Consider the following 140,055-nt stretch of genomic DNA (forward strand, 5'->3'; position numbering starts at 1 on the left):
AAAGGCTTCCTCATATATGTATGCGGGACTTAATGTTGACGTCAGCATCAGTTCATCTGGGAGAGCAGGGTATGATAGCGAATTTTCCTCCCAGAGCTGGAGACCGTACCGCACAAATTTTGCTTTGCATATCGGTCTGTCTGCCCTTGAATTCAACCTTCCGCCCTAAAGTTGAAAATTTTGTCAACAGAGGATATATCGTCCCATTCGTTCCCAACAACTAATACTTCAGTTGTTATTTACACGTTCCATAATTAGCACAACAAAAAACTCCTGCCCATATGACGCAAAATATACAGACTTAACCAGCATTTCACCAATCCTTTAGTTAAAATCGCACTTTGAGTTTGTTTTGAGAGAACAAATAGAAATAATACGGCGTTAAAATTGACTCATACAGGATACTGCACGTGCTAGGTAAACGCAAACACATCGAACACCGCCTCCACTGATGTAGTTTCAGGCAGAGCAAAAAGCAAAGATAAATTCACGCGATGCTTCAGAATAAGGGGTGCGAGTGGTGCGATGTCAGCAATATTGAATTGCTTTGAAAAAACTTCCATGCAATTTAGCGCGGGGCATGGGGATGGGACAGGAAGAGCGTGAGGGTTGGGAGCGGAGAATAGGGAAAGCTGAAGACTATCGTATTTCGACGTGATTTTCAGTGAAGCAAGCATATCCGCAGTGAATTTTTTGCTGTCTATTTATGTCATATAAAGCCATTAAAAAGGTTCCTCAATAGGGCTTTGACATTACTGGTGCTCTACTTCAACAATTGTCTACATACCATGCAAACGTTGTTTCGTTGGGGACGGAATGAATGGTGCGACAGTGAGCGTTTTCGCTATACGTAGTTATGATCACCCAACAAATAAGACAAAAGTCTTCGTTGAATAAAGAAAAATATTGAAATTTTGTCAATCGCCATTGCGAGCACTATTAATCATTATTTTCTAGGCCTGGGCTTGCACCAAGCGTAGTAAACCCTGTAATGCCGCCATTGCGGGCAATACTGCTTGAACACTTTCCTACACCCTCTGAGGGGCTTATGGATGGCCTCGTTCCACACACGCATTTGACATTGCCTTTTACCTGTAAACAGAAAAAAAAGTGCAATTACTGCTAAACAGTACCGAGCCTACCAGAAAGGGAACAGACCTATTTAGAAGCAGGTGGCTTCAACCGAAATTATATCGAGAGACTTTCAACCAGATGACCAAAGAAACCGCTAGGAACCAAATACCTAGTGGCCAAATAAGGTGGCAAAGGAAGACCCAAGCTCCCTGCCAAAAACTCTTAAATTCGCCGACGTTAGAAGTTCTGGCAATTCGATGATATTGCGCAACATATTTAATTAGGTTGTACGGATAAAAAATGTCGTGCTCGAACTTATATTCGTCTGCGCATAATCCTTGTGAAAATAGTTTTTACCTTAGCACAAAGCACGCAGCAGTAAAATTTCATGTTTCAACTTTCACTTCTTGATGTAATAAAACGTACAAAGCTTGTACACTATAGCCCTATGTTTTGCATAGTATGATGCCCTTTTTAACCATATCTGCGAAATTTCTCGGGCAAAAAAAACTGACATTTTTCGGTTAAATAGAGAAAAACGGTGCTGGAAAACACGCAACCGTGGTTAAAAAAATTTGGTCACGTGTCTTTTATCATTGAGGAATTGTAAAAGTGCTATCTACAATCGCTTATTTACAATCAAGGGCAATTGAAAGCCTTGTTTTACAACACAAACGAGCTAATCCAAATGGCCCGTTGTAGAAGAAAGACGTAGACAATTCAATACATTGGCTTATAATTGTGCGCTTACCATAGTGCCGGGTTTCGAAAATTGCACAGAGTTCGTCGGGACACCAATATATAAGCGTGTAGTTCTTTCCGTGTCCCGTTACTGGAAAGATAAAAAGTAATGGGCTTAATGAGTAAACTGCCGTGCATAAAAAACGATTAAACTGAATTGGAGCCACACAGTTATATGCGAACGAGTACGGTTATTTACGATTTTGAATTGAACTAAAATTATCTTATTCTTCGCAAACACAGAAAAACATCTATACACACACACAAACACACACACACACACACACATATATATATATATATATATATATATATATATATATATATATATATATATATATATATATATATATATATATATATATATATATTTATATATATATATATATATATATATATATACATATATATAGCAAGGAAATGAGGGGCTCGTTGAGGAAATATAGAGAGATACGGCAGCAGTCTACAACGCCAAAGGAGGCATAGGGGTGTGGTTAGGCTCTTTTTTCCTTTTCACTACGGTTAATGAAGTAAACATTTTTTTTAATATACAGAAGAAAGAAAGAAAGAAGAACACGCGCCCAGAGTTGGGCGCGTGTTTCTTTCTTTCTTGTGTATATTAAAAAAAAAGTTTACTTCATTAACCGTAGTGAAAAGGAAAAAAGAGCCTAACCACACCCCTATGCCTCCTTTGGTGTTGTAGACTGCTGCCGTATCTCTCTATACATATATATATATATATATATATATATATATATATATATATATATATATATATATATATATATATATATAGAAAAATATTGAAATTGAAATGTTGACGCGTGTAACACACGCGTCAGCGAGTTCAATAGGTGGGATGATCGCATGAAATTGTTCAACATTGGCTTCTCCTTGAAGCAGGTTGCCGAGCCGTGGTATTTAAACCACCAACACGAATTCACCGACTGGTCTGGCTTCACCACGGAGCCGGAAATACATTTTGACTCCCTTAAAGCACGGAGTGACAACGCGAAAAGGAAACTTGAGGTCCGCGCGCCGCATGCTAATGAGACATACACCTTATACATCGAGGATGTTCTAGCGCTGTGTCGCCGCGTCGACAAAGATATGCCGGAGTCAGACCGTGTCCGTCACATTCTCAAAGGGATCGGCGAGTTCGCTTTCAACACACTTGTCCTGCCGGACCTTTCCGCTGTAGCAGACGTAACATCCACCTGTCAACGTATCGACGAACTGCTATCGATCCGCCTCCCACGGCACACGGCGTCTACCACTCATCTTGGGAACGAAGACGTTCGTGCGATGATTTGAGCTATAGGTGTCGGAGAAGTGTACGGTAACATCTCTCATTTCGCGCCTGGTGTTCGCCAAGCCGCTACGGCTCCTGGCCTTCGCGAAATGGTTAAAGAGGACCTTGCGGCAATGCCTGTGCTACTGCCTGCTGTCCATGCGGTTGCCCCATCAACACCGTCCTACTCGGAAGTCGCTGGCCAGACACCTCTGTCGTTGCTACCGACCACGACTCACCCTTCGTCTGGCTATGTAGCGGCCATGCCTCACGCGCCGAGCTCAACGCCCTACTTTCCGCCAAGTCAGCACTCCTCCGCCAACCGGCCCGTGTCATAGTATTGCGGCATTCGAGGTCACAAATCGCGCTTTTGTCGATGCCGCCAACGGGATGAACTACGTGGCAATGCTGCCTATGAGTGTGATAACGAGCCTCGGAATTACTACGGCTACCGGCGGCGTGCGTACCCATCGCCTCCACGCCGCTCCCCGTCCCTGTCTCAATCTGACGACGTTGCTCGCAGCTCCCATGAGCCACGACCCCGCTCGCCTTCACCAGGCCGCCGTTCAGTTACTCCTCTTCGTCCTGCGTCTTACGTCACCGACCACCACCAGGAATACCAGTTAATGCAGTTTTGGGAGGGAAAACTACATCTCCTCCGAAGCTTACAAGTCCTCCAGAACTTCCTTCGAACTTGCTGTCAGTTTTGTTTGAAGGTGTTTGTGTCGATGCCCTATTAACACTGTTGCGAGCGTTTCAGGGATAAGTGCGGATTTGTGTGCTCGTCTAGGCAACGTACGAACACCCCACGCAGGACCTTTTATACATGGAGCGAACAGCGGCGTGCTTAAGCCATCCGGACAATGCATAGTGCGGATTGTTGTTGGTTCTCTTCGGCGTCATGTTCAGGGTGCGGTGATGTCACCCTGTGCTCATCATCTTAATTTGGGTTAGAGTTTTCTGTCACCCGGATCCGCCTTCATTTCATGTGATCACCCTGAAATTCAGCTCACGGATACAAAGCCGCTCAACGGCATTTCTAAAGTACCGCAGCTACAGCTCACAGCAAGTGCAGATTGCGTTTAAAACCCCCGCCGAAAGACGCTCTTTTCCGTCTGCTGAAACGCAATCAGTGACGGGGACGTGCTTATAGTTCCCTATCCACGTTTCCTGTTTAAATGCGTCGTCATCCCGACATGCCTCGTCCGTTTCGCACGCGGATCAGCAAAGCTTCTGGCTACAAACACGACTACGGAATCCATATTGCTCCCCGCGGTTGCTACTATTGCTTCTGTTATGTCTGACGATACGCTGTCGTTTGTACCCCCTGTGCTCCGTCTCTTCCGTTTTGACGCCTCCAAAATCTGAGCCAACTCTTTGCTCACTTACGGCTGCCATCAGGAAAGATCTCTCAGAAAGCTAAACAAACCAGCAGCTTCAGCTCCATGAAAAAGACAAGGACGCATTCGACTGCCTTTCTAGCAAGCTGGGGCAGACGTCTGTGACAGCGCATCGTATCCAGACAGATGGGACCGACATCATCCGCCGTCGCCCGTACCGTTCGTCATCGTCGGAACAAAATGTGATGGAGGAAAATGTAGCGGACATGCTAAAATCAAATTAATGGGACAAAAAGCCAGGACACCTGAAGGGGGTTTCCGAATTGGGATGGTCCGGGCCCGAACACGACGTCTGGTCATCCTACGAGCCTGTTGCGGAGTAGTCATACCTCGGCAAAACTAGGCACCACTCACTCACACTCACATAGAAAGATATAATCCAGACATTCCAAAGAGTGGCTGTATAAAAAGGATCGTAAAGTAACAACCACGGAAAATGACACTAACAGCATACCTTGACCCCAGAAGCCAAAAACAATATATTGCATGATTACTTAAAGATACAGGAAGTTGTTAACTTGCGGAATTTTTAAGGGTTTTGCTCTGTAAAGAGCGATTCTGAGGATTATTTTCATTGTTGTATTTGCTACTTCTATTTAACTTATATGTCCAATTTACATTGATTTATAATTTACTTGCCGCAAAATATTAGCGCAGGTGCTGTTGCAACTATTTGTTTGCCATAATGCCTAAGACGCGCCAAACCCTTGTGTTTCTGACAAATGCCAAAGAAGGTTTGAGTTCAATATTTGGCTTCTTTTAACTGCGTATAAGTAAATAAAAGTAACCTAGCCGCGCAGAAATCCACGTGTACAAACAAGGTTTTTAAGACATACTAAATAAAAGAGCAGAAAAACGCGGGACAAGGAGAAGAACTACACAGGACGAGCGCTTAGTAACAACTGAGTAAGCGCTCGTCCTGTGTAGTTCTTCTCTTTGTCCCGAGTTTTTCTGCGCTTTTATTTAGTATGTCTCCATACCAACTTGCCCACTTGTCAGTGCTTCTAAGTTTTTTAAGATAAGCAGAAATTTGGAGATGCATTCTTTCGCACAACAAATAGAAATATTCGGGCTCGCAAACAAACAGTATTTCTCAGGCGGAGCTTATATATACTTACCTGGGAGTTTGTATGTGGTCAATGTCGGGCCAAACGAATGAAAACCTCGTCCTGAAAGGGTCCCAAAAAGATTTTCGTGGTGTCTATGCAAAACAACAAATAAATATCAGTTATCAGGTCACAAAGGTTGAGAGGTGCGTCATTCTAAAAGAGGAGTTTTGTAATAACGTCCCACCGAATAAAATTTGTAAATGATTCCCTGGTACTAAGCACTTAGCATATATGTAATACGGAAAAGCGATGTGGCGCACTGTCGCACAAAACGGGTGCAGTACAACTTTATAAAAGAACCATAAAATATGAATGAACGTTTTTGTTTTACTCGTACGGAGTGTTGTTACTCCCCTCAGAGCTCTGTCACCGATGTTAGTAATAAGCCATCCCGACGCTGTCACCACTGTTGGGACTGGGCATCCGAGCGCAGTCACCGGTTTAGCGACGTTGCATTGCTCCGTCCGCTATAGACGCGGCAGAGAGCATATCGGTATAGTTCTCGAGCCGATGAAAAGTTGAAGCGCCATTTATATACAGTATGTACGGGTGTAACAAAGTCGTTACACAACTCGCACAAGGGCGGCAGCACCTCTCCAGTCGGTGCCTCCGAAAAGTGCCGCTGTAGAGTGCCTCATTTTTTTCTTTTATTAACACGGTCTAAAACAGACATCTAATGCCGCTTTCGGAAAGGGCGTTCGATTGAGAAGGCGTCACTTCTTATCAATGACACAATATTAGCTAACATTAAAAATCGAAAATAAACCAAGGAGCTGTGCCTGCACAATAAGGAAGCCTTTGACTCCCTAAAATATGAGCTACTGCTTAATAAGCTGTTCATTTATGGTGTACGTGGAATATCCCTTGTTTTTATTAGGTCCTACTTGCATCACCGTTACCAGACTGTGAATGTTGATGGTACACGTCTTCAAAATTAATGTTGTAACAGGGTGTCCAACAGGGATCGAATTTAGGACCGTTCCTCTTCCTTGCTTATATAAATGATATTGTTTTCATAGCCTATTCACCACAACCCGTAATGTATGCAGATGACACTAATATTTTTTCCCGTCTAATCATCTTACATCAACACATTTTGGTATTTTTTTGTAAACAATTCAACAACGCGCTTTTTAAGATACTCATGATACAATTTGTTCTTCTTATTCTGACGTATAGGATTGAGCTCATCCACAGTCTGCTAAATATCTTTGTTTGCTTGGAGGTAAATTCTTCTAGCGGGAAAGCAGTGCAGTGACAGTCCTTTAATATGCCCTCAAAAACATCATAGACGTTCTCGGCGTCACATTGCAGGTAAACAGGGTTCCAGTCCGCCGATTCAATTGAGTGTAGGCATATTCCTCGAGCTCGGTTGCTAACTTTTCGCCCAAATATTGGTAAATGATCGCTCAGGTCGCGTGATAGCACACCACTGCGACATTCGTATGGACGTATGTTTGTCGAACATTTGTCTAGTAGAGTAGCACTGCGCGTAGTTAATCGTGTGAGCACAAGGATAAGATTTCCAACATCATAAGTACATAATTGAGCATTCAGTTCTTTCGCGTACTTATTACTACAACACAGATCAATAATATTGTCACCCAAGACAACATAAAAATGTTTTTCAGATTTTGAAGACGCCAAGAACAACTCGAAAAAATCTAGAAAGTTCCGTTTTCGCCCTTGCGGCGGTCGCTATAGTAGTAGCACTATCACTTTCAATAGCCGAACAGCGAAACATTCCAGATCTGGTGAGGTAAAGGAAAAATCATGCAGTACTTAAGAAGTCAGTTCTTTGAAATCAACGGCTTGGCCACCGCCTCTTTTGGTTTTGTGAAATAAGTGCTCGGAAACATAGCCATTCAAACATGGCGCATTTTGAGGATTTGTAACCCAAGTTTCTGAAAAGGCGAGGATGTCGTAGCGCTCATTAAAAGATTAAAAAAAAAGGGTACGTTCATCTATTTTGTTTTTTATACTTCAGATATTCATATGACTGACTGAAAATGAAGTTCCAGGACTGCGGAATTCACGATGATATTCCTCGGTTTTGTAGTAGTTACCACTAAAAACATGGTTCGTTGCCATATCGCAATAGCGTAGCTATTATCCCGTTAAAATGTTGTTTTCTTTTTTACAATTAAGGGATTTTGTCTGAATTGAGCAAGAAGACCAATGGGATGCATAGGGACCGCGAGCGCATACTTAGAAACACACTTTCCCCTCTTGCTTTTATAGCCAGCAGAGGAAAATCCTTTATAGGTTTGTCGCAAAAATAAGATATTTTAGCCCTAAATTTTGAACTAGGCATTCTATGGTGAGCATATACGAATCGGAAGGCTATTTTGCAAAAAATTTTAATCGCGGCGGAGATAATATTTTATATGTCCTAGAAGTTAACTAAATACCAAAGGCCTATTCCCCATCATTTCAACATACATTAAGAAGGGTGTTCATTATTTCAACACACGTTTTCAAAAACAGGTGTAAAGCTGCAAATTAAGGTGTTAGAAACTAAGACAAAGGGCGTAAAGGGAAAGGGTGTAAGGAAAATGGTGTAAGAAAGGACCGCCAACTGACAACAATGGTGTAAAAGACCCCCAAATTTGGATGTATTTTATACCCGTTTGGACGGGTACACAAAACATTGTCTACAAACGGGGTATGTTTTGCACCTCACGATGTATAACAGAGCATAAATTGCCATAACGTAATAGCAGAGAAGCTGCTCAAGCTTGAACTAAGTTCGGTGGCGTTGGCAAAAAAAGACTGAGGAAAAGAACTGCGTCCCCTGTTATCGGTGCACTGCCGCATATTAGGTATTTACATTGAAGCTGGCTTTGGAGCCTGTTAGAGTGTGACCAAAAAAGGCGCAAGCGTAGTCGTCCCTCTTATTATAGTATTTCTAAGGTACTAGTCTTCTTGAGGTTCTAAAACCAAAAAAAAAAAAAATCGGCACAGCTTACAACAGGATTGCAAGGCTGTAGCAGCCGCGTAGCTGGTGGTCAACATAGCGTGTTTTCCCTTTGTATCCGTGGTCAGTGTGGGGGAAAGCCTTCCAAACTGGAACAGACTTGTAAAATGCACCTAAACTTGGCCTCACCCCTCACTGCTTATCCTAGCTTAGCAAGAACTTCGCAAGGCCTAGCATACGTAGCAAATCGTAGCAACAGCGGAATAAACTAAGTCGACCCCGAGAACAGCTGTTCCTTTTTTGCCAATGTACAACCATTTCTCCCCGTTTCAACACCCTACAGAAAGCCAGACGAGTTACAATCAGTCAACACCCTTTTCTCCACACCAATACAGTCTTTTTAATTTCAAAGGTGGCAAAGCTAAACTTTGGCCATGCTGCACACCGTATATAGAAACGAGCGATCATTGCATAAAAACATTTTGTTTGCTTTTGAACATTTTTTACGAGTAGAGGACGGAATCATTGGATGTCTTTTTCTTTATAGTGCAATTATACATGCATGCATCGCCTTATTCAGTGAACAGCTGAACGAGTTTTCTATACCTTTTCAACACCCTAAGAAAACCAAGGGTGTTGAAGTTGATCAACACCCCTTTCCTCACAAAACGGTTGTAGAGCTAGGGAAACGGGGTTGGGATTCAAGATAAAGAATTCTATAGCCCTCCAACCTCCTTTTTCCACTTATAATTCACCTTTTATGCCAAAAAAGTTGTAAAAAGTTTAGTCTGTGAGTAAAGATTCTTTCATCCAGAATGAAAGTTCACATTGCATTGCACGCAGACACGGTGGTCGCAAAGGGAGATACACGAATGAGCAAAATTAATGCCAAGTGCTGTATCGCGCTCCCTGCCGCCACGACAACCACACTCTTCTCCTGCGCCTACAATAACTATCTCTTCTGCAGAAACACATAAATCTCAACGCCGAAGAATCGCAAACTCTGTGAAAGATACAAACCCACATATGTTTCCTGAAAAACTTATCGGCCGGGATGTTTAGAAGGAGGCTTTCCATTGAAACCAAACAGAGCGATAATTACACGGAAACTCCACCATCTTCCACGAAACATGGTCATATCGAAGGATACGCTTAGTGGAAAACAGTTCATACATTACATGTTCGACATATAGGTAGCCATCCGTGAGCTACACACCACCTCAAGTTCAGAGTGAGTTGTTCGAGAAGGCTAGGTAAGGAAATGCTACGCCTGGCTTGCTAGAAATAATATTCAACCGTTAAAATCTCTACAATTTTCAACGATCTTTCCCCAAATGCGTGCTCCATCTATATCAAAGGATATTTTGTCTTGATATATATATATGTATATATATAGTTTGCAAACATAAAAACTCACACAGAGCGCGAAAAAATAAGGTAAGTGGAGACAGAGACAAACGAAAGATTTCACGTGTTGCATATTTTTATGATGTTTTTATAAAGTAAAGATGCCCGGAAGGGAAGGGGAAGCACAAGCCACTGGAGCGCTGAAGAAAGGGTTCCACCTGAGATTTTCTCATTTTTATAGGCGCTTCTAAGCGCTTCGATGCCCTCTCGTGACTATCTGTGGTATCAACGCCGTGCTGGTCCTGAAGCTGCTCAGGACACTGCACTGGAGCCCCTGCAGCGAATCCCTGCGACGCACTTGACGGCATTCACGTTCAGTGGAACTGAATTAATTTTTTTTCAGATAGTTGAGCACAGTCCTTGCCATTTCACTTTGGGTAAAATGCACACTTTCGGTGGGCTCGACGGTGTGCTGTATATTATTTTTACTGCCAAACAGTATATGTCTATTCCACTCAGTTTTCATTCCGGTGTCATCGATTTACGTGGCGCCGCTCTGAGGCTCGTCCTCACCACCGCTGACACCTCTTTCACAACCATTTTCCTGCTTGCCTCCACCGATGGTCCTTTGGCAAGTTGCGAAGTCGGCAGCTAACGGCGGTATGAGATTATCAGATGATTACAAAATATAAAAAAATTAGGATGGGCGTAAAAATGCCCTGACGATTACTGCACCCCCTAATATAAAATTTCTGCGCAGCGCGAGCTGCAGTCTTCTCGGTCACGGCGCATTTCTGCTGCGTCTGAGGAAGTGTTCGCGTGACCAGCGAACGTACGGCGGCGAGCGCTACTCGACTCCCACCTTGCAAGGCGCCGTCGCCGCCGGCCAGCATGTTTCAAATCGTCTTTCAACATCCTGCGCAAACGCCACGTGCAATTGATTAGCGGAGAATAGAACAACGCCTGGGGAAGTGGCAGGGGGAAGGCGCTCCTTCGTGGCGATACATGAAACGTGTGAGGGAAAGGCAGTGATAGAGATGACGCCGGAGCCACCCGTGTCGTACTCCTCTTCACTCTTCGCTAGACGCTCCTCACCGTTTCGTTTCCTTCCTCGTTGCTGTGTTTGCTCATTCATTTACGCAGACATAAACATACGCCGCCACCGCGAAGCCCAGGTAACAGGTGCCAAAGGGCTGCCCCCTAAAATAACCGAAACCCACCGTCGCGCCGTTTCCACACAAATTCACTTCACCAAGTAACTGCAAATCCCTCCCCGTAGAAGAGAAACTTCCCTAGTTGGAACGCCGGCTTGAGCCCATATATTTTTTCCAGCTTGGAAGTCCTTCCGAGTGCCTTTTAGCCGATGTCCCTCACGCCTAAGTATGCGCTATTACCGATTGCTGCTTTATGTGTGCACGGTTTGCGGGTATGAAAAGGGGGGCGTGCACGCACAGGTAGGCTTCATTCCGCTACCGATGAAATGCCGGTTGCACTGGTATTTATGTGTCGAAATTACATGGCTCAATACGGTTAGTCGGCTGTTGTCCTCAATCGAGTGGTGCAGGTGTCGGTTGATGTGTTACACAGATATCTTTTCGCACTAAGACGCATGCGAGGGGAAAAGGAAACGGACAGCCACGTGTTTGTACGCCACAATAGAGCTCAAGGGCTTCCAGGTTTTAAATTGTTATGGCAGGGATACATGCCATTCGTTTAGAAGAAGAAGAGCAAGAATCGACATGGACCGAACACAAGCGCGAATGGAAGCAAAAAACAACGAAAAGCTGTGAGCACCGCCGTTATTGCCTCACGTTCAGCTCCTCAGGTAGCCGCGCATTCCTCCCGGATGAGCAGCAAATTGCCCGCTTCGAACGCCGGCGCGAGGGAATATCACTTCTTCAGAGTGCTTTTCAGGGGATATTTTGGACGGCGTCGGTCGAGGCACGCGCACATGACCGGTTGCGGGCTGGTGCGTTCGGAGATTTGTAGTGTAGAAAGGTGGGAGGGAGGAGGGAAGGCGTGCACGAGCAGCTATATGTTTCAAGCCCGTAGTGAGGGATGGCATGTACGTTGTGCTGGTGCGAGATTTAAACGCAGACTAATTTAAACAGGCCAATGGGGCCTGTACGGATTCCTTAGTTGTAGAGCAGATTGGGTTTGTGTGTTAGGCTATTTTCAGTATACCAACGCAAAAACCCGTAGCGTGATCTATGAACGTAAAAAAATGATATGTCACGCAGTTCGGTTGGCTGAGACGTGAAATAACGTCACTCTTTAAGGTTATTGTGACAGAGTCGCCACAGTCTGAAACCTCGCCTTACACAAGCAGTAAGATGCTTACGATGCGGTAATGACACAGGCAGTTCCATGTTTATCTGCAAGAACAAAGTGTGGATGCGTCTGAGGTTCATGCAGCTAATTGGCTAGGAAATATGCTCCATCGCAAATTAAGATAGACGTGTTTTGTTTCGTGCACTCCGTGTGCTGCGCCCAGCTTTGCAGGTCTTCCTTCTTCAAAGAATGCAAGGGCACCAACTTTTTAGCTAACATTTCTACCAATCGCGCCAGCAGGTTTAGTTGGCTAAGAATACCCACCGGAATTACGGCCCTCAGTAGTTGGGTACTTTTTGTCCCAAACCTTCGCATTTTAAGCTACGAGTGTCGTTGGGCGAGGGTTAACATCTGGACGTTGGCACCCATGGAAGATGTTTTAATGCTCTTGCGGGCTGCGGAAGACGGAGCTTTCGATTTCAGAAGTCTCCGTTAACATGCACGGTATACGTAGTCCTATGACTTGCCTAGAGCGCGCGATTTGGCTCTCAAGTGGCGATAGATAATTATTCAACCTGCACTGTACATTAGTATAGCACCCGCACGACCACAGACTCACAAACATTTTTTTCTTATGTATCACGGAAACAAGCTCTTATTCAGCTTAAAAAAGCGACACTTACATCTTTTCTCTGTTCAGCGTGAAAAGTCAAAATCGCCACACTTTCCTTCGAGGTGAACCAACCCCCCCCCCCCCTGCATTGTTGAATGCTAAATTATGACCATAAAACAACACCGCCAATTGGCTATACGGGTAAATATTATTGACCATAGTGAAATAAAAATCCAGTAGCCATTAGTACTGTGGAAGAACAGGGTAAACGCAATTACTAATATTGCTGATTTCAGCCAGCACCCTTACCAAAGGTTATCAAACGTTAGTCACGTCCTGTAGCTATGGGGTCAGCGCACCTACTGTTTATTGTAGAGGGGAAGGTGTTGACTTTATTGTCCGTCAATTACGGCAGCCTTAGACAACAGCGCTATGACAACCAGTGGGGACTTGTTCTTTCGGGATGATAGACAGAAAGGCGTCTCACCCTTTCAAGCAAGTAATTTTATTCAAAATATTCTTGCTGTTTCCCAAAAAAACAGAAGACATCCCCCTCGCGGGGGGCACGATCAAATGCACAGCATTTCCGAGGGGATGCGCCGGCAAGTCGTATCTCTCGATCGCGGGACCCGTGTCGCCATCTTTCGGAGGCGCGGGACAACTTGTGGCGCTTTCGAAACAAACCAGAAATGAGTGAAGGATATAAGGCGCGTTCGGTGCATCGAAATCTGTGTCGGTTTCATGGCTAGTAATGTGGCTAGTAATGCGCATACGGTCAGATATACCCATTATCAAGGCTCAAGCCATGCCCGTCTCGACCGAATATATTTATCGGCAAACCTTGCCCCTGAGTGTAGTCAATACGCTGTTGAACAAGTATCATTCAGCGACCATTGCCTAGTATCAGTTACGGTGGGAGGGGTGAAACAACGAAGAGCAAAGTTTAACCACGAACTCTGGAAGTTTAATATCAAGCGACTACAAGACGTAAAGTTTCTTGAATTGCTAAAAGAAAACAAATCACTGGAAGATGCTAATGAACACAACATTATCGAAAAATGGGAACGTTTCAAACAACACGTCAAAATGGTGGCTATCGAGCGCTCTACCGAAATGAAATTTGAAGCAAAAAAGGAGGAGTCTGATTTAAAAGAATTACTAAACCGACTGACAGTTGAAGAAGCCAACGACCCAGGCACTTTCATGGGAGACATACGTAACATAAAGGCCAAAATAGAAGCGATAGAAACAGAAAAATATAAAGGAGCATTGATAAGAGCACGGGCAGAGAATTACACTGCTGGCGAGATGCCAACAAAGCGTGCACTTGCGGATGAAAAACGCTACGCAAAAAAGAATGAGATAAGCCAAATAGAGTTTAACGGCGCAGTTACCGAAGAGCAACACGAAATACAACTCGCCTTTTTTCAACATTACCAAGACCTTTTCTCTTACAAAGAGCCTCAAACAGGTTTCGACAGTCTTTTCCTCACGCAACTGCCGCAGCTAGAAAGCGAAGTTACAGAAGGACTTGAAGCGCCCATAACCGTTAGCGAAGTTGAAGAGGCAATAGGGAACCTCAATAATGGTAAATCCCCTGGACCTGACGGGTTAGGGGCAGACGTTTATAAAGCCTTCAAGTCAGACTTGGCAGTTTTTTTATGCAATGTTTTCTGTGAATCTTTCAGGCAGGGTTGTTTACCTCCCTCCTTCTCCAAAGCCCATACGATACTTATACCCAAAAGCGATGACCCAGAACAACTTATCAAAGTAACTGGTTTCAGACCGATCACACTAACAAACACAGACTACAAAATTTTCATGAAAGTGCTATCTAAAAGACTACAATCGGTTATCAAAACATTAGTAGGGCCACATCAAACGTGTGGCATAAAGGGGAGGAGCATTTACACAAATATTCATGTTGTACGCAGTATTCTTGAATCGTGTGACATGGATTTCAGGCGAGTAGCAATGCTACAGATAGACTTCGAAAAAGCCTTTGATAAGGTTTGCCATGACATTTTGTTTAAAATTCTGAAACACGTCGGCATTGGTAAAGTCATTTTTGAAGGGGTTAAAATGGCATATCATAACTCGACCACCAAAATAATCGTTAATAAAAAAAACTAACAGATAGCGTTCACGTCCGTTCTTCGGTACGACAAGGATGTGCACTGTCATCCTTGCTTTTCGCTTTGTACATCGAACCCTTATGTGCCAAAATTAACAATAGTGATCTAATCAGAGGGTACGTTTTGGAGTCCAGTGACGTGAAAGTACTTGCTTATGCGGACGATGTCGCTTTTTTCTGCGTTGATCGCGAAAGTGTTTGTAATGCTTTGAGCATCACGCAGGAATTCTGTGATAAAACTGGCAGTTCGGTGAATTTTAAAAAATGCGTTGGTCTTTGGCATGGTGTTTGGCCAGCAGCACCAAGTGTTTACGAGCGGGTGTCTTGGTCAACGAAGCCTACGCGTTATCTCGGCATCCCTTTTGAGCATTATCGAGAAAATACGGCCTACTGGAACGAGAGAGCACACGATGTGCGCGAGCAAACGGAAAGATGGGGAGGTAGGAACATGTCCATATTTGCCCGTGCAACTGTCTGTAATGTTTTTTTTGTATCGAAATTTTGGTACGTTATGCAGGCATTCTATTGTTCTAGGTTAAATGTGCAAAAATTACATCGTATATTTGCAGTGTTTGTATGGCAGTCCCAGTTCGAAAGGACGAGTCGGAGCAATATTTTTAGACGGCTAGAAGGGGGTGGACTTGCACTGCCCCACTTATTTATTCGCCAACTTGTATCACGTTTTTCCTTTCTAAGAGACCAGTCTCACCCTTTTGTACGTGCTTTCTTGCAGATTAAGTTGGTCAATGCTTTACCTGATTTTGTTGTGTCCACAGTTCAAGGATCACGTACTAATGTCAGTTGTTTCTTGCGTGAAGTGGTTTTTGCTTACCGATTCTTGACTGCTCGTTTTTCTCGCGATTACTTGTCTTCAGTAACCCGCAAAAAATTGTCCAGAGATTTAACAGAATCCTTGTTTGCCGAGCCTCTGTATAGGACCCGATTCCGTGCTGGCCCAGGTCAGGATGTTTTAAAAAGAGTTAAAAAAATGACAGTACCGGGAGGGGTAAAAACCTTTTTTTGCAAGCTGCACACAGAAACACTACCGGTTAAAACGTGGATGCAAAGCAAGGATATTTATCTGCCATGGGGTGCCGATTGCTTCTTGTGCAAGAAGCCCGAAAGTGTAGAACACGTTTTCTTGGATTGTTGGGATGCCGTCTTTTTTTTTTTGGGACGTCCTCCAACGAACTCTTAAAAAAGATCTTCCTCTAACATCCCACGGCATTCGGTACTTATCTGTCATGCCTGAAACTGTACCGTATGACTTGTTTTTTCTCCTGGGGCTGCACGGAATCTGGAGGAGCCGCATGGCTGTTAGGAATGCAGATGTGGATGCACGTTCAGTGTGCTCCTATTTCGTGGAAAATATTTGTAGATTACGCGAAGTTTTCGTTAAGCAAGGTTGTGACGATGACTTGCTGTCAGTAATGCATGAACTTACTGTAATGAAAGTGCACAAATAGCTGCCAGCTGAAAGTATGGCAGTGATGTTTGAGACAATCAACCGTCTTGGTTGACCTCTCCTTTATTTCTTTGTAAGTGTTATGCCTTGGGCAATAAAGAAAAAAAAAAGTTTCGTGGCTCAGTCGGTAGTGCGCCGGACACCTTGCGTTCCGCCCGCGGCGTCATGGGTTCGATACCGCGCGCCGGAAACTCTTATTTCTTTTATAGTGTAGTGGCCTGGCTGCGGACTACGACAAGGAACGCCAACGCCGCGTGACATTGTGAGTTACTAAAATGCTATGCATTTAAAAGACATTCAAAATAAAAAAAAAAGTTTACTGACGTTTCAGGCAGAGGACTTCCTTACTTCAGAGTAGGAAGTTCAGTAGGAAGAAAGGAAGTCCTCTTCCTGAACCGTCAGTAAACTTTTTTTTATTTTTATTTTCAATGCCTTTCTCGTCGTTTGTCTCTGTCTCCACTTACCTTGTAAATATATATATATATATATATATATATATATATATATATATATATATATATATATATATATATATATATATATATATATATATATATAAAATATATATATATATATATATATATATATATATATATATATTCAAGCAAACCTAGGACAACAAAGAGGAAGATGTGGTAGATAATTGAAACAGATAAAGAATTTGGAAATAAAGAAAGAAAGTGGAGTACCAATGCTCCCCAGGTGAGATACGAACCCACGACCTCCAGAATACCGGTTTGGTGCGATGACCACTACGCTACTGGCGGGGCTATTTTCCCCTCTACTTTCTGGGGTAATTATGTTCAGGTATTTTTGTTTCCTGCGCTTGGGGGTGGTAGCTAGCGCCACTCAGACTACTCAGGGTGAATGGGGCCTTTTTTTAAACACCCGGGCCGTGACTCGAGTGTCTACATGTTGATAGTGGTCGAACAGCGTTGAACCCTCTTAAGCTCCCTATGGCACCAAGACTGCCAGAACAGGGGACCTCGCTGTGCATGTAGGAAACCACAATAGGAAATGAGGGGCCCGTTGAAACAAGACAGAAATAAGGGTTGGCAGTCAAGAAAACCTCGGAAAGCAAAGGGGAAAATGTGGTAGGTAATTGAAACAGATAAAGTATTTGCAAAGACAGAAAGAAAGCGGAAAAGAAATGCCCGCCAGGTGGTATCCGAAATCACGAGTTGAGATCCCACGAGTTCGGAGCCGACGAGTTCGGCCGTGGGTTGGGATCCTACCTGACGGGCATTTCTTCTCCCTTTGCCTTAACTTGTGGACATTTGGAATTCGAAGTAGATTTATCAAAAATGCCATTTTCAGCAGCTTGCTTTATTAAACATTCATACACAATTAGGAAATTTTTATTGTCAGATGATTCCTGAAAATGACGCTAGCCCTTGCACAAACACAATATATTTCCGCATTCGTCGATCGGACCTAAATATAAATAAGTATTCTATAAGTGATTACCTGAATTTGGGTGTTTAGTCCAAACTACAGAGGTCATGAGGGGCGCCGTAGTGGAGGGCTTCGGATAAATTAGACCATTTGGTGTTCTTTAACGTACGATGAAATCTCGTAACACAAAAATCTCAGACTACAGCTTTTTTGCGTTTTCCCTTTATCTGAAAAGCGACGACCGAGGCCGGGGCGTAGATATTGCGAATCACCCCACTCCGCTTTATGCAACTACAGCACCGTTCGTGCGGTGCAAGCTAGATAGTGATATTTTTTTTGGGGAGTGTATACTCTTATTACTTAATTCATACTCAAAATAGCAAATATTTTGTCAGAAAGTTTACTACTTTGTTCCTAAAACCATACTCACTCGCTCTTCAAATGCCTGTAGAACCGTTTGAAATAGTAGTTTTTCATTGTCAAATCGGTTTTCTTGTAACTGATGCATGTGACTTGTCTGCCATGAATTTCGGCGGGGTAAGTTTGCAGCATTAACCATATCCGTCTGGGGGTGTCCAACGACTGTAACAAAAAAAACAACACTTCTTTGCAATAAATATCACACAAGACATCCAAACTGAAAAAATTGTTTATAACCACACACATTAATGTATTTCAGAATAGCATACGGTCTTTACAGAAATAGCGAGGTTTTGGAAAGTTAAATGGGATGATTAAAGGTTCATGTCGGAGTAAAACATTTTGTGTTTCATGATAGAAAATTAAAAGATTGGTGCGCAGTCGTCGAAACATGTTTCGCAGTACGTCTAGAACAATGCAAGTAGCTGAAGCTTGGGCTTAACTTCAGAATTTTCTCAACCGTATAGTAACATTACATTATTTGTACGAGAACGTTAAACATGGGAGTTTTATGTACTGCGCCAGGGGCATTGTTTGTATTTTAAACATAGGAAGTAAAAATAATTTTTACTTCTTGCGTGATCAATATAACCAGAGTGAATACGCTTGAGACGGCTGATCGCAGGACCACGGTTGTGCAATTCAGCTCGGTTAAGTTTAGCGTTTCTCGTACCCTCTAGCAAGATTTATTTCTCGTACCCTCTGGCAAGGTGATACAAACAAAACAAATATCAGTGTACTGACAAGAAAGCAGGATGAATTTGATATATAAAGACAGAGGGAACAAAGCCAGTAATGATTCATAAAGAAAGTGGTAAAGAAATTCCCGCCGGGTGCGATCCGAACCCACGACCTCCAGAATACCGGTATTCTGGAGGTCGTGGGTTCGGATCCCAACCGGCGGGCATTTCTTCCCCACTTTCTTTCTGACTCAAACAATTCTTCATCTATTTCTATGATCCACTACAACCTCCCCTTTGCTTTCCGAGGTTTTCTTGACTGCCAACACTTATTCTCTGGCTATATATATATATATATATATATATATATATATATATATATATATATATTGTCACGAAGACAAGGACGATGCAGTGGTGTTGAATGAGAAACACGTTTATTGGAGCGAACTTGTGCTCCCCTAACAACTCAAAAGAATACAGAGGCGGCGAAGCAGCGGTCAACAAAGTGACTTGCACAGGCGAGTGACGTCGAATCGAATGCCCCGGCGTCCGCACTGCAGGCTTTTTATCTTTTGGCGCGCGTGGTTCTCGAAACGTCGATTCGCATCGAGAACATAGTAGATCCAAGAAGATTATTCTGGGCTGTTCACGTTAGATCGGAATGCTCTCCCTATCACAACAGATAACACATGCGGCACAGAAAGAAAGAATGGAACACGCGCTTCCCTTGGCGCAGAGATAACACAGACCGGCGCAGCCGGGCGGTAAAAGCAAAACACAAATAAACAAACCCAATGTATGGTTCGCGGCATTACCCCCCCCTCTAAGAGTGCATCGACCCGATGCTAACATAAGCGACAGTCCGAACAAATGAAAATAAAAGTTCGTCATCGTCCGTAGAAAGGTTTTAAGCGAACCACGTGGACGACTTCAGGCCGCGTGCGTCGTCGTGATGTGCCCGAGTCACCATCGGGGATCACTTCGTAGGTAAGTTGGCCAACACGTCGTAGAATCTGGTAGGGTCCGAAATACCTTCGCAGGAGCTTCTCACTGAGTCCGCGTCGTCGGATGGGAGTCCAAACCCACACACGATCCCCTGGTTGGTACTCGGCGTCTCGGCGTCGGAGGTTGTAGCGGCCCGCATCCACCAGCTGCTGGTCCGTTATACGAACTCGAGCGAGCTGGCGGGCCTCCTCCGCACGTTGAAGATATCCGTGGACGTCGGCGTTGAGGTCGTCGTCTTCTACGTGCGGAAGCATGGCGTCGAGCATCGTAGTCGGCCTTCTACCGTAGACAAGCTCGAACGGCGTCAGCTGTGTCGTCTCCTGGATAGCCGTGTTGTACGCAAACGTGACATACGGGAGCACTTCGTCCCAAGTCTTATGTTCAACGTCAACGTACATTGACAGCATATCTGCGATTGTCTTGTTCAGACGTTCTGTTAGTCCGTTCGTTTGGGGGTGGTACGCCGTCGTTCTTCGGTGATCCGTGTTGCTGTAGCGTAATACTCCTTGCATCAGCTCCGCAGTAAATGCCGTTCCGCGGTCTGTGATTAGGACTTCCGGGGCTCCATGTCGCAGCACAACCTGGCTTATAAAGAACTTCGCCACTTCTTGTGCAGTCCCCCTCGGAAGAGCGGCGGTCTCTGCGTAGCGCGTCATGTAGTCTGTCGCTACGACAATCCACTTGTTCTGTGATCGTGACGTAGGGAACGGGCCTAAAAGGTCCATTCCAATCTGTTGAAATGGTCTCGATGGGACGGCGATCGGTTGCCGAAGTCCGGCGGGTCTTGTCGGCGGCGTTTTTCGTCGCTGGCAGTCACGGCAGCTCCGGACGTAGTGGGTGACGTCAGAGGTAAGGCCGGGCCAGTAGTACCTCGCCTTGATTTTTCCGATAGTGCGGGCTGTGCCCAGATGTCCGGAAGACGGGTCGTCGTGGCACGCTTCCAAAATTTCGTCACGAAGGTCCGCGGGGATGACGAGAAGGTAATTCGCTCTTGTTCCGGGGCTGAAATTCTTCTTCACAAGGACGGAGTTTCTCAGGCTGAATGCTGGTAAGCTGCGTTTGAAGGTCCTAGGAACGGCAACGTCGCATCCCTCGAGGTACTCGATTATGACGCGTAAGTCGGGGTCGGCACGCTGCTGGGCGGCTAGGTCGCTCTCCGTCACGATCCCGAAGAACGCGCTGTCTTCATCAGAGTCTTGTGGTGGTGGGTCGACGGGGGCGCGGGACAGGCAGTCGGCGTCGGAGTGTTTCCTGCCGGATTTATAAACGACTGTAACGTCGAACTCCTGCAGGCGCAAGCTCCACCGCCCAAGACGGCCAGAGGGGTCCTTCAAATTGGCGAGCCAACACAGCGCATGGTGGTCTGTTACAACCTTGAATGGCCTTCCATACACGTATGGGCGAAATTTTGAAATCGCCCATATAATAGCCAGGCACTCTTTCTCAGAGGCAGAATAGTTTTTCTCCTCCTTCGACAGACCACGGCTAGCATAGGCGATTACCCTTTCGCAGCCGCTTTGCTTTTGGACAAGGACGGCACCCAAGCCTATATCACTGGCGTCCGTATGCATTTCCGTTTCGGCATTTCCGTCGAAATGAGCGAGCACGGGTGGGCTTTGCAGGCGTTTTTGCAGCTCGCCGAATGCTTTTTCTTGGTCGTTTTCCCAGCTGAAAGGGGTGCTATCTTTCGTCAAGCGCGTGAGTGGCTCTGCAATGCGTGCGAAGTTTGCGACGAAGCGCCGGTAGTATGCGCACAGCCCGAGAAATCTCCGCACGCCCTTCTTGTCTTTCGGCCTAGGGAAGTTCGCGATAGCTGAAGTTTTTGCCGGGTCAGGTAGGACTCCCGCGGCGTTGACGACGTGGCCCAAGAACTTGAGTTCCCCGTATGCGAAACGGCACTTTTCAGGCTTCAGCGTCAACCCCGACGTACGAATGGCCTCGAGTACAGACTCCAACCTTGCAAGGTGTTCGTCGAAAGTCCGGGCGAATACCACTACGTCGTCGAGGTATACGAGGCAGGTGTGCCACTTAAGGCCAGCTAGCACAGTGTCCATGACTCTTTGAAACGTCGCTGGTGCTGTGCACAGCCCAAACGGCATCACCTTGAACTCGTATAGGCCGTCTGGGGTTATAAATGCAGTCTTCTCTCGGTCTCTCTCGTCCACTTCAATTTGCCAGTAGCCGGTCTTCAGGTCCATCGATGAGAAGTACTTCGCGTGGCAGAGGTGGTCGAGGGCGTCGTCGATTCGGGGGAGGGGGTACACGTCCTTTTTCGTGATTTTGTTCAGTCGCCGGTAGTCAACGCAAAACCTTAATGTGCCGTCTTTTTTCTTTACGAGTACGACGGGCGCAGCCCAGGGGCTTTTCGATGGCTGTATAATGTCATCGCTCAGCATGTCGTCGACTTGAGTCCGGATGGCTTCCCGTTCGTGTGAAGAGACGCGGTACGGTGACTGTCGGGTAGGTCGGGCTCCATCTTCGGTTATTATTATGTGCTTCGCTAGAGGGGTCTGACGTTGTTTTGCGCTCGACGAAAAACATTCGCTATAGCGACGCAGCAAAGCCAATAATTTTTTCCGTTGTTCTTGCGGTAGCGCCGGATTCACGTCGAATGGCTGCGGGAGCTTGAATGTTTCTACGGGTGTGGGTTCAAAGTCGGCGACTGCGATCACATCACTTGCTTCTTGCGTTTCTTCGAGGAACGCAATTGCAGCTCCCTTGTTTAAATGCTGGTACTCTTCGGTGAAATTAGTGACCAAAACGTGAGATTGGCGTTGCTTAAAGTGCGCAATGCCTCTTGCGACGGAGACACCGCGGTCGAGAAGCAACCTTCGATCACTCTCTACGATAGCGTCGATGTCAGAAGCAGCATCCTCACAGTAGACGGCGATCATCAAGCTTGCGCGGGGTGGCAGGGTGATCTGATCGTCGGCGATCCTGACAGCAGCACGGTGATCGGGGTTCGGCTGCGGCGTCGTGGAGTGATTGGAGGAAAATGTTATCGACTTGGTCTGCAGATCAATTATTGCGCCGTTGTCCGTCAAAACGTCCATTCCGAGAATCACGTCGCGGGAGCAGTTAGGCAGAACGACGAACGCCGCAGGGTACGTTGTGCCGTCTATGGTGACGCGCGATGTGCACGTTCCACTTGGCGTCACGAGGTGGCCTCCTGCTGTGCGTATGTGCGGACCGTCCCATCTGGTCATAACTTTCTTCAGTTTAGACGCAAATGGTCCGCTCATTACCGAATAGTCAGCTCCCGTGTCTACGAGGGCGACTACGTCAAAGCCGTCGATGGACACCTTGACGTCAGATGCAGTCGTCCTCGAGTTGCGGGTTCGTCGGGGCGTCGTATCTCTGCTTGTACGTGTTGATGGTCGGGCACTGTGCATCGTCGTTGTCGTCGTCTTCTCAACGGACGTCTTGGTCAGGTCGGGTACGCGTCGCGCCGTGTAGCTGTCGTCGTGTTCAGGAGTCTCGTTAGGGCTAGGTCGGGTCGTCGGGATGAGGGCATGTCGTGAATGATTGTCTTCAGCGAGTCGCTGCGTCGTTGGAGGGTTTTCATTTTTCCGCCGTTGTGCAACTTTACCTCCCGAAGTTGCTGCTTTTAGTTTTCCCCGCGTGGGCTGGGGGACCTTCCACGTGAGAAGTCAGCAGTGCTGCGGCGGTTTGGTGACTGAGACGGGTAGGGCGACGGTGAACGGTTGAAGCGGGCTGGTCCTCGGTTGGTGTTGGAGAGGTATTCTTCGATCTCAGCAGGGCGCTGGCCGTATCGGGGGCGTGGGGCGTCGACGGAGAACCCTCGCAAACCGAGCCTCTTGTAGGGACAGCGACGGTAGATGTGGTCGGCCTCTCCGCAGTGGTAGCACAGCGGGCGATTATCGGGCGTTCGCCACACGACGGTCTTCCTTGGCGTCTGGTATTGGTCTACAGGGCGCCGGGCGGGCGGCGTTGGAAGGCGGTATGGCTCAGCCTCTTGACGACGGGTTGGAGCAGGGCGGGGTTGACGAACAGCCGAGGAGTAGGTCATGGCTTGTGGTTCGCGGGGTGCTTCCGACGGCGTAGAAGTTCCTAGTGCGTTTTGGACTTCTTCTCGGATTACGTCGGTCAGGGAAGCCACTTGAGGTTGCGGCGTCGTTGGAAAAAGCTTCCGAAGCTCCTCCCTGACCACTGCTCGGATGGTCTCTCGCAATGTATCGGAGCTTCCATTTGCAGCACCGATGGTCTCCGAGAACAGCGCGTTGACAGGGCGGTCGTACTGCCTGGTTCGAATTTCTAGCGTCTTCTCCATCGCGGCCGCCTCAGACGCGAATTCGGCCACTGTCTTCGGAGGGTTACGGACTAGACAAGCAAAAAGCTCTTGCTTCACTCCTCGCATTAGAAACCTGAGCTTCTTTTCCTCGGTCATTTCAGGGTCCGCACGACGAAAAAGTCGCTTCATCTCCTCAACGAAAATCACGACTCCTTCGTTGGGGTGCTGCGTTCGAGTTTCAAGCAAAAGCGCAGCTCGCTCTTTTCTCACCACGGTAGTGAAGGTCTTAAGGAACTCCCTCTTGAATTGAGTCCAGTCGGTCAAAGAGCTCTCATGGTTCTCGAACCAAGTTCGAGCAGCATCTTCCTTGTAAAAGAAGACATGCCGGAACGTTTCTTCATCGTCCCACCTGTTGAAGATGCGGACGCGCTCCAACTTCTCCAACCATTCTTCGGGGTCTTCAGCGGGGGCTCCCCGGAACGATGGCGGTTCTCGGGGCTGCTGCAGGATGATTGGCGACGTTGTTTCTTGCACCATGGTGTTGGTTGCAGCGTTCCTTCTCTTGGGCCCTTCTGGCAGAAGACCGAACTCGGGCGGTAAATCTTGCAGGCGGGGGCTGGCTCTTGTTGGACTGGCTTGGCGGCTTTTCGAGGTTGTAGTGGGCATGAAGGGTGCGTACCCAGCACCTCCACCAGATGTCACGAAGACAAGAACGATGCAGTGGTGTTGAATGAGAAACACGTTTATTGGAGCGAACTTGTGCTCCCCTAACAACTCAAAAGAATACAGAGGCGGCGAAGCAGCGGTCAACAAAGTGACTTGCACAGGCGAGTGACGTCGAATCGAATGCCCCGGCGTCCGCACTGCAGGCTTTTTATCTTTTGGCGCGCGTGGTTCTCGAAACGTCGATTCGCATCGAGAACATAGTAGATCCAAGAAGATTATTCTGGGCTGTTCACGTTAGATCGGAATGCTCTCCCTATCACAACAGATAACACATGCGGCACAGAAAGAAAGAATGGAACACGCGCTTCCCTTGGCGCAGAGATAACACAGACCGGCGCAGCCGGGCGGTAAAAGCAAAACACAAATAAACAAACCCAATGTATGGTTCGCGGCAATATATATATAGATATATATTGTACTGGAGATAGTAGTCTCCGACACGACGACATACCTTGCGGTTAGTGTGCGCCAATCTCCCCTGTACAACCGACGGGGTATGTACCGGAGGAAGGACTACTATGGGCCGCATGATGATGGCAGGTGCAAGGTGCTGCGCGAGAGAAGAAGAGGCCGGTCAGCATCGCGTGGCTCGCTCTAAGAGAACGCACCGAGACATCGGTCTGCGCTGCCTTACCCGTCTCTGGTCTCTGCTTCTTTCCAAGCGTCTTGCCGGTCCCCAGCTATAATCCCCCTTACAGTGTGGTGGAGGTGCAGTTCCCCTTTGCCTTACCAGCCTGGAACTACGGAGCAAGCGCATAATTCGACCAGTATTACAAGAAATCCATCGTGAAATGGCGCCTCCGCAGCATGAACCCATCATGTGCTCCGGATCTCTTCCTCGACGCGACCCTGCCAAGTTCTCCGGCGCCGACGATCATGACGCAGAAGATTGGCTGTCATCTTTCGAAAGAGTGAGTGCCTACAACCGCTGGGATGACCCGACGAAGCGTGCTAACGTCGGCTATAGCCTTACTCAAATAGCCGAACGGTGGTTCCTCAACAACGATGCCGACATGACAACCTGGTCTGCCTTCAAAACGAGATTCTTAGAAGTGTTCGGTCGCCCCGCCGTCCGCAAGCTTAAGGCTGAACAGAGCTTACGTGGGTGCGTGCAGCTTGCCGACGAAACTTACACGAGCTATATTGAGGACGTTGTCGACCTCTGTAGGCGCGTAAATCCTGCTATGCCCGAGTCCGAGAAGATCAAGCACGTCTTCAAAGGCATCGAAGACGGCGCGTTCCAGATGTTGCTCAGCAAGGACCCCCAGTCGGTTGCAGACATAATCAAATGGTGTCTCAGCTACGACGAGCTCAGGAAGCAGCGCATTTCTACCCGCCAGTGCTTCCCGAATGACGAACCGCATTGGGCCTCACTTTCAGCACTTGCAGTGTCATCTGATCTTGCGCCTCTTCTTCCACACATTGAACAATTCGTGCGCGAGGAGGTTGCGCGTCAACTTAACCTTCAGCCATTGGCATCCACGCCCTCATGCCCGTTACCTACGACAGTACGCCGCGTAATTCAAGACCGAGTCGCCGAAGCGCTCCCGTTAGACCACCAGCCTACATCCTCGAGTGCGCACCTGGTCCCGGCCGTTACTGCTCACCTCGACTCGCCCATGGCTGCGCCCGCAGCCGCAGCTGTGGCGGCGCCTCTCTTTTCGGCTGTGGCAGCACCTATTCCTTCCACCATGGCGGCACCCTTCGCTACCCCGGTGGCAGGGCCTTACACGTATGCTACGATTTGTGCGCAGCCACCGCCCGCAACATTTCAGCCGCTGCAGTATGCCACAAGTCAGCGGGTGCTCCCATATCCTCGTGCGGCAGCTCAAGCCCCCAACCCATGGCGCACGCCCGATAATCGCCCCATATGTTTCGCGTGTAACGTTCCCGGACATGTCGCACGTTTCTGCCGACGCCGACCGCTTCAGACGAGTGACGTTCCTCGAGCGCCCGCCTTTGGCTCTCCGCCCCACTCAGCGCCCGTTCCTTCTGGCTCAACGCCTGCTTCGTATTCACCCGACGGGTTTCCCTTTTCTGGCCGCCGTTCTGCTTCCCCACGCCGCCGTTCCATTTCCCCGATGCGCCCCCGTGTGAACCCTGCAGCCGAGGGAAACTAGCAGCCGCAGTTCCTGAGGCACGAGCTGCGAAACTGTCGAACGTGCTAAGTCCTCATATTTCGCCTTGTAATGTCATTGATGTGATTGTGGATGGTACCCCGGCACTCGCGCTTATTGACACTGGAGCAGCCGTATCTGTGATTCATGAGACGTTTTGCCGCAAAATTCGCAAAGTGATGACGCCGCTTTCAGGATTTACTCTTCGTACTGCCAACGCACAGCCCGTTCAACCGCTAGCCATGTGCACTGCTCGGGTTACCATTCAAGCCATTCCCCACATTGTTGAACTGGTCGTCCTACGCTCATGCTCTCACGACGTCATCCTCGGCTGGGATTTTTTGTCACGTAACCGCGCTGTCATCGACTGCTTCCGTGCAGAAGTTGAACTGTTTTCCCCTAATGATGGTGCGGCGGAAACTAGAAGCGTGAAATTGGTTGCTGCCGAAGATGCTTCCATTCCCCCATCCTCTTCCGTTCTTGTACCTGTCTCGTCACCTGATGTTCCGGACGCCACCGTTCTCTTCACGCCATCCAGTCTGTTTTCGTCGCGCACAAACCTACTCTTGCCGTTCGCTGTCCTGGACATCAAATGCGGTTCGAGCATCATGTCAATTTCTAACCCGTCTCCTTGTCCGTCTCGAGTGCTTCGCGGCGAATGTCTTGGGTACGTCGAAGTTGTTGCACCACACCTCGTTGTCGACATCCCGAACGAGTTAGCCACAGGCCATCTCGACGCGCTAAGCCCCGACACCACTTTCGATCCGGCAGTTTTTCTGCCTTCCATAGATACTGGCCTCACCGCGGAGCAAACAGACCAGCTCCTGGTTCTTCTACAACGATTCCGCACGTCCTTCGACTCCCACCAAACAACCCTAGGGCGCACGTCAACTGTCTGTCATCAGGTTGACACCGGGAACCACGCACCACTGCGCCAGCGACCATACCGCGTGTCACCCAAGGAACGCCGCGTTATTGAGGAGCATGTAGGCGATATGCTGTCCCGGGACGTTATTAGACCCTCCACGAGTCCCTGGGCTTCCCCAGTCGTGCTTGTCAGCAAGAAGGATGGTTCCATTCGATTTTGCGTGGACTATAGACGTCTAAACAAGATTACACGGAAGGACGTGTACCCGCTACCTCGAATAGATGACGCGCTGGACTGCTTGCAAGGTGCCGAGTTCTTTTCTTCATTAGATCTGCGCTCGGGTTACTGGCAAGTACCCATGGCTGAGACTGACCGACCGAAAACAGCGTTTGTGACACCGGATGGGCTCTACGAATTCAACGTCATGCCCTTTGGACTGTGTAATGCGCCAGCGACATTCGAACGAATGATGGACAATGTTCTGCGTGGGCTGAAGTGGCGTATCTGTTTATGCTACTTGGACGACATTGTCGTGTTTTCCCCGGACTTTACGACCCACCTCCAGCGACTTGACCAAGTCCTTACGTGCCTTACTTCGGCTGGCCTACAAATGAACCTTAAGAAATGCCGTTTTGCTGCCCGCAGACTTACTATATTAGGTCATGTGGTATCTAAAGACGGCATCCTACCAGATCCAGCCAAGCTGCGTGCGGTTCGCGAGTTCCCTAAACCGAACACAATGAAGGAGCTTCGAAGTTTTATTGGGCTTTGCTCCTACTTTCGGCGATTTGTCCGGAACTTCGCGTCTATCATCGGACCATTGACGCAGCTTATCGGTGACACCAAAGAAGTTTTAAACTGGTCAACGGCTTCCGAGAGAGCGTTCGAGACCTTACGAAGGCTTCTGACATCACCGCCGATATTGCGCCATTTTGATCCTACCGCGCCCACTGAACTTCACTCGGACGCCAGTGGTACCGGTCTCGGCGCTGTCCTGGCTCAACGCAAGGCTGGTTTTGACGAGCATTATCGTGGCGTACGCAAGTCGCGCTCTGACAAAAGCCGAGTACAACTACTCCGTTACAGAAAAAGAGTGCCTTGCAATCGTTTGGGCAATTAGTAAATTTCGACCCTACCTCTATGGCCGCCCTTTCGAAGTAGTCACGGACCACCATGCTTTATGCTGGTTGGCATCGCTGAAGGACCCGTCCGGACGTCTGGCCCGCTGGTCACTTCGGCTCCAGGAGTACGACGTTCGTGTTGTTTACCGCTCAGGCAGAAGACACACCGACGCAGACGCCCTTTCTCGTTCGCCATTGCCATCGGAAGCCACTACGTCAGCGCTGGTGTCGAACATCGACGTGTCATCGCTACAAATTGACGACATGGCAACCGAGCAGCGGAAGGACCCTTGGATAGCTTCGGTACTAGACTTCCTTGCAAACCCTACAACGCCTTCCGCATCTCGCACACTGCGGCGCCAAGCAGCGCATTTTGCCATTCGAGAGGAGCTCCTATACTGGCGTAACTATTCCGCAGAAGGCCGCAAATGGTTGCTAGTAATACCGCGTCACTTGCGCTCCCAGATATGCGCATTGTTTGATGCTGACGCCCAGTGTGGGCATGCTGGCACACTAAAGACATATCAGCGCCTACGCCTACGCTACTACTGGCGAGGCATGTACACGTTCGTAGCGAAGTACATTCGCTCGTGCACTGACTGCCAGCGTCGTAAGACCCCTTCACGACACCCCACTGGAGAGCTGCAGCCGCTACCATGCCCGGAACGGCCTTTCGATCGGATTGGGATTGACATCTACGGACCCCTTCCAAGCACTCCATCAGGCAACCGTTGGATCATCGTCGCGGTGGATCACCTGACTCGATACGCCGAAACAGCCGCCCTGGCCACCGCAACGGCACGCGACGTCGCCATTTTTCTACTCCGGCGTTTCGTCTTACGCCACGGTGCGCCCCGAGAGCTGCTTAGCGACCGAGGCCGCGTATTTCTCTCTGACGTCGTGGAGGCGCTGCTAAAGCAATGTCAGATTGTCCACAGAACCACGACTTCATACCACCCCCAGACAAATGGCCTGACTGAAAGGTTCAACCGCACCCTTGGAGATATGCTCTCCATGTACATATCGTCCGACCATTCAAATTGGGACATGGTGCTACCTTTCGTCACGTACGCATATAACACCGCCACGCAAGCGACCACAAGCTTTTCACCGTTTTTTCTTCTATATGGACGTGAGCCGTCTTGCCTGATCGACACTATTTTGCCCTACCGCCCCGACGCCTCTGAATGTGCCCCTGTTTCCGAGATGGCGAGGTACGCGGAGGAATGTCGACAGCTCGCTCGCAAGTTCACATCAGACGACCAAGGACGCCAGAAGTCTCGACATGACAGCTCCGCCGCTGCACCAACGTTTGAACCTGGATCCCTTGCATGGCTTCGTGTGCAATGCCCCAATCCTGGTCTTTCGGGGAAATTCCTTGCTAAGTACCACGGCCCATATAGGATTCTCGAACAAACATCGCCCGTGAACTACCTCGTCGAGCCCGTGACTCCCACCTCAGACCTTCGTCGTCGAGGTCGTGAAATAGTGCACGTTGAACGTTTGAAGCTCTACTACGATCCCCTCGTGGTTTCGTCCCCTTAAGTCGCCAGGATGGCTCCTCTTTTCGGCGGGGGGTGATTGTACTGGAGATAGTAGTCTCCGACACGACGACATACCTTGCGGTTAGTGTGCGCCAATCTCCCCTGTACAACCGACGGGGTATGTACCGGAGGAAGGACTACTATGGGCCGCATGATGATGGCAGGTGCAAGGTGCTGCGCGAGAGAAGAAGAGGCACGGTCAGCATCGCGTGGCTCGCTCTAAGAGAACGCACCGAGACATCGGTCTGCGCTGCCTTACCCGTCTCTGGTCTCTGCTTCTTTGCAAGCGTCTTGCCGGTCCCCAGCTATAATCCCCCTTACAATATATATATATATATATATATATATATATATATATATATATATATATATATATATATATATATATATATATATATATATATATATATATATATATATATATATAGTCGTGAAGTGGAGTCCTTAGTTGCTGCAGGAATACGCACAAAGTAGAAGTACGCTCTTCGGAGACTTTATTTCCAACGTTTCGACCTGAGACAGGTCTTCCTCAGGAGACAGGTCTTCCTCAGGATTCGACCTGAGACAGTCTTCCTGAGGAAGACCTGTCTCAGGTCGAAACGTTGGAAATAAAGTCTCCGAAGAGCGTACTTCTACTTTGTGTATATATATATATATATATATATATATATATATATATATAAAGTTCCTGCGTTTTTGCAGCCGCCCCTTTCCATAGGGGCGATTTCCCGTGCAAAGAGTCGCTTGTACCTATTTTACCGGTAGGTGCCCGGCGCCACCAAGAAACACGGATTCACATGGTGCCTTCCACAGCCACGGTGGACGCTCAACTCGCAACCGCCTGTGGCAGGACATGCCGCCAGACTATTTCACCCCCGGCAATGGCGCAACGCGGCATGATGGCCGGGGGCCCTGCCAGATGGACAATGGTCAGGGGCCCCTCGATAGGGTAAAGGCATATATTTGAATTTGAATTTAATTTTATTCATCAAGCTCGAACATGAAACGTGAATGGGTACAGATGCACTGGGAGGTCCCAAGGTAAGAACCGCAGGCGGGACCTCCCATGATGATTGTAAAAAAAAGAGCAATCATCAAGCAACACTAGATTACAATGTGTCAGCAAATAAACACTCAGCATAAAACAGAGAAAGATGAATACAAAAGCCATAGAAAACCAAAGAAAAAATATTACACTAAGAAGCAGAAACACTAAAAAACAAAGAACACAACTCCAATCTATTCAAAAATCAGGATATGAATACCACATCAACAACAAGACATGATACTACAGTTACAATTCACTCAAACAGAAATGCCTAACAAGAAAGTCTTTAATTTGGATTTAAAAACGCAGGGTGAATTAGAAGATTTATTATCAGAGGTTAGTGATTTCCAGAGAGGAATGGCGGAGAATTGAATCGTATGTCTGCCGTAGTTAGTGTGTATACACGGAAGTAATAGATTCTGGCGTGAAGCAAAGCGCGTTGAATTGAGATTATAAGTGATGCGTTGAGGGAGAATATCTAAAACAAGGTGATCGTGCAAAATGTTAAAAAAGAAAATACCAATGCTGTACCTATACAGATGATGAAGGGGCACAACACGGAGCTGATAGAACAGCGGGGAAGATTCTGCTTGTCGATGGGAAAGTGTAATGATGTGTAACGCTTGTTTCTGGAGTGTTATTAATGGTGCGATGTGGGTATGATAAGTACCACCGCAGGAAGAAATGCAGTAATTTAGGTGACTGTGGACAAAAGCGTAATACAAAGTTAAAAGGGTTTGCAAGTTGAATTATGGTCTAGCTTTAATCAAAACTCTTATACCGAACATAACTTTCTTTGAAATGAAAATTATGTGCTCATGAAATTTAAGGTGAGAATATATATAGCACATTTATTGGAAAAAGAGTGTAAGCTGCTTCATTGAGGTCCTACACTACACACTACATTACCAATCCCTTATCAAAATCGCAAACACACTTTTCTTTATTCTGTATTAGTGTTGTTTTGTTTGTTTCCACCAGTTTGCAACCACTCGGTCATTTTTTACCAATCTTTCATTCTTGAGTACACAGGCCATTTATCTATCCCACCATTGTGTCTGTGATTTATGTGCGGCAAACATTTTGTTTCCATTTGTGCGCTCATATTTTCATCTCCTCTAACTTTTCACAATTTTTCATGCTGTTGCTGTAGGCATTCCTTCGGAAAACCTCCGTATGGCCTAATGAATTTGAGTACTTGAGAGGATCAATCACGAATTTCGCTTCGTGTATTTCGCGTACTTTGGCATTCCACCAAAAATTTCACTCCGCCAGAAATATTTCCTGAACTTTCCACCTTGTGGTTTTCATTAGATCATTGAAAACACAGGAATGGAAACGTTAACAGTTCCCTACGCAGAAGCAAGTTAATTTACCCCTTTCTGCATTACCGACTTAACGACCAACGTCGACAGGGTGACTTCTTTTTTTCATTCGTCTGAATAAATCACAAAGCGTGTTGCGGGAGGCGCTTCGCTTCTTCAGCCATATGCTAAAAGTAAATAAATACTTGAGAGGGACCCTTTCCTTACCCAGTCCCATAATTCCCAAACGTCGCTAAGAAGAATGCCGTTCTCAGATGAATAAAATCAGTGGAGGTGATACAAATATGTTCACAAGCCTGAGTTTGATTATGGAATAAATCGCTGCTAGCCGTATACCTTCCAACCTGCTTATGAGTAATAATATTCACAAACAGTCCGTTACTTCTTGGAACAATTTGCCAAGAAGTTGGCTTGCGTGCTTCAGTTTTATTTTCTGTGCAAGAATTGTATTGAAAACCAAGATTTTTAACATTTTGATGAGGCTGCAGGAGCACCCTATTTGCAAAGGCAGTCGAAATTATCGCCTTTATGGGATAAAAAGGAAACGCGTCGGGCTTTGAAAATAAAGCGAACACAGCGGGGTATATATTTAGCGCTCTTTACTGGACGGCTTTATTTAAAACATACCAAGAATGCCCCCAAATGGCATAAAACACACTGCGAAGTATCAAAGTTTTGCGGGGCAATGAATAAGTGATTACGTCCTCTCAAACTCCCGACCAAATGCTACGGCCACTTAAAAAAAGCTTTTGCAGTTTTTTGAAATGTAGAATTTTCCATTTTCAAACGATAATATTAGCGCACTACTAGTGGGATTTAAAACTCACCTCGTACAGGTCTTGCAACTTTGGCTGACGTTGGCCGTGGGATAACCCAAGAATAAACAGAAGCAGGACAGAGCGCATGTTCGGAAATTCGTTCAACAAAAATATCCCAAACTTTTGGAGTTTCTCTAAAAGTAAGTGGGATGTACAACAAATTGGATTCCAGTTGGGAATGGCTTCATTTAAATTTACACTATTTTTCCATGGCAGACAAGATTGGTTTGTAGAAATGAAATGTAAGTTGCACGTTTGCTGGCGCAGCCTACTGTGGAATACCTACATTTTACACAAATAGCTGCCAGCTGGAAGCTGCTTTGACCCTCATTCGTTGTGTTTTATGCCTGGAGAACAATAACGTATATCTTGAGTAAGCTCGCTTCTCAGAGAAAGATGACAATTTCAAGGATGAACCACTCCCGTTGTCGATGCCAAATAAAGACTGATCGCAAAGTACCCTCGGTAAATAAAAAAAAAAGCTCTGTCACCAAGCCCTATAGGAAACAACAAATTCATCATCTGCAAGCCAGCAGTAAAAGCGGGAAACAGTGCGAGGACACATTAGCTTTTGTTGTCTCAGGTGTGCGTGCAGAGTAGGTGGTGGCATGGTTGTTGAGGTTGCCTTCTGTTAGTTTTCAAGAGTGAAGAGAAACTTTTCGTCAAGCTTCGTTCAGATGACACGAAAAATTTACGTCGCGGTCAGTTCCTGAGGGACAGTCGCTTGGATATGTTAGATTTTCTCTCCGCAGCAGGTGATTGTGTCTCGCAAGAGTGCGGGAACCTCTACGAGACGAATTCTTTGCACATTGGCGTGAATTGTAAACAAAATATGTTTTATTTACTGGTCCTAATGTCGGGAAAATTAAATGCAGAACAAAAGCATTTACTTGTAAATGAAGCACGTATAAATGGCGCTTAGGCTGACGGTGGAATGTACACTCGAAATTCTGGCGCGCCAAATATGTCAACCTTAACCTTTTCGTTAAATTTTCGCAGGTGGAAAGATGCTTTTCTACCAGGGAGACATGCGTCTTCCAGGAGGAAATCATCGGTGGGTTACGGGCTGTGCGCCCTTAAAGAGAAGAATTTGTACTTTTAATGCATTTTTAATGCATAATTACATTCATTACTTTGTATTTATTTTGCATTCTTTTTGGCGAAGTTTCATTTCATAAATCATTTAAGTACAGTAAATATTTGTTTCAAATGCATCGTCAAAGTATATGCAGTTTGTTTTAAATAATTGGCAATGCGAATAAATAATTATAAATGCCTACACAATGAGCTAGCAATGCATTTTATATGAGCTGATAATACAGTTTATAATAAATTCAAAATCTGTTTCTATTTGCAATGCTATTGCAATGTATTTGAGGTGGATGTGTTAACGTTCCAGCAATAAAATTGTTGCGTTGTTTTTTTTTACTTTTAATAGGCTCTTGCAAAAAGATATGCTTGGTTGTGTAAGGCGAAACAGCTCCTGCACTGATTGGGGCCAACAAACGACAGAAAACAACAACAGCTATGCACAGAGACTGGAAGTTTGAAATTTCTTTATTGTACGCCTCAGCCGAGTGGCCAGTTCTGCGGTTACAATCAGCGGCGTGGAATGAATGCTCTTCAACCACTTCCGTATCCAGCCTAGATGCACCATTAAAGATTTTCGTTCCTCGTAGTTCAGTATCAAGAGCAGGTAATTTTTTAAGCACCTGGAGTAAAGAGAAAGCAGGAAAATATATTAGGAAAACGCAGTTTTTTTTTCAGAGCTAAATGCATACTAAATTGGCCTGTTCTTTTCTTTAGCGGAATCACACTTCTTCAAGGCAAGCAATTGCTTCTTATATACTCGTTCAGAAGAAAACAGAAGAAAAATCTATAACACGGAAACAAGTTTGCTTTAAAAGACCATAAATAAATTTATGCAGTGTCAAGAGAATTTTACATTGCCATAGGAAATGGCAGCCTAAAAAATATAAAGAAGGGAGTGCAAGAAAGTTATATATTAGATGATGTAAAGGAAAACAATTAGCCCAAATAAACAAAAATATGCATCTTGGCAGCCCTAAGAACATTTCAAACATGTGTCAAGATTCTCAGTGTTCTGCTAAATTATTTTTATTCGCTTCAGTGAATTAACCCAAGATAGTCGTCATTTGTTTAACACACTTAAACAAACCTCGGCTGGAACCATAGAGGAAGGTAATAATATACCATTGGCAATAAAATAACATTAGTAATAAAGTAACAATTATTGTTATTTTGGGTTCCGCATTTGGGCATCCCCTTCTTCAGAGATCGTGTTCTGAAGTATGTTCCACTTCAAAAACAGTGTAAAAATGAAGGCGCAGGGATGTAGTAGAAGGCTTACATACACATAATTGAATTGGCATGCGCAAAAACAACGCCTTTATTCGAACCGGGCAGTAGTTTGGTTTCGTAATAAACAAAGAGGAATAAAAAATTACGCCCATCTTCCTGCGAGGGAACCCTGGTGTGATGCGACGCATGGGGGGGTTCAATTGGCGTTTCCATTGGGTTTATTCTCTAAGTCGGGTGAAACGTGTTGTGAACACGTATGATGCATTCAATCACACGCGGGTGTTCTTATACGCGGGAAGATGGGTGTAATTTTACTTTTCATGAAGGGACCATTGCTTCCATCACGTCTTCATCGGCAGAATCAAGTCAAGCTCGCAGTCGTCACGCACAGTTACGCGGAGTCGAACGAGAGCGAGCGCTCACTGAACCGCCGCAGCGCGATACCCGCTTTATATTCACAGCGCCTCAAGGAGAGGAGACAACGGAGGCGAGTCGCGCATGTGCACAATTGCGTGACGGGAGCGGAGCGAAGCGAGCAAAGCGCGCGCACACAGCTGTTGTTTATGATAATGAGGCGGAGTGGGAGTGTTGCGCGCACAGCTGTCGGAGAGAAGACTGGAGGAGAGTCACGCATGCGCTGCTGGCAGGCGGACGCCGGACAACGCCGACGCAGGAGGGACATGCCTCAGAGCAAGATATGCGTCGCATCTGAAAACTTTATTTTATAACAGCTGTAACTCCAGACGTCGGCCAAGAGCCCTTGGGCTGTACCAGCGTCTCTGATCAGCTGAATGGCCGAAACATGGTCCGCTGGATCGGAGCTGGTCATCACGGTCTCCCATTTCTCTGCACTAGCGATGTTACGACCTGACGTCGTCGCCTGTGCATAAGCCGGCAGAATGTGTGCTTAGTCTGCCCTTTCCTTACCACGGTGGCAGTGGGCAGAATATTGTCCGGAGGAGCAGTCACTGTACGCAACTGGGTGAAATTCGTTTATAGAAGTCGCCAAGCCACAGACTGCCATTTACTGGGTGTAGGAGGAGCTGGGAGAAAGCGGGCCCCTTCCAGCGTGTACTGATTAGTCATTTGAGGTTCGTTATCGGGCCAGGCCCGAAAACGCTACACGGCTGTAGCGGTCCGCGGTCGGGGATATGGCTCACTTCGGTGTTCATTGTTAAATTGGGTGGTTATTATCGTCTATGCGATTGAATTCTTTGCATACATGATACGCTATCTCTTCAGAGGTAAGTGAACTTTGTTTGCTAAAGTTTTCTTCTTTTTGTACTGGGCGGCAGCACGATGTTCAGCGCGGGCCTTCTGGGGACATGGAAAGTTCGGCTCACATGGTGGAACATCGGGTTCCGCGTGGGCCCTGTGAGAACTGCTTTCCCTATCAGAAATCCGGCAAGTACACCTGAAATTTGTGTGCGAGACGATAAATCTTACAATACGGACTTCGTGCATGATCATTTTGTGTTTGTGCGTGGATTTTCGACGACGCTACAAACCCACATAGTGATTGAGTGCGGCGGACCGCACTAAGCCTAACCCTGCAGTCCCCCGACGGGCATGGCGGTTTTCGCGCCACGTTGGCGGGGAGGCAGGGCCGGCCTTTGGAGACTACACCGAGTGGTGCGCTGCCGCAGCAACACCCTTGTGTAACCAGAGCCCCCACAAGGGCCGGACATAAATGGGCATACTCTTAAACATTATTTATGACCCCTTCCTGGGTACTCATTAGGCACTGATATTTACGGAACCTTACTCCTGCTACACTTGCTGGAGCAGGGTCCCGTAGATATCAGCGCCTACACAGGGTTCCACGCGTGAGCGCCAGAGCTGCGAATGACGATGATGAGACAGCACGCGCACTCAACCACTTCTTTGTCCTCACAGTCGCCTCTTGGCGCCGGTGTTAAGAAACACGTGACAATAGTTCTTGGTGATTTTTTTCAAAATGTTCATTGCTATTGTTTTTTTTCGAATCTTTGTCTGGAAAAACATCTACTCGATCTCAGAAAGATATTTAAAACACGCAGGGAGAGAAATCAGCACACTACAGTTTGTTACCCCGCGTGAAAAACTACCTGCCCGGGGGGGATAAATAAAAGAGATAGAGGTAAAATGGTAGCAAACCTCTCAACATTCTTCACTTGTTCACGGTAATTAACCTTTGTCTGTTTCACTCTGGAAACATCGGCACTAAGGCGAAAATTTGAGAGCAGCGAATGACACAGGTAGGCCGACCAGCACAGCAATGTTCGACTCTAGATCCTCATAGTAAATAAAAAACCTGCTATATTTTGTCGTCATCGCAGTCTTTTTCACTCCTGGAGAAAACAGCAACACCAATATCGGAATATATTTTAGTAGAAGATTAAAAAATATAACCACATCTTTATAGGATGACGGGCAGGATTTTGATGTGACGCGGCCACTGGACGCCCTTTTTTCGCCCAATAACTCGGTTTTAGATGCGACGCTGAGAGCATCTCTTGTCGGCGGCCCTGTCCTTCTTGCGTGCGTCCGTCGTTGTTGTTGTCTGCACCGCTGCGCCCCTCCTCCTCTCGCCGTGATAGCGCGCCCTCTACCCCAACATCTGTGGCGCGTGCAGTGCGGCGCGCTCTATCACTCCGCCGTTAGGCGGCGCTGCGCGCGGCGCAAGCGCGCTGTGCGCATGTGCAGCGCCCTCTCTCCCCACGGTCTCCTCTCCTTCGGGCGCGCTGCGCATATAATCGGAGTGCCGTGCTCTGGTCGGGCTCTCAGTCGACGGTCGTCCGCGCTACGCCTGCTCTCTCTCTCTTTTTCTCTCTCTCGCATTACCCGACGATTGCTCACGCAATTCGAGTAATCGACCCAACGGAAACGCACAATGGAACCCCCTTCAGCGTCGCATCACGCCAGGGTTCCCGCGAGGGGATTGGGCGCAATTTTTTCCTTAGGAGAAAACCAACTCGTCAAGTACACTCTTCCATGTGGTGGGTGACACTATGTAGCCCTCAAAAGAACGCTTCTTGTCTTGGACACTCAGGAGTGGCATTTATTTATGGCAGGACGATCTCTGCTCTACCAAAACAGTTTGGGTACGCTTTTGATACAGTGACGTCTGTTCCTCCAAAGCACTGCAGCGTTAACAGAAGACAACAAACAGAAGACAACAATTAGCCACAAATTGTGTCGTCTGATCGCTATCTGTGACGTATTCCGAAAATCGTGAACAGTAAGTAACCCGCGTCGCTAAGATTGGTACAAAAACAATATTTCGTTCTGGTCATGGCGTGGTGGCAGGACATTTTGACTATTTCTAGCGAACTTTATAAAAATCGTATGTTGGTCCAGATGCCGCGCAAAGAAAAATCTTGGGATAAGATGTACACTCAAGAAAACTGTCCTGTAAATGCGGCAACATGCTGGGCCAAAAGATGACTGACCTCCGAGAAAGCTAAAGTTGGTTTTGCAGGTCATGTGCTGGGAATAACTGTCTAGCGGTGGACCATCACTGCAACCAAGCCAATACCACGAGCCGCGACACAGATCAGTGGGACACCAAAAGCTTGATGGAACGACGAGAATAAACATAGGGCATAAAACAAGCCCTGAGAGGCCAGACAGGAGTGTTTGGGAGATCTCGGGGAGAGGTTTTCGTCCTCCAGAGGACGCAAATACTCAAGCGATCATGAGGCACTACTTGTTAGGGTGAAACTCACCAAACACCAAAAACGTCATGAAACTAAGAATATGTGTTTCCTATCCCTGCTTGTCAAACATTAGACAATACAACATCGACACTAGTTTTTTTGTTAACTTAAGGAGAGGTTTGAAATTTTTCACCATGGTAACAATATTAAAAACTGAAGCAAATTAAAAACACTTGCCCACGAACACTGTCCAAATTTCGCAGACGCATGTCAGGTGCTTCGAAGGTGCCTAAGGAAAGTAAACACAATGCCATATTTACCTTGTCGTCAGCAACGAAGATTCAGTTGTAGCTTATTTGGCCTTCGCAACTTTGTGGCCTTCGTTTACCTAGTATAGTTACCATCAAAAATAACGTGTTCAAGGGAAAACTTAAGCAGGGGATGGTAAATCAGACCCGATTCATTATTCTAGCTTACTTTCTGTATTGTCATTAGTTGATAATCTTAGAACCATACTCTTCATGCTGTAATGAACTGTTGCTTCTACTTCGAGCAGGTTTACAATAAACTTCTACTTCGAGCAGGTTAACAATAAACAGCTACACGAACTTCACCTTCATAAAACTCTGCCATGATAACAAATTTACGCTTGGAGCACGCAGTTTATTTGCTGGGATTCTGCCCTCATTGCTTGAAGGGATAGGAGAACAAGCTTGAACACTGCGGTGAAGCCGATGAAAACATACACTTCTATAACAACAGTACCATAGTTTCAATGCCAAAAGCCTATAAAGCAGGACTGTTCCGACCTACAAGAAAATAAGGAGTGATCTGTTGACGTTAGAGCAATGTCACGTCCAACGTATTTTGTTATCTAGGCATCCCTGCAATTTAAATTCAGACGCCCTTACTGCCTGTGGTGGTGGCGCCCCAGCAAAATTATGGCTCATCTAAACTGTGCGCGCAGTCGTTTTTGAGTGCGCCAAATTCTCAGCAGCTCTCTTTGCCAAGAACGACGACAATATTTATTCTGCAATTATGATGCTCCCCAGCTTGCGCTCAGTTTAGTGGCGAAACGTTCACGAGACGTTTGACGTTTCATTAATCCTTATGCAATTGCAGATGGCCTTATGTCGGATTTTGACAACCGTGTTGCGGCTGATGGACCATGAGTTGCAACGCGTTACTTGCTGGATTCATCTGCGGGTAGACAGAAAATAATCCCAACAACAATTGCCTGCGCATGGGGCTGGGGCCACAAACAGCTGTTTTTAGAGCAGGGAATAATTATCTATCAGCTAAACGAAACAGAACGTTTCAACAGACCATCTTCCAGGCCTGAATTTGATCCCCACCTGAAATAATTTTGGAATGTAAATCTGATATGTTTTAAAAGAAGTGCCGAGAAATCGTCCTTCAATTCCTTTACATTGTCACAATTACAATACAACATCATAATTCCCACTTAGAAGCGGATTAGGCTATGTTGAATTAACATGCTGCCAATATATTAGTGCGAAGCTTCACTGTAATACTTGATGAAAGCAATGATGTAACTCTAAAATAATTTTATTGGAAGCGCCCTTACCCTTTCTTCAACTAAAAAAAAAATATTACAGCTGCCGCCCCTCTGGCTTGAACGGTGGATTGAACGGTAGCGAAGCCGGAGAACGCCGCATACGACGACTGTAACACCTTGAAACGTTATATCGAGACGAATATTCAAATGATCCTCTTACTGTTATTGTTTAGAAAACTGTAATTGCGGAAACACCCGCAAAATTACCTGTGAAACGCAAGCAGTCTTCGTCTATCCGAAGGAGAAATGTTGATAAAAATATAGGGCTATTTAGCGATCAGTATGGAAACAAAATTGTTGAAACATAGGGTACGACAAAACAATTTTGATGTGTATAGAGTGGGGTCAATGGGAACAAAAGATGACCACCTTCTTTCTTCACTTCTATAACGGTCGCCGCTCGTGTTGTCTTTGGCTTCCCGCGCCAAACCCGTTTGGCCGCTCGGGTCTTCATTAAACACGGCGGTCTTTCAATTCTGTGAGATATGGATGTCTAATAAAAACATACTGATGCTCTTTTCGTCTTCAAAAAATGATTACTCTTGAGCGGCGCGACCTTAGCACAAGCTGAATGTTAGTTCAGCACCCGCAATATTTACACTATCTGGTACATGGCACGGTGTAACAGCGACTGTGGGTCAATGTATAGGGAAACGGGCTTGCGTGTGAGATTTGTCACGCTACATATTGCAGCTTCTAAATGTTTTGTAAATGGTACGTTGATTATTCCAATTTATATTTAGTTAAAATGTCCATTTGCAGATCAAACTAGGCGTGAGCGACAGTCGAAAAAGGCTTATTTGATATGGTGTTTACATGTCAACTACGTTATCAGGTGCTGAGATTGGGTGGCATGGTGCGCTTTATTTTTTCTTAGTAGGGCACATTCAGCTGATACCTATACATTTCTTAATCCGCTGAGCTGAGCTCTTTAGTTCAATGGTGACCATGATAATTAGGTTTTCAGAAGACACGGCCCCAGTGTGATAAACGTAGCGGTGATATAGGATCGCTTACTACAAAGTTTGCACGGGATGAAGCCAGTCACAAATTCTTTAATTCGGCATGCTGACTTTGGTCAACGCTGCCCAGACCCTCTCTGAAGCTAATGAATGTACCGGTTGATGTACTACTGCTACCGGGGTGGGGTCTCGATGGAAGTAATTTTCCAGTCGAGGAAACCGTGGATGGCTCCTTCCTTTCTGCGTCTGTGTCACAAGCTGTGAACGATGTACGTGTTTTTCGGCAATGAAGGACGTCTTTAACTGATGGAATTGAAGGACGACACCATGTCAAAGTTTACAACCGGAAACTAAAAACCCATTTGACTCGGTGAATAAAAATGTGCCTTCTTCGTATATCGTTTTGCGCCCAGTCAACTCTTTGAATTAATATATTTTTATCTGATACCGTGAAACCTGTAAAATAACCGGAGCCCTGTCCGGCGATGCACGCTCTTATCCTTGGCCCATTTTTTATCGCTGTAAGAAAAGTAAAGGAAGAAATGGCAGTCGACCTTGTGTATTTACAATTGACGTTCAGATAGTCTGACGCCGTGTTTTTTGGCTTGAATCCCTTTTTTTTTGCCGGAGCTTGTCTTCGTGCGATGAGCGCGTCTAAAAGACAGAACAGGAACCTGAGCGGCAGGTGAAGTTCGAGGCGTCGAGTAATGTCGTGGTCTGGCCCCAATGCTGTATATTCTGGTGCGTACTATTTGTACAATCACGAGATTTATTTCGGAGCACATATATTTGCTGGTAAATTACACGACTTGCCCCCAACACATACGGACATCTCAGAACCATAAACAGCTAGGCTAACATCTTTGCTTGATGTTACTTTTTTAATGGGCGCTTCCCGAGTTCTGAGATCCAAAGCATTGGCTTTCCCAAGCAGTACTTTTGCCTTTGATACACTGTTCGCTGTTGATTTGTTTTGTCCTCTTCACGACAAATGGCTTCCTTGGCACAGAAACACCCAAAGTCAAATTTCATGTAAACGTGAAATTTTTGCACGTCCTCTAGTCTCTAATTGTCACTAGGATATTGACAAAGTATGCATACTGTCTTGCCTCAGCCAATACTCTCGAAAACTGTTGCCGCGTGATGGGTTTTTCTATGACTGGAGGTGGACTACATTGGCAGATTAGTCAATGGCTATGATTTGCGTGTTTGAAACGGTGCAAGCAGCTCTCCAAAGTAAGGAGCTCAAGTCGCAAAAACCAAGTATTTTTGTATGATGGTAGGCCGACGTTTTCACCTACAAAGTGGGAAGAGAATTCATTTTTAGTAACTGCTTTACCTATTATTCCTAGACACATTGGAGATCTTGAGGGACACATTCTTCCAAGGCGATGTATTGTAACTAAACGATAAGAGAGTGTATCATTGCAGCAATCGTAAATGCCCCAAATCTCGCATGACCAAATGATAATCAAACGCAATTGAGGACGCCTGCAGAACCGAACTTTTAATGTGTCTTCTCATTTTAAAAATGCCTGTAACGCTGCACCTAAACAAAGTAAATGCATGCTTGGGTAGATGGTAAAAAATTTTGATGAAATGCAGCAAAATCTTGACGACAACAATTTTCTTGCTTGGCTATATTTGACCAAGCCGCATAATGTTTGTTGGTGTTTCTAATTTTGTAGTAGAGTGTTATTGGGCTCTTCTGGCGCCTGCATCATTTGTTAGGCTTCAATGCAAACTGTTATGCCCTCTTCTTCAGTGGTTGCACCAAAGAGAAATTTTCCGCGTGCAAAATCACTCACAGAGCAAAATTGCCATCTTAACATACTCTAAAACTGTATTCTTCGCGTGGTGAATGCAGGTCGCCGCTTTGGGAATGCTGGAAACGTTGCTTGAAACGAAACCCTATCCATTTGCAACTCGTAAAGATAATCATCAGCGCATTATACTTGGCTTCCTTGCTTCAACTACGAAAATTAACAAACCTCTATTTTATCTGCGTTTATTACGATCTGGAAGAATGCATTCTCCATGGTACTTTATTTTTATTTATTTAAGAATACTGCCCAATTCTTGTCGGTGTTTTCGCCGGAAGGGCATAGAAAAAACACGCAAAAAAATCTCCGTGGTTCCGATGATTTCGGTTACGCGGTAGGGCCTTGCTTATTAGGTTCGAACAATTTCTAACATCCAAATTATATGAATATTTCCCAAGTTATTTAGAATCTCGCGTAAGCACCTAAATAGCAAACAAAAAATCTTGCTTCAACCAGCGATCATACAAGCTTAAAATTTGTAGACTACGATGTAGACTCGCTATCTGTAGACTCTCTAGCACGAAGCCAGATTTGCAGTTTTCGAGGCGGAGCTGCGCAAACGTGTATATAGCTACCCGTGATCGAGCTAAATTGCGCGTTCATCTGCCATCTTGAGTTCCAAAGTCTGGTGGGAAAGCCGCAAGCCACCGCATATAGCAGCCGCCGCCGAGCTGCCGGGCCAGTGGCTCTGGCAGTGATGGGACGGCGCTTGCGTGTTCCAGCCGATAAGGGGCAGCGCAGCCGCGCGGATAGTTGACTCCTTATTTTCTTAGCGACTGCCGCCATGGCAATCACCGCCACTCAGTTGAACAGAAGTGACTAGAAATGGTGTCTTCGGCACAGCACTGAATGCGGGCTTTGCTATCCTAAGGTGGAACCCGCGGAATGTGGCAATCACACACGCACCTCGGCAGCTGCACGATATACAGGAACATTCGGAAAATTGCATTGCTGCGCCATCTTCCGCCACAGACTACCCGATCGAGGTTACCCAACCTTTCGAACCACGCATGTTTTGGTCATGCCCGTCCTTACTATTTTCTCAGAGGCCTCTCCTCAATGGCTATCCCCGGACGGGCTTTGGACATTTGCGGACGTCAATGTGGTGACGCGTTAACATCGCCGCGGGCTTATTAGAAATGGTGCAATACAAGTCATAGCTCGCGGAGCAGCTCTTAAAGGCTAGGTCCTCACCAAACTGCATGCGTCGACAGGGTTTGTAGAAAAAAATGAAATCGGCAAAATTGAGTATTGCGGCAACACCAACCTTTTGGTAAATGCCTTATAGCTCTCAATTTAACGCAGGTATCTAGTAAAAAACGCATACTGATAGGGCGACAAATATGATAAATTATTGTCTCAGATCAATACAGACCACGTTTAGGAGGCTACGCATACCTGAAGGGAAACTCGGCACTGCTAAGTGCATATAAAATCCTAATTCGTACGCAAGGTTTACTTTTCGATGATGAGAAGGGGCAGCGGTTCTATACGACGCAACACACTGTAGAACTCAGTTGAACAGAAATGGGAAAAAGAATACCATTCCTTCCATAAGAAAGTTGAAAGAAGCACAACCGTAAAAGTGCCGCCATCTTTCGCAGAAAGTGCAACCAATCGAACGTCAAACATTCTAAGACCCAAATCCCAAACGAAAAACAAACCCATGCGAACATTTTCGCGCTATATGTAAACGCATCTACGAACTACCTAAACGTACACCGATGCGTTGTTTATGAGCCTAAGGTACCCTATTGTACTCCTTTTTTTCATGATCAACACATGTGTTGTGTCATCAAGAACCGTTCTTTTTTTGAGTAACCGTTTTGACACAATGGGAGACTGGTTAGAAGCACGCGCAGTGTGTCATGAGATTTTATCAGAACTTTTTCGGACGACCAAACGGTCTATTGGGAAATTCATTAGTTTTTTTATAGAATTGCATCGTCCCTACTAAGGAAGTTTTCGCTATAAAAATTGTGTCCCTCCACTCTCTGACGAAGAATGACCAGTGGAGCTGGGCACAGTAGAGTAAGTGCACCAAAGAAGGCCGTTATTCGTAAATTGCGATTAAACATACTTCGCAGTTAACCTAATAACACTTGGATGGACTAGGACTTTATTGCAGTGAACGAACATGGGGATATTCGTTTACCTCCCTTATATGCCCATGTTTTGGTATCAAACGCGAGTCTGCAATATTTACAGCCACTCGGTGAATTACGAAACTTTAAAAAGTAAATAAAACTCACCGAAATGTTCTATTCGTCTTAGATGGCCCTTGAGATGTTATTTGGTGTTGGAGAGTTTAGATAAAACAAGACTTACAGCACTTTTCTGTATCAGTATACCCCCTTAGGCGGCTATGTATGGACAGCAAACTGAAATTCTTTACACTTTACCAATTTGCTGTGACCTAACCAACTATGCCAAGTAAGGAAAACCCAGCGTACTTACAGATTCGCTCTAGAGGCCAATTTCGCCATAATGTTTTTCAAGATACCAACACTAGACAGAGAACTTCAGATCATTTATAAAAAGTGGACTTTCACGAAATAATAATTTTTGCCAACGAAACAACTTCCTACAAACACCAACGACGAACGCAGTTTACATCAGGACCTAGCGTTTAGCAGCTCCACAGCTGTACATGTAATGGTCTACCAGCACATTAATTCGTAGGTACAATATATTCACGAAATTTTAAGCCCCCCCCCCCCCCCCCCTGCAAAATGCGGCCGAGAGCTACGTCTTTAGTTGCCATAATTAAAGGAGACCCGCCGCGATGGACACGCGGAGCAACAGCTCCTGCCGTATTTATCAAAAACACGTCACCAGAAGATGAGTTATCGGAGATTCCTGATACAGAAGTAAATAAAGGCGGAACGGATTCATCATGATCGATCCGGCCGTCTGTGGGGGCAGATGGCGCAGCGATACACGTTCGCTCCGTTCCGCTACGTATTGCAGATCTCGCTAACTTTTGCGGCCTACGTTGCTATCTAAGTTTCCTGGCGGGGATTTATATGCCAACCGTCAGTACCTTATCAATTTGCATGTTCGAACCGTTTTTTAAATGCAGGGCACACCCAGGGCTCGCCTTGTCGTCTTAGCTCGCTAACGGTCGATCAGACTGCCGGAATCACTGGGCGAAGCGAGATAACGACCCAAGTAGAGCATTCTGTACCGGGGTAAATGAGTCACCCTGAGGCTTCAAAAAACTACGTGGTTTAAATAGCCGCAACCGTTTGAGTCTCATAAACCGCGGGTGCTTGTCATTCATCTCCGTGTTGTTTAGCGCAAAGAAAACTTCATGCACATTTCAGGCATAATCTCTGCATATAACCGGCAGCCTCATTTTCATACAGTTAGGAACGCTGATTGGGTTGGTTTTTATGATTGTAAGCGAAAATGCAGCAGCGCAAGGAAAAAAATGGCAAGTTCGAAACGACGCAGAAAGGCTCCAGCCGCGCAAACAAAAAGTGACGCGTTCGAAAGACGCAAGACGCTTCAGCCACGGAAAAAAAAAACTGGCGCGTTCAAAATGAGACAGAAAGGCTCCAGGCGCGCAAGAAAAACTTATGCGTCCCAATTGATGCAAAACAGTTGTAGCATACTGAATTAAAGCAAGCACAAAAAGAACAGACTCCCGCTGGTGCAGTTTCAGGCAGGGGGTGCGCGAGCACTGCGAAGGCGGGAAAGTTGAAATGCATCGGGAGTCAGTAGTGATCGGATAACGGCGCTGGAGACCATTATTGCGAATCATGGCTCTGCACTTCCGACAGCTTTTACATTGGGTGGAACGGCTTTAATTTTTTGTTCTCCTTATTGGCATCCACAAGACCATTGTTAAAAATTTTCTCCTTTAGAAGAGTGTTATTCTATAAAGAAGCTACACGATGCAGTTCATGAGAGTCGGTGCATATGCCGCTATTTTTCTACCATTTCTCATTTTATAAAATGATGTGGCATCACAATCACTAGTGTCACAAAACTCTATACTCCAAGGAATACACAGTTTCGTCACTGACAAGCTGATACAAGTGAATAGTTATCCACGACGGCGTACACCAGAAAATATTTTGTGAGATATGGGCTGCATCTCCCAAGTGAAATCCACAGGCTACGCGCAAGGACACGTTATCGACTGGTGGCCAATAAAAAGCGAGGCGCAGTTAAAAGCACAAGTTTCTGCGCCTCACTGATGGCGATGTTGCACCAAAATGCTGTACAAACGACAGGTTGGAGCCAAGTGAACACAATTAGAGGGAACAATATGATAGTAGTGGTGATGATGATGAAGACGATGATGCTTATTCGTCAAGGAGGAAATCCAAGTTTTCAGAATAGGAGAGCTCGCTATCATGATGAGGATTATGATCAAACCAGAAGGAGGAACGGCAAGTTTAAGCAATGGGGCGCCATATGATATGATCGCGATGCTGCAACGGGAAGCTTTCTCTGATGCAATCGCGAATTCTCCTGTGTTATTAGCCAAAGTCCAAATCAAGGAATAACATCTTGATGAGGATGACATATGACGCTTTCTGCGATACAAATGGAAATTTTACTATCCTATGAGCCTAAGTCAAACTGAACGACAACGCACAGAAACCGAAGTACTACCTTCAGATTTCCAAATCACAAACTGAATAAAAATGATTAAAATCGCATTGCCTTAGCAAAGCTTGGTTGAAGATTTGGAACTTGGCAGATTGGATTGTGGCCTTTAAAATACAAGACTTTCTTTGATACAAACGCAATGATCCTTCTGCCAAAACAGGGCTGTAGATTTTTGGCAGGCTGCATAAACAGCGCAAGCATGTCTGTAAAGTAGTTCTCCGTGCAAATGAAAAGTAGAGCTTCGCTAAATAGTTGTCATGAGGCGCTTATGTGAACGTTCCTTGACTGTTTGAAGTTTTCCCTTTGTGGCTATATTAAGGCATACCCAAAAGAAAAACTTTATTTATTCAAACAGTTGTGTGTGCTGTTGAAAGTTCACTGCGGGGTTTTGCCTCGTTGCTTGAGGATTGATTGCTGTGCAAATATTATTAAACTAAGGAGCGAAATTTTAGAAGTCGTAAAGGCTTCTACTGTTCGACATTTTTGTAAAATGTGCAAAAATTTTATCCGGCAAATTGACAGTCCACGCCGTGTTCTGCGTTACTGCTTCTTTGTTTTATGCTGGCACCAGTCATGGTAAACCATATGTTGGGCTTTGGGGCAATAATGTTTGTACGCCTTCAAGCACGCAATGGGTTTGTCCTTGATTCTTTTGTTCCACACATGGATTTGGCAGTGATTTTTTCCTGCGAAAAAGAAATTGTAATATTGCATATTACTGATACTTTGCAGAATAATAAGAGCGGTATTTCTGAACAAACAGACTTTTCTAAAGGGTATTTCTAAACCTTCCTGTTTTAGTTTATTTACCCGCAAATAGCATAGAAATAGAGAATCGGACGTTCGCTGTTGTGAATAAAAACGATGAGTTACGAAGTCCCCACCACGGAAGCGGCTATAGAATTTTACGGTGCGCCTTGTCGAGATTTATGCCAACAATGTTCGGTTCGGCGCTGAGTGGCACACGGGTCTTGCTACGACTTTCCCCTTTCTGTTAACAATTTTCCAAAAAGCGTTTCAGCTTGAGCAAGTCAGGCTGAATAAAATACCGGAATTTTTCATCTTTAGGCGCTAGATATCCGCTTGTTCGCAACTTAGAGCGGTGTTTTTAGAATGGGAATGCCTAGTTTTGTTACCAGCGCAGCTGTTTAGCAAATCGTTATGTTTGGACTCCGCAGGTAAAAATACGAATACATTGCCGACGGCGCGGACGTGAGCGCGAGAATCCAAGAGATCGCCCGGCAGTTAAACAACGGAGAAAATGTGGACCGCTTCTGTATGCGTGCCTCGCGGCAGCCGCCCAGCATCCCCGTCGGACTTTGTCAAGCCAACCATAAACACATAGCGCGTTTGGGCAGGATTCGCGCAAAAATACCCAGCGTTCACCGTTTACCGCGGCAACACTTGCCCGGAAAGAGAAAGACTCGAGCGTTCGCCGTAGTCATGGGAACACTTTCTCGGTACGGTAAACACACGTCATAGCGCACGCGATGTGCAATGATTATCACTTCCAATAAATTCAAAGATGCTCACACTTACAGCACCAATTATGGAGTAGAGGCCGTTGCGGCGGTGAAGAATAAGCAAATCGGCTGCAATCGGGGACTTAAAAACCTTCATGATGCTCATGAAGGCTGCGCACAGCTTCGCTGACTTAAAGTCTTACGCGCTACTGTGAGCATCCCCCTTTTTTTTTTTGGGGGGGGGGGGGGGATAAGAAAACGTTTTAAAAATTTCTCATGTATTCTTTTAGGCTTAAAACATATATGCGGACGTTAGGTTGAACACCTTCAATTTGGGATAATTACTGATTTTCACACCATAACAAAATGCCCATGCCTAAGGCGAGAATAAGTTGGGCCAAGAAACTTCAAGAAAATCGGCTTTATTTTTGGTATTACAAAATATCGAAAAAACAATTAAGACTGTTTAGGGACAGAGCCTTCTTATCATATGCGGTAATTTTGTTCTCACCATTGTGCTTTACTTGGAAAACTGAGCAGAGTTGAAGCGCACACCAGTAGAGTAGCCTATTCCTTTGTCCTTTTCCCCTTCCTACAATAAAAAAAATGAAAATCGTTCGGCAGATTTTGGGAAATCATTGCCCTGACTGGTTACGAAGGAAAAATTGCAATAACAAGGGATGAAAGAGAAAGTGCATCAAACAATAAATCAATATACGCACATGGTTATATAATAAATACGCCCTATATTTACATATTACGCGAAACAGAATTGGAATGAGAGCTTAATCAAAGAGCACCTTAATGAAGGCCACAATTCACACACCGAAAACAAGGCAAATGGGAACGAATTTCTGTTTACCCTGTCAAAGTAAGTTCATTTTTGTAAATAACAAAAAAAGGAGAAGAAAACACACCCAGTATGCCTCAAACCCACACCTTTCTTATTATCAGTGTAATGCCACACCAAATGACCAAATGTCGAAAAGGGGATGCTATTGCCCGTCCACATGGGTATTTATTTGAACGGAATATATTTCGTAGGGTTGGGGTTGGTGGACAACGCCGCTCCGACACCTGGGGGTACGTGGCCTCGTGTTTACCACAGTGGAATGCCGGACTATTTTAAAATGGTTCTTGATTGGAACTGCGCACAAAACACCGGGCAGAAGTGTGTGTGTGTGTGTTGTCGTCCCTGATCACGTGTTGTTTGTGCGCAGTTCCAGTCATGAATCGTTTTTGCCTCATTGCCCTGGGCCATGACGCGAGTGTTTACAATATGTCACAAGTGGTCGAAATCAGGCAACCGTTTTAAGCTACCTAAGGCATAAATGCTTCCTGAACCGAAATTGCCACTACCCGTTTTTAATTAAGAAATATTCTAAAAAACTCGTTGAATCAGCACAGAATGTAATGCCACATTGAAGAACGGCAAGCATGGCAAAATGAAAAGAATTCACCCCTTTCTCGTGCAGATCTAAGTTTACTTTATGAAACAAAGGAAACAAATTAATCAACGACATGCTACCTCTCCAAGCTCAACTTTTCCTCAGTCGCCATGAAGCGTGATGCTCGTACAATACTCCTGAAGTTTCGCGTTCTTTGCCTCGGTTATTTGCTATCATCACGCACGGAAGTGAATCCTTGCATTTTGCGGGTATCCCTGGGCCGGTCTTCGACAAGTGGCACCCTAATAGATATTTGGTTTAGGTCCACAAAATTTGACTAACGTAAATTCTTTTTCAACCTCCGGACTGCTTTTTACAACCCCAGGCCAAAACGTCACTCGCGGTGCGTAAGTCTCCTTGCTGGCAATATCTATAACAAACAATCCTGCTATAAGGTTTTTCTGTCTTTTTAATAAAATTTGTTTTGTCCCTTTTTACACGAAGTATTTCCACAGGCTTCCCTTTTGCCACACAAATTGCATGCCTTTGATCAATTCGATTGTTTCTCTTATGAACGCAAGAACGTCAGGAAACAGAGTTGCCCGCGCCGCAGCTGGTGTGCACCTGTTTACCCCCATACCGCCACGTTCAGGCGTCAGGAGGCGAGCAATATTTTACAACGTTTACATTTCCAATTCGTAGTTTAGTTATTTTTTCGAGGGGTACATCACACCCAAAAACTCCTGACTCCATGCCAATCCGCAAAATCGGCATGTATTACGGGGAATAAAAGAACAAGTTTTGTTCAATCAACTGCTTTCTGCAGACTCAGTGCCGTGTTGATGCATTAGTCTGGTACTATACAGACCAGTGGAAAGGTCGTCCGATAACAAATGTGTTTTCATAATAATATTCGCAGCATTGGTCATTTTTGTAACCGGGCAAAAAAATCAACGACGACATTTTTTTGGCAGTAGTGTTACTTAAACTTTCGGCGTTAACACAGCGTTTCTGATCCTTGAAAACAACCAACCGCACTGTCTTTACGAAGCAGCCGCGCGGGATTTTCTGCACGTTTCTGCTTATCGTCATGAATGGTGGCATACCGGAGGCAGACAAGGTTCGAAACATCGTAAATATTATTGGCAGGCGAGTATTCAACCATTGTGATGCAGCGATGGCGTAGAGGCAGAACATCCGCCTGGCATGCAGAAGGTCCCCAGCTCAAATCCCGGTCGCGGAGAATTCCCACCGAATTAAAAAACTCCTCCTGTTGATGGAATAACTGAGAATGAGGCTTGCGGTGCGGCCTGTCTCCAGCGACCATTGCCGGTAACGCACTCCATCAGAAGAGCAGGATTGGCCACCCTGGTGTAGTTCTGGCCACAACCTACCATGGATACATCATTAATCAACGGCACTCAGTCTCCAGTGCCTGCAAAGCAACTCACCACGGCGGCGGTCAGACCTGTGACGCAGCGGAGGGTGCTAGGAATCCCTGGAACCGGAAAGGCCGCCATGGGAATGTGAACCTGGTAAAGCTTAACGCGAGAACCTTATCTAGCGAAACGAGTCTAGAGGTGTTCGAGGAATTAGAGGGCATTAAATGGGATGCAATAGGGCTTAGCGAGGTTAGGGGGTAGGGGAAGCATTTACGGTGCTGAAAAATAGACACGTCCTATGCTACCGTGGTCTAGAGGACAGAAGAGAACTGGCAGTGGGACTTCTAGTCAATAAAAACATAGCTGGCAACCGAAGAACACTATAGCATTCCGAAAGGACAGCCGGTCTTGTAATTAGGCTCAATAAGAGGTACAAGCTCAAGGCGGTACAGGGCTACGCGCCTTCATCCAGCCACGACGACCAGCTTGTTGAATGCTTCTATGAAGATGCGCAATCGGCAATGGCTAAACTAAAAACAAAGTATGCCGCAGTGAAGGGAGACCTTAGTGCTCAAGTAGGCAAGAATCAGGCTGGTGACAAGGCAGTTGGTAACTATAATCTGGGCTGTAGAAATAGAAGGGGGGGATATTCTAGTAGAGCTCACAGAACAGAATAATCTACCCATCATGACTACCTTCTTCTGCAAAAGGGATAGCCAGAAGTGCATGCGGAGGATCGCGAAGGCGGAATTAAAAATGAAATAAACTTCATATTATGCGATAGCCCTGGCGTAGTGCGGAATTTGGAAATGCTCGTTAGGGAAGGTGCAGTGACCACCTTATGGTATGATCTCGAATTAGGCTAGATTTGAGGAGGGACTTTAACAAGCCAGTACGACAGAAGCCGGTCAATGAGCTACCAGTAAGAAGTAAAGTTGAATATTTCAGGATCGCGCTGCAGAACCGATATTCAGCTCTTGCGGAGGAAGCAGAGTTCACGACACGGGAAGCCACCCGCAATCTTGCACGCATTATCACGGTGTGTGCAGTAGAAGTAGGGGGCACGATGGCCAGTAAGGATACTGTTAAACCTTCTCAGAAAACGAATGCTCTAATTAGGAAATGACAAAGCATGGCAATCTCCACCCCATCTGGCCCAATAGAACCAGCGCAGCTTTCGAAGTCATTGCATACGCGTAAGACGGCTGACATACCGAAAAATAATATGAAGATGATCGAATATGGTGTAGAGAACGGAGGCAGCCTGAAAGCAGGGGAGATGCGTCTAGCGTGAAGAAAAATCAGATGTATGCACTTAAAGACAATGCAAGGCAGTGTCATCACAAATAGGGATAAAATAGTCCTAGTAGCCGAGGATTTCTACTGAGATCTGTACAGTAGCCGGAACATTCTAGATAATGCCGAAAGAGAAATTAGTTCAGATGAGTTAGACATCCCACCAGTAACGATAGAAGACGTAAGGAAGGCGTTGAAAGAAATGAAAGGGGCAAAGCACCTGGTCAAGATCAGGTAGCAGCAGACCTCTTGAAGAATGGCGGGTAAATTGTACTCGAAAAACTGGCAAACCTGTACCTGCAATTCCTAATGACCGTGACTGTACCAGAATCTTGAAAGAACGTGAACATCATCCTAATCCATAAGAAGGGTGACGTGAATGACTTGCAAAATTACAGGCCGATCAGCTTACTGTCAGTCTTCTACAAGGTACTTATCAAGGTAATCGCTAACAGAATTTCGGCCAACTTAGATAACAGTCAACCTAAAGCCCAAGCAGGGTTTCGTAAAAGTTATTCAAGAATGGACCATATTCACACGATCAATCAGGGGACAGAGAAGTGCGCGGAGTATACTGAACCCCTATATACAGGCTTCAAGGATTACAAGAATGCATTTTACTCTGTTGAAACCTCAGCAGCCATTCAGGCATTACGGAAGAAGAGTGTAGGCGAGAATTATATAAGAATACTAGAGGATATTTACAATTGGTCCACAGGTACCATGATCCTCCAGAAGGAGGGCAGTAAAATTCCCATAAGAAAGGGCGTCAAACAAGGAGGCACCATCTATCCGATGTTATTCACAACATGTTTACAAGAAGCATTCAGAACATTGCATTGGGAATAGCTGAGAGTAAGGGGGATTGGAGAATACCTAAGTAACCTCCGATGTGCTGATGACTTTCCCTTGTTAAGTAACTTGGGGGACGAATTGCAAAGCCGGCTTACCGCACTGGACAAACAGAGAAGACCCGTGGGAGTGAAAATTATTATACTGAAAACTAAAGTAATGATCAATACCCTCGGGACAGCCCAGCGGTTTGAAATAGGTGGCGAGGACGTGGAAGCGGTAAGCGAATATATCTACTTAGTGCAAGTTTTGACCCCGGGTCCCAACCATAAGGCAGAGATAATTGGAAGAATAAGAATGGAATGTAGTGCATTTGGTAGTCATCCTCAGATAATGAATGGCAGCCTACCATTGTTCCTGAAGAAGAAAGTGTAGGAGAGCTGCATCTTACCGGGACTCACCTACGGAGCACAGACCTCTGGGCCCAATAAGAGGTTCAAGTTAAATTCAGGACGCCTGAGCGCTCAATGGAACGGAACATGATAGGTGTAACATTAGGGACCTCAAGAGAGTGGAGTGGGTCAGGGAACAAACGCGTGTTAATCACGTATTAGTTGAAATTAAGAAGAAGAAATGAGCGTGGGTAGGGCATGGAATGCGAAGGCAAGGCCACCGTTCGTCATTAGGGGGAACAGAGGGTATCTCTGGAGAAGGTAAGCGTGGCAGGGGGCGACCGAAAGTTAGATGGGCAGATGAGATCAAGAAGCTTGCGGGAAAAAATTGTTCGCAGTTAGCACAGGACCGGGATTATATGCACAAAATGGGAGACGCCTTTGCCCTGCACTGGGCGTGGGTAGGCTGGTGATGATGGCGACTAAATATTATTGTTTTTTTTGCGTTTTATCTCCCGACAGTCCATAATGCTAAGCAGTGAGAGATGTGTGCATTCTGATTGTTTGGACGAGGGGCAGTTCTTGTGCCTGCAACTGAATGCTGGGGATGATTGTGTGCCAAGGGAAGGCGGTCTACGTGCTCTTCTGAGCCACCTAAACTCGAGGTGGAGGCATAATGACACCTATGCACTTTTACATACTGGTCTAAAGCCTCTTTGCACTATTTAAGCTTAGTAACTTGGGGCAATTTGCTTTCCATCGCGCTACCCAACACCAGTGGACTTGTCACGTTAACGTTAACACCCACCCGCGACTGCGATCAATCGACACTAGAACCACTTCCGCTACAGCTGTCTTAAGATTCAACACCTTGCTTTCAGGACATTCAGCACTATCAAAATACACTAAGGTGGCCACAAATGCGTTTTCCTTATGGTGCACCCTATCCTAACGCACATACTAGAATGCTTCACGAGGCGGCCTCTCTAGAATCTTTAACCTTCCAAAGAAGATTTTGACCTTACGTGTTACCTACTTCGCCCACCGAATCGCTTCTTGCCCCATCTTCTAAGTAGCGCAAGTTATTATAACTCCTACTACTCAACTGGTACAGCCACTTCTGGGTCCAACATTTGTGTCGAAGCTACTGGCAAGGGCGTAAGCGTAGAAAGCATTCATGACTTTTTATTGCCTTGCTCGTAACAGCAGTGTACCACTGCACGCTCTTTGCGTAACCAGCCCTGTTACGGTCGGGATACGTGTAAAAGGTTGCACACTGCTTCCGGCCTTTACTGTTGTGTCATGGTACCTCTTGTGTTATTTTCCCGGATAACACAGCGAGAGGCTTGTAAGACTGTTCCAGAAATTCGTCCTACCTTAAAAAAGTTAAAAAACTACATTCTCCTACGTACGACAAGGGCACACTAACCGAATGATTTCACTAGAATCCTCCTGATATTCTTTTATGTGCATTATTCCTTACCAGACCAATTGGATACTCTTCTTCGTTTTCTAACTATAGCATATATGCCTCTACGTATACAATCTGCATGCTATAGGTATTTTAACTCATCTGCGGTCGCTACAACTAGCTCATGGTTAACGACAACATCTGATCTCCTGTGTGCCTATCAAGACCGTTTAAAGACAGTTCGTGGCCACCTTCAGTCGATGTCAACACGCTTTGCTGTTCTGCACACGCCAGCGGCAGATACGTCAGAAACTGTACTTAGGTCGCGAGTCTTGCTACTGTTAGGCTTCCAGCTGATGACGAGATTTCGACGGGACATCAACACAAGGTAGGATATTTCCATGAGCTATGAAGACAGCACGGACCACCACTATTTTTCTAGGAAAGACGGCTTCTGCACCACAACCCACAAAACGGCATCAGAAAAGGACACCGAACTAGCATTGAGAAACTTCGAGCCGTTCAGTTCAGCTTTTCACAAAGTACCCCAAATCAATTGTTTGCAGAGAAAGAGTGCGAGACGTTCGTACGCATATGAGTTATCACTTGTATTCTTGCATGATGGCGGTATGTGTAAGGACTACTATTTTTGTTGATTCTTATAAACCTACCAAGTTTAGTTTCTTCTATATAGGGAATCGAACTTGGGGAAGCGTGTCTATTTTCCACCTTCACCTTAACTTGGGCGAATGGGGGATTTGATTGATTGTGGTGTTTAACGCACGGAAACTAGATAGGTTAGGAGGACCGCCGCAGTGTAGGGCTCAGAATTAATTTTAACCACTTTGGGTTTTTTTAACATGGGCCCGAAATCTCCAAAATATGGGCGTTTTGTCTTTTCGGCTTCATCAGAAAAGCGGCCGTCACGGTCGGGAATCGAAACCACGATCAAAGAGTTAAGCCAAGTTGACAAATGAAGCGACACGGATACCCGACGACACGATGTTCGCTTTACGTTACTCTGGGGGGGGGGGGGGGGGGGGGTTGATTTTTATTAACCGACAAGCGTGCTGCAAACGGGCACCAATTCGGCAAAGTACTCATTGTAATAATGGCTCATCAAGCATCGCTTATGTCTGTAAACTGTAAGACATCATTGTAAAGTTTCATACCTTAGCTGGCTGAATTATCGACATTGCTGCTCAAATTCTATCGCAGTCATCGTTCCTATTTATTTGCACACACTGGTAAAGCGGCATTGATAAAAGCTTCGTAAATTGCTAGTCAATATTGTGGAATGTCGCCTGCCGAAAACGCTGCTGTGAAATTTCAGGAGCAACGCATGAATCATTAGAGTGCAGAGAGTGCAAGCGGTAGGAGTGCATTGAATCTGACATTCGGTAACGTACTCTGTATTCTGTGACATTACCCTGACGCCTCTAAATGTTTTACATAAGCAGAGCGTAGTACATAGCTGCAAACGAGGTCAGGCCAACGTCAGAGTTTGAAGTTATGCTACTTCGGCACATTAGTCTTTAGTTCGCTCTTTCACAACGTAAGACAGGTTTTCGTTCGGTCAAGCGCCGCAATATTAAATTTACGACTGAATAAAACTGCCTATACCAATATTATGTACTTTGAGGCAATAAGAAATGAGGAGTGCATGGTAGTTAGCGTCAGAAATTGGTCTTAAATTGCGGCATAGTACACAACTTACGTGGGAGTTTATAAGTGGTCAAGGTGGGTGCCCACTCCAATTTTGTTTCGCCAGCGAGGACTCCAAAAAAATTTTCCACTTTTCTGCAATAAAAATAACAAATTTTTTTTACAGAGAAATAGAAACATTATGAGCAAAACGTAGTCAACGTGTGCCCCCCCTCCAATTTTATTTTGCCAGCGAGCAGCCCAAAAATTCTTCCACTTTTCTTAAATAAAACTGACAAAATCATCTACTATAGAGAAAGTAAACATTTTGAGAAAAACATAGTCAAGGTGTGCCCCCACTCCAATTTTGTTTTGCCAGCAAGGAGTCCAAAAAAGTCTTCCACTTTTCTGCAATAAAACTGAAAAAAACACCTTCTATAGAGAAATTAAACATTATGAGCAAAATGTAGTCAAGGTGGGCCCCCACTTCAATTTTGTTTTGCAAGCGAGGCTTAAAAAATTTTTTTCCACTTTTCTGTAATAAAAATGACAAAATCACCTTCTATACAGAACTTAAACATCTTGAGCAAAACGTAGTCAAGGTGGGCCCCACTCCAATTTTGTTTTTCCAGCTAGGACTCGAAAAAATCTTTCCACTTTCATGTGCAAAAAAATTGACAAAATAACCTTCAATAGATCAATTTGACATTTTCAGGAAAACGAAGCTTACAACAATGATGCTTTTCTAGATAAAAAAAATTATTTCTTTTCTTTAAACACTTGGTAAATTTTCCTAGAGAACCTGTTGGCAACCAAATTATACCATAAAGCTTTTCACCATCCTCAATGCGCTTTACGTAAACTTTCTGTGCAAGATTTAATGACGACTCTATACCCAAACTGCGTGAGTTGCGCAAAAAAGACGAAAAATGACGAGACGCGACACGGCACAAAGCGCTTTATATCGTGTCATGTCTCCTCAGCATTCGTGTTTCTGCGCCATTGAAGTACACATTGGAATAACAGCACGCCCAAAATACACTGTTTTAGAGGCAATACCCAATGCACACTGTTTCTTATATTACAATTTTTGTAATCCAGGGTTGTTTGGTGCTCCAATACTTTGAATACGGGCACCTTGCTACGTGAATACTTCTAGAAACCACACTGGCCCGCATGGACACAAGTACATGGCAAATAGTAGCATTTAAAAGGAAAAGGTTAAAATCAAATGCCCTTGTTTTACTCTGGCTGTGTAACAGTAACAATCCAAGCTCGTACACGGACTTCGAACACGTGATCTGGTCATGTCAAGTACACGCAGGTGGCTGAACAGGCAAAACGTTTGCTAGTAATCAGGACTGGGTGGTGGTAATGCTCAGCTTCTGCCCCGGCCTACAAGCTGCTCTCATACAGCCTGCGGATTATCCCGCCTGGAGCTGCCTGTAGCGAACTGCCGGCTGGCGGTACGAAGATACCCGTCGCTACCGCAAGGTGTCCTCGTTTTCTTTAGATATGACAATAAAATCTATGATCGGTTGTTCCGCTCACGTCTTTCATGCAGCCGCTATTGGTTGCACCAGGGGTCAAACTTAGGGGCATTTTCGTTAGAGATTTCACGCTGTCGCACGATTAGTTGAGTCTTGGATTCCAGCTCTAAAAGCCTGCGCCAACAACGCGTGTCATAACGTGCTCTTTTTTTATATCGACGTTGTCTAGGTCTAAGGCCAACCGTTTTTCTGTCGTTGGCCGTAAATCCTTCCGAAGTACAGCGCCGCCATCCGCAAAAGACACAAATCAGGAGGGGCACCAAGCCACTCTGGGGGAAAAAAAACTTCTGGGTATTTCGAAAAAACGCGCCATGACCACCTATATGTGATGTACTTGTGAAACACAAATGCAAATCAAATGTCTCGCTGAATATTTCCCGTTGATACAAAAAAAGGTGCAGTGACACGCGCGGACAATACGACCATCGCCCGCACCTCAACGCCGGTGCGGTAAGAGCAGGAAACTGCGCCCGTGCGATGAATGAAACCGCCTCGTCATGCTTACCAGATTTCCTCGGAAGGACAACAGGGTCGCTATGCTGAGCAGAAACGCCTACTTCACTCCGATCCCCCCGGTGCGGAAGGAATAGGATGGCCGTTACGACTAGCACAAGAAATGGAGTCGCGACAGCGTCGGCGGTGCAGCCCGAAACAAATGTACCTAAAATGATATGTAATCTAGTTACTGTCTAACTATCGCGTCGGCCGAACAGATATAAAAATAGATGCGGATTGGCTATGTTACATCTCCAGGCACTGCGCTGGACCTGGCCGCCCAGTGAGTTAGATAAGTGCTGATTTCATGGTACTAGATTACAAACAGTCATAAAGATCTCTTCACACGAGCGTTCCCATTGTACTAGGCTTGCAGGCTTTCTGCGAAAGCTGCAAGTTTTCCCAAGAACCCTTTGTCAAATTTATACTCCCCATTTCCTGCGGGGCGGGGTGATCAACGCTGCTGCAACGATGCCAAATTGTCAAACCCAAGTAGTAGCCCGGATACAGCCGGAAGTAGCAGCTGCTAGCTAAATTAGCAAATTGCTGGTAGCAGCGACCCCACTGCCAGAGAGTATAATAATGATCAACAACCATATTTAACAAGGGTTACACAAAGTTCACGATATTCTTGAGATTGGTCTGATGTTGACACATTGTCTGACCATGCGTTTCACAGCGGCGCAGCATCGGAGATGCTATTTTAGTAAAGCTACAGTCGTAAGGTGAGCACAGATATTCTTTTGTTTCAATGCGCCGAGCTGCATTCCTTCGAGAGGAACAGAATCTCTTTTTCTTGATTTTGGGTGAAGGTTGGCTGTGCGCTACATTTCCTGGTTATGTCAAGTACAGAGCAATATGTCTTTTCGAACAGACGAAGGAACGTGTAGCGCAAGGCTCAGGGATATGCCTCATGTCATGCTCATGGATTGACATCAGCCACCAGCTATTCGAAGCCTTGTTGTTTCATTATAAAACTGTTGTTTCATTATAAAACTGTGAGGATACTCGTCCAGGACACCTACTGAGAATAAAGTACCCTTACCCACGTTGGCGTTTGACAACAGCATTGACTTGAAAATATTTTTCATTTGTTTGAACAAAACCGCGCTTTCGGCCGTTTGCTAAAACCGTACGCCTTTGTTATAACGATTTTCTACGTGTGTACAACTGCCTTCCTGACTAATCAGGAAACGTAAGTAACAGCCATTGCTGCATTGCCCACTCGGACATAGGAATATGCGACGACTAGTTGGCTTGCAAACATTTGACTTTTATTTATTATGGCTTGTACTTAACCAAAACTTTGCATTTGTGGTAATCGCTTGATCGTATCAATATCGTGCAATTCGTTTCGGGAAAGGTCTCGTGAACCACCAGCTCCTGTCGTGTTTTATCACTAGAAACCTCCTGTGTAAGCACACGCAATAACAGAAGGTGGAGATTTCAATTGCGTTCACCTCTGCTTTGAACGAACTGATTAATGCTATGTACCCATCGAAACATTCGCCCAAACAGGCATCACCGCTAGTGCTGCTCTACCACGATGGGAAGAAACATACCAATCTTGCGCCACTATAGCGCCGCAGTCACCACAGACTATAGCCCCGATAGCTTATTATTCCAGGAAGCCTCCTGGACCAAGGAAGCTTAAACTCACACCTCTACCCTCAAATTAGCGTCAAGAATTGTTCATTACTAATATTATCCCATCTTAAATGAGCATTTCAAAAATGCACTTACTCATGATTACCTTGTTGGTAGTACTTCTTAAAGTAGTACTCCTTCTTGGTCAAGTTTGTTCTAACATACTTTATGCAACTCACTTTTCGATGATGGATCATTGGCCGGTAACTCTGCAGCAACAGCCATCTTGGCTGCCAAGTGTCTAGTGACTGCAACAAGAAAAACCTTTTTTGCAGTAGTAAATCATGACGAAAGAAAATGCCACAACGAGTGATTTTTGGAACCGTATGCAAAAGATTAACCTACAAGTTTTCTGTAATAGTTTATTTTGGTAAACTAATGCAATGACAGTCAACTGCTTAAAGCTAATGCGATTAGGCAAAAGTTTTACATTTTATAAACTATAAAGTCCAGAGCGGAATACATGGTGCGATTTTTTTTCCTTGATTAGAAAAGTTTGAAAACTCCGTGACCTAAAACACCATAAACATTATCTCCGCGTCAATTATTGCATCCTCTGGCCTCGTGTGTGCTGATGAGCTCTTGTGTTGGGTTCGAGAGACACAGCTTCATGCTAAAATTTTAAGTGTGAAAACGAGTAGTACGTATGACGTCATTTTTACCATTTTTTATAGATTTGGCATGTTCTATAATTAAAAATTGCAATAGAAATGAATTTAGTACAATTGCATTAGTTCTTAACATCACGTATGCTGTAGCTCTTCGCATAAAAAATATGTCATTTTGCAGCTGTCCTTTCCAGACTGAAAGTCTTTTTCGGTTCGTTTTGTGTGGTTAAACATATTTCCTCATATTTAAGCTTGTATTCCAAATTTGTGTGATGTATTATGATGACAGGTCACGAGTAAAATAAAGTAATGTGTTTACTGCAATGCCTACTCGAGTGCCGACATACCATGACCTTTTCTGTTGTGTATGACCAACTTTTGTGTAGAAGGCCACAAAGGAAAACGACGTTAGGAACTGCATAAAGCCCAACTAACGGGGAAAATACCCTTGCTGAAACTTCCCATTTTCGGTGGAATATAAGCACTATTTATTCTAATATATTAGTCTGAAGTTTGCTTTTTATTGAAGAGAATTGAAACGGTTCATTTGGATAGAAAACGCTACATTTTATTTGGTAAATGGCAACCCCAAAATGGTTTTATTCAGTGGAGTGTAACTGTAGCTGTTTGCCTCTGCAACGCAAGATTTGGCACTGTTAAATAGGTTATGCTGCAAGAGGATAGAATTACATGCAGTGCAAAAAGCCTAAATGAAGGCAATAGAAAATCAATCTGCAAAATGTCGGTAGTATATAAACAGGAACAAATACTGAAATATAGTGTTGTAGTAAGGCTTCTTGATACCTCGCATTGCGGATGTAGTAAAGAAGAAAGGAGAAATAAGCGCGAAAGGCCGACTCCGAGCTGCAATGCGGAAAAGAAGCGAAGATGGCCCTACATTTTTAGGGCCCTAGATGCCGCCAAAACAAATGTCTAAAGTGCCTTAAATTTGTTTTTACGCGAAAGGTGGCACGATTTTACTCTTCATAAGCGTTAACCCCCGCCGAGCACTGTTTGGCGCCACTACGGCAAAATTCAGGCACGAACAGATGAGGTATGCAATGTCTTGTTAAGAAGGTCCAAGATGTGACTACACGGAGGAAGCGGCTGCAGTAGTGAAGTGAAACTGAGTAAAGACGACACGGAGAGTTCAGGGTCTACGGAAGGTGAGTTTTCTGCGAAACGATTCGTCTGAGAATCGACAGAAGCGGAGAGTAATCGAAGTAAAAGATTTCAGCGTATGGACCGCCAGAGGAAAAGACCCTGGTGGTTCATCGCTAGCCGCTACATTCCCGCTACGGGGAATTCTTACATGGAATTTAACTTTTATTAGCGGAGTTTGAGGTGGCAGTGACTCTATCCTTGTGATCGTGAACTTTAAGGCCCGATGGAGTAACCTATGCCGGTCGATCTCACCTGGGAAACGGCGCCCAGCACGCCCTTTTGAATAGTTTCAATGTTATGTGACGGGAAATTAGAGTTCCCTAAAAATGAATGTCTAGCCGACTTGTTCTGCTTCTGAGCAGCGAAAAATGTCGGCAGGACGGGGCGGAATACTGGCCAACATTGTTTGCCAATTGTGGTGGAAACCTTACAAAAAAGGTTAATTTTACACATTTACAGTGGATTGTAGAGACGTGAAACGTCCTCCCTAAAGTTATGGCTTATTTCGGAGTCGCCGCTCGTTCATCGCTTGCGTCATCGATCTGATACCTTTTGTGCTGCCACCGAGACGCGGGAAGCGTATATTCACCTCACAATTGACGGATGATGTGACAACGTGCACCATGAGGCCATTCTTAAAGCTCTAAAGACCACAAGGCTTGGCGGCCGTGTGTGCCAGTGAGTGCGGAGCCACCTCTTTGGGAAGCCATCCTTAGTAATTAGTCAAGATGGCCCAATGTCAATACACTATAACCATGGCGTTGTTGCGTAAGAAGGTGTCTTTAACCCAACGTTGTTTAAATTTGCGCCTACCTCCTGGCCACTTCACGTCCAACAACGCAACATCTGACGATTTTCGCGAATGATAGTTGCATCTGTGAAAATGCAGTAATTCGTCAGTACGTTCGCGCGCGTCTGCAAAAAGCTACAGAGTTGACAAATTTTTTGTCGATAGACAGAGGTAGGGGTACGTGCTAGCTAAAGTTCAGTGCTCGCGCTCTCAGAGAAGCCCATAAATGCGCTCTTTTTGGCAGTAATGGCGAAGCGTTTTTTATAGGAATCCACACAAGGTTCTTGGCGTAGTTGTCGACAGAGACCTTTCTTGGAGCACACAGTTACGTTGTTTGAAAGGAGGGCTGTCGACAGTGGCCTACATTCTCCAAATTATCACTGGCAACCGGTAGGGAATGCCCAGAAAATCAGTGGTGCAGCTGTACAACACGCCTTTCTTGGGGTCCCTCCGGCTCAGCCTCCCGGTTCTTTGTGTTATGCGCCTCACGAATATTCATGAAGAGTAAGGCGTACAAGCGCACACCCACGAACGTGCCTTGACCGACCACGCTGCACTTCAACAGCCGCGACAGTTGCTGCGGCTCGTTATCTCAGTTTGTATATTTACGGGACCATTGAAACATCCAAGGCACATATTACACACCCATACAAAATGCCTATCAGCAGATTGCTGTCGGCCATGTTTACGCCACCATGCGTCTTTCACAAAGGTAGTAGATGCCCACATCTCCAACATGCCATCTAACTGTACGCCTGCGGTGGAGCCGCGGCTTCTGCTTTGGTGTATCATGCAGTCTGTAGCATTCCTAATATCTTAGTTTTAGACAAGAAAGAACATTTTTAAACATAAGGGACTGCAGTGACTAACACTGATGGATCTACACCAGAACTACGGTTATTTGTACCGAACTTTAAAGAAATGGCTTTGCGGAATATTGCGTTTATAGTGGCGCTGTGGTTATACCCACGAATCATCTTGATGACATCAACTTCAAGGTAACCAATCCCACCACTTGCAAGGATAATGCAAATACCGCCATTAATTTCGCCCTTCACCATCTAGCAAACCTTAAGGTGCAGATTGGCGATTTTCTGCGACTTAAAGCCGGGGTTTCAATCGCTGTAGTTAGGCCAAAGCTGTGCGCCTCATATACAGTTGCTGGCCGACATAAGATTATCCTATATATGTGCTGCACAAAGAAGTCATCCCATCACATTACAGACGCCTCTGTTTCAATGCGACATTGTAGGCAACAAAAATTCGGACGCTGATGTCTGTTTACTTACGAAAAATGCGGAACATCCTAATTCCGCCTTTAATACGTACGATGTTAGGACTGTCGCAAACTTGCCGGGAGACCGCGCTATGCAAATGAACTATAGATAAGCTGACGAGCGCACGTGTTTTTTGCCTTTGAAATGCAACTTCAGCGTCCTCTTTCATTTGGCCTCACACGGCCCGATACAACCGCTTTTTGTAGCCTCTGGTGTGAAGTTGGACTCACAAATGCTTACTCTTCTTTGATCAGAATGGCAGGAAGGGAGGCGTTTGACATACCTGAACCACCGGTGACCATACAGCATGTTTTACTCAGTCTCTCACATTTTTCTTCCGGAAGAAGCTAACTCAACGCTATGGAAGCTATATTACCCTCGATCGTTTCCTGAGAAACGCCTCGCCCATTCTTATCCCCGTAAGGTGCTCCGGGGCGTACTGAAAACGACCGACTTGTACAAAAGGCGGTCGTCAAAAGACTCTGGACTTTAGGTAGTCTAACTTAACTACAACTTCTAATGTGTCCTTACGCTGCAAATGCATCTTTATGTTCTGTCCTTTACTTTTTGTTATTTTTCTGTTTTTCCCCTTTTACCTCTCTTCCGCATGTAGGACACCACAAGATCCCCTACCCTGAGTATATTCCTTTCTTTTTGAGCTTTCTTCCTGCCTTTACTGCACTACATCGCCTCACGGATTTCCTGTGAGGTTCTCTTTTAAGGCAGCTGTGTAGGCTTCGTTTGTCAAAATACCTTCATTGAGCTGGTCATTGTTGATTTCAGTAGGAGGCCCTGAATAATCACCTTGTCACTATTAATATTCCTTTTATCACGACCCATAACCCAATCAAGGTGAGGCGCTGTAAAACAGCTTTGAAGTTAAGATTACTAGTTATTTAGTCTTTTAACAGGAAAGGCGAGCCTGAATATTACACTATGCTGGCCAGACGATGAGGCGTTGAGGGACTGCTGCTTGTTCTGCGACAGGTACACTTTCTAGAAAGAGTTAAGTTAACTTATATCACCTCACAATGATTGCTGGACGCTACATTAAATACTAACAGGCAGCAGCTCTAAATGACAATATCTTCTTTGAATTCGGACTTTTCATTGAGGAGTCTGTGTGGTCTTCTTCCTCTAAAACTTGCGGGATCAACATGTCGTAGCCAAGATGATTTTATTTACCTTTACAATATGATGCACGTATTTTAGATTTTCATGTTTTTCCGCTTAGCTAAAATCCTTGTACGCGCTCTTGATTTATTGCGATGTTTCGGAGCATGCACGTGCTTTGGCGCTGTAAATTAAAAACATTTCTAAAAACGCCCTGGTGCTTTAGAGTTCTTTCATATTTTATAGAATTTGAAGGTTCCTATGCCTACCTGACCTTGAAGACAAACTTGAACTTCAGCGCACAATTAAGCCATTTCTGTTATTCCAAATGAATTCATCGTTGCTATAATTTATTAGGTAAGCAAAGACAATGTTTTTCTTTACACAAAGCCTAGCCGCAAAGTCTTTCGACACACACAAATAAGAATTTGCAATAATGTTTGTTGTTAACCATAACTTAGTGCTTGCACTTTCTTTCTCCAATGCATTTATTTTCATAATAAATGAGCTCGAATAATAATATTTTTCATAAAACATTCTGATCTATCTGCTTCTTCAGCCGTTTGTTGCACAAAAAACTCACCCAAAAAAGGGATTGCAAGGTTGGCCTTCTAAAATTTTGCCCAACGCAAAGTGCAAGAGTGGCCAAAAGTATGGCGACCCTCATCTTACAAGTACCGTGCAAGGATTCACCTGCTGGGACTGGCCAGCTCCACAGAAGGGCTGCCTTTATAAACAATCGTGAGGCAATAAAGTATCTTTTGTGATTTTCCTTCATTCAGGCATCCTGGAAGCATTGTTTTGCCATCAATCTTGTGTGGGTGGACAGATGGCAAAATTTGCTTATTGTTTAATACTCAAATGCTAAACAACAGCAGGCTACCTCGGCACGCGTAGTTTTGGAAACCTACTTGTGTTGATGTTTAGACCAATAGTGCTGGACGTATTTACGTGTGCTACGATAAATATAAATGGCACTTTAAAGAGAGCTATACATCTTGAAATATGTTCTTACGCTAGTCGCAAGTTATTTAAAAATAAAGATATAACTTTGTCGCCAAACACCAGTATAGAAAAGGAATTATGGAAGAAATTCTTTTTTAGCATGAGCAAGCAAAGCGCCACCTCATACAGCTATTCCTGTTTTCTTTGTCACAAGTAAACCCATGCAAATCCTTAAATATAAAAAAGGCATTTGTCGAGTATCACGAAGGAAAAATAGTTCCCAGCGTTTGGGAAAACCACGGTGTTAATGTTCAACGCAGGCTTAACACAAATAATGTTTTTTTCAGCGCGTTTCGTGGTAATAAAAACTGTCACAACTGATGGACGGCAACTAATGCGAAGATATCAGAATTGAAATATTTATTAGAGAGGGGCTAAATGGCAAGCGACCTTCAGGCAGCTTGTAACTGGGCGTGCAAATACAGTTGTCCATCTACGGCAATTGCAAAAACAGAGATAGAAGGACTAAGAAGTAAGGTGACAAGCCTAAGTTTCAGGTCGGCGTAAGGTTTTATGCTGTGAAGGTGGTACTACTAATGTTAAGATTAGGGAAACTGTCGATTTACTTATTGCAATGCCTTAAAAACGATGTTCATTTTGTTGTCCCCATTAACACTCATAATGTTTCTAACGTTAACGAAAGTGCGCAAGGAGCAGCTTGACACAAAAATATGTAGGCGGTAGTGCGTCACATTAAGTTACCTTTTGAAGCAGTTGATGGCTGCAGCGAAGGTCAAGAAACCCGACGAGCACGGTTCACGGTTATAAAATATTTGCGTCTTCAATAGCCAGGCCACCTGTAGATTTATATTGTAATGTGCAAGCACGACAAGTGACAAGCCCTTGTTTAATAATTACTCATATCTATACGTTCGCCAAGGGAGAGAGCTAACTTTTGCTACGGAAAATGCACACGTTCATCCTACTGGGAAATCGGCAGCGCCCCACATTGTTTTATTGCCTTCGTTGTCGTCTTTTTTAACCATAGCAACGGTAAAAGGGGGGCAGTGCAATCGAGGCTGCAATACAAGAGCGGCCGTAGTGAAAAAGGTACGTGATATGAGAAGTACCAGGGAACGCCTCGTTGCCGCCATGGATGAAGAGGTTGCTGGTGTTGGTGAATACACGAAAAAGCACGGATGCCTTCTAAAGAAATAACGACAGGTCAGAGGCCATTAAAATTGGCTACAATCCACGCTCTGAAGGTGGTTCGAAAGCAATGCTTTAAACGACATCCACAACAATTGTCCATGCGACGTCACTTGAATTCGTACACGTGGCTCTACATAGACTGAAACCAGAGACTCCTCCAGCCGTTACCTGGAATTCGTGAGGGCGGCGTACCGAACGCAGCAGCAGCGTCGGCCACAGCCGGGCTATGGCTAGAGTGGTGAACACCACCGCTGTACTCTGGCCGTGATTCCGGAGAAAGAAAACAGAGAGGAGCGTCATTCGAACATTAAGATAGCGGAGCCTAGCCACCCTTATGTGCCACCTCGAGGCTACACCATCGCGCGACACAATGGTAAACCCCGAAACAATCTGGCATGGGAACTTAGTGATTCCCATTTATACCGATTTAATCTAGTTGGTTTACTATCTTAGAGAATTGCGAGAAAGCTAGCGGAACTTTTAAAATTTCTATTTATGAGAACCAGTTGCTACTTTCCCCTCCTGTATTACCTCTTGAAACACAATCGATTTGCTAATCACGCATTTAGACAACGGCGTCCCATTCGTGGAAAGCTGTGCGCAAAAGGTTGCGTCTCTCTATGTCTGTATGGGGTTGATAAATTTAGTTTTCCCACCCTGCAAACCAATCCTTAACGTATGTTAGCCGTACGACCACTTAACTCCGTCGGTTACGGGTTACCCTCGAGGTGCTGTCGAACAAGTTATTCAGCCCGTGCGAAGGCACCGTGCAGTGGACGCAAAGCTGCAGCAAATCAGGCCCAAAACAACCGCCAGTGAAGGGTACGACAAAGTCGTGCCACCGACGCTGGCGTCGAAGAGCAGGCACTGCCGCACTGGTAACTCTGGGCAAATTCTCGGCGCCATCGCTTGTGGGCCCAGTGAATGAATCCCTTCCTCCCTCTCTTCACCGCCCGCCCCGCCCGCCTCAAGAGCGGCAAGAGTTTGCTGTCCCGCACGCCACGAAAGAATCTTTGGCTGGTAGGGCTACAAAGCTGCGCTTTTAAACGTGCCAGACGACTGGGCAATAAAACAGCACCCTCTCTCCGATGCTAGTCAGATTTCCGATTACTGGGTTACCCTTGGAGACTCATAACATAGGGACAGCTGATGGGGAATGGACATATTTATGAATCACCCGGCAGACACACATCGCTGTGAGACCTACGCTTGAAGCTTCCGTTTGGAGAGCCGAGACAGAGCAAACCTGCAATGCCAGATGGGAACGAAGTTGCAACGTCAAGCAAACGTACTACGTGGTCACAGGAAAGGTGATAAAACCATCCCTGGTGTAGTAATGAGGAAATATCGAGAAAAAAGTTAGCCGTTATAAGGAGCCACCGCACCAGGCTTCGTGGCCCGCAGCTTCCTTATAAGAGCTTGCCACTGCAAGACCACGCTCCACTGCTGTCGTTATCGTCTCCTCAGGACTACCGGTATAGTGCATTAGTGTTGACTTCCAGTATTGTATAGGCCATCGGTGCTCACGTGTTAATCAACGAAAACACCTTTCATTCACTTTTAAAGAGTGAAATCACTAACGTCCCTCATCGCAAATGATACTCCTCGACGCTTCGCTTGTTCGGTTCCCCTTCTGTCTGTTAGGGCTTTAGGGAATGCGAGACTGGGGCTGACGCCCGGGTTTGGTACAAACGACCCCGTTTTGACGCTAAGCGTTGGACGGTGAGCGAGGGATCTTTTTTGGCAGCCACAAAGGGACACATTGCTTAAAAAAAGAACCGTCAACACCTCGATGAACTGCAGTCGATTCGGTTGCCACAGGATGCCCGGGCCACGCAGCCGCATGGGGACTTGGAATTACGGGCTCTAATCCGAGAAAACATCCGGGAAGAGCTGAAGCTCCATGATCAGCCTACCCTTCCACGGGATCCCTTTCGGAAGGACGGATTTCAGTTGCGCGATCATGTCAAGGAGAAGTTGGCATCCATGAGCAGTCTGTTGCCAACCTCGTCTCCTATGCCTACCACTCCCGCTTTGTCATACTCCGCGATCGCCTCGAAGCCACCCTTGCGCCAAGAAGCTTCGCTGGCTGATGAGCATTTGACAGCGACCTGTCCAGCACCTACGTCCCGGAACTATTAGTACGCCAACATGCGACCCCACCGACAGGCTCTCTCGACCGATCGCCTTCTCAGTTATTACTGCAGGATTCGGGGACACCTTGCCCGTTTCTGCAGGCGACGTCAGCAGGATGAGCGACGAGGGTATGCATCATGTGAAGGCGACGTCACCTTTTCTTATGACACTCGGTACAACGCACATGTTTCACCTCCTCGCCGCTCCAACCCACCTACAACTAATCTTTACACGCCTCAGCGTGACCACTCTTCACAGCACCGATCGCTCTCGCCATATCTCCGCTCTGTACCATCTCTTCGCCTAGCGTCCCACGCTTTGGGCCATCATCCGGAAAACTAGAGCCTGCCGTTTTTGGAGGGGAAACTGCATTCGACAAAAAGCCAAAAACTCCTCCAGCGCAACAACATCGCATACATTGCACGTACAAGTTCAAGGATTTCATGTTGATGCCCTCATCGACACTGGAGATAGTATATCAGTCATTCGTGACTATATGCGTTTGTGGCTCAGGAAGGTGAGAACCCCTTATACTGGACCTATTTTTGTGCGGTGGTGAGTTGTGTTCGAACTATCCGGATACTGTACCGTCAGTGTATTGATTGAGGAAATTCGGCACCACGTCCAGTGCGCAGTTATGTCCAGTTGCTCTCACGAACTCATGCTGGGGTGGAACGTTCTCTCATCCGCTTCCGCTGTCATCCGCTGCCAGTACCCGGACATTGAAATCACCGCTACAGGCCGTATGGACACTTAGGATATCCAAGAGCAGTGCTTGGTGGCTAGAGCACAATACCTTCTGAGCCCTGGACATGAGACGACAATTTCTGTTCGTGGTGGCAAGTGTTCTGATGCCGAGGTGATCGTCGTGCACCGCTTTCGGCTTCTCCTACGAGGCATCGTAATAGCCACCGGTCTGGTGCGCTTTTCTCAAGGGTCTGGCGCTCTCGTTGCCACGAACAGTAGCCCTGAGGCAATATTCTTAAGGAAAGGCCCTACTATTGCTACCATTGCTCCATCTGAAGCTGTCTCTGTTGTTTCCCTCTGCTGTATTTCGACAGTTTCGATTTCGCCCTCTCTCCTACAACGACCAGCCTTTTCCGCCACTATGAGCTCCGACCTCTCCCCGGAACAAGCCAATTCTTTGCTGGACCTCATAGAAAGGCAGAAATCGCTATTCCATTCTCATAGTGCCACACTCGGTCTAACATCCGTAGCCCCTCATCGAATTGAAACTGACGGGTCACTGGTCATTCGCCGCCGGCCATACCATGTCTCTTCTTCCGAGCGGGAAGTCATTCATGAAAGCGTCGCCGACATGCTAGAGCACAAAACTATTCATCCATCCTTGGCCATGTCCTGTGGTCTTAGTGAAGAAAAAAAGAAGGATTTGTTCTGTTTTGTGTTGATTACCGCTCATTGAACCGAATCACACGAAACGATATTTATCTGATGCCTCCCGTCCATGATGCCTAGGACAATTTACAAGGAGCGAATAATTTTTCTAGTATCGATCTTCAACCTGGTTATTGGCAAATTTAAATGCATGAGGCGGATAAAAAAATACAGCGTTTGCCACACCAGATGGCCTATATGAGTTTAATGTGATGCCCTTCGGGCTATGTAACGCTCCAGCAATGTTTGAGCGTATGATCAACACTGTTCTCTGGGGCCTTAAATGGAAAACGTGCCCGTGTAACCTCGATGATATCGTTATTTTTTCTTGAACCTTTCCTGAACACCTCCAATGGCTGGATGAGGCACTAAGATTCTTTGCCAATGCTGGTCTGCAGCTCAACATTAAAAAGTGCCGTTTTGCCAATAGAAGCATAAGCGTTCAAAGACACGTCGTCAGCCACGACAGGATTCGGCCAGACCCAGACAAGATTGCTGCTGAGGTTAACTTCCCAAGGCCCCAGCAGCGAAAATCTCTGCGTAGCTTTCTTGGTCAGGCGTCTTACTTTCGGCACTTTGTCCAGAATTTCACTTCCATAGCTTCGCCCTCAACACACTCCTTAACTCTAAAACTCCCTTCGCCTTAACGGATGATAGTGAAAGAGCTTTCCCGCAGCTGAAGACTGCGCTGACGTCTTGGCCGGTCCTCTGCCATTCTGACGAGTCCAGAACTGTAATTCTCCACATGGACGCCAGTGGCCACGGTCTTGGGGCTGTTCTACTTAGATGGTAAAGATCGAGAGCGCGGTTTTTCTTAAGCCAGTCGATCCCTAAGTACTGAGGGAAAAAAATACGCCAGCACTGAGCAAGAGTGTCTCGCTGTGGTTTGGGCGGTCCAGAAATTTTGACCATAACTCTACGGACGCCACTTAACAGTAGTGACTTACCACCATGCGTTATGCTGGCGGCAGACACTCAAAAATTTATTAGGGCGCCTTGGACGCTGGGTACGACGACTTCAGGAATATAACTTCACCGTCACTCACAAGTCCGGGAAAAAGCACCTCGACGCAGATGCGCTCTCTCGGTGCCCTCTGGAGTAGGCTGCGACTTTCGCGTCATCGTCACCCGATACCGCCCTCACTATTACACCTGTCAACCACTCAGCATTTGATAACAGCCTGTCTATTTGCCTACTCTTCAAAGAGCAGACACATACTGCCGCACGATAATCCATAGGCCTACCGGCACAATCCAACCACCGAACAGTCGGGCGTGTCGGCAGCTTCAGCAGATTCAGTCTTTGAATGGCGTTTCGTACGTTTAAATCACCACTCGTCGGGCCACAGATGGGTCCCCGGCGCCCCACGCGCTATTCGACAGCAGATATTAGAAGCCCTTCACGACGATGCTTCAGCGGGTAACGTTGGCTTCCACAAAACGTATGACCGAGTCCGCACTCGTTTCGTCTGGCCTGGGCTGTCCAACCACGTTGCCCGCTACATCGCTTCGTGCCCGTCTTGCCAGAAGCTAAAAAAGCCCACATCTCGGCCTGCCGGACTTTTACAGCCGCTTCTTGCCCTTCGGAGCCCTTCCACACTATTGGCGTATATCTCTACGGACCTTTGCCTTGCATGGCTGCGGGCTTTCGGTGGATTATAAGAGCGGTAGACCATTTAACCCGTTACGCTGAAACAGCGCCCATTCGCTCTGGTTGTGAAGCTGAGTTAGCACACTTATTCTTGCGTGCCATAGTGTTGCGTCACGGCGCGACCCGTGTTCTTTTGAGGGATCGCGGCAAGACGTTTGTCTCCAGCACTGTTGAAGAAATTCACCATACTGCAAACAGTTTATCAGACCACTTCGGCTTACCATCCCGAGAAGAACGGTCTGACTGAACGCTTGAACCAAATTCTTTCTGAAATGATTTTTATGTACATCCGGCCTGACCACGCCAACTGAGACACAATTATACCATTCGTTACTTTTGCATACAACACTGCAGTTCAAAAGACTACTGGTTAATCTCCCTTCTTGCTCGTCTACGGCCGCGATTCCTCATTTATGCTGGACAACAGTGTCTTTAGTGCTCCTGTGCATAGCTCCAGCCCGTTACACGAGTTCATCTCACGCCTCAACTAGATCCGTCGGCATGCTAGTCTCAATACGGAAGCCAGCCAACGAGATCACAAAAAACCGCTACGATTCCAGTCACCGCACCGTCCACTTCCACCCTGGTGACCAGGTGCTAATGTGAACGCCCACATGCAAACCTGGGCTCTCCAAAAATTTCTTCATCGTTTCACAGGCCCGTACACCATCGTAGGAAAAAATTCACCCGTGAACTACCGCGTCAACCCGTGCAATGCTCCTGTGGATCGTCGCTACCGTGGCACAGAAATAGTGCTCGTATCACGACTCAAACCTTTCCTGCGTCGCTCCTCTTGCTGAACCGCGGCAGCAGGCCTCCTTCAAACGGAGGGGGAAATTATTGTGAATACGTTCCGAGCATCGTGTACTCTTTACAGTGACCGGCTCGTACATTGTGAGCGCCATCCCGTGCTTCATCTTCCCCTCATAATCATCTTCATTACCATTCTACCAACCCCCCTCCTCTTGCGATGATCATCGTCATCGGAGGCTGGTTCCGAGTCCGCGACGGTTGCAACGCTTCATAATAAACTTCCTCCTGCAACTGCCTCGCAAGGCATATATATATATATATATATATATATATATATATATATATATATGTATATATATATATATATATATATGTGTGTGTGTGTGGGGGGGGGGGGGCGTGTGCGTTAGGGTTGTGTGTGTGTTTTGTTTTTTACGATTCTGTCAAATGGGCTAGCCTTTAATCAATATTATTACACTAGCTTCCCTCAAGCACCTGGTTCCGTCTCCATCTATCTGCCTCACATCACCGTAACCTTCCAGAGCTAGTCCTGCGCAAAAAAAAATTGAAACAATTCGACGTTTATGACCACGACGCTAGAGTCATGCTCAATATATGCATAGTTTTCTAACAGTACATTTTGCAACGAATCAGAAATCAATGCATACATGCTGCAGTTTAATTTCTTGGGTATATGACAGAAGATACATCTGGGATTCGTTGACCGCATACCTTACCCTGAATCAAAAGGGCCACCTGATGGCGTGCCCTTCTTCTGTGTTGCCGAAGCTGCAGTGGTCCTGACCGTATTGTTTTGTGCAATGGGTAGACCTCTAAGTTCATAACAACGTCAGCTTTGCGGCAGCCCCCACAAGTGCTTTTATTGTGGAGCACAAAAGGGCTGTTTTATATTTAAAACTACAACCTTTACAATAGGTTACAACAGATTGATCACCGGTCTTTTTTGTATTTCTTTTATTTTCGGGTCACTTGTTGTGCTTGAATAGCGGAGAGGAGCACAATAAATACGTGTGTTCAACATAACTGCTTGCCGTGGATATGTGGTTATTATCTTGAATTTGAAGTCATGAAAATCTTAAGTTTTTAGTGAATAAAATGTGAAAATATTCATCACACTATAATAATAAAAAACAATAGTACGAAAATACGAGAATTTGTGTGTTTACTACAATTATGGCCGACAATTATGTTTAGTGTGTGCTTAGAAGTAAGGATAATTCGTAAGATATTTTTGCATAACACTGAGTGTCTGTGTCTGCTGCGTGCAAAATGACACGTATACGCAGGAGGTTGTCTAATTCTATGGAGAAGAAAAAGCCGAAACATTCTTCACCGTTGAGGAGACCCTCAATTAGAAACAAGCCCTTCGATAAAGTATAGTCAGTCACGTAACTGACACCGTAGACTTTGCGTCGCCATGAATGCAAGCTGGAGTTTTAAGGGCTGTTTGCTGATATACTATATTCACACGCTCAACTGGGTTATGAAATTATCAGTACATTGCAGGAATCTCAAAATTTAGAAATTATGCAGAGGACTTTACTAAGTCCCGCAATGCGTTGTGCCTAAATTGTTGAGAGATCACAGGATGCCCAGACCACACATTTCGCTCTACGAGGATATCTACGAGAGTTACAAGGGAGCGATGCTCCTTCATCGGACGTTTAACAGGTTTTCCATTCAAAAAACCTTTCACAGCCTGTCCGGTAGTGGCGTGTAGGAAAATCCAAGGTAACAAATAAGGATCACGGATTATGGGTATTAGGGGCAAGTGCGAATTAACTCGAGGACAAGAGAAGAAAACAACAACATAGACGAGACACAGCGAGACAGCAACGAGACGAGACGAAAACAGCATAAACGAAATAGTGCTTTGTCTCGTCTCTGTTGTTTTTTATCTTGTCTTCGTGTTAATTCGCACTTCCTCCCAATGAAATCTTTTACCTTCTCACCATAGCTTCCGCTCTTCAGAATATAGAGAATGCTAGAGTGTCTTAAAGTTCGACCTTCTCATAAATCAAACCACATAGGGAATGCGGCAAAAGCTTTGCCATCGCTACACAAAACTTTTGGCTGTAAAAAGATATTGAAAACAAAGAATTCAATTTTATTGCTCCACAAGCGGGCAAACAATGCGCCTGAAAGTCGGAGAAACATTCTGGAACACGCGAGCGTGGAAACGTCTAAAGTATTTTATTTTGTTCATTTTGCTGCTAAAAGAATATTTTGTCGTTACGATTTGGAACCTACTTTGCCAAAACTCGTCTCAATCATTACAGAAATATTTACACCTTACACGAAGTAAAATCAGTCCAGTGCCGTTTATTTGTTAAGCTGGCATAGGAAGCGAGGTGCCTGGCATAAATCAAAAGGGAACCATCACAAGAAACTAGTCACAAACCCCTTCTGATTCTGCACTTGAGCTGCTAAGTTTTACTCTTTCTCTTTTATTAACGAAACATCTACACTGCCGTAAATACTCAAACCAGCAAATGACACACATCGGCTGACGAGCACAACAATGTTCAGTTCAAGAGCCACATCATGACTGAAAGAGCGGTTCTCTACATTTGTCATTGCAGTCTTGTAACCTTCCGGACAAAACATACAGTTCGGTATCAAAAGTACGTTTGTTAGAGTATTATTACAAAAAAAATGCCCGTTGTATTGGTTTTACGGGCCAGATATTCAAGTGTTGCTGCTACAGGACACCAGCCCCGCCCCTTGAAAAAATAGGCTTTTCCCGAAGGAAAGAATTCGTCCAGTACGCAATTCTATGTGGTGTGTAACACACAATCTCGGCCGCAGGCGAGCGGTTTTCCTCTTTAAAACTCAATACGAGAACCGATAATGTTAGGAAGAGGTCCGCTTGTTCGAAATAGGAACGATTTGTCTACAAAGACATCTACTCGTCCGAAACACTGAAGGGTAAATTTTCTGGGCAAGTTACCAGTGCTAATTAAAGAATTAGCAGAAAGATATGCGTATAATTTTTATCAGTGGGGTGTTGTGAAGTATTCGGAAAATCGTGATCAGTTAGTACCCCTATCGCTAAATTACTGGAATACACACAAAATTTTCTTCGGGTGGCGACATAATGGCAGGAAAGTTTGACTATTGGCTAGTAGCCTGACAAAACTCTTTAGGTTTGTCAAGAAGCCATGCCAAGAAATCTCCTAAAGACAAAGGTACGCGCCACAAAACTGCCTTGTAGATAAGAAAATATACTGAGCTCAAAGACGTCGTAGCTTCAAGGGAGCATCCCTGGGGTTAGCAGGTCATATGGTGGTAATAACTGACAAACGGTGGACCATCATTGCAACTGAGTGGATACCGGGATTCCGGAAACGGATTAGTGAAAGATAAAAGACCCAATGGAATGAGGAGATGTTTAAAAAGGCAGGGCATATAACGAGCCTATAGAGCCGGTGAAAGGAGTTGTTGAAAGTCTCCGGGGAAGATCTTCGACAGCTGGAGGACAAAACCTCACTGAACAGACGATGACAATAAAAACTAGGAACTATTTGTCAGTAAAAAGTTCTGTTTTCTCTACAAAAGGTATATTTATTTTTTTCAATGCCTGTTTTTAGGGTGTTACAAAAGTCCTTCTTACACCGCATTTTTGATGGCTTAGAAATGGTTTTGATTTTTTTACCCTATAATAATATGCACCCTAAAAGGTCCAGTATATAAACTGCTTACGAACCTTGCCCAAATTTCGTATACGAATGTTAGGGCTTGCAGAAGGCTTAAAATTATAATACCATGCCTAGCCACCTTGTCGTGGCGCAACAAAGATTAAGTTGAACATTATTCTGCCTTTCGCCGATGGGGTCCATTGTTTTATTTTCGTAAATACCACTAATAATTAAGCCTAAACATCGGGTAATAAGTCACACAGGAGTCGTCATCTGACCATGATTTTTCATTCTGTCATATACTTTTATTATGGCACCATATGGTGGCATGACGCAATGATTCGCTGATTCTATTTTGAGCAGGTTTACCTGTAAAGCAGCAACAACAGAATCACTATCGCAAAACCTTATCACATGGCCAACAGGTTGATTGATATAAAAAGTTTGGTTTAAAGAACGACTACTAGGTGGTGCTCTGTACTTGTTGCTTAAACGAGTTTGTGAACAAGCTTCGACATTTCCGTGGAACCGATGAAAAGATGAATTTCTTCAGAAAGAGCATCATCATTCCGCTGCTAAAGCCACATAACAGAGAACTTTACAGAATTTAATGCAAAGGGTTATCTGTTGAAGTACCAATAATGTGTCGTCCTGTGTATGTTGGTATCTCGACAGCTCTGCAATCAACAAGAGACACACATACTACTTCGGAGGATGCGGCCTAGCTTTGTCTTTTGTCGCACTAAATTGTTTACATTTCTTACAAATGGGGCTTTACAAGCAATGACGACAATCTGTATCCCGCCATTCGGATGCTCCGAAGCTTACCCGTCTCTCAGTACTACATCTTCACGTGACGTTTTACACTATATAAATGCTCGTTATTGCAGAGGGCCTTGTGCTCGATTATGACAACCACGTCGCCGGCACGAAAATATGAGGTGCAACACGTTTCTAGCTGAAGGTAAATTTGGGAAGACGAAACCCCATTTTAAAAAAACAATCGCCTCGGCTGCATTTTGTTGCCCGCAATAGTTATTTTCACAGGAGAAACAACCATGCTCCTTCACCAAAACAAAACAGTATATTTGAAAAGCCGATCCTTCAGACCCGAATTTCTGCTGCACCTGCAGTAATGTGCGGGTGTATATTCAACAACTACAAAAAAGTTCTTTCCAATCCGAATGCAAATCATTTTACCCTCACTTAACGTACATCACCATTTAACATTACAGGTGGATTTACATTCCTAAAATATTAAGCCACCCATATTCACAACGAAACTGTACCTAATATATAATAAAACCGATGATGAAACACTAACAATATTTTATTTCCAGCGTATTTATTGATTGTTTTACCTAACAAAAATATCCCAACGACCGCACTTCTGTCTGATTTTCAATAGTTGAAAATCCGGAAAACTCTTCATACGACAATTGTAACTTTTTAAAGCCCTATTTAAATAAAAGTTTCAAATATTTTTACCTACTGCTATAAGTTGAAAAACTGTAATGGCGCAAGCTTCTAAACAACTATCTATGAAACTCAAGTAAAATCACTGTTTAACCGAAGGAGAAATATCAATCGAGAACACCGGGGGATCGTGCAAACAATCTTATTACGTACTCGTTGAAAGGTAGGCTAAGAAAACAATTTTGTGTGTCTAGAATGTGGTCAATACACGCAAAAGATGACTGACAGCTTTCTTCACCCATATCATGACCCGCCAGAAGTTCATAAGAGATGGTGGTGTGCGCGTTCAGGACAAATCCAATATGGGTGCCTGGGTCTTCGTTGAGCACCGCGTACTTTGATTGCTCTTAGGTGTTGATGTCTACTAAAGAATATTAGTTATTAATACACTCATTGTCTGGGAAAAAGTGGTAACTCTTAAGACGCATGACCACGTCATGTGACGAAGGACAGCCAATGCACAGAAAATTACCAAGGTTATGGTGCGAGCACTTGGTAACAACGACTATAAGACAACTGATTCAGTGTATTCCTATATGTTCAGTGTATTCCTATATTCAGTATTCCTATATTCCTGTATTCCTATATTCCTATATTCAGTCTATTCCTATATTCCTACATTCAGTGTATTCCTATATGTTGTTTTTGTAGGACTTGTATACATGTACCCAGAGCATTCTCCGAGAAGGCCCGGCGCTGCGGTGAGCAATTAAAATAAACAAATTCACCTCCTGCGCTGGACTAAGCCGACATGCATGGCCTCCAATGCAGGGCAATCGTAGGTAGTGCAATAGGATATGCCCCACTGGTATTTGCATTGACCAGCAGACGGTCGCTCAATTTTTTTGTTCGTTTTAAACGAGTTCAACCAGCTTATTCGCTATCGAAGCGGTTAAACAAGTGCGATAAGTGGCTTCACTTTTCAAACAGCAACCAAACCCACAAGATTTCTCCCAAAACGCCCAGTGAGCTGCAACACGGGCTGTTTTCACTTGGGTAGGTGGTGTTACGAACATAAATTTTTTATTGCTTTCAAACGTTTCCCTAATAATAACGTTTCGCCATCGGGATTGCTGAAAACAAATCCTTCTGTGGTGAATGATGGAGCAAGCGGAACTAAATACCACAAAAGTAGCAAATAACCTAAAATGGACCAGTAATAATGCCTTCCAGCTGGCGTTGTCACGCCGTTGACAAGGGCCTTTGATTCGGCAATAATAATATGCTTTCAGCTTCCTGCTTGATTTGATTCATTTTTGCTGGGAAGAATCGGTTCAGCTTAAGAGACAGCGGAAAGGAAGGCGTGCTGTAAAGCCGCCGAACCTGCCAATTACGGTTTCGGAATTCGCTTCTCCCCCATGACGTGTTTTAAGCGCACTCGGTTCTTTGGGCTGAGTCGCAGCCGTTACTGCACTACATTCTGGCCTATATTGTAGCACCACTCAGATCCACGCCGACGGAATATCCCACGAAGGTACAATGAATGTGCATGAAAAGTTGCCAGAGTGTGACACCGGATAACAATTTTTATGAACTCATTCAGAAGTTGTCCAAGAAAGTATTGAAAGCAATGGTTAGCTGCTATAAATCAGTTATACATAACGCATCAGTTGCTGTAACTGCTTAAGAAATACGTAAGCTGCAATTACCTTATATGCTTTAGAGATCCCAGCTAATGAAATATGCTTGTAACGTGCAGCATCTGTGGCGTTGGAAATATTACTAGTATGTTAAAATTGATACCCTATAGAGGAATATTATTTAACAGAGTGCGTTAGCCGGCGGGGAAAACAACTGCGTGAATTTTTCAATTTATTCCGCGTACATGCGCATCCATAGATATAATTTAACGGATGTTCCAAACCGGTCGACTTTGGGCCATCATTGGATTGGTGTTGGTGCCATATATGTTTTAAATTTCAGGCCTTAACATTGGTTGAGTTTGTTGTTTATTGTTCTTTTTTGTTTGTGATGGAGTTGAGGCTCGAATAAAACATGTTAATCACCACAAACCTCGACAAAAATGCTTACACTCTTGTTAACTTATTCGAGAAAGATTTGATAGGGATTACTCCTGCTATGACTAGCATGGGTAAGCAATCGCAATCACTCCGTATTAGCTATGCTATCGCAGGGTGTAGGGGTGCAGAAATAAGAACAATAACGCTATGCAATGCGCGACGCACGGGTGAATATCCTAATAGACCTGAAATTGACGACGCTTCCCCAAAATGAATGTAGCAACGCGAGTCCAGGAAAGGAAATTTCGCTATCCGGTTTTCAGTTATCTTAACCTAAAAAATCCTTGTCGTTTCCTTGCCTAACTGTAGAATAAGGAAGTGTCAAGAAGATAGGGATTAAGATACGAGAGCGGCTGGCAGCAGACCTGCGAACGGGCATATGATTTTAGCAGGATGTAAACAAAACTGTTTCACCTGATGTTGTAATTACCTTTACCACAGTTAATTTACCCTGGCGAGCAAATGTTTTCCCAAAACATGCGCCTACTTTAGAAAATAAAGGTGTACTCATTCGGAAACAGAAGCTATTGGTGACGCAAGGGGGAAGGAAGAGTGCCAAAAGGAGACGTAAGAGATCCAAAGGCGACGTAAGGCTATGCAAGAGGACAACGTAAGGTGACGTGAGAGGTCTAAAAGTGGGCCAGTGAGCCGCCGTTCACTGCTTATTACTACTGAGCTTTAAGGAAGGAAAGCGCGATCTACTGCTACATCACGTCGTGCTTATGTTTGCTGGTACTGTTTGAAAGCCACCGAAATCCCTTGTCTAAAATCTGCGCGGCCAGCGCAGCATTTGTCGGCACGGTACACTACCCTTGCCGCCAGGTAATATAGAATTATCTCTGACTCTACTGGGTATTTTAGTGACGGTTGGTAGTGAAAAGCAATTATCCCACAGAGGTGCATTAGAAGAAGAACATTCGGCTTAAGCTGTACTTCGACGATATCAGTATTGGCGCATTCGAGAGTGGGAGAGCTCCGCCACATCGCCTTCCGTTTCATTGACGCTGTAACCTCATTTGTGGGCAAGTTATTCCTCTTCTACACAAAATAGCGGGTTCAACAACATTTTCCACCCTGGTAATGGGCTGGACCCTATGCCACAAAAATATTTAAAGCGCCGTGCTTTTGAGCACTGGGTAGCAATGGAAACGCTTGGGACACGTGGAGGCACATACTACCTAAAGCCTCGTTTCCAATGGCACCCCCTGGTCAGCGCTTGAGGTCTAAGTGGGCGTGGAGAAAAGAACGCAGCAACAATGTTGAGCAAAACCGTCCCTTATGCAGGTCATCCTGCTCGCTGGCATGCAGGGTCCTCTGGGGTTGTTATCGAGGTCGCTGCACTTCCGCCAGAAACGGTCCCCGGCTGCTCTTCTCCTACCCGATCGCCCGGTAACTTTTCGCCGCCTGCCGTACTTTTGGTGCCAGATGTGGCGCTCCGATTCCGATGACACCTTCAGCGGGGCCTACAAAGCAACCGCTTCAACGTCTAGGACAGATGCATTATAGATGGTGGGGACGTAGGCCCAACCATTGATTCGATTACTCATTAGAGGTAATTAATGGCCAACTGCTATAGCAGGGTAGCCAGATTGTTCTCTAGTGAGGAAGTGCTGTTTACGTCCCTAAGATCCTGCCTAGCATGGTTGAGCGTTTTTAGCGTAGTCCCTTAGGTATCCCGGATCATGGTTACTTATGGAGCAGGCAGCACTCCACAGCTGCATGGTTTGAGCATAGAGAACAAGACGAAAAAGGAGCGCGAGAGCGGGAGAAATTTCCCGCCGAAGACGTTGTTGCGCACGCCTGTTGTGATACTGGGCGAGCGTTGGTTGGTTTTGCTTTTTGTACGTGCGGTTCGAAAGGTATAAGCGGACTCCATGGCTTACTGATGAGATTCACTGACGTCCGGTGGTTGGAAAGGTAACCCACAGGCACAGAAGTGTACAGCTACAAAAAATTGCTAGTGTGAAGGTCAGGTGGCCAAAGAGAAGCTGGCGAAGAGAAGCTGAGGCTCTCAGCTGACCCTCAGCTTGAGAGTTTGAAAATTGGCTCGCCCAGCTTTGTGTAACCGACTCCGCCATGAATTCAAGCTTGTCGAACGTTCTTTGACTGTTTGTTAACATTTCAGCTTTTGGCTCTAAGTTAACCAAAAATGCACTTAGCAAAATCATTTACCTTGTAAAACTATCGGAATAGCAACGCGATAACGCGGGTTCGGCCTTTAAAGGGTCACCCTTTGGCGGAAGTCAGCTGTATTTGTTTGGCTTGCATGTGACGCGGTGCGCCAGGCCGCCCATAAGCCGCGAGAAAAGAACACGAAAGAAAAGAAAAGATGGGGAACAGGGATGAAGAAAAACAAAAAAAGCAACAGAGAATAAATACAAATCTGTAAAACCAACAGCTCTACAGAGTTTGTTCGCGCACACTTAAAACGCTGGATCGCTATTTTTGTAGGAAGGTGGCGTTAACTTCCACTATACATGACAAAATATGGTCAACGTTTCTTGCAGTGAAGAAGAAAGTTGGGAGATGCAGTACGTTGACAGTGTCTTTTTTGTTATGGGTGTCTTAAAGCCCAGATTAGTAAAAGTTTCTTGCAGTGAAGAAGAAAGTTGGGAGATGCAGTACGTTGACAGTGTCTTTTTTGTTATGGGTGTCTTAAAGCCTAGATAGTTGATAGCATTCCTTGTTGCTTGCACATCTTGTCCAACTCTCCCTTGACCGTCGGGATATCGTTTTTTTTTAAACACTTCTTTCGAACATATACACACCCTATTTACGTTCCAGATCCCCGAAACCCAAGGGTTTCTGTGAGAAACGTTGTTGGCCTTATAAGTGCACACCAAGCGGTGAAGCGCTCACACAATCAGGAATTAAAGACAATGACACTCAACTGTGGGCTGTTCAGAAATTTTGGGGTTCGCCCGAGAAGCACAGACCAGGCGACCCGGCAACAGGAAGCGTTGGCGCTGCGCCTAGAAACGGCAAACCCCAGGCCATTGCCGGGCCCGCGCAGCGGGTCTTAAAAACTTGCGCTTTGCAGGCACATATGAAGTTTTTTCTAATCCTAATAACTGCGTGGTGACAACTCTTACAATATAGAAACGAGCTATAAATTGTCTCAAACGTTCTGTGCACAGGAATTCTTTCGTGTAGAAACATTTTTGACGAAAGCAATATGCACTGGACCGTGTAGGTATAATTTTGAAAAACTGCGGTTATTCATGGGCACAACTCCAATGCTAACTTTTGGAACTAAACTTGGAATACGTTTACAGGACGTTTGTACACAACATTGCCAGGAAAATTAAAATTGATAGCGATGAAAGGAAAATGAAAACTTGAAACACTTCAACTCAACCTGAAGGCTGTCAAAAGTGCCGAGCGGTCATTCCCCACAATGGCGGCGGGGCAGTTATATTCTCTTTGCTACCACCACTCATGCTTGTTTCTTGTTTGTATCACCCCTCTTTTAGTTACTTTCACACAGCTTTGGTAAATGCAAATCTCTTCTCCCGCCTCCGCAGTGCTCGCGCGCCTTTTCCCAGGAGAGCTTGCAGCCTTTTCTTTGACATTGGTTTCTTCTTCTCCCTGGAACAGAACCACCGGCAGTTCTGTTTTTGGGCTTGCTTTCATTTTGCTCGTGCTGGGTCGTGTCTTCCGAATGAAGAACGGGTCATTTTTTCTGACGCTTCTACTTTTTTAGATTACTGCTGTACACAAACCCTGCGAGCATTCTTAACTAAATATACCTCCAGTGTTTTTTGCGCCAACGAACTCGGACATAAATGGCAAGTTCAGGGGTTCCATATTTATTGAACGGTTTTGCTGATATAACCCTATCCTCCTCATACTCTTTTAACCTCTCGCCGGAGCTTGATTCGACAGAGAAGCGGGGATCTGTTCAAAGCCTTTGTTTCGATGCGTGACCACGAGTGACTGCTGTGGCTAGATAGCCTGACATCCGACGAGCTACGACGGCAAGCCCTGGCTAAAACATGATCTGCACCTAATTGAAATAGGTATTACCATTTACCTGCCACAGTAGTAAAGCCACTTGTAAACAGGCCCTTCTTTCATTCATATTCTACCTGCTGTGCCCTTGTTTCGACCAACACCGCCACGAAAAACCAGCATAAAACCCTACCAGTAAACTTGGTTTGTGGAAATTAAAATGTTCGTTTCCTGGCACACAACAAAGAGCGGTTTAGACAGCACCAATTACTGTAAATTTTATGCTTTTCGGAACTGACGACGTACATAGGAACTCATAGAGGATTTTACCTTTGCGAAATCACAGTGCGCATTATGTACTTAACGATGCGCTTCTCAATATGCCTAACTAGAGGTGCTCCCCTGCAATGACCGGGTGTGTCACTATAAAAATGAGTGTAGGCGTAGTCTGCAACCAAATGCCGGCATGGGCATAAAAGGGTGTCTCGAGAGACTTACGCTCGAAGTAGTCGTTCTTAGTACAAAACACAGTTGCATCAAAGAATACGGTTTCTGCCTAGCAATAAGATTTTATACGTATTTTAGCGTTTTGCAGCGAAACAATGTACGAATAGACTACAATGAGTCAATTGTACGGCGTAAACTGATTAAAGTGCACTAATGGCGCCGTACGGCAATGCTATCTTTATTGTGAATGCTGTAAGGGCGGATGTTGTAGCTCTCAATAAGTAAATCAAAGTTTTTCTTCGAAGTTTACAAAACGTCAATGAAAATTGCCTTTGTGAAGCTTGAATAGTTCATAAGTAAAATACTGCGAAAATTCAAAAACTCAATGTCCAATCCTTCGTTCGGGGCGCATCCATTACACCTTACCCGTTTTAATTATCTTAGGTATGGAAGCTCAAATGTCTTGTTCTCCCTCTTACAAGATTGTTAGCACAAAATGGAGAAGTAAGTTCTTGCACATATGTATGGGTAACTTTCGTAAACCATAAAACTAATATACATCAGTGGTGCAAAGAAATCTACAGTAACACACACAAAAAAAAAACTCACAACAAATTTATTAGCTTTATTTAGCTTTACATTGAGAAAATATAAAACAGGGTCTAGACATTTTATGCGTATTTATAAAAATAGGTTCGCTATCTCAAAGATCATTGGATTCAAAAAGAAATCCTTGAAACTTTAGTTTTTTTTAGCCATACTGAAATCTTATTTTAAAATAAAATGTACTTCCAAAACTTCAAGCTTCAGTTGGTAAGGTTATTTGTGTAGCTCAGTGAACCATTATTCAATGGGTCGAAGTCATTGAGTGAATGCTGTTTAGTTAATGTGTCGATCATGACAGCTGGTCAGTAAGAGATTCCTTAGTGCGACAGTAGGTTGGGGTTTGCTTTCATAAATATAACTTGTAGTCACATACACCACTGAAATCAAAGTTTAGCTACGAAGAAAGGGCAAAATTTGCCTAGGTGATGCAATTATCAAGTCATCTATATTATTTTGTAAACAATAGTCTTGTTTATTTTCAAATATCCGCAATAAGATTCCAGGGGTTGATTTTTATGCCTTAAGTTATGTGAGTATTGCATCAAGCTTTATGCTTGAAGCCTTTGTTGTTCTTTTTATTTGCATCCACAACACAATATAGAAGAACCTCTCGTTCAGACGAATATCCTTGCATAAAAAGGCATGATTCGCCGTGCATCAGCGTAGCTAAAAATTATGCGGCTACGTTGCCATGTATCTTATTAAAAAACAACGTGATACTGCATGACCAGCTCTGACGTAGCATCGCTCTGTACTACTAGGAGTGCACACTTTGTCACTCACTCAGCGATACGTGTAAACAGGGACCGAGGACGGCGTATAACAGAAAATGTTTGTTGGGTATGTGCGAGGGAGAGCTCCTCAACCCTCTTCTCAGGTACTCAGTGGCGACTGGTGCTTACTGTAGTGCCAACAACTAGGCGAGGGTGGTTGGAATATTGATGAATAAATATATATTCTCAAACACTTACAACACAAACTCTTATCAGCAGGCACAGCACCAGAAATGCAATATCTAGAAAACCATAGTTAGAATATTTCAAGTAAAGAGGTCACAGTGGCTTGGTGGTGTAGTCAAAGAGTTGGCGCTTGGTGCTGCGATGCGATGGATTGCAGATCGATGCAACGAGTGACGGGGCACCGGTAGCTGCGTCCCGAGCGTCCGGTCGTCGCTCAGGTCAACCCGTCGTAGCTTTTGCAGGTATGGCACGGTAGTACTCGACAACGGGCCACGACCAGGTGCGAACAGACAGCAGGCGGCGGGAAGCAGAAAGCTGGCAGCTGCCGGTGTACGACGCTCGGCCCACAGAGGGTCGTGCAGGAGCAGGGCACGCTGTAGCTAGGTGCGTTTGCCGCAGACAAGGAATCTGGATGACCGGACGTTGGGCGCAGGCAGGCAGGCGTATAGTGGACCTCCAGAGAACTCCAGTCGAGGAGACCAGACGAGCTCTCGGCCTGTCGCATGGAAGCGGCTCTCCTCGAACCTTCCTCTTCCACTCCACCCAACGTTTCTCTCCCGTTCTATTCTGGCCCCACACTCCAGTTGTGTCCACTCCCAAATTGGCCCACGCCCTTCTCTCGTTTCGTTTGCTGCTTCGTAATCGCCGAAGCCGAGTGACGGCAATCCCTGCCTGGTCATGCTCCCCGCTGACGTGACCGTAACCGTTCAAATGGTCGCGTCACCACACACATATTCCATTTTGAAAACTTTTCTGGTACAAAGACTTCACATCACCATTTACAGCATCGTCACATGCACGCACGCACGAACAAACACACACACACACACACACACACACACACACACACACGCACGCACGCACACGCACACGCGCTCGCACACGCACGCACAAACACACTCGAATGCACACACACGCACACACACACAGACACACACAGACACACACTGCACTCACACACACGTGGAACACTATCACAGACACCAAATGTCTTTCGTGAGTCCTCCAAAACAACAAAACACCGCGTTATACCTACTTAACACCCAGGGTGAAGCTTATTATTGCGATTTCACAAAAGCACATAAAACGCGAAAACTCAAAAGTTCCTAGCCAGAATGAAAATTAAACACACAGTGCGACACATATTATAACACGTATATCGGCAAAGTAATAAGTTCAGCAGGCTACTACGGTAAAATGACTGACTGATCTTCTGCGTGTTGCAAACTACATGACTGCAGCAACACAGGATTCGCGTTTTTCACCTACGGTCTCTGAACCCTGTACCTATCGTAAGGCTGCTTCTGCTGACCTCCCTAGACTCGCGGGAAAGAAAGCCTACGCCACTACAATGCGCTGGCTCGAGAGAGTTATCAGAAGAAAGTCTGCGTCCACCCGGTTATTTTCCAGCTTGAACTTTTAAGAATTTGTTTCCGCAGTTTTGCAGGAACAAACCTGCACACGCTCCTGGGCTAGTATGCTCGGCCAAAAAAGGCGTTCAAAACCCGATTTGTGGTCTCCTTGATGCTGAAGTGCCCTCCCAAGGGGCTCTTATGCAACTGGCTCAATATTTTCGACCGAAACGTCTTTGGCACTACGACCTTTTGATACACGTCTCGTGGCGCTACGTACCGTCTCCAAAGAATTACGCTCATTACGAAGAACGTATTGGCGCCCAAGCACTTTCCGGATAATCCTTCGCCAACCTTTGGCAACACGTCGCAGGGTTCCGTCATTTGCTTTTCAGCGCGAAGTTCCTGCGGGGTACATTAAATGACGTTTAATTCCATTGTCGGGATCGCTAGCATGGCGCTGTCCTCCCATGCGGGGTCAGGATTGCAAGCATCCCGTGCATGTGGGATGCTGATTGATGTGTCCAGGCATTTTGCGATTGCCTTTTCCGAGAACAAAAAAGCGATGAAATTTCTAGAAGTGCATCTGGTACCTCCACACTAATCCCCTGTGCTAGGTGCAGCGTTGCTCTTGCGCTCGTTAGAACCCAATCTGGAATAAGACCCCGACGGACCCCCACCATGTTCCATCAGACCCCGGCAGTAGGTGAACTTTTTTTCAGAGTTCACCTACTACCACTCGAAGTGAAATCTGTCTGGATTTATCCTGTACTATTATGGAGGTAGCTGTCGCTCCGTGATAATACTGGCAACAGGAATGTTCGTTAGTTGGTTCCTCCGTCCTGTCCACCGAAGAGGTGCCTTGCATTCTGTTGGTGAAAGATAGCTAGCCGCCGTTCCCTTTAAGTGAACCCGTTTAATGCCAGGCTTGACGTCTTGATACACTAGGCGGCAACCAGAACAAAACGATAACTTAGACCTCAAGTGACACTCGCTGGATTTGTGTCCCGTTATGTCACGTAGGTAACAGCGCGTGGTGCAAGCTCCGGTCGTTGGGTTTCTGTCCACGTCTTTCCACGATGCCGGCTGCTCCTCTTCTTGAACCCCAAGCGTTTAACTTGATACTGGGCCTCCAGGAAGTTATCTGCCGCTCCTGTCAGCTCCGAGAGTTTTGTATAGTCTCTTTCTTGAACAAAAAGTGCTAACCCACTGTAGGAGTTAGTCATAAACTGTTCCGCGACAACCATATCCCGTTTGCTATCGTATATTTTAGACGTCGCTGACATTTCTACCCAGCGGTCAAAAAACTCTCTAGACGTGTAGGCTTTGCCGTTTGACCGTTTTGCGGCTTACTCTGAGGCAACCTCTCACGGTATCCTTCTGTGGTGAAACAGAAGCGTGCAGTACACCCGGTTTAGTCTTATCATAGTCCATGAAGTTCTCTGGAGATAGTCGACCAAAGACGTTAAATGCCTCTCCGGCTGGCACAAGATCAGTGCTGTGCACATTTCTATTTTGGCCAACGCTGTGAGGTGGCAACTCGCTGAAAGAGGTTGATGTCATCTAAGTCATTCCGAGCTTCATTAAAGACGGGGATGAAGTTATGCGGATTCAAGGTCACCTCTGCGCATTCCACGGATGCCGCTTCAGTAGCAGTCGTGCTACAGCCTCGAATCCAGCCGATTTCCAGCAACCTAAGTATTAGCTGCAAATTCTTTTTGGTGCGGAGTACCTTAGGACCGCACAACGTGTCCGTCCCGTCTGTGCGCATAGCAATTACAATAGCAAAAATAACACACGCACGGGCAAGATTCGAGCCTGTGTCTGGCAGACCAGGCAGAGTTAATGTCAGTCGTCTTACCCATTGGGCTACGACAGTGAGCTAAATCCGGAGAGCCATACGGCTTACTCCCTCGCCTGTAACGGTGCGGAGTACCTTAGTACATCCCAATGCCCGCCGGTGTCCATTGGTGCGTGCACCATCATCAAGCGAAAGTCAAGGAAAATTCGATTTGAGCCATCAGTTGCACTTTTTTTAGGAAATAATCAAGGTGCAAATCACAGGTCTAATTGAGGGGCTGCCATTTGTTGTTTCCATTCTTCCAGCCAGAGTTTCACTCGTACAGCCGCGCTCTCTGCAGCTCTCTGATCTCGCGCCTTCGCGAGAGCATCGTACACCCAAGCCCGTTACTCTGCATCACGCAACCGGAGACGCTCACCCTGCGGTGATTAAATCGTGGATTTTCATTGTGCATTCTGGCAATGGGCCTACCGCACCCTAACCTTCCAATGTTGAAGCGCCCTCATGTTGCCGCGGACGCGAATTTTTTTTTAGAAAAAACCCCACCAGGTTCTCCTGAGTTTCTCAGTGGCGACTGTCACTTGTCCCTTTGTTATGAATAAACATGAATAAACGTTAAACGTTACGAACAAACACGTATTCTCAAACACCGCACGACGCCGACATAGTTTTCCCGTTCCCGGGTGGTGGTCGCTTATCTATCTTCTCTTCCCCATTACCCCTTCCTTTTCCTGCCCCAACCACCTTTGTACCACTACCTCAACCCAAATTTCTACCCCCTCCACTTCTCTTTCTCTTCCTGCGATACATATGTGGTGCCGGCTGGGAACCTCTTTCCCCCTCACAGTCACCTCACCTCACTAATACGCGGACAACGGACTACCCGGGGAACAAATGACCACGGAAAAACTACCTAAAGCTCTTAGACACCAATAAGTAAAATTTCAAGAAAATTATACTTAGAATATTTTATCACAAATGTTCACCATGACTTGGCGGTGTAGCCAGAGAGTCGGAAATTTGTGCTTGGATGCCAAAAGATTCAGAGCTACGTCCCGCATGCCGAGTCGTCAGTGATATTAACTCGAGTGGTCAACCCTAACCTTGCAGGTACGGTATTACTCGAAAAACGGCCACGACCAGGTTTCAAGCAACGGCAGGCGGCCGGTAGTAGCCAACTGGCAGCTACCAGTGGACCAGGTTCGGCAAACAGCGGGTCATCCAGGAGTAGGGCAGGCAGTAGCTACGTGCGTTTGCCCCGGGCCAATAATCTCGAGGACCGAACGTGGGCCGCAGGAAGGCAGGGCGTATAGTAGACATCTTGAGACCTCCGGCCCCGGAAACCTGGCGAGCTCTCCACCTCTTGCCTGGACACGTCTCTTCTGAAAACTTTTCCCTCCTCTCCACCGAACGGTCTCCTCGGGCTCCTGCTGTCCCACACCTCAGTTGTGTCCACTTCCGAATGGCCCACGTCCTTCCCTCGCGTCGCTTGCCAAAGGAGGGCATTCCCGTCCTGGTCATGGTCCCACTTGCGTATACCTAACCATCAAAGCAAGGGCATGACCTCACCGTATGTTCTGCATTTCAGATGTGATATTCGACTGGATGCGTGGTTGGAAATGGTCTCGATTCGTGGGCTTATAAAAAACCTTGAGGCCTTTTCATGTGAGTGCATATCATGATGATAATTATAATAAAACGAAAAGAAGGAAAGCCAATTATACACAATGGGAGGTCGCATAGTCGTGGTGAGGGTGACGATGATAAAACTCGAAACAGGAGCGCCAAGTTTACACAACAGGTCCACATGATGATGACTGCCATGATGACACGGGTAGCTTTGTCTGATACAAATGTACAGTTCACAATCCAGTTAGCCAGAGCCTAAACGCCAGAGCCTGAGATAACCACATCAGCACACTCAAACGACCCAAGCCCGAAGTTAGCAAAATAATCCCCTTCGCCTACTCAGAGTGGCCGTATATTTCGAAATGGGCACATTCAAATTTGGACTTTGAAACACGAAGCTTTCATCGATGCAACGATTATCCTTTTGAAAATGAGCGTTAGATTTTTGTGGCCGCGCGAATGTACAGCAGAAGTATGTATGTATGTATGTATGTATGTCTCTCTGCCAGTGAAAAGTTGAGAATGCCAAAATGGTTGTTAGGTACATGTCATGACACATATATTTCAATCTTCGTCGCCTTTCTGAGTTTCTCAGTTTGGCTGGGTGAACGCATGCCCAAAACAACAACTTTATTTAAGCAAATTGGCTTGTGGGCTCAAGGAAGTTTTATACAGGATTTTTCAGTAAGGCAGACTTCCATCGCTGGAGCATTGATTGTCGAAAAATTTATTAGACTAAAGGCCAAAAGTTTTGAAATCGTAACGGCTTCGGCTATTACGCATTGTTGAGCAACTTGTAAAGGCATACAGTACACCGACGGTCTCCCCAATGCATTATTGTTTTGTTTTGCGCTTACACCGGTCATGGTAAACCGTATACCTTATGTCGGGGCAATAATGCTTGTAGGCCCTCAGGCACGAAGTGGGCTTATTATGTATATTTCTATTCCACACATGTAATTCGCAGTGGTCTTGTCCTGGGAAAGAAAGACATTTTATTATTGCTATTACTGACACTGGGCAGCCAAAGAGAGCCATATATTTACACAAACAGTGCTATCTATAGGTTATTTTTTAAGCCTCCAGTTTTCGTTCCATTAGCCTCAAACTACATTCAAATACAGAACAGGACGTTAGCAGTACAGAAGAAAAAAGGGTGGCAGTTACAATGTTCCCGCCAATCGGTTACATTATGGAGGAGGGTTGCAAGCTGGGCTACTTGGAAAGAAATTCTTGGATAAAACCAGCGTGAACTCAGACGAAGATGAAGGAAGTGCAACCTAAGGACCCCTGCTGGTATAACAACTAAATTTTCTTTGTGATATTAAAATTTACTTGTTAGACCAGTGGCTGTCCTTGTGTTGCACTTCCTTCGTCTTCGTCTGAGTTCGCGCTGGATTTATCCAAGAACATTATGAAGGCTCGTAAGCGCACGATGGGGATTTACTTCAAAAAAGCTTCGTTTAGCGCTGAATGTAGATATCGTTCTTGTTACAACTTCTACCTTTCTCTTAATTATTTCCCTAAAAGCCTGTTTTTTTCTGCAATTTAGGCCTAACAAAAAAATTCCAGAAACTCCTGATTTTAATGCTAAACATGTGCACGTTGGCACCTAAGATAAATGGTGTCGGATACAAAATGCATATTTTGAAATGTTCGCTGTAAAAAATGCTTTTGCGAAATGTCCCAGATACTGTCTTAGGCTTACTTGTAATGTAAACGGATGTTAATTTGAAGAGATTCAATATGGGTTCATTTTATGGGCGTATAAGTCGCAAGAATGCCAAGATTGCAAGAGAAAAACAATATATTTTCATGCCTTTCTGGAGGCGTTCAGTGAAATAGCTTTAAACCTACAGCTTTTATTTTATGTATGGTAAAATATAGAAATTACGCAATTGAAACTGTGGGCAGGATAGCGAATCTTATTATATGAGGGGATTTTATTCTTACCATTTCGGTTGAATTGGAAAACAGCACAGACTTGAAGCGCACACCAGTATACAAGCTGATACCTTCTTCCGTTTCCCATTCCTACAGAAAAATAGAGTGCAAATTGTTCTGGAGGTTTGAGGAAATCGCTGACCTAACTTGTGATTAAGGAATGAACATTGGAATGACACTGTGCTGGAGACACGGTATGTACACATATGAATCACTATATGAAAATCTATACGTGAACGTATAAGTGCATTTTTATATATTTAGCGGTCAGAATTGTAAGGACGACCGCAAGTCAAGAGCGTCAAAGAAGGAAACCGGAAAGCAATTTATCGGTTTCGCGTGTCGAAGCCGGTTGATATTTGAAAATGACAAAATTGGGAAAAAACCCGCTCATCGAGCTTGCCTCGAACCCAGGTTTATTGTAACGGCAGTCTGACGCTACACCGATTGGGTTACGTGGTAGGCTGTGCCCCTTCGACTTTGTTATTTATATGAACGCAAACCCTTTTGTAGGCTTGGGGATGGACCCGAGCATCAGTAAGACAGGTATAGGTGGAGGGAACCTTGTTTTTACCCCCCCCCCCCTAGGCCATCACTCGAGCGTCTACTAAATGTCAGAGGCGGTTGACAGCGCGTAACCTTTCTGAGCTACCTATGCTAATCACTGCCAGAACGGCAGCCACTCCTACACGTGCTGCGAATCCGCATTGGAGTGCGGACCTCTTTGAACGTGAATTAGCAGAAAAAGGAATGCAACAGGAAGGCAAAAGGAATTTAATTTACCTGTTTCTTCTGTAGAAGTTCATTCACTTTTTTAAATATAAGAAACACAGTACAGAAGAATGTGCTAACATGCTAAACTAAGTTGTTTTCTTAACGAGCACGTAGAAAGCAGGGTAAACCCTGCTCCAATATTTCTTGCTTCTGCTCGAGCACTTGCTAGAGAAGAAGTATTCCTAGCGAATGCAACCGTGGCAGTGGGCGCCAGAAAGTTAACTGGGCAAATGAGACAAAGAAATTTGCAGGGAGGAGGAAGAAGAATAAACTTTATTTATCCCATCCGTTAAGTGCAGTCACTCCAGACCAGTGAGGGGTGTACTCAGTCCAGGACTCCGTGACTGCATCCGGTCTTCCGTGCCCTATTCACAAGCGGAAGCTGGGAGCAGGGGTCGGAGCTGGTCAGCGCCGCTGCCCACTGTGAATATGTAGGGTTGGGATTCGGTGGGAGGTCTATGGTGTTCGGGCATGCCCACAATATGTGATATAGTGTTCCTGATGTGGGGCACAATATGCACAGAGGGAATTTTGGGTGGGGAATATTTTGTGCCAGAGCGTGTTGTGGGGGAAGTGGTCAGTTTGGAGCTGGCGAAGTATAACTCCTTTCTCTCCGGTGAGTTGCTTATGTGGGGGAGGAAACTGTTGGAGGGAGAAATTGATCGCAGTTAGCTTAGGGCCGTGAAAGAGGAGATCAATGGGAGAGACTTTTGTCCTGACGTGGCCATATACAGGCTGATGATGTGGGTGTTGTGTTGTTGTTGACGACGTCGACGACGATGACGATTATGATTATGTGGATTATGGCGGTGATGATGATGAGGCCGATCACTCCTTTTCCAGCGTTGCGCAGGGCAACAGTACTACCCTTTGGGTCCCCAACCACTTAAGAGAAATTCCCAAGCCTTTAAAATGCAGTGACTGTGGTTGCTCAAGACTCCGCTGTGCACCGTAGGCGGAACTCCCCCTCACCTCAAGGTGACACCTAGTGCGACCGAGGTTCGGGGTCCCGCCAAATCCACTGGAACATAGACTGAACTCAACTTCGTGTCAGTAGGTGATTTCCTGAGCGGGGACGATTTTGTCCGCCGCCCAGAACGTGCTCGACTATTTGGGCGGCAGGTGAGCGGAGAAGACCTTTGTAACGTCTAAAGAACGTGAACGCACCTGAGGACAAGGATAGACCTTTGAGCTAACCTCCCTCAACGACCGGTTGAACTATGCCGCCGTTTGTAGGGTGTTGGCTTTTTCCAGTTTAGAGTGGGCGAAAGCTCACGTCACTTGTTGCCGGTGCTCAGTTGCGTCCCTTTTTGCGGTTCATCAACCGGCCCACATTTAGTGCAAACGGGCATTGATATGGTGAAAAACGCATTGTACTAATCGCACTTAAAGCACCGGGTACTTGTATAAATGGCAAAAATTCACCAAGCTTCACCAAGGTAAAGCTTGCGACCTAGGCTGGGAGGATATCCGACATTGTTGCTCCAGTTGTGTGATTGCGATCTTTATCTTATAATTGAGAACATCGGTCAATTGCGTGCTTGAACGTTTTATAAACCGGTCTACAATATTTTGCGGCGCCGTATGCTGCAAACGTTGCTGGAAAATATCCAAAGCGATACAGTAATCATTCAATCTATGAAGCAGCGCACATGCAGTACGAATTCAATCAGTTTGAAACTTGCGCTCGTATTCTGTAGTTTGAACCAAACATGACGGCTATAGAAGTTTCACATGCGCATGGAGCAGCATATAACTTCTGGGAAGTCTGGACAACATTAGCATTGGAATTTTATGCAGCGTTTGCCCAATATTTCTTAGTTCGCGCTTTTAAACCGTAAGTCAGCTTTATTCTGTGTTAAAACGCAAGATAAAAAATGCGAGTTGCGTTTAGTTTTTTAGCACATTACCAGGCGTAATTTAATGAAGTGACAACTGAATAAAAATCTTACTGATCCTATGCACTTTTTAGGCAACAAGGAATAAAGGATTGCATGCTATGTTCATAAGCGGTACACATTATTTTTAAAGTAGGCATGGTACACAACTTACGTGGGACTTTATACGTATACAAGGAGGGGCCCCACTCCCGTTCGTATCTATCTTCGAGGAATCCGATGAAACGTTCCTCTCCTCTGTGGAAAAAAAATCACAGTCATCGCCAGCACACCAGCTACAAATTTTGAACAATGCCCAGCTTTCATCGGTGATACTTCAATATTTGAAATATTTATTCGGCCCCCTCCTAACACTTGGTACACTTGGAAATTGAGAACATGATGGCATCCAAAATATACCCCAAGCTTTTGGGCATCCTCATTGCGCTTACTTCCAAGGTAATTACGCTAGCTGCAGCTTTCTGTGCCGGAACTAATCACGCCTCAACACCAAGACTGTACGCCACTTGCGCAAAACGACGAATACTGTGGAGCGACAAAACGACACAAAGCGCTTTGTGTCATATCTTTCCAGCTCAGCCTTCGTGTTTTTGCTGTGGTGAAGAACAGAATTGAATGCCAGCATGCCAAAATATTTAAGAAGAAGAAAACATATTTATTCGCTGAAAACACGTTTACGTAACAGTATATACCGAAGGGGGCCCGAGAGCCCAAGGTTTTAGGGGGACCTCCTATTACAAATGCAAATAAAAATTTCAATTCAACAGCACAGTCAGCAGTGAAAATAAGGTATAATGCGCCGGCGCGAAACTCAATTCAAATAGCTTTTTAAAGATGTTTTAAATGTACGCCGCGCGAAATTCAACACAGATCGTAAATTCAATGTTACAAAAATAATAAAGTGATGGACCCTTCAGAGATGCAATTACAAATAGCATATAAAAACCTAGGGTCCAGCAAAAGTTGAGCAAAAATTGATTGTAGTTGAGTAAATATTTACGGAAATTTTTTAAACCTTGGTAGAGATGACGATTGTTTTGTTTCTATCGAGAGAGAATTCCCGTTATTTACAGCCACCAAAGTAGTATTCAGCAAACCATAATTGTTGCGTATTTAGTAGAAGTAGGTTGCTAGCAGATGCGAGCCTGGTGGAATTAAAATTTTTAGTTTCTGGTGGTTCAATACACTAAATGAGCAGAGCTTATGCACATATTTGAACAGTTTAACATTAAAGCCGAATTTCCCAAGATTTGCGACCGTGAGTGCACAATATTCTGTAAGTAACGATGACGCGTTATTCCCGTATGCGCTGAAAGTGATGGTCTGAATAGCTTGGTTCTGCAGATGTTGAAACGGAATTAAATGGGTCGGGTATATATTATTCGATGAAGCGTCATAGTACAAGAAATGACGGTGAACAATAGCAAAGTAAAGTTTGATTAGTCTGGGCGTTCTAAAGAATCGACGCGCCTTTAAGAGGATGCGAATGCCAAAGGCAGCTTTCCGCTTCACATGGGCATAATGGTCAATGTACCTTAAATTAGTATGGAGAATAACACCCAAGAATGTACAATGGTTAACCAAAGGTATTGAATAATCGTTTGGCAAGATCACTTGGTTGCAGGTGAGTGGATTTTGGTGTCAATAGAAAATCATAAAAGTTGTCTTAGCCTAAATAATCTCTAAACAGTTTTTCCGACACCAAAGCAGACAATTGTTAAAATCATTTCTGAGTTTAGACGTAACGGCGGCAACTAATCTAGTCGACAATAATATGGTCGTATTATCTGCGTAAAAAATTTTCACAGCTATTAAGGCAGGTAAAAAAAATAATTGAGTAAGATTAAAATTAAGATTGGCCGGAGTGTTGATCCTTTCGGGACGCCATTATTTGGGGTTTTGGAACTTAGTTTTACATTTGGTATAGAAACGGCCTGCTTTCCGTTTGACAAATAACTACTAATAAAAGAAAGAACTGGAGCAGCTACACCTATGGCTTCGATTTTTGTTAACCGGATGCTGTGGTTAACGGAATCGAGCGGTTTCCTGAGGTCAACAAATAACGCACCTACGAATTGTCCCGTGTGTATTGCAGTTTTTAGTTTATCTGCGAAAGAAACCACGGTACAGTCAGTCGACAAACCAGCCCGCAATTCATAGTGATGAGGTTACATGATGTTAAATTTTTAATAATGACTCATCAAGCGATTCACCTTTGCTGAAGAATGGAAAAACGGAGATCGCGCGGGAATTGGCAGCAAATTCTCTGTTTCGGTTTTTAAAGAATAATTACTTCTGCCTTTTATCTGTTCGGGAAATACGCCCGTTGAGAACTTTGAGTTGATTACATAGCTAAAGGGATACTACGGCATCCGGTATTAATTTAACAGTATTGGGCTAAATATTGTCAAGGCATGCACTAGTTACTCTTATCTCATTTATTCTGCGAGTGATTTCATCCTGGGTAGTCGGTTATATGGCAAATGGATGTAGGAAGTCGTAATGGTTGAGGCTGAGATGGTAGCGCGTAGAGTTGGCTCCCACAGATATATTCATTAAATATATTTGCAATGTCGAATCGGTCCTGCATGCAACGAGGAAGAATATTAATTCCGTTGCATGACAATGATTCGCGTTATAGGAAATTTTTAAATATTTTTCATTTCTGCTTTACGTAGTTGGATGCCTGATCAATGTTATTCTTGTAAAATCTTCTTTTGGGTGTCTTCAGAAATCTATAAAGAGTATTGCCCCACATTTTATACTTATTCTTAAATTTCGTTTTAAAACGCCGCTGGTATTGTTTTTGATACAGATTTTCTCCTTTTCCCATAGACAACAGTAGTCCATTAGTTAGCCAAGGGGGGTCGCGGTGACTCAGTGGCTAAGGCGTTGCGCTGCTGAGCACGAGGTCGCGGGTTCAATTTCCGGCCGCGGCGGTCGCCTTTCTGATGGAGGCTAAAAGCAAAAATTCCCGTGTGTACGAGATTTCGGCGCACGTTAAAGATCCCCCGGTGGTCAAAATTAATCCGGAGCCCTCCACTACGGCGCGCCTCATCGCCTGCGTTGCGTCGGCGCGTTAAACCCTACAATCAATCAGTTAGCCAACGGCTAACGAATGGACTACTACATACACCTGATTAAGAAATACCATACATTAGGAAAGGACTGTTTTTTACTTGTCCCCTTAGTCAATTCAGGTTGGTTGGCTGTGCGAATATTTTGAAATACCGCCCCATGCTATGCGCGTGCTTCTAGAAACCAGACTGGACCACACGGCATCAACTTAATTTTAACCAGTCTCATATAAAAGTTTACAATCAAGCCTAATGTTTCACCGTCCCCTATTTCGCAGGAAATATTCCGAACAAGTGCTTTGGTCACGTCTAACTAGACCACGGGTTGCCGAACAGGGAGTGCGATTACAGTAATGATCAGTGGAAGGTGTCATTGCTTTTCAGGGCTGCCAGCTGCTGTTATACACCTGGCACATAATTTCTGTGACACGATGACCACGCACCACCTTTTGCCGACCGCCGGCTAGCAGTACGAAAACCCCCTCCTCTGCATAATGCTCGTTTTCTGTAGAGATGACAACAAAATCTAGTTTCTGTTGCTCCACCAACGGCTTAGATGCAACCGCTTTTGGTTTACCTAACCAGGTGTCAACCTTAAGGGCAACATCGTTGGAGATGTCGTGCTGTCCTACGACGAGTTGAACCTTGGATCTCTGATGGCCGAGCTAGCGCAAAACTCCCGTGTCAAAACGCGCGGCTTTTTATAGTGAATCTGTGTGCGTCTAAGGCAAACCGTCTCTGTGTCAGTGACCAGAAAACCCCGCCAAGTGTAGCGTCCACTTGTACAAAAGAAACCTATCGCGGGGGGCCTCACTCCACTGCGCGCACGTGAATGTAAACGCGCCATAGTTACTTGTTTGTTAGGTATTTGGTGAGCCACATAGGCAAATTCAAATGTCTCACCAAGAGTTTTGCGTTGGTTCTAGTAACGGCGCTTCTAGCAGCGTAGAGAATACCATCGTCGCCAAATCGTCTACAACGTTGCGGTGAGCACAAGAAACTACGCCCGTACTCCGAATTTATCCGTCGCCGTCATGAGTATTAGACGGGCGGGGAAGAACAATCGGTCGCGATGCTGAACAAAAACGTTAATTTCTTGCCGATCCAAAGGCGCGGGAGGAATAGAAGGAGCGTTATCCGAAACACAAGAAGAGATGTCGATATAGCGATGTGATGGCGGCCCGAAAAAAATGTATCTGAAATGCAATGTAAATGTAGCTGTACTGTCGTACCGCAATGTCACCAAACATATCTCCAAATAGGTGCGGGTTTGTAATGTTGCATCTTTAAGCGCTGTACTGAGCCTGGCCTTCAGGAGAGTTCTATAAGGTCTTATTTTAAATAAAAACTGAGGAAGCCAATCCAATGCCCCTCGCGAGAGAGTGTTCGCTATCGGAGAGGAGAGCGGGAGAGTGGCTGAGGACAACAACGGACGCACGCGGACAACAACGGACACAGGCAGGAAGGACAGGGCCGCCGACAAGAGATGCTCTGAGCGTCCCATCTAAAAAATCTCGTGAAGTGAATCTAATTATGTTAGTCAGCTCTGAGGCCTTTTGAGAAGTTGCAGGCTGCGCAACACACATTCAGCACATTTGTGTTTCCTTTTCCGTGCCCCGCCATATAATAAAAGCGGGTGCACGGGTTCCTTATTCTCTAACCAAGGCAGTTTCCCGGAAACAGCGGAAAACAGGCGCTACCGCCTAAATCAGCAAAGAATTCCTGTAACAACGACCTCACAGCCGGTCAGTATAATCGGTGTGATGAGGACGCCGTTGTTTAACCTTGGGTATCACAGCAGTGCACCAACAAAGGTGACTATTTGAGGCACGCTCCAGTTACGCAAAGGGGATAAAATCAGCAGGAGCATTCTTCGTACTCTCTTGCGCGAAGCTGCATTCCTTGATGAGGGAAATGTTTTTTTTTTTCCTTTCCATTTCGGATGTAGGCTGGCCATCGACTACGTTTCGTGGTAAAAAGTACCGAGCTACGATGGGAATCCGCGTGAATAAAAACGAGCACATACAAAAAGGGAGATACACGACACCATGCTGACTGTCAACTTAACTTTTACTGAAGGAAACACAGATATATACATAAAAATACAAAAAATAAAATTTGTTCAGGCTAGTTAGTGATATGATTAGCTAAGATTGCTCCGCAGAAACTCTTTTTCGGTTTGTGATAGGGCCACAGACGGCACACTGACGCAGCTAACTCCAGCTTCGTCTATCGCAAATGCTTCGGATATTTCTCGCGTCGATCCTGCTTCTCCTCCTTTCGATAACTGCGATTTTGTGCAAATAGAGGTCACAGTGGCAACGTGGGTAGCGAGGTGGCCTGAAGGGGTGGCTTGGGGGGAAGCAGCATTCTCTCGTGCCCTGTTGTTCAGGCAACGGCCGGTTTGTCCGATGTAGATGGACCGGCACCTCAAGGGAATTTCGGAAACCACATTTTGGGTGGTGCAGTATGGCTGATAGGCCTAAAAATTTCGATTTCTAAAGCTCTAGAGCTTTATCAGCAAACCTGCATCTTGTAAGGGGTTTTAATTGATGCCCTTTGATTTGGGATAAAAATATACTCGACAAAAATTGTGGTCTCTCCCTTGAATATAAGAAATCTTATCCCTTTTGAGCACGCTAGCTACTTCTACATTGCGCATAATTTTTCAATTGAAAGTTGTCGATGAAATAGTGGATATACAAAGTAGTACTACTGTTTAGTTTAGGCAGACAACCACTCTAGAAATAATCTCAGAAATCGGAAACAACGATATTATCAGAGTGACACAAATAACCAAACACATGCAGCCTACCTACTACAAAGGCCCGCGCAGGTACTACGGTCTTCAACCTCCCCAATAACTAGCTTGCTAGCACGTAAACCATACAGATATTGCACAGCACCCAATCTTTCCCTGCACCACTGTAATATCCCTCATCTTACAAATAGACGCACCGGCAGGGTCTTCCTACCGAAATATGTGATGATGATGGTTGGTGTTTAATGGCACAAGGCAACAATGGCAAAAAGCTGCCCAGACACGACTGATGCACTTTCTTTCGCCCACGCTTTTACAACCCAAGGAACATTACCAGACTCGTACAAATGCAGGTCACCTCCACCAGGAAGGCCTGACACCGGCTGAAGACCTCCAGATACTTGAAACCCTTTCTGAAGATTGTTTACTGACAATCAAAGAGCCACCTTGTCATACTTCCGAATAATTCCATAATTCATAATAATAAATATTTTCTCCATGTCGCTTCATTGTTTCGTTCTTTTTTTTCTGTACCTTTTACCCATGTGTGCCTGACAGCTGGGTGCGGTCTTTTTAAACACATTTACGCGCACCTTGTATAAATTTAAACCCGGAATGTAATAGCTCCAGGGACCTACAGGGTATTCAAATAAATAAATAAATAAATAAATAAATAAATAAATAAATAAATAAATAAATAAATAAATAAATAAGACAATGCCACAAGCCTGATTGAAGCAGCCCGCGCTGTACCCAGCGATTTACACTACCGGGCGCCCCCGTGAGCACAGCCAAGCCCGTGTTCCTTTCCTCTTTTTGTACCCCGGTTGTACCACCCTACGGCCCCTTCCTTCTTCACTTCATGCATTCGAGGAAGCGATACCCTTCCTATCACCCTTCCCTATGCGCCATCATTACACACATGTTGCAGGGACTCCATGCTCGCACATTCCATAACCACGCCATGCTCACCCCCTAACCCTCTCCCTACAACCCCTTTCGCTAGCACGGTAGCCTTCCCCCTCATTGCCTACAATTTCGTCTTCTCAAGCCCACGCAACCACTCTTTACCCCAAATCGCACCCTTCTGCACTGTGAAACCGCGCTTACTAACTCATCACCAGACCGCAATCTCTCATGACTAGACCCTTCGAAACAGTGCGAGGTACAGGCCTCCTCGAGTAAGGAGGCTGAACTCCTAGCGCTGCCCCAAAACCGACGTCCATTAATGGTAATCGCTAATACGTGATCTTAGCCGTGCATTAAAAATATACTTACTGACGACCATTATGTTGGTAGTACCGCCTGTAGTGGTACTCCTGTTTGGTCAAGTTTGTCTGAACAAACTTTACGCATTCCACTTGTTTGTGATGGATCGTGGGTGGATAACTTTGCATCACCAGCCACCTTGGCTGCTTGGTGTCAAATGACTGCAACAAGAATAATCATTGTTTGCCACAGTTAATAAAATCGAGAGTAAAGACGAAAATAAAGGGTTTATAGTACCGTTTGCTAAAAACAGACATATTTGGTTTATTGAATAGTTACAAGGTAAACTATGGCAATACTTTTTCACGGCATACAGGATATCGAATTCTACAAGTGAAGGTTACATTTGGTCACATATGAAGTCTGCAGTGCAATGCATGACACAATTTTTTTCTCTTCACTAGGAGATGTAGGAAATATTATTGAAAAGCGCTATAAAAACTTCTCTTCGAATCAAATATTGTATCCTATGACCTCTTCCTGTATATTCTTCGTTCAACGCACCCACGTTTACCCTCTAAATTCTGTGTACATAAAGAAGTGGTACATATCACGCTCATTATTATGTTTTTGTCACGTAGATGTAATATTTTATTGTAATAATACTACAACACAACGTGAAGTCTTACAATATCTGGTTACGCTTTAGCGCATCACGTAGAATCATGTGGCGCACAACCATCAGTCCACTACAAGGAAGGGTTCATAGACGGGGTTTTTTTAAAGCGCAAATAAGTGTGCCTAACCATGACGCCTAGAAACAAATTATCATCCTTCATTTTTTTAGATGTGTTGATTATGATTCAACATGAAGCTGCATTTAAAAAACCGTGTTTCGCATCTGTATCTTGTTAGATTACGACAGGCAAAAAGTAAAATAAAACGGTATATGTACCACAAAGCATACTCAACTTCGGACATACCATTGTATTTGCTGCCATGTATCATGTAAATGTATGTAGGCATGTACAGACGGAAAAGCAGTTGCGAAGTGCCCCCAGTCTACTAATACCGTTCCTGAGATGTCTTATGGAATATAAGAGTAATTTATTATATTAATATTATTCTTGAGCCTCTTTTAATTGCTATAATGGAGCACCTCCATTCAGTTAGGAAATACTCAATGTCATTGGGTAACTGGCGACCACAGAATGGTCCTATTAAGGGAAGTAAAACGGCAGTTATTTTGTCACACCAACGTAAGCTTTGCCGTTGTTACAATAGATTATGCTGTGGAGGAGCAAGCCAAGCTCGCTGCCAGGCTTACTTCTCTTGATCATTAAAGGCATTCTTCCTCCTTCTCCTCAATACAATAACACGCGCTGCAACAAGTACAAACGTTGCCAATAAAGAAATCAGGCATGCAACGGCTCCGTAGTTTACCAAGAGGCAACAAAATAAAAAATAAATGTATTTCGCATTGAACGTAGTCTAGGGCGGGCAGTATGAGAGGCCATGGCGCAATAGGTGAGGTACGTAACGTCTGGTTTAGAAGTTCTAAGATAAGTGTAACACAGCGCGAGCGGCTGCGATATTAAAGTCCAGTAACTGAGTACAGAATACCCGGAGGGTTGAGAGTCCACTAAGGGGGAGTTTTACGCAAAATGTTTCGTCCTAGAACGCGTAGGCAATAGGCCGTTGCCTTGATGCGAGTCATTGGGTGATGTCATCTCACCACGGCATCGACGGTTATGACAATGCCCTGTTCTACAGGATTCAGGAACACCTGCGGTCCGCTGGATAAGCCCGGAGGCATGGGACACAAATTGTTGTGTACTCAGGATTGCATATCGATGTCCAGGGAGTGTATGCCAGGCGGGCGCTTGTCTTCAGGATTGCAATGGACTGCAGCGGCAGTGCTTTTCCTGCCTGCTGGCGGTGAAATGAAGATTCCTCGAATGAATGCATTTTCGACGCAGTGGGCTTCTCGTGTTGCAGGAGGTACCATCCCCCATTGACTGATCACGTTTCTGTTAGGTTTACCCCATGCGAAGTGCAAAATTATGTGAACTGGATAGTTGGCCTTTTGTCACATCTAAACCTCACGTATCTACTCAAACAAACTTATTAGAGAACCTAGAATTAAGCAGTAATTCCTTCTAATACACAATAGGAAAGAACTCATTTTTTAAATTCCCAAAGTATGTCAGCAAGTATCTGGCCAATTAGTAATCGTACCGAGTACTCATAAGACCTCATCTTTTCCTAGACACGAATAAAAATCAGTTTATAAAATCATGGTTTTCATCGTACGCTGATGAGCGTGTACAATAGCTACACATGTTTTTTGTGTTCGCAAATTTCGCCGGCACGGAAATTTCCTTTGAGGTAGTTAAATTCGTTTCGCAACGGTTTTTTGCTTGTATCTACCTTGAGTAAACTTATGCTCTGTGTGTGCAGTTCAAACACGACGGGCCTTTTCGTACAATCCTACTCAGAAATGTTTTCAGGTCTTGTCGGGTATAACGAAAGAAAAAATACCATCCTTGAATCTGTATAACGTTAAATGTTTATCATTAATCAAAACCTCGGACTTCTTCAAGTTGCCCTTCCTACTTGATTGTCCATACCAGCTGCATATAATTTACGCGCACTGAAGCTACAACTTGGCTATAGGGCGTGCCGTAGAGGAACACTCCAGATTAATTTGTCCACCTGGGAACATTACCTTGCTACGCAATATTCCCATACAGGAGTCTTTGCTTTTTGGATCCATCATAAAAACAAGCACAGCGGCCGGGTTAAAACCCGCCTCCTTGTCCTGAGCGGAGAACACACAGAAGGTGAAATGGGCGTAAAAATCACAGCAAGCCGCAGCTACCGTTGCCGCCTAAAATTCCACCTCACCGAGTAGGTGTAAATCGAAGAGCCCATTGCCCGGTTTGAACGCAGGCGTGAGCCAATAATTCTTCTTCAACTTGAAAGGCTTTCCGAGGTATATTTTCGATGGTGTATTTTGCGCCAAAGTATCTGCACATCCCGGCTTGTCGGTTCATACGTGCACGGGTTCCGAAGCGGAGGCGAGGTCGAGGCGTACACGAACTGCTGGGTAACATGCCACTACCGCCAACGCCATTGTGCTAGTAAGAGATTTAAGCAGGGAAGTCTCATTGCTGAATGTGTCCTGTCAACTGCCCTCCGTAGTCTAGCGGTTTCAGTGTGGGTTGACAGAGACAGTAAGAGGCCTACGAAGGGGGAAGGAAACAAACCGTCACGTTTTTGTTTGCTAGAGTAAGACATGATACCTTCCAGCTTTAACTCGCTATGAAACGGACGCATGTCATTCGCTTGGATGAACAGCGCGAATCGAATAGGTGTCGGCCCGAACAGAAGGCTAATAAGCGCGAAAACAATAGGCAGCCACTGCCGCCGCCATTGCGTCCTCTAGTTCTAGCTCGTCGAGTAGCTGTGAATCTCTCGTGGATGAACGGCAACTTGCCCGCTTGGAACGCCGACGGGGGGCAATATTACTTGTTCAGCTTAAAGGGCCTTCAGAGCGACATTTTGGACGGTTTCTTTCACTCTTAAGTCTTCGCAAATCACCATTTGGCGGCGAGCACATACTGGGGGCGTGTCGACGTGGACGCAATGGTATCGGTTTTATGCAATTACTGATGATAAGTCCTTTGTTCTACCGGGAGGTTTAAACGTGCACGTCAAACGGCCTAATGCGACTTGTTCGTTGTCCTGTCCGGTCGAGCGAATTTTGGTTGGTGTGTTACACAAGCATTAAGATGCCTGCCATACAGAAGTAAAACAGAGATCAATGTTTGTTCGCGAGACTAAAGCTGGGGTCTCTTCATGTTTTAATCGGTGAATTGGCTAGGGAAAGTGCTCACTCGCAAATTACGAACAAACGTGTCTTCTTCTGTGCACTTCGGAGACTGCATATGCCTTCTCAGGTCATCCTTCTTCACTGAGTGGAAGGACACTAATTTTTTAAATATATTGCATTTTCCGCTAATTTCAGGTTTTCAGTTTTTTGCGCTTAGGTAAACATCTGGGAAGCGCTTTATATTTATCCAAAAATTATGGCGGATATTTTACATCCAGGAAATCCAGCTGTCACCTGCTTCGCCGAAATAATTGGCCATCACGAGGAATGTTGTATTTTAGTGATCATCCTTAGGTTAAAGTCTTTGAGGCTTCTACGCCTAGCTGAGTGAGAACGCAAACTTCAACAAACGCCCAGAAATTTAGCTATATTTGTCCTCTCAAGCAGATTTATCATTACCATAATTTCGCAAAAAAAACCTTGAACAAAATAAATCTTTTTAGACAGAGTTAACCGGAGAATTATTGAACAACCACAAATAACAACTACCTTTAAAGTCTGTTGAGGGCAACAATGTAGTTGCTGCACCAAATTTCTCAACTGCGTATGTTTTTCTAATAAATGTACGGGAATACTACTACTCTAATAAAACAAATTCTTTTTTAGCTGCTTGTGCCTCCTTTTGTAATAAAAAGAACTCACCCAGAACAGAGATTGCAAGCTTGGCCTTCTAAATTGTTGCCCAGCGGAAACCGCCAGAGTAGCCAAAAGTATAACGCACCACATTATACAAGTATAGCTTGAGAATGCCACAGCTGGATCTTGCGAGATGCACAGAATGGCTGCCTTTATAACGAAGGTTGAAGCATTGAAGTATTTTTATCAATTCTCGTTTAAGTAGGCATCCTGTGAAGCATTGCTTCGCCCTTAGTCTCGTGCAGACAAGAAGATTGCAAAATAAGCTTATTGTTTCCTTCTGAAACGCTATACAGCAGCAGCCCTCCTGGGTAGGTATAAATTCGGAAGCGCATTTGTATAGACCTTGAGAGCAATAGTGCTGGACTTCTTTACGTGTCACAGCAAAAGGGTATGGCAGCTTTAACCAACGTGTACAATTTCAAATATGTCGTCAGGATAGTCACAATTAATAGGGAAACGGAGATATTATCATGTCGCCAATTACTTGCATAGAAAAATTACTACAGAAAATATTCTACATTAGCAGGAGTGAGCAAAGCACCACAATTTTACGTATTCTATTTATGCGTAGATAAACCAAATTTTCTTTGTATAAATAACGGAATGGGTCGAGAAAAACACAGGAGAAATATTTCCCAGTTTTAGGAAGAACCACGGTGTTATTTTGTAACGTTAGCTTATTTAAAACGACATTCCTTTTTGACCACGTTTCATGCCGATGCAAATTTTTACAACATAACGATAGATACTAATGACAAAGGATGACAACTGAAATACTTATTACGAGGCGCCTATATGGTAAGGGACCAACCCCTGGCTTATACCTGTATCTTCGTCTACAGTTCTTAATTACGTGTAGTTGCGAACTCATAGAGAGTTGAGCTGCCAATTAATGTGACTAGCTTCAGTTTATGGCTTCGTGAGGTCTCATGCTCTCCTATTGGCACTGCTTATATAACAAGTAAGAGAACTACCGATTTACTCATTGCAATATTTTAAAGACGAGGTTGCTTTGCTTTCCTCTCCAAAACATTCAGGGCGTACCTGAACGTTAGGGAAAACACGCATTGAACAGTTTGAAACAAGATGATATAATGCGTATGTGCCGTCCTGTTAACTTGTCTTTAAGAGCATGTCGTGGCTGCAGACAGTGTCGAGAAACTCAACTCGCAAAATGCAAAATAGTAGGTAAATGGAGTGTTCAATAGCAATTCCATATATATATATATATATATATATATATATATATATATATATATATATACAGAAAGAAATGCCGGCAGTCTACAACGCCAAAGAAGGCATAGGGGAATGGTTAGAATATTTTTTACCGTTAGTGACGTTACATTTTTTTTATTAATTACTGAGAAAGAAAGAAAGAAAAACACGCGCCCAGAGTGGGGACCGAACCCACGCCTTTCATTTTGTTGAAGAACAGAGGCGGGGACCGCGGGACGTGGGTGAATCGTTTTAATGGCGGATGGATCCTTACAATGATAGTGATAGTAGGAGGCAGCTGCTAATGGCCACCTCTTCTTCCTTTGGGATTTTTCCAACATCCTCCCGGCCACGCTATAAATGGCGGAGGAGAATGGGCATGACGTGAAGGATTGCAGTTTTCAACGGTCATCGAGCACTCGTCTTTTAACACTTTCGTCTAAGGTCCCGTGATCAGTTCAATGTGCTCAAAATCCTTGTCATGAACGTCGTAGCCGCCCTGTGTTAGTCTAGTCTATACTTTCGTTTCCATCGATGCTTGGTGCGTTTGTAATACCTGCGCCTTGCAGAATTTCAGCAGGGTAATCGACTCGATTGCACCGTCGTCCGTCCTGGATGACGACCTTGCAGACTTCGTACAAACTTCATGCGGCATGGTCGTCGGGTGGACTGTCGGGTCCTAAGGAAATTCAAGTACCGGATGTATCTCTTCAGGTGTATACAGGTTCTTCGACATGGGGCTTTCCCTTGATTCCTTGCTTTCAGTCTCACATTGTACTGGATCACACGTTTCGGTTGAGCCTTATTTGTGCTACCTGTACCTGCCTGCCGTAGGGTTGTCCGGCTTCGCCATTTCCGCCGTCGTTGTTTTGGCATCGGGGTTATAAAATCTTGACGTTTTGTTCTATTCAATAAAATCCCCTCCAGAGTCGTGTTTCCATGATGGCAACATATAATTGAACGATCGACGGGTGCGCCTGTAACTGCGCCAATCTGTCGATGTTTCTGCAGTGTTCTTTGGTTCACCTTCGGGGTTCCATGAAGTCGTTCGTTGTGCGGTGAACACTTCTTAATGTCTTCAGAATCCTGCGCAGAAGACTTCTTTTTTGGTACCTCAAGTGTAGTGCCTTCACTTCTATCTCTCGTAATATTCATTCGAGGTAATGACGCGGGTTCTTCGTTGGCACCGTCAACTGTGGGAAAAGCTGTTCTCTGTTCATCTGAGCGAGCCTTAGGAGCAGCTGCCGGCACTTTGTCGATTGAGGCATTATGTTGTTCTTTGAAAGTACCCGCTCGTTCGGTGACACGGGGCTCCTGTCGATCGTCCTTCGAATGTGCCTCCAAATCGCTGTTTTTGTTAGGACGGCCACTGTTCTTTAGTGCTGACTCTTTGTTCTTTATGGAGCTGTTGTCTTGTTCGGAGGCTATTGCTACAGTATCATTGCTAGAATACTTTTGTAACACCGGGAACAATCGCTCCATTCTAAATTTTGTCAGCAGGATCAAATCTTCGAATTCTGATGATGCTTCACATTCTTTCTCTAAATTATCCAGTTCGACAAGTTCTTCAATTTCACCGTCCAGTTTCTTCAGGATTTCATATTTTTCTAATAAACGCTTTTTCAGGAAAATTAGCTCACCGATAGATGATGTCTCGTCAGTCATGCATGATTGTATGCCGTCGATCAGTGCTTTTACGTCCTGTCGGATTAGGCTTCTTCGTTTGCAAAGGGCCTCCATGTCGATGCTTGGCGTCGGTAATATCTATAGGTCGCCGAGTAGAGTCATGGTAGGCGAGAAACCTAAGCCGTTTTTTCCGTTGGTCCCGGCAGGCGTTCATTAAGAGTTGGTAGCGTTGTTGAGGCAGTCTGATCGTTGGTCGCCTGGTGAGGCCTCAATTGTTCGTTCGGTAGTACCGTCCGCCTGCGGTCCATGGTCAGTGATCACAGTGGAGTTCCATCGTTTTGGTCACTCACGCCATCGTTGCAGGGCGGTTCGCACACTCCGTTCTTCAACTGTGTAGATCTTTTCATCCTGGCCACGGCACCATTTTGTTGAAGACCAGAGGCGGGGACCGCGGGACGTGGGTGATTCGTTTTAATGGCGGATGGATCCTTACAATGATAGTGATAGTAGGAGGAAGCTGCTAATGGCCACGGTCCCCACTCTGGGCGCGTGTTTTTCTTTCTTTCTTTCTCAGTAATTAATAAAAAAAATGTAACGTCACTAACGGTAAAAAATATTCTAACCATTCCCCTATGCCTTCTTTGGCGTTGTAGACTGCCGGCATTTCTTTCTGTATTTTCTAACGAGCCCCTCATTTGCAAACCCTATATATATATATATTGTAAACTACATTAAAAATTAACTGATATATTTATGTTGGCAGGAAAGAGTCCTTACACCGACTACACGGCGCACACACCTTCGTCGGATCACAGGAAAGCCCAACTCCGATATAATTGACGGCCTTCCTTGTCTTCTCCAAGTGAAATAGCAACCATCAAATGCGACCAGTTAAGGCATGCATGCAATGCTCTTCCGGGTGCGTTGAGAAAGTAATCCTGAATGAGCTCTACCAGAGATGGCGTCGTTGATGCCATCCCATTCTGAATCTGATCAACCAGAAAACAGACATGCCTGGGGAAATAATATTGACACGTCAGAGGCAACTAGTGACGTGCCAGCGAAATGGAAAATGGAAACAGCACTGTCCTGTTGTGTCCAGTCCCTTTCAGCTGACCCAAAATAGTGTTGATGGGTCATCGAATGGGGACCGCGGCCCGGGAATGGGCGTCTTCATAAATTAGCCCGAAATGAGCCAAACATCTGTTTTCGAAGCCAGTGCTGGGAAAACCGAGAAGGCCAAATTACAAAAGAAAGTCGCAAGCATCCAACGTGTTCCGTGTTTCTTAATTCTGTCTTAATTAAACAAGCCCCTTATATCCCATTCTGATGCGCTACATGCATAGCGAGGGTCTCTGTTCTGGCCGTCGTGGTGCCATAGGTAGCTAAAGAAGGTTCAAAGCTGGTCGACCCCTCTCGACATGTTGTAGACGCTTGAGCCATGGCCTGGGGGTTAGAGAGGAGGCCCCCTTCACCCCGAATAGTCCGAGTGGCGCTGGCTACCCCCCTCAAGCGCAGGAAACAAAAATACGTGAAAATAAATACCCCAGAAAGTGGAGGGGAAAATAGCCCTGCCGGTTGCGTAGTGCTCATCCCACCAGATGCGTATTATGGAGGTCGTGGGTCTCCATCCCACCTGGCGGGCATTTTGTTTCACTTTCTGTCTGTTTTTCCAAATTCCTTATGTTTCAATGACCTCACACATTCTCCCCTTTGCCTTCCGAGGTTTTTTAACGAGTCCCCTATGCATATATATATATATATATATATATATATATATATATATATATATATATATATATATATATATATATATATATATATATTGATATATATATAGGAATAGGAGTCTCACTGAGAAAACACAGAAAGGCTGGCAGTCTACAATACTGAGGAAGGCGTAGATGAAGTGTTAGGCGTTTAAAGTATTAATCTTTTTTACTATGAGTACTTCAGCTCATATTTCTTATTTTTGATTTTCTATTGGGAAGTCGGTGAAGAAAAACGCGCTTCCAGAGAGGGGGCCACAGCCATACCTTCTGATTAGATCTGCGATCCCTTACCAATTCTGCTATCTCTGTGACAGCGTTCACCGCCACTTTGTGGGGTATTTATAGTTTGCACAACTATCTTTGACGCTTTACGGTAGTATCCGGCACCACTCTTGCAACATGGCATGAAGGGACACTAGTTTGTAGCGCCGGGCTGTGATTCGTGTCTCTTCAGCCTGTCGTGAGCTGTTGACTCACGGGAAACCTTCTTATGCTATTGTTCGGAATCAAGGCTTCCAGAAACGGTGCCCCCGCTAAGCGTTGCAGAATAATATAGTTAAGAATGAGCGGTTCGTTAGAACATACAGAAAGTTCGGCTGTCCACAACGTCAAGGGAGGCTTGGGAAAAGTGTGAGAGACTTTTATTAATCTTAAACTCCTTCTTCTACCAGTAGTGCAGGTAGTGTTTATTTATTTTTTATATTGGAAGACGAAGTGCAGAAATTACGCTTGTAGGCGAGGGACCGGCGCCACTACTTTCTATTAGTGATCGGACGCCTCAACAATTCGGCTGTCTGGGCCACTGTGTTTTCCTTTATGTAGAGGGGTGTATATATTTAGCACAACTATCTCTGAAGCTTTAGGGTGGTAGCCAGCGTCACTCTGACAACCCAAGGTGAAGGGCACCTTCTTGTTAACCCCCGGGGTGCTACAAACACTTCTACCACGTGTTATTAGCAGACGACCGACAGGAAGGCGCGACTTCTTTGGCGTTGTAGACTGCCCAATTTTGTTTATTTGCACAACGAGTCCCTTGTTTTTAACTGTATTTTTTTGCAAAGAATAGCGGGACCCCTGGTTCTGGGAGCCTTCCTGCCGAAATGTAGCATAATCGGTTCACCGTCCGTCTACTGCTCATGACAGGCTGTAGACACGTTTGTCACTGCTCGGGGGTGTAGAAGAAGGTCTCTTTGCATCATGTCACACCAACTAGCCCGTCAAAGTACTTTGATGAACGTATCTCCGAGCCGTGTCCTCGAAGTGACGCGTGCTACCAAGTTCACGCGTAAGAGATAGTTATGCTAAATATAAATACCTCCCAGGTAGCCGATATGGTAAGGCTTCCGAGGTGTAATGGGAAGAGGTTAGTTCGGGTATCACTCAGGAAGGGTGTTTTCCGCCCTTTCTGTCCTATATAAATTACAAAAATTAAAAATATTACCTCCACTATTTGTTGTTCAAAGTTTAATAGTAATAATACGCCTAACAATTCCCCTATGCCTCCCTTGGCGTTGTAGATTCCAAGAGTTCTTTCATATATATTATGCTCCTTTCGAGAAGAGGTCTAATGCTCATCAGAGTAAGGTTTACACCACATAATGGGAAGTATCTTCTTGATGAGTCAGTACAAGCGGCAATGAAAGCGCTCGTGCCAGCCAGCTCCTTTTCGGCGTCTTCCGTGACGGGTTATGGCGCTAGAAGGCATTGTCCACATAGATGCTCCGTCACCTCACCCCCCCGTCAAGACCACAGCAAGGTGAGGATGGCGATGCGGATGAGCAGTGTGATGAGAATATATATATAACGAAGGCCTTGCCGCAACTGATGATTGTGGAGCTTGTGATCTGCACCCACCAAGGACAACTGTGACCACCGACGACGCCATGAGGCAGAGTCCAAAGTCCTAGGAGAAGCGACGAAGATATGGGAAGAACGTAATCAGCTCGACGTCTGGTAGTAGCTGGTTAGTTCTTTTGGTCTCAGCGGGTCATGCGCGGGGGACACGGGGATGGGGAATGGTCACGTCTATGGCTCACCGGGGCTGGGGCGGGCCGAAGCTTTCCAAGAGCCAGGGTGAGACGGCTACATGAGCCGATACGAGGTGAAGCTCGAGACCGAAATGGGAATGTTCCCCTCACCATCCATCAAAATGTTACGTGGCGGCAAGGCAGGGGATGAGGTGAATATTGGGCGAGTGAACAGTGATGTATTTACAAGGATGATCTATGTACAAGCGGCCATGAAAGAGCTCGCACCAGCCACCTCCTTTTTGTCATCTTCTGGGGTGGGTTATGGCGGTATGGGGCAATCCCCACATAGATATTGCGTGAAAAAAACTGTATATATATATATATATATATATATATATATATATATGTATATATATATATATATATATATATATATATATATATATATATATATATATATATATATATATATATATATTAGGGTGTCGAACCGGAACCGAACCGAACCGAAAACCGGAACCGAACCGGTATTTTTGCCGGAACTGAACCCGAACCAGAACCATTATTTTTTGAGCCGGCTGAACCCGAACCGGAACTGAACCGAAAAAAGAAATAACGGTTTCCAGTTCTCGACGAAAGTTCGACCACCCGTTATTTGTAAGGGGTGGTAAGTGTCATTAAGGGCTTCTTTCTTTCACGCGCCATCAACTTCGCAATCTCTCGCTTACTTTTACGCTTTCAATGAATCAAACGCTCCGAACGCGCTCATCACGGTCCCAACATGATGACAATTGATTGATTGATTTATTGATTGATTGATGTTGAGGTTTGTTAATGCGCCCATGCAATGCACGCTATGAGGCGCACCGCAGTGGAGGGCTCAGGATTAATTTTGACCACCTGGTGATCTTTAGCGCGCGCCGAAATCTCGAACACATGGGCGCTTACGATTTTCGCCTCCATCAGAAAAGCGGCCACCACGGCCGGAAATCGAACCCGCGTCCTTCAGCTCAGCAGCACAACGCCATAGCCACAACATGGTGAAAAAAACTGCACACCAGTATAGCAATTAAGGCCCCTAATTGCAATGGTATGTTGCTGATGGTCTAGGAAGCAGGGTGCAAGGCTGGGAAGCAGAAATGTCAAACTCTTGGCAGCGTGCGCGATGTTTCAAGCACAGAATTCGCCCTTCCCGCGGTCGCCGGTGCACCTGTCACCACGCCCCCACAAGGGGCCTTTAAAGGCTCAACAAAACGTTTGTCGCTATCTCTCTCTCCCTCATTGGGACGGTGCAAGTGCAATCAGACCACGAGATTGTTGCACCGTGTACCCGCCAAGGTTCAAGCCCTACATTTGTCTATGCCTATTTGCAGCAGCTAAAGAGTGTCAAAATTTTGGCTTTTAGGTACATGCATTATCACAACAATTAAAGCAGCGCCACAAACGGGACGCAGGAAGAAAGGGACGCAGATATGTTTGTTATTGATTCGAGACATCGGCTCTATACAAGCGAGGAGAACCTCATGAAACGAGAAAGAGGGGGAAATATGGCGAAGGGGCCGGAGAAATGAGATTCTTAAACGTACTACACGGGGATAAGAGAAGCTTGATTGATTATGAGGTTTAACGCACTGACGCTAAACAGGTGATGAGGCGCGCCGCAGTGGAGGGCTCCGGATGAATTTCGTCCACCTGGGGATCTTTAGCGAGCGCTGAAATCTCGAACACACGAGCGTTTTCGCGTTTCGCCTCCATCAGAAAAGCGGCGGCCGCGTCTGGGAATCCAAACCGCGTTTTTTGGCTTAGCAGCACGACGTCTTAGCCACTGAGCCACCGTGGCGGGTGAGGTAAGCGAAGATACGTGTCTATTCGAAATTCTAGAGAGTGGGGTTTTTCGAATTGGCAGGTGTGCCCAGCGTTGGGAACTGCACGTTTGGTTTCCCTGATATATACTAGCGTTCCTGACAGTCTTTTGTACAGGTAAAGCTGCTCTTCACAGGCGCATAAAACGCCATGTTGTGTGCGCGGGCGTGTGTTTGCGCGCTTTACGTGGAAGTTTTCTTTGTTGATTGTTTTGCAATGGGGGTGCAGGCAGCATTCGCCCTTGATTGTCGCAGTAAGCCCGATAACGAAGGGGCCGCAGCCCATGGTCGGCGATATTTTCCCCCGCGTCTTCTTACATGCTTGGCCAAGGATTCCAAATGGACCATGAAAACGCAGCCCTACGTTGCCTTATTTGAAATGTCTGCCTTGGGTGACTCGTTAATGACGTTGTTTTCATGAGAAGTGGTGAGAAACACCGAAAAAACTTTCAAATTTTCTGCCTCCCAGCTTCAGCAGTGACGTAACAAGTAATTCAAGCAAAATGGAACAATGTCTTAAGTCATTATTAGAATCCCAGCACTACAATGAAACGAAACAAGGGTATCCAATCAATAACACACCCATGTCTCTTGGCGGTGGCTTTGTGTAGTCTCTCGGACGGCAGTACGGGTGGTGAAAAAGAGGCTGGTACATTTTCTGTTACACCTGGCCTAGATTTTCAAATTTAACAGAAGTATTGCAGCTCATTTAAAAAAAACCACTAGTTCGAGTGAAGAAAAGAATACTTCAGTATTATGATGAATTTAAACTATACAAAACTGATTTTTCGCACCTTGCTAATAATTCAGTTCTGAACCGGTTCGCGAACCGGTTCAACGCTCCGAACCGGTTCGCGAACCGGTTCGCAGATCGAATTAGTCGAACTGGAACTGAACCGGAACAAAATAAATTTACCTGAACCCGAACCGTAACCGAACCCGTATTTTTTTCGGTTCGACACACTGATATATATATATATATATATATATATATATATATATATGTATATATATATATATATATATATGTATATATATATATATATATATATATATATATATTTATATACATATATATATAGTTTGGAAATGAGGGGCTCGTTATGAAATACAGAAAGAAATGCCGGCAGTCTACAACGCCAAAGAAGGCATAGGGGAACAGGTAGACGATTTATTACCGTTAGTGACGTCACATTATTTTTTATTTTATTAATTATTACGTGATAAATAAAGAAAGAAAAACACGCGCCCAGAGTGGGGACCGAACCCACGCCTTTCGATTAGATCTCGAATGCCTTACCAACCAATTCGGTTCTGGCAGCCTTGATGCCAAGGTAGCATAAGAGGGTTTCCCGCCAGTTACCCGCTTATGACAGGCTGTAGACCTTCGCGTCACGCCCCGGGGGTTAAAAAGAAGGTCCCCTTCTCCCCGTGTAGTCTGAGTGGCGCTGGCTACCACCCTCAAGCGTCAGATACAGTTGTAGTAAATATCAATACCCCAGAAAGCGAAGGAGAACACAGTCGCCCAGATAGCCGAATTGGTAAGGCATTCGAGATCTAATCGAAAGGCGTGGGTTCGGTCCCCACTCTGGGCGCGTGTTTTTCTTTCTTTCTTTACCACGTAATTAATAATAAAATAAAAAATAATGTAACGTCACTAACGGTAATAAATCGTCTAACTGTTCCCCTATGCCTTCTTTGGCGTTGTAGACTGCCGGCATTTCTTTCTGTATTTCATAACGAGCCCTTCATTTCCAAACCATATTATCTTGCGAAAGCTTAACGAGGGCCTCGGTTCTGGCAGCCTTGATGCCAAGGTAGCATAAGAGGGTTTCCCGCCAGTTACCCGCTTATGACAGGCTGTAGACCTTCGCGTCACGTCCCGGGGGTTAAAAAGAAGGTCCCCTTCTCCCCGTGTAGTCTGAGTGGCGCTGGCTACCACCCTCAAGCGTCAGATACAGTTGTAGTAAATATAAATACCCCAGAAAGCGAAGGAGAACACAGTCGCCCAGATAGCCGAATTGGTAAGGCATTCGGGATCTAATCGAAATGCGTGGGTTCGGTCCCCACTCGGGGCGCGTGTTTTTCTTTCTTTCTTTATCACGTAATTAATAATAAAATACAAAATAATGTAACGTCACTAACGGTAATAAATCGTCTAACTGCTCCGCTATGCCTTCTTTGGCGTTGTAGACTGCCGGCATTTCTTTCTGTATATATATATATATATATATATATATATATATATATATATATATATATATATATACATATATACATATATACAGGGTGTCCCAGCTATCATGCACCAAGATTTAAAAAAACAGAAATTGCGTAACTTGAAGAAAACCTTGTGCATAATGTTTGCAGTACTGTGAAGAAGCGGAGAGTAATTTTTTCGTTAATGAGACTTAATTAATTAATTGTAATTAATTATCTAACTCGAGAAATACTGTCCTAATCCCTAAAGTGTCAATGAGGCACTTGTAGGTAACCACGAGGGGCATCTAACTGCGCTATTTTCAGCGACGAACTAATTGCGTACTCATTTATTCTGACTGATAAAGGAACCCCGCGAAATATGAAAAATACCACGTGACGACGCTTACGCGCGCATTGTAAAGCAGCGTCCCCAAACAAAGCTGATTGAAAGCAACTGCTTCGCGTGTTACCCGCCCGAAGAGACAGCGCATCACCTTGATAATGGCCTGCATGGAAGGAGCAGCAGCAGCAAGATTCGCGGGACGCGTGTGCAGATAAGGCACAAACTCGGTCGCGATTTCTTCTTTCTTTCTTTTGTCTATTTCATTCTGGCTAACTCAGAGGCAGCCTGTTTGAGGGCGTTGCTTTACGGTGCGCGCGGAGGCGCCGTCACGTGGTATTTTTCATATTTCGCGGGTTTCCTTTATCAGTCAGAATAAATGCGTACGCAATTAGTTCATCGCTGAAAATACCGCAGTTAGATGCCCCTCGTGGTTACCTACAAGTGCCTCATTGACACTTTAGTGATTAGGACAGTATTTCTCGAGTTAGATAATTAATTACAATTAGTTAATTAAGTCTTTTTAAAGAAAAAAATACTGTCCGCTTCTTCACAGTACTGCAAACATTATGCACCTGGTTTCTTTCGAGTTACGCCTTTACTCTTTTTTTAAATCTTGGTGCATGATAGCTGGGACACCCTGTATATAGCGAATAAGAACAGGAAATGAGGGGCTCGTTGAAAGTAAGGCAAAGATAATGTTCGGCAGTCAAGAAAACCTCAGAAAGCAAAGGGGAGAATATGGTAGGTCATTGAAACAGATAAAGAATTTGTAAAGAAAGAAAGGGGAGAAAAAATTCCCGCCAGGTGGGAACCGTACCCACGACCTCCACAATACCGGTCTAGTGCGATTGCCACTACGATAGCGGCGGGGCTATTTTTCCCCTCCACTTTCAGGGGTATTTATGTCAATGTAATTTTTTCCTGTGCTTGCAGGTCGTACCCAGTGCCACTCCGACTTCTCGGGGTGAAGGGGACCTTCTTTTTAACCCCCGGGCCGTGACTCGAGTGTCTACGACATTTCGAGAGTGGTCGACCAGCGTTAAACTCTCTTAAGCTTCCTATGCTGGCTACCATCCCCTAGCACGGGAAAACGTTACATTGACATAAATACCCCAGAAAGTGGAGGGGGAAAATCGCCACGCCGGTGGCGTAGTGGTTATCGCACCAGACCAGTATTCTGGATGTCGTGGGTTCGGTTCCCACCTGGCGGGCATTTTTTCTCTCATTTTGCTCCACTTTCTTTCTTTCCAAATTATTTATCTGTTTCAATGACCTACCGTATCTTCCCTTTTGCTTTCTGAGGTTTTCTTGACTATTTGGTACATATTTGCACATATTTGGTACATACTCAAAAGCTGCAGCCTGCTGTAAATACAGGAGCTGCAACCGCAATCGCGTCGCGGTAATGTGAAACGACTGGCACCCGTGTTTTACTGAAAATCTCGCTAAACAAATTGCACCAAGATGGTGCGTTGGAGCGAGTGAGTCAGTGAATAAAAAACTTTTTTTCGAGCCGGTGAAGTGGGAGTGGTTCGCTATTCCAGGAAACCATGTGGTAAACGGGCACCCTTCGCTCTGGAGAAACAAATGTCTGGACATCCATACAGCTGGTAGACACCAGGTTCTCCCACAGCTCATGGCTGGGAGGATTGGATGGAAGAAGGGGGAGGTTGTTTTGCTTTCACTCTTATTACGATATGAGGAAGAGTGCCAGGTTGTAAACACAATTTAAATGCGGCAGGAGAATGCTCTGGGAACACACGAGAGAGGCCGACTGGGGGAGGGGTATTCTTTCTCATCGGTTATGCAAGCTCAGCAGATATGAACGATGCTCATCGGTACAGTTTTGATAAGTAACACGTGATCCCTACAGGAGGCGCGAGGTTGCACGAAGTCCCAACAGATGGCGAGCGCTAACCTTTGCCCATTTTCCCGGCCGTCTTCACTATCAGATTTATGATAAATGACAGGGCTCCGAAAGGAGGTGCCTGGTTGCAGAAAGTGCCAACAGATGGCGAGCGCTACGCGAACGCGGGAAAATTCAACTGAATTCTACGTCCAGAAGCATGGGAATAAAAAAAACCTCGCTTCCCTTCTTATCCGCATGTTAGGACAAAACCCTAAAATTGGTTTTAGGGCAATTGTATGTGAAGGATTTTAAAGCAAAAACCCATGCGATTTATCAACTGGCGGTGTGCTTATTGACGAATGTGTAAAAACAGTGCTTTCCGGAAATCCTCCTTGCTTCTATTGGGTGGGTTTCGTGGAGTAATGTTGTAGAATAGTGTTTAGATACCTGAGTAAGTTACCTATCTCAACAAAAATCAGTTCAATAACTCAAGTGATGTGCGATAAAAAATTATAATCTAAAGAACCATTCTACTGCTTTTTACTCTTCCATTGGTGAAATGTTTCAAATTTTCAGCAATATTCACCTCCAACGCTGTAATTACAATGTGCTTATGAAATTTAAAGTCGTTTGAACGAACAGTTTGTCTAGGCGTGCACATCACCTGCTAGACCTTTCTGGCTCGACAGTCGTGTAATTTGTGAAAAAATCAATTTGGCCTCTTTAGCGGCGTCGCAGGGTGAAATCTTTAAAAACTGTTCCCTGCATTTGTATGAGTAACATATGCTACCAAAAATCACTTGGATTAATGAATCAGTGAGAGATGTATTCGAAAATCTTTAGTGCACCACCTTTTTTCCGGAATGCGCACTCACCTGGGAAGTGTTGGTTATGGAGAAATTGAAAAAAATATATTTTTAGATATTCTTAAGGGCTACATGAATCAAGAAAAAGCACTTTAAAATGTTAGCGGGGGAAGGAGACAAACACTTATTTAGGAAAACACAATTTCCCCATTTCCCTTGGTTAGGAGTAAATATTCCAGGATTCCCCCCTTAGTAAGCCTGTATGCAATATCGTAAGTGTTCTCCATAAATTCCAAGCCTCTAGATGCAGCAGTTTTAGCTGGGCGTTGATGAATCAGTCAGTCAGTTGTCTGGCCGAAAATGTTCACGACTAAAACGATACTGTTGACAGGTGATTTTGCACAAAATTTTTTTTCGGTAACTGTTCACATCATGAGTAGCTCTTTCGTATTTTGCTGATACCTGCTCCACTCAGCGTGTTGTGCTTTTGCCTGCCGCTTTATTGCGTTGAAATTGGAGTTTCCTGCAGATTTGGAGCAAAAAAATGGCGTACGTGCACAGCAACATTTTTGCCACAAAAAAAAAACTTGCCTGGCGCATTTAGAGAGATGTTGAAAAAATTCCCAAGCAACCCGCAAATGTCGCTACCATCCGCTTTGAAATACACCTGTAAGCAATGACACACTGTAAAAATACCACAGATTATTGGGCAAAACATACATCTTCCTTTAGGAATGTGGGTAGAAGCTACTGCCATCATTCTGCAATTTGAGGAGTCCTTTTCAATGTGCTCGAAGGTTTTCACCACTGACTATATTGTCACGAAGCCAAGGATCACGCAGTTGTCTTGAAGGAGAAACAAGTTTATTGGAGCGAACTTGTGCTGCCCTAACAACACAAAAAGTATACCGAGGCGGCAGGTCGCGGGTTCGATTCCCGGCCGCAGCGGCCGCTTTTCTGATTGAGGCGAAAAGCAAAAACGCCCGTGTGTACGAGCTTTCGGCGCACGATAAAGATCCCCAGGTGGTCCAAATTAATCCGGAGTACTCCACTACGGCGCGCCTCATCGCCTGCGTTGCGTCGGCGCGTTAAACCCTACAATCAATCAATCAATCAATACCGAGGCGGCGAGGCAGCGGTCAACAAAGCGACTGGCGCAGGCGACTGTCATTGAACCGAATGGCGCGGTGTCGCTCCGCAATGCTACATCTTTCGGCACGAGTGCTTCTTGAACCGTCTATTCACATCCAGAACACTGTAGATCACAGAAGATTATTCCTGGCTAGCGACGCTAGGGCGAAACAGTCTGCTTATCGGAATGAGATAGCCCGTGCGGCATTAAAATAAAGACTGGAAAACGCGTTCCGCATGAGACACAGATAACAGAGCCGAGCGCGGCCGGGCATAAAAAGCAAACAATAAATAAGGAAACCCGTACATGGTTCGTGGCATTACCCCCCCCCCCCCCTGTAAGAGTGCATCGACGCGATGCTAAAATAAAACGACTGTCCGAACAAACAGCAACAACTAAACAACAAAAAAATTCCGTGATCTTGCGGAGTACGGTTGGGGCGAACCACGTGGACGGCTTCGGGTCGCGTGCGTCGTCGTGATGTGCCAGAATCACCATTGGGGATCACTTCGTAGATTAACTGGCCAACACGTCGTAGAATCTGGTAGGGTACGAAATACCGTCGAAGAAGCTTCTCAGTGAGTCCGGGTCGTCGGATGGGAGTCCAAACCCACACACGATCCCCTGGTTGGTACTCGGCGTCGGATGTTGTAGCGGCCGGCATCCACCAACTGCTGGTCCGCTATACGACCTCGAGCGAGCTGGCGGGCCTTCTCTTCACTTTGAAGGTAATCTTGGACGTTGGCGTTGAGGTCGTCGTCTTCTACATGCGGAAGCATGGCGTCTAGCGTCGTAGTCGGACGTCTTCCGTAGACAAACTCGAACGGTGTCATCTGGGTAGTCTGCTGGGTCGCTGTTTTGTACGCAAACGTGAAATACGGGAGGACTTCGTCCCAAGTCTTACGTCGACGTACATAGACAACATATAAGCGACTGTCTAGTGCAGACGTTCTGTAAGCCTGTTCGTTTGGGGGTGGTAGGCCGTCGTTCTTCGGTGATCCGTGTTTCTGTAGCGTAAGATTCCTTGCATAAGCTCCGCAGTAAAGGCCGTTCCGCGGTTCGTGATTAGGACTCCAGGGGCTCTATGTCGCAGCACAACTTGGTGAATAAAGGACTTCGCGAGTTCATGTGCAGTCCCCCTAGGAAGAGCGGCCGTCTCTGCGTAGCGCGTCATGTAGTCTGTTGCTACTACAATCCACTTGTTCTCGGATCGCGACTTAGGAAACGGGCCGAGAAGGTCCATTCAAATCTGTTGGAAGGGCATCGATGGGACGGCGATTGGCTATAAAAGTCCGGCGGGTCTCGTCGGCGGCGTTTTTCGTTGCGGGCAGTCATGGCATCTCTGGACGTAGTGGGTGACGTCAGAGGTAAGGCCGGGCCATTAGTACCTCGCCTTGATTTTTCCATTAGTGCGAGCTGTGCCGAGATGTCCGGAAGACGTGTCGTCGTGGCACGCTTCCAAACTTTCGTCACGTAGGTCCTCGAGAATGACAAGAAGGTAATTCGCCCTTGTTCTAGGGCTGAAATACTTCACGATTACGGAATTTCTCAGGCTGCATGCAGGTAAGCTGCGTTTAAAGGTACTAGGAATGGCAACGCTGTATCCGTCGAGGTAGTCGATTATGATGCGTAAGTCGGGGTCGGCAGGCTCCTGAGCGGCTAGTTCGCTCTCCGTCACGATTTCGAAAAACGTGCTCTCTTCATTAGAGTCTTGTGGTGATGGGTCGACGGGGGCGTGGGCAGGCAGTCGGCGTCGGAGTGTTTCCTGCCGGATTTATAGACGACTGTAACGTCGAACTCCTGCAGGCTCAAGCTTCACCGCCCAAGATGGCGAGAGGGGTCCATCAAATTGGCGACCCAACACAGCGCGTGGTGGTCTGTCACAACATTGAATGGTCTTCCATACACGTATGGAAGAAATTTTGAAATCGCCCATATAATAGCCAGGCACTCTTTTTCAGAGGCAGAGTAGTTTTTCTCCTCTTTCGACAGACCACGGCTGGCATAGGCGATTACCGTTTCGCAACCGCTTTCCTTTTGGACAAGGACGGCACCCTTGCCTATATCACTGGCGTGCGTGTGCATTTCCGTTTCGGCGTTTTCGTCGAAATGAGCGAGCACGGGCGGGCTTTGCAGGCGTTTTCGCAGCTAGCCGAATGCTTTTCCGTGGTCGTTTTCCCAGCTGGAAGGGGCGCTATCTTTAGTCAAGCGCGTGAGTGGCTCTGCAATGCGTGCGAATTTTGCGACGAAGCGCCGGTAGTATGCGCACAACCCGAGAAATCTTCGCACGTCCTTCTTGTGTTTCGGATTTGGGAAGTTCGCAATGTCTGAAGTTTTTGCCGGGTCAGGTAGGACTCCCGCGCTGTTGACGACGTAGCCCAAGAACTTGAGTTCCTCGTATGCGAAACAGCACTTTTCAGGCTTCATCGTTAACCCCGACGTGCGAATGGCCTCGTGTACAGATTCCAACCTTGCAAGGTGGTTGTCGAAAGTCCGGGCGAATGCCACGTCTTCGAGGTATACGAGGCAAACTTAAGGCCAGCTAGCACAGTGTCCATGACTCTTTGAAACGTCGCTGGTGCTGAGCACAGCCAAAACTGCATCACCTTAAACTCGTTTAGGCCGTCCGGGGTTATAAATGCTGTCTCTCTCGTGCACTTCCATTTGCGAGTAGCCGGTCTTCAGGTCCATGGATGAGAAGTACTTCGCATGGCAGAGGTGGTCGAGGGTGTCGTCGATTCGTGGCAGGGGGTACATGTCCTTCTTGGTGATTTTGTTCAGTCACCGGTACTGAACGCAAAATCATGTTTCGTCTTTTTTCTTCACCAGTTAGACCGGCGCAGCCCAGGGGCTTTTCGATGGCTGTATAATGTTGTCGCTGAGCATGTAATCGACTTGAGTCCTGATGGCTTCCAGCTCGTGGGAAGAGACGTGGTACGGTGACTGTCGGGTAAGTCGGGCTCCATCTTCGGTTATTTTTCGGTGCTTCGCTAGAGGTGTTTGACGTAGCGACGCAGCACAGCCAATAATTTGTTCGTTGTTCTTGCGGTAGCGCCGGATTCACGTCGAAGGGCTCCGGGAGCTTGAAGGTTTCTACTGGAGTGCGTTCGAAGTCGGTGACCGCGATCACGTCACTTGCTTCTTGCGTTTCTTCTAGGAATGCAATTGCCGCGCGCTTGTTTAAATGCTGGTACTACTCGGTGAAATTAGTAACCAAAACATGGGATTGGTGTTCCTTGAAGCGCACAATGTCTCTTGCGACAGAGACATCTCGGTCGAGAAGCAACCTTTGATCACTGTCTACGATAGCGTCGACGTCTGGAGCAGCATCTTCACAGTAGACTGCGATCATGAAGCTTGCGTGGGGTGGCAGGGTGACATGATCATCGGCAATCCTTACAGCAGCACGACGTTCGGGGATCGCTTCCGGCGTCGTGGAGTGATGGGGGAAAAAGGTATTGACTTGGTCTGCAGATCGATTATTGCACCGTTTTCCATCAAAAAATCCATTTTAAGAACTACGTCGCGGGAGCAGTTAGGCAGAACGAGGAACGCCGCAAGGTACGTTGTGCCGTCTATGGTGACGCGCGATGTGCACGTTCCACGTGGCGTCACGAGGTGACCTCCTGCTGTGCCAATCTGCGGACCGTCTCATTTGGTCATAACTTTTTCAGCTTAGACGCAAATGGCCCGCTCATTACTGAGTAGTCAGCTCCCGTGTCTATCAGAGCGACTACATCAAAGCCGTCGATGGACAGCTGAACACCGGACGCCGCCTTCCTCGAGTTCCGGGTGCGTCGTGGCGTCGTATCTCTGCTTGTACGTGTTGACGGTAGGGCAGTATGCGTCGTCGTCTTCGTCGTATTCTCAGCGGCAAGTTCGGTCGTGTCGGGTACGCGTCTCGCCGTTTTGCTGTCGACGTGTTCGGAAGTCATGTCAGGGTTAGATCGGGTCATCGGGCTGAGGTCATCTCGTGAATTATGGTCTTCAGCGAGTCACTGCGTCTTTGGAGGGTTTTCATTTTTCCGCGGTCCTGCAACTTTACCCCCAGAATTTGCTGCTTTTAGTTTCCCCCGTGTGGGCTGGGGGACCTTCCACGTCAGAAGTCAGCAGTGCAGCGACCGTTTGGAGGCTGGTACGGGTAGGGCGACGGAGAACGGTTGAATGTTGCTGGTCCTCGGCTGGTGTTGGACAGGTAGTCTTCGATCTCAGTTGGGCGCTGGCCGGGTCGGGGGTGTGGTGCGTCGACGGAAAAGCCTCGCATACCTAGCCTCTGGGCAGCGATGGTAGATGTGGTTGGCTTCTCCGCTGTGGTAGCAATGCGGTCGATTATCGGGCGTTCGCCTCACCTCGGTCTTTCTTGGGGCGGGGGTTGCACCGCAGCTGGTCGGGCCGAGGATAGGGGGCGACGGTACGGAGTTTCGTGGAGCTAGGGCGCAGTTTGGCGAGGCCGGCGAAAGGCAGCCGCGTAGGACACAACTTGCGGCTCGCGGGGTGCTTCTGACTTCGTTGAGGGTCCCAGCGCTTGCTGCACTTCCCTAATCATATCGTTAAAGGAAGCGACTTGCGGCTACGGCGGCGTGGGGAGAAGTTTCCGCAGCTCCTCCCTCACTGTTGCGTAGATAGTCTCACGTAGGCTGTCTGCCGGATTCGGCATGCTGTCGACGTAGTTCGCATTGGCCGCGCCAACAAAGTTGTGGTCATACTGCTGAGTACGCATTTCAAGAGCCTTCTCAATTGTGCTGGCGTCGGTCACAAATTCGGTGACGGTTTTGGGCGGGTTGCTGAGAAGTCTACCAAACATTTCCTCCTTCACACCGCGCATTAAGAAGGGTAACTTCTTTTCTTCCGCCATGCAAGGGTCAGCACGCCTGAAGAGCCTCTTCATCTTTTCGACGAACACAACACTTTCTTTAGGGTGTTGTGTCCGCGTCTGCAGCAATACTTCGGCCCGCTCTTTTCGCTCAACCGTGGGGAACGTCGTTCAAAATTGCGTTCGGTAATCGTTCCAAGAGTATAGGGAGCTCTCATGGTTTTCGAACCAGATTCGTGCTGAGTCTTCAAGGTAGAAGAACACTTGCCTCAGTGTCTCCGCGTCGTCCCATCGATTGAACAGCCTGGCCCGTTCGACTTGCTCCAACCAGTCTTCGGGGTCCTCCGAAGGTAACCAATGAAAGGATGGGGGCTCCCAAGGTTGCTGAAGAACGAGGGCAGGACTGGGAGCGATGGTCATGGCGCCTGCGTTGATCATGGTGGTGGTCACGACGTCTTTCTTCACTTTATCCGGAAGCAGTCCAAACTCCGGCTGAAGACCTTGTTGTCGGCGGCTGGCATGAGTGGGACTTGCTTGTTGGCTTGACGAGGGCGTAGGGTTCATGTACCCCGCACCTACCAGATTTCACGAAGCCAAGGACGACGCAGTTGTCTTGCAGGAGAAACAAGTTTATTGGAGTGAACTTGTGCTCCCCTAACAACCCAAAAAGAATACAGAGGCGGCGAAGCAGCGGTCAACAAAGTGAGTTGCGCAGGCGAGTGTCGTCGAAACGAATGCCGCGGCGTCTGCTCTGCAGGCCTCCATTTTTCCGCGCGAGTGCTTCTGGAACCGTCGATTCACACACAGAACATTGTAGATCACAGAAGATCATTCCGGGCTAGCGACGCTAGGGCAAAACAGTCTGCTTATCCGAATTAGACAGCCCGTGCGGCATAAAAATAAACAATTGAACACGCGCTTCGCATGGGACACAGATAAGAGAGTCAGGCGCAGCCGGGCATTAAAAACAAACAATACAGAAACACACCCGTACTTAGTTCAATAGTTCGATATATATGTATATATATATATATATATATATATATATATATATATATATATATATATATATATATATATATATATATATATATATATATATATATATATATATATATATATATATATATATATATATATATATATATATATGTGTGTGTGTGTGTGGGGGGGGTTGTTGTTGTGCATGAGTGAATCATGAATCAGTAACGGTGAGTAAAACTTCTTACACGAACGACAAAATCATTACCACAGTTTCCCTCCTCCACCTGGTTCCTCTTCCATCTGGCTGCTCCGTACCACTGTAACATCTCCAAATGAAAAGGACAATTATAAATGGAAATTTCTAATTAGGAGGTTCGGTCACGCTACGTTTATGATATAGGATCTTTTCTACCAAAATCTTTTGCTATGAATTATAAATTCTTGCATACGCGCTCCCATCTGATTTCTTAGACTTACGACACAAGATACATCTTCGAACGTATATCCTCATTTCTTTCAACTAATGAAACGTCCTACGCGAACCCATGTCCTGTCAAAGTGCTCCTGACTGTATTGCTTCGTGCAAATAATTCTCTCGTACGCGGGACATAACCACGTCAGCTTTGCGCAGCCTCGCACAAACCGCTTTTGTTATGCAGTACGAAAGGGCAGTTTTCTATTTAAAGCTATGTTCTTTTGAGTAGATTCAGACAGATGGCCCAGAAAGTTTTACTTTTTTGTTGCGTTCACTTTTTCGGTTTCTTTTTAGGGCTTGGATAGCAAAGAGGAGCATAGTGAAGTAATGCGTTTTTATAGAAGTACTGGTCCTAGGTACGTGGTTGAACTAGTGTTTATTTAGAAGTGGTAGAACTATCGAGTTTTACATCAAATATTGTCACGAAGCCAAAGACGACGCAGTTGTCTTCGAGGAAAACAAGCATAATGGAGCGAACTTGTGCTCCCCTAACAACTCAAAGAATACACAGGCGGTGAAGCAGCAGTCAGCAAAGTGACATGCGCAAGCGAGCGTCGGCGAGTCGAATGCCACGGTGTCTCCTCTGCGAGCATCTTCGTGAGCGAGTGTTTCTCGAACCGTCATTTTATCAGAACACTGTATATCAAAGAAGATTATTCTAGGCTATTGACGTTAGTTTAAAACGTTTTCTCTATCAAAAGAGATAACCCGTGCGGCCTAAAAATAACGAATGGAACGAGTGCTTTCGCTTGGCATACAGATAAGACAGATAACACAGCCCGGCGCAGCCGGTCGGCGCCAACAAAGCATAAATAAACCCAATACATAGTTCGCGCACATATGATAAAAATTATTACACAGGTACCACGTAAAGTAAACATCCCACAAAAAGGGCCGATTTTTCTTAAAGACGGAAGTCATTTTGAAGCGACGCGGTACTTTCATGTCAATCCATGTATTCTTGTGCTGGGGCTTCACTTTAGGGGCGCAGAAAGGGGCCGCTTCACAAGGGGTTTGCCATGACGAACATCTGCACCCACGGCACAAGGAAACTGGCAGTGGTCCTCGTCATTTTGAACGATGGATTGCGCCGTGTGTTACGCTGGTGCTTATGGCACAGCCTGCGGTATAATTTCCTCCTCCGCGCACTTCCGAGCCACGCCCCACCACGAGAACACGTACATTCTCATGGAAGTAACGCTTCTCTTCAAAACAACGTCCGAGTTTAGAGAATTCGGCCCCGGGTGTCTCTTGTGAACTGTTTATCCCAAACCTAGAAGACAAAACAAATTTCTTAGGGCGTTTATATATATAAGGAGATTCGTAAAATACACCTTTTGCGTAGGACCGAGAGTGCCCGCAGCTCCCGGAACTGCGTGAGATAACATCACGTATACGTGGAGGTTGTAAACACGTTGTGCTGCTCAGTATTATAAAAAGAATACCAAACTAACAGGCCGTTCTAAGTACTGTCCATTGGGACAAAGCCCTTTGATAAGGTATAGCTAATGCCGTAACTTGCACCCCAGGCCTTCAGACGCCATTAGAGAAAGCAAGATTTTGGAAAGGTTTTTACGATATGTCATATTCACGCGCTGAAGTGCGTTATTATAAGTTACCGGAAACTCAAAATTTGAAGAATATTTAAAAGCGTTTCATTAGGTCGCGACACACGCTATGCTCGAATTTATGAGAGGACACAAAATACAGGTAAACATTGGATCATCAACAGTGGCCGGTTTATCTGTGCCCATGTCGGGGGCGGAAGGACCGTGGCGTACGCGGACATCTGGGATTCATGCCGCTACCGACGACATTCCTGTTCTGTCGGTGGGATATTTCAACGCGGACGTCTCCTGTTGTTCGCTGTCCTGTATCCTGTCGGCTGTCGTCATCCGTAATTGAGTGGTTTGTGTCTGGGTTGGTGTGTACACAAACAGTAATATGCCAACAACGAAGGAGAAAAACGGTGAGCGACATCTTTTTCCGCTATACTAAAGCACGAGGCCTTCAAGGTTTTAATTCTTGGCCTGACGCATTTCTTCCGCTTGTAGCAAGAAGAGCGGGAGTTAAACACAGGTCGGCCCGAACAGAAGCGCGATTGGGCACGAGAACTACACAAAGCCCGTGCGGTCGCCGTTGCCGGCTCAGGTTGAAGCTCGTCGGGAAACTGCGGATCCCTCCCAGGTGAAAAGCAAAGTGCCCGATTGTTACGGCGACGTGAGCCAATATTACTTGTTCAGCGTAAAGAGCTTTGAGAGCGACACTTTCGATGGTGTCTTTCACTTCTAAGCGCGCGCCCGTAAACGGTTGCCGGTTTATGCGTGCACGGGTTGGAAGTAGAGGGAGGGGTGGAGGCGTGCACCCGCAGCTATAGGTTGCTTCAACTTTCTGATTAAATGTGTGTTGTGCTGGCGGGAAATTTGAACGTCTACGTCAAACGACCCAATGTGACCGGTCCGGTCTCCTCAGAAGCCAAGCACATTGGGTTGGGGCGTTGCAAAAACGTTTTGCAACGCCCCATGTTTGTCAGCTAAAATATAGTTCTTGTCATTCCTTCTTTAATTCAGTTAATGGGGTAGAAAGTACGCACAATCGCAAATTACCAGCAAACCTTTGTTTCGTGCACACCGTATACTGCGTCCAGCTTCGCAGGTCATCTTCTTTCACATAATGGAAAGCCACTATTTTTTTTATTTATCATTCTACCTCAAATTTCTGTCGTGCTGTGAAGATATACACAACGCATGCTTCACTAGTTGCCAAGTAACTTTAGGGGCTGTTACCATACACTTTCTCAGGAAAGCCATTTTCCTCTTTGCCACTTTTATTCAATTACCTCAACATTCGTAGCTTTATCTGATTTGTAGTGTATTTTTACACTCTTCTTCTGCCGCTTGCAGTGTCTGTTGCGCTCGAATGGAAATGCTTGCGACCCCTGGTTGAGCGGTTGCACTAGTGCCAAGGTCGCACTTGGGAATTGACCCACTACGCACCATCATTTCAGCGCCACCTAAAACCTCTCCTTGACGTGATGGATGCTGGCCTCGACTTTTCGAATTGCTCGAACGAAAACTCCAGTCCTTCGCAGATTGGGAAGCTGATGAGTTACGTTATTGTAGGTGGCTCTTAAAGGAAATATTTGCTAATATTCTCGCACACGTTCACCGTCACCGTTAAGTTGACCTTTATTTCATGGCTGCTGCGCGGTAGTCCTGGCAAGGCATCACTTGAGTGGCCGGCTGAGCTCTGCCGACAGCCGGGACCGAATTCCGCTGGGCGCGGGATGGGCGCCAGATTAGATCCGGCGGCAATCCGGTCAGATTGCTCTCCGGTGGGGTCTCACGCGATTGGTTCGGAACGAAAACATCGGCCGGCCTGCGTCACACGGCTATATTTTGGCTACATTTTGGTGACGTCACGTAGCCCAGCGGCTCCCGCGAAGGAGGGGTGAAATCCGGCGCGGTTGAGAGCACATCGGGTTGTAAGATGGCTGCGTTTATCTCGCCTGTGTTTGCACTTTTTGTTGGAGCGGCTGGAGGATGATCCCGTGCCTGAGCGTCTTGCTAAGCGACGGCGACTTTAAGCGATGTTTCTGTGTCAACAAGGACATGGCGCGCATGCTGTGCGACGCACTCGACGAGCTCGTTGGGCCTCGAGGTGCGACGGGGCTGTCGACGGAAGCGAAGGTGGTGTGCGCGCTGAGGTTCTTTGCTACCGGCAGCTTTCAACAGATTGTCGCTTGCGGTTATACTCTTGGCATGTCGCAGCCGTCCGTCAGCCGCAGCATTCACGCCGTTGCCAAGGCGCTGAAATTGGAAGCCCTTATCGGCCATCGACGTGCAGCGAAGTGTCAACAGATACGAAGGTGCTGTGCGTGCTGTGTCCCTCTTCGCAACTGACAGTTTGCAAAGCGTTTTCTGCCACCATGAAACACTGTCACAACCCGCCGCCAGTCGCAGCGTTCTCACTGTTGTGGTGGCACTCACGGAGCTCCGACACACGAGGGGTTTGGATACTCCGGCGACGTAAGCATGGTTGTAAGTACTACTTGTTTCTGGCTGCGTTTGTTACGGAGGCAAAAAATGATGTAGCCCCATTGTTTTGCATCGAAGGAAAAGGAGCGCGATGTCTCAAAAGCAGTCACTGAAATGCGTTTATTTTGAGCGGTGTCGCGTGGTGGCAGTAATGCGCCATAAAGTTCAGAATTGTGGATGATCAAATAGTGTGTCAAAAAAAATAAATAAACTTCGCAGGTGCGTATGTAAACAATCTTTTAACACTCCGGCCTATGTTCGCTTAAATGAAAAAATACCGAAAAAGTGTGTAAATAAATGTAGCTAAAATGAACACGTTCAGAGGTATCGCAATAGGGTGGCGTCTTGAAAGAAAAAAAAAATCACGCCATATCCACGGAATGAATGATGATAAGTGGGGCGAAGCTCGAGAGGGGGAGGTCATCGGTAACCGTAACATTCCCGTGAAAGTTCCCCATTACATCATTAAGAAAGACGTAAGACTGTGTGCGTACATTGTACAAATCAACTTTTATTTTGTTCTTTTATTTTGTTCTTGTTCGTTTGTTGTTGTTGTAGGGTTCGTGAGGCTGCAAGCTAGCGCTCGTATCGGCAGGCAAACCCCGATGCAGTGAGAGCTCGCGAGGCGGCTGCAAAACGCATCAAGCGAGCTCAGCCCGAAGCTGCCGACGCGCGGTTTAAGTGCGACTTTCTAGACGAGATGCTTCGGCCTCTCGCGCACGGCGGGATCCTGTCGGCGAGCGCGCGCTGCAGCCGCCCTGCGCGCCCTCCGCTCCGGAGCCTTGTCAACAACCACCTCCTCCATCCGGTGACTCGTTGCGAAAGAGGAAGCGCGTCAACAGCGATTGCCTTTTATAGTGTCAGTCACGTGCGAGTGACGTCATCATGACGCCACTCACACCAGCGCCACCTGCGAGTGAGTCATCGAACCAGTCGGTCACGTAGCGCCACCTGCGAGTGAGTCATCGAACTAGGCGGTCACGTACCACGAGACACAAGGGATGGACAGACCCAGGGCTTTAGGAGCTTCGCCCCTAAAAGGTTATAAAGAAAGGTGAACAGGTGTATCGTGTTGGGCGTGTAACTGTCAAGGTCAACAAGCGAGCATGGAAACAAGCCCGTCCTTAATCCCTCACGTTGGGGGTAACTTCAGTGCCATGCAACCCTTTCCTGTTATCCTACAGCCTTGCTTGTCTTCATTACGCCCCCTTTCCCCTCTTTTCCCCGGCACCACTACAACGCCCCCCGTTTTCCTCCTGCCCTTGCGGTTTGGGGCTTGGCATGCTTCCGTGTCGCGTAGAGCCTACCTTTTGCTTGATACATCCACTTGCCCCCAGCCACAACTGAAATGTTTTTGAACCCAACTGATCTGCACTATTTGTGTCTTTGGAGATCGGCCTTGTTATGTTTTCAATGTGACTTCTCTATCGTACAGTTAACCTTGTAGCCAGGAACGTTTTCTCTTAACTTTATATATATATATATATATATACATATATATATGATAGAGAGAGAAGATTGAAAACATTGCTCTAGCAGATAGCTGCCACAGACCGCTCCAACCAGGCAGGGGTTGCTTCCCCATGCAAAATCTTGTCTCCTATTTTCACCCGTGTTTAACAATAATATTTTTGTCTCTCCTCCGCTTACTCTTTCCAAAGAAATTTTTATACAGGTATATATTATTACAGTTTCTCATTGTATTTATCTATCTATACATACACGGCAGCTGAAACCTTGAAGGCACACCTTGTCGTTAAGCACAATATCTCTTGTTAGAGGTCAAGATACGCAGAAAAATGTAACTTTACTACGGCACGCAAAAAGGACAAAATTTCTCTAAAAGAAGCGGCATTATTCTATCTGGTACAGTGTTAGGTGCAAACAAGCTTATAAAGCTATAGCTGAACTGGAGGACTTACTGATGATGTTTTTTGTCACCTGGCAGTGGGAATGTTGAGGGTCACCGTTACAGTAGAAGCTTCTAATTACCCAGCGATATCAAACAGGCGCATGGAACGTGATTGATTGATTGATTGATTGATTGATTGATTGATTGATTGATTGATTGATTGATTGATTGATTGATTGATTGATTGATTGATTGATTGATTGATTCTTGGGTATAACGCGCCGACGCAACGCAGGCGATGAGGCGCGCCGTAGGGGAGGGCTCCGGATTAATTTTGACCACCTTGGCATCTTTAATGTGTGCTGAAATCACGTACACACGGCAGTTTCTGCTTTTCGCCTCCATCAGAAAAGCGGCCGCCACGGCCGGGAATCGAACCCGCGGCCTCGCGCTCAGCACCACAACGCCTTAGCCACTGAGCTACCATAGCGGGTCCACGGAATATTAACGGTAGAACACTGCCGAAACAGGGTATATTAGCTGTCCTTCTAGGCGAACTCTTAGGCACAAACTGGATTACTTACGATTAGCTAGTCAGAAAGACGAGTCAGGGTATTAATGTATCACTGTGGTATTTTAGTGGTATTATCGTAAAAGTAATAATGTAACATGATTTATAAATATGTTACCTCTAAATCCAGAATTTTTCGATGAAACCACCGCAACATAAACGAAATTTATTGCCGCCCATAATTTTTTACATGGTTTGTGGCGCGCGAAATAGCCGATTAGAACAGGCTCCTCGATGAAGTTGTCTGGCATCTGGTGTAATGTTTGAAATTTCTCAAAAAAGTTTCCCGCTTTGTCATTGTGGCAAAGTTGAAAGGCGCTTTACCTATGTGCGCTTGAAGTGAACTTGTTCCCCTTCCTAAACACGATAGTTTTATTTGGATACTGAAACTAAAAAAATGCCTATATGTCAAATTGTCTCTCTGTTTTCACTCCCGCACAAGGGTTAAAAGAACTGTTGAAGGAAATGTCTCCAAGCCTTTTGAGAAAACATAAAAAAGAGGCTGATTGGAGGCAACAAACCAATACATCACTGATATCTGCTTTCGTCTTTTAACTAATAAAAACAACGCTGCTTGATTTAAGCATAAGTAAATTAAAATTCGCATTCAAAGTTTTCTTAACCTCAAAAAACCGAAACCGCTCGCAACGCCTCCTCTTGGCAGTGTTCTAAGTTCAAAAGTGACAAAACGTCTTGCTAGTTGGCGGGACCAGAGGAACGAGGGGAAATTCAATTGGAGTGTGCCAACCACGACTATTTTTATTGTGCGGGAAGCGAAACGAGAGGAGAGGAGTGCATGAGGTGTTCGGGAAAGAGAATGTATGCATTTCGGTGGCGTGGCAGGCAGAAGACTATCATCCAAGTATGCAGCGCAGTAAGCACACGCGTGGCCAAACTTTGTCATATCTAATATTACTGCTCAGCAGTGCGGCGTCTTGCAAGGGCTCTATGACTCATGTGGCTGACTTGATAAATTGTTCTTGTTTTATTCTTTTTTTCTCTCTTCATTTGTTTCCTCCTTTTTCGGTTGTTGTACAATGCTGTCGTTTACTATGTTTAATTAATTGTTTTGACGTTTGCTTTCGGAAAAGGGTTGCCTAGATTCCCGGAATTTTTGTTTCCATTGTTATTTTGATCAGGCTCCGATTCTCCCTCTCTCAGTGCGAGAAAATGCTTGTGGTTTTTGGACTGACTGCATTATCCAATACACCATTACAACAATTTCATATGGGTGATTGTCGTACCCTAAATAAATATGCAGCAGGTACACCTGCTCTAGATAGGGCGAGGGAAAAAGAATGAGTTTGAGGGAGTTTGATCGATCACCCATACACTCAGCCACAGTGGCCCCGCTTTGTTTCATCCCCTGAAGACCAACACGCGTGATTCTGTTTGTTTTTTCAGTTCGGCTTGCCGAGTTGCAATGAGGGGTTCCGCGGACAAAATACGACAAAGTACGACAAAGATTCAACCTGGAGAGCGCAAGAACCTTCGTCACAGCCAGGTTCCTTCAAAAGCCCAGCTCCCACGTCCATGTCCTTACGCAACAATGCCCGCTCAGTTGCATTGTCACCACTTTATTTCGTCCGAGAATACTGAAAAGGTATTATTGCTATCGCAGCTATGTTCCTTCATTTAGAAAGATTTTAATGAGCTACATTGGATGCCAGCAGAAAAAGCTATGACCACTGCGACATCAGATAAAGATCGTGTTTGCGAGCAACCAGTCGCCGTCTGTGCATACTTGACAAGTTCTGATTGTGAACCGCACATTCGCCTGTTAGTATTTGCAGTGGTAAATAACATGGTGTAATAACAGTCTGACGCTGGTGAATATTATGGTAGTAGTGAAAACGGAATACCGCTGGTCTAAACAGGGGGATGAAAAGGGGAGAGGGGAGTAAAAGCACTGGGACTAGTAGTGCAGTTCTTGGCTTGCACTGCGTAACTAAGTGTTCACGCTTATGAGGGTTCAGTTCTTTTCAGGTTTACGCTTGAAATGAGTCCATCACAACTGGAGGGCCAGGCAAAATAGTCCATTGTGAGTAGGACCGGTGAGGTCTCGGCTCAGACAACTGGTGCCATACCGCTCTTTAGAGAATAAAGTGCTATTAGGTGGATTAATGTTTTGTCAAATTGTTGGGCATCAGGGTGCAGTTGTGGTGCCGTGAATGTTCGGTGTTTGGTTAAAGTAAGACATGGCCACACGAGATGAGTGAGGTCTGCTGAGGTACTTGTGTGAAAGTATGGGCATCTTGGGGTGTAAATGGGGAGTGTACCATTTACGATGCATTTCAGGTGTGTAGGCTGCGCCGGTGCGAAATTTGTTGAGAAAGATTTCCCTGGAGCGGGGTGGCGGTGGTAAAGCGTTCAAATATCCTGCTGGGGTTCTGTTTTTCAGCCGCTCTCTTCGGTCCTTCTTATACCGGTGGAGTAGCATTTCCGGCGGAGGTGTAGGCGACCGTGCCGGCTCTTCGTCAGGCGCCAGTGGAGGTTTTAAATGTGCACTCTCCTCTGCGACCTCATGGGCGGCCTGGTTTCCCGAGGAAGAGGGTTCATGGCCCGGTACCCACTCAATGAGTACTTGTGTTTTGTTACGTTGCAAAAGTTCCACTTGGTATAATATCTGATGTGCCAGGGAATTTGTGGTCTTGCGAGATCTTATTGTTTCCAATGCTTAATACGAGTCTGTGAGGATACGAATAGATGGCGGAAGCGGATAATCAGTATCATACGCAAGGAATATCATGGCATGGGTGATGGCATGCAGTTCCGCTTCAAGGCTCGTAGCATGGTTGTTGAACATGGTGTGATACCCCGAGGGGGCAGGAACCTACGGGAATGTCCAGGCCGGTCCGATGACATTTAAGCTTACGCTAGCGTCCGTGTAGATGTCAACTTCGTGTTCGAGTTTTGTTATCTGAAGGCGTCGGACGCGTTGTTGGCGGAGTGCAGGATTGTTGCGCCCAATCTGCTTGCTGCGCGTAGTGGGTACGATTTCTGGGCGACTGCATGGGTCAAGTGGGGTGGGGAAAGGGCAGGGTGAGGGTGGGCTGCGCACGTCCCATGCAGTAAGGGCATGTCCTTGGTGTGTTGAAGGACGTTTGAATTCAGCCTGCACCTTGGCTTCGTTGATGATGTCCTCAATGGGAGGAAGGGGAACTGCCTGTTCGAGTTTCTGGTTAGGTGTGTGTTTAGGCAACCCACTGATGGTTCGGAGGGTTTCCCTGTGCAACACTTGGAGGGCTCTTGTTTGGCTTTTGTTGAGTTCATAGAAGAGAGCACCGTACGTGAGAGTGCTCACTGTGAC

At 45.6% G+C, this 140,055-nt stretch overlaps 1 protein-coding gene, 2 long non-coding RNA genes and 1 other non-coding gene across 5 annotated transcripts; 1 reads left to right on the top strand and 3 right to left on the bottom strand.

Annotated features, from left to right (window-relative positions):
- Window positions 1–889: 889 nt before the first annotated feature.
- LOC144151567 (uncharacterized) lies at window positions 890–33,997 on the bottom strand. 2 transcript variants are annotated; one of them, XR_013318901.1, is made up of 5 exons: window positions 33,694–33,997; window positions 18,188–18,339; window positions 5,625–5,707; window positions 1,826–1,906; window positions 890–1,092 (listed from the first exon to the last, which is right to left on the bottom strand). XR_013318901.1 is itself a non-coding variant. In XM_077682667.1 (5 exons), the coding sequence occupies exons 1-5, from the start codon at window positions 33,769–33,771 to the stop codon at window positions 1,089–1,091; spliced, it is 366 nt and encodes a 121-aa protein (XP_077538793.1). In that variant the 5' UTR covers window positions 33,772–33,997; the 3' UTR covers window positions 890–1,088. The 2 variants fall into 2 exon arrangements, 1 of the variants encoding a protein (XP_077538793.1); XM_077682667.1 differs by having other exon boundaries at window positions 5,625–5,675.
- Window positions 33,998–48,151: 14,154 nt separating this feature from the next.
- On the bottom strand, window positions 48,152–67,764 carry LOC144152000 (uncharacterized). The gene is made up of 5 exons (XR_013319028.1): window positions 67,627–67,764; window positions 62,188–62,339; window positions 58,473–58,555; window positions 50,606–50,686; window positions 48,152–49,317 (listed from the first exon to the last, which is right to left on the bottom strand). It is a non-coding gene; the product is annotated as an uncharacterized LOC144152000 (long non-coding RNA).
- A 25,983-nt stretch (window positions 67,765–93,747) lies between these two features.
- On the bottom strand, window positions 93,748–109,379 carry LOC144152480 (uncharacterized). The gene is made up of 5 exons (XR_013319175.1): window positions 109,237–109,379; window positions 104,769–104,920; window positions 97,807–97,889; window positions 94,990–95,070; window positions 93,748–94,013 (listed from the first exon to the last, which is right to left on the bottom strand). It is a non-coding gene; the product is annotated as an uncharacterized LOC144152480 (long non-coding RNA).
- Window positions 109,380–121,364: 11,985 nt separating this feature from the next.
- Window positions 121,365–121,437, top strand: Trnat-agu (transfer RNA threonine (anticodon AGU)). The gene has a single exon. It is a non-coding gene; the product is annotated as a tRNA-Thr (tRNA).
- The last annotated feature ends 18,618 nt before the right edge of the window (window positions 121,438–140,055 follow it).

Source organism: Haemaphysalis longicornis, unplaced genomic scaffold, assembly GCF_048455015.1.
Source record: "Haemaphysalis longicornis isolate Haplotype H1 unplaced genomic scaffold, Haemaphysalis longicornis Haplotype H1 scaffold_9, whole genome shotgun sequence".
Classification (NCBI taxonomy): domain Eukaryota; kingdom Metazoa; phylum Arthropoda; class Arachnida; order Ixodida; family Ixodidae; genus Haemaphysalis; species Haemaphysalis longicornis.

Excerpts from the sequence above, each read along its gene's own strand:
- LOC144151567 (XM_077682667.1), bottom strand. The coding sequence starts at position 33,771 with ATGCGCTCTGTCCTGCTTCTGTTTATTCTTGGGTTATCCCACGGCCAA. Across the intron at positions 18,340-33,693 it reads AGTTGCAAGACCTGTACGAG|TCGTTGGACACCCCCAGACG; the intron begins GTGAGTTTTAAA and ends TTTTTGTTACAG. Across the intron at positions 5,676-18,187 it reads TACAGGCATTTGAAGAGCGA|GACGAGGTTTTCATTCGTTT; the intron begins GTGAGTATGGTT and ends GGACCCTTTCAG.